General features: G+C 41.0%; 3 protein-coding genes across 4 annotated transcripts; 2 read left to right on the forward strand and 1 right to left on the reverse strand.

The window, feature by feature from the left end:
- The first annotated feature begins 2,599 nt into the window (after positions 1–2,599).
- Positions 2,600–11,694, forward strand: PIMREG (PICALM interacting mitotic regulator). 2 transcript variants are annotated; one of them, XM_087958284.1, is made up of 6 exons: positions 2,646–2,726; positions 5,532–5,842; positions 6,805–7,103; positions 7,803–7,898; positions 8,665–8,712; positions 10,772–11,694. In XM_087958284.1, the coding sequence occupies exons 2-5, from the start codon at positions 5,561–5,563 to the stop codon at positions 8,693–8,695; spliced, it is 708 nt and encodes a 235-aa protein (XP_087814410.1). In that variant the 5' UTR covers positions 2,646–2,726; positions 5,532–5,560; the 3' UTR covers positions 8,696–8,712; positions 10,772–11,694. The 2 variants fall into 2 exon arrangements, with proteins under 2 accessions (XP_087814404.1, XP_087814410.1); XM_087958278.1 differs by lacking the exon at positions 8,665–8,712 and having other exon boundaries at positions 2,600–2,726.
- Positions 11,695–43,496: 31,802 nt separating this feature from the next.
- On the forward strand, positions 43,497–71,713 carry LOC113414537 (myeloperoxidase-like). The gene is made up of 13 exons (XM_087958549.1): positions 43,497–43,633; positions 45,970–46,047; positions 50,409–50,490; positions 52,507–52,682; positions 53,987–54,110; positions 55,414–55,543; positions 56,710–56,913; positions 58,884–59,199; positions 62,129–62,289; positions 65,121–65,373; positions 67,461–67,631; positions 69,585–69,822; positions 70,508–71,713. Exons 2-13 carry the CDS (start codon positions 45,972–45,974, stop codon positions 70,704–70,706), a joined length of 2,130 nt encoding a protein of 709 aa, XP_087814675.1. The 5' UTR covers positions 43,497–43,633; positions 45,970–45,971; the 3' UTR covers positions 70,707–71,713.
- Positions 71,714–73,005: 1,292 nt separating this feature from the next.
- MPO (myeloperoxidase) lies at positions 73,006–111,840 on the reverse strand. Its single transcript, XM_026671683.2, has 15 exons — positions 111,826–111,840; positions 110,751–110,800; positions 108,409–108,486; positions 107,217–107,310; positions 106,426–106,601; positions 96,392–96,518; positions 93,815–93,944; positions 91,458–91,664; positions 88,803–89,121; positions 81,756–81,916; positions 78,015–78,252; positions 76,503–76,673; positions 76,073–76,310; positions 74,355–74,572; positions 73,006–73,163 (listed from the first exon to the last, which is right to left on the reverse strand). The coding sequence occupies exons 2-14, from the start codon at positions 110,755–110,757 to the stop codon at positions 74,368–74,370; spliced, it is 2,151 nt and encodes a 716-aa protein (XP_026527468.1). The 5' UTR covers positions 110,758–110,800; positions 111,826–111,840; the 3' UTR covers positions 73,006–73,163; positions 74,355–74,367.
- Positions 111,841–120,454: the final 8,614 nt, after the last annotated feature.

The following is a 120,454-nucleotide window of genomic DNA, read 5'->3' on the forward strand; positions in this document are numbered from 1 at the left end:
TGTAACACTGCCAACTAGAGGCTTGGAAAAATTTTATTTCTCTTTTGACCAGACATAGCTGAGAAAGAACTGAGACTTCTTTTCAAGGACATTGCTATTTGATAAGACAGAGGGAAGAGCATGGGAGAGTATTATTACAGGTGCTCTTCGAAAACACCCCTGATTGCAATCTATGCCCCGAATGACAATCAAGAAGAATTTTATAAAAAATTACATATGAAAATAATTGAGCTGGACTATGCTAATATAGTTATGATGGGAGATTTTAATGGAATTGTAGACAATAAACTCGACTATACAGCACAGAAAACAATAAAGCAAAACAGAAAGAATCACTACAGTTCAGGTTTCTTTTGGCATGATGGAAGGGGAATTACATTTTTGGCAATGATACCTCATGATTATGGGTGTTATAAAGCAATATTTGGGAAGGTCTCCAGAAGGTCACCTGCAGTAGATGCTCACAAATAAGCCTTTGACTCTTTTGATTAACCTCGATCCTAATGCGCTAATGTCATCTAGTTATATGGAAAAATACAAGCCTAATCCGGTATAATTCATTCTCTTATAATTGCCTCCTTTATAACAGCTGGCCAAAGAAGGAAATAGAAGGAAATTTTAGCAGCTCTTTTACTTTATGCTTTTTCCTCATTTGGTTTTTGTGATTATACTATTCAGACCAGTTTGAACTTGTAATTTTAAAGAATTCTCATGAAATATTTTATTTGGTAGTTATCTTAACATAGTTTAAGATAAGATGATACTAATCTTTATTGTCACTTTTTTCTGTAAACACAGACACATTAAAAATGAAATTCTGATGCTTGCTCTCAAAATATATATACCCATACACATACATGCACATACACATAAGCTACACACACACAACATATATGTTAATCACAATATAACACCCTATTTTGTGCCTACCTAATTCCTTCTCTAGCTATTATATTTAATCAGGATGTAAGGTACAGTCAAGGATCCTAAACTTTTAAAAATGCATTTATTAAATTTCTGCATTTCTCGTCTCACCTAAGTGACTTGGCAGTTTAAAATATCATAATAACTTTGCAATAACTTCTTTACCAAAGTCAAACCAGAGTGGATTGGCGCTATATTTCCATATTGTCTTTGAATATTTCCATAACAAGAAACACTCTGAACTTCGTGTTCTACATTAAACATTGCTGAAGTCTCATTGGCCTGCTTTTCAGTAAAAAGACAGATGCCTCTTAGAGATGTCTCATTAGGTGGCCTCTACTGCCTTAGAGCCTGCTACATATATCCAACAAGGAAGGGAAAAAAAGCTCAAAACAAGAACAGTACTGTATTGGTTTTATAACAGTGTTTCTCAACCTTGGCAACTTTTAAGGTGAACTTCAGCTCCCAGAATTCTCCAGCTAATGTGCACATCAAATAAATGAAATTAATATTAGAAGCTATTGCCTTGGTTCTATCCATCATTTCTTAGGGCACAATCCAAGCATACAATTGTCTGGAGTCAGTTAATTTAGCAAAGTGACACTAACACAACTTTGGGGAGCTATTTTTGGATCCTGGGCCCTAGTTGACACTGGAAGTCTTGCAAAGGCTGAGCTTCTGTTGTTTTCAGAATTTTTATCTTACACAATTAAAGTCCCTCCTATCAGTCTATTCCTGCGCCATCACCCATTAAGGTGGCTGGGATTAGTAGACTATCCTAAAGCCCCCATTCTGCTTTCCTTTACAAATTCAGGGGAAAACACTTCACTTTTTTTTTTTTTACAGCACGTGAGAAGGAGTTTTAATGGAGACTGAATTTGTGTTTTTTTTTTTAAATATTACCAATTATTATTTTACAAACCTAGAACTACGCTGCCTTCGGTTCAATCTAAGTATAGTATATAAAATCATACATTGCAATGTCCTACCTGTCAATGAATACTTCAGCTTCAACCATAACAACACAAGAGCAAACAATAGATACAAACTCAAGATTAATCGCACCAAACTTGATTGCAGGAAATACGACTTCAGCAACAGAGTGGTCAATGTCTGGAATACTCTACCTGACTTTGTGTTTTTTTACCCCAAAACCCGAAAACTTTAACCTTAGACTGTCTACTATTGACCTCACCCCTTTCCTAAGAGGTCTGTAGGGGGCGTGCATAAGCGCACCAACGTGCCTACCGTCCCTGTCCTAGTTTCTTTTATTTTTATTTTTCTTATATGTATCCATGTATTCATAACTGTTTTTTACTTATACCTATTATCTTGTAAGCAATTGACAAAAATAAATAAATAAATAAAAATAAAATAAGCTGTTTAGAATCTGATGAATCGGGAAGCGGCAATGTACGTATCTGTAAAATAATAAGGCCAACTTGTAAGAACTTTTAAACTGTATCTTGCTTAATGTTTGCTGCTCCTTAGTCTCCGATAAAGTGTGCTCCTTCCTCGGGCGCATAAGCAAGCATTTGAAAAGCAATGCCGATGGAGATCGGTGAGATAAGATTCCCAGCGGGCGCGGGGCAACCTTCCCCTCCTCATTCAATTGCTTCTTCCATCGCTTCTTCCTCCCACTTTTTTCCGGGCAGTCGGGGTGGGGGGGAGAGGAGGAGGAGCGCTAGACTCCAGCCAATCCGGTGGGCGAAAAAGAGCCGGCGCCTCATTTGAAATCTTGCAGGAGAAGAAAGCTAGCCGAAGAAGGCAGGGGTGGTGTAGCTAAATAGCAAGCGGTAAAGGTGAGTTGGAGCGAAGGGGTGGGGGGGGGGAAATGCGAGATTGACCTTTTTACGTCCTATCACCTCCATTATAATCATAGTAGTGATTAAATTGGTTTGTGGTGTTGGAGAAGATCTTCGAACTTCAAAGAGATCAAATCAAGTCAATCCTAAAGGAAATCAGCCCCAACTGTCGGGTTGTTTTTTTTTTGGAAGGACAGATCCTGAGCTGAAGCTCAGATACTTTGGCCACCAAATGAGAAGAGGAGACTCGTGGAAAAGACACTGATGTTAAGAAAGATTGAAGGCAACTGCACAGGGCGAGGCGGTTGGATAGTGTCAGCGACGCAATGAACATGAATTGGGGTAAACTTCAGGAAGAAGTGAAGGATTGGGGGAGGGGGGGAATGGCTTCCCATGGGACTGGGAAGAGTTGGACACAATTTAGTGACTGAACAACAAGACGTGATTAGCCAAGTCCCTGATGATGTTTTTTCTTAGCTGACGGATGCAGAGTCTGTTTGCTTTTGCACTGCACTCACTTAATGGTTCACAGTGAAGCTGCCAATACATAATGGCAGGAAGCGGGTAAGGCTCTGCTGATTTGGAAAGGGGGAGAGGGAGGGAGAGAGAGAGAGAGGTTTCTCAGCTGATTTCTGTGTCTAAGAAAAAACTAGAATCTGCAGTCTCTCTGTTTACTAGTCCAGCATTTCTCACCATCAACATCATGAGCCTTTTTTACTGACCCGTACTGATCTCTTTGGTTTGGCATTTAAAGGAAACCACAATCAAATCTCCTTTTCTGGAATCTTGAATTAATCAGGGACTACCTTAGACAAATAGCAGATTTGCCAAAAATCCCCCACTGGGAGGTGGTGGGTGGATAACCTTGACCAGGTATACCCCAGTTGATAAATAACTTTTGTTAATAGGAAAAAAATATTTGTAGCACAGGATTGAACTTTGTAGTTGTTGGTGCTGAGGTTTTTTTTTTTTTTTTTGCTAATTTTTCATCACCTAAGTTACCTAATTGGATGAATCAATCAGAATAGAGCTGGAAAGGACCGTGGAAGTGTCTTCTATCTAGTCCAACCTCCTGCTCAAGCAGGAGATACCATTTTATTTATTTATTTATTTATTTATTTGATTTGCCAATTGTTTACAAGATAATAAGTATAAGTGTATACATAGTTGTGAATACATGAAATGGGTACATATAAGAAAAATAAAAGAAGAATAAGAGAAACAATAGGACAGGGACGGTAGGCACGTTGGTGCGCTTATGCACGCCCCCTACAGACCTCTTAGGAAAGGGGTGAGGTCTATAGTAGACAGTCTAAGGTTAAAGTTTTTGGGGTTTGGGGAAGAAACTACAGACAATTTCTACAGAAAACTACAGAAAACTACAGAAATGTCAGACAAGCTGTTGAGTAGTCTTTTCGTAAAAACCTTCAGTGATGAAGCACCTACAACTTCTGAAGGCAAGCTGTTCCACTGGTTAATTATTCTCACTTAGGAAGTTTTTCCTTAATTCAAGGTTGTTTCTCTCCTTGATTAGTTTCATCCATTGTTTCTTGTCTTACCTTCTGGTGATTTGGAAAATAAGTTGACCCTCTCCTCTTTGTGGCAGCCCCTCAAATACTGGAATACTGCTATGTCCTCCCTAGTCCTTCTTTTCTCTAGACTAGACATACCTAATTCCTGTAACCGTTCTTCATATGTTTTTGTCTCCAGGCCCTTAATCATCTTAGTTGGTTGTCTTTGCACTTTTTCCAAAGTCTCAATATCTTTTTTAAATGTTGTGACCAAGACGGGATGCAGCATTCCAGGTGTGGTCTTACTAAGGCTTTATAGAGCGGTACTGATACGGTACTTCACTTGATTTTGATTCTATGCCTCTTATGCAACCAGAGTTATAAATGATAATGACATGTCTCCAAGAAAACTATCAGTTATGATTATTATATTGGACTTTGCACAAACCTGAGATCATAATGTCAGATTGTTTTCAAACTGAAGAATTTGGAATTGGCGTATTGAAAAACTGATGTTTTAATGATACTTTATCTCAGTTGTTTTGGCCAACTCATTTTGCAAATGGCAGCCCTTCACATATTTCAAAAGTGGCAAGTTTCTTTTTGTAAATGTCCTATAATTTTTTTAAAAGAGAGAAGTGGGATACCTAGCCTGTTGCAAAAGCAATCCCAGCCTTCAGCATCAACTTTATTTGTAAAAATCTCCATCAAGAGCCAGTTTGGTGAAAGTGCTGGGTTAGAAACTAGCAGAATGTGAGTCCCAAGCCTCCCTTAGGGCATGAAAGCTACTGGGTGACTTTGGGCCAGTCCCTCTCTCTTGGCCCAAGTCACCTCACAGGGTTTTGGTGAGGAAAAATGGAGGAAGAAGGAATATTAAATATGTTTACTTCCTTGAGATCATACGCATGTACACAAACACAAAAGATGAGGCAAAATATATTAATAAACCCTAGAGAATTCTTGAGAAAATATGTCTTGGGTGGTTGTTGAGGTGTTGGGGAATACATTGGAGGATAATAGATAAAGAAGATTGTGGAAAGAAACCTCAATTTCTTTCTAATTAATGAGTGACTGCTGTCACTCTAAGACAACCGTTTTGCAGGCATGCCTCTGACAAGTTAAATGTCCCTGCTGTCCAGAAAGGTAAAGTCAAGATGTTACCACATTTCTTTGTAGGGTATTGCCCAGCATCTATTAAATAATGTTAATGACACTAGCAACGGGAGGTATTTTTCTCCCCATGTTGTGAACTTGTGGACTAGAAACTTAAATATTTTTTTTTTCTTTTAAGGCTTTTGAAGAATCCAGTCCTGGGGAAGGATGGCATCTGTGTTCCAAACTGTGGGATCAAGCATCGGTTGGCGGAGCCATCAGATCCTGTCTGACTTTGAGGAGAGTCCCGTGCCAGATCGATTTAAGAAAAGGTCTTCAGTGAACATGAATAGTGTGAGGATGACCCTCCGGAAAAGAATGCCTTTAAAAGAAGTAAAAATGAATTTTGATGAGAATCCAACTTGGGAAAACCTGGAGGCTAAGGAGAAGAGCTCAAACCTCCGGATGCTTACAAAAACAGCCAAAAATGTATTTGGAACAATGTCACAGGTACAGATATAGTTCAATTCATGAGAAACTAATGAATTAAGTAGGTATGCATCTATGGCAGGGGTATCAAACTCGTTTTCATTGAGGGCCACATCACAATTGTGTTTGACCTGTGTGTGTGGGGGGCAGGGTGTGTGTGGCCAGCTCAACATCACTGTCGGGTGCCTGTGGTGGCCTGAGCACTGTACCAGTGAAAATGGGCTCCTGAGCTCAGTTTTAGGCCGCAATGGCCTCCTGCAACCCTCTGCCAGCAAAAACAGCTTGTGAGGATCACATGTGGCCCTCCCGAGCTCCATTTTCGCTGGCAGAGGTGCCATGGGCTGATCCTTCATTGTTTCCTAGGGCGACCTTTCTGGCCAGATCTAGGTACCCTGTGGGCCAGATCCAGCCCGCGGGCCTTGAGTTTGACACCCCTGGTCTACAGTCTAGAAAGCTGATTGAACTTTGTGCTGAAATTCTCAGACATTATTAACCTTCACATATTTTTGCTCATCAAGGAATTTTTGATGGGAAACTGTTTTTTAAACAAATTCAAAATAGAGGTACACCTGGCAGGGACCTCTGAATGGGAAGGCATTATGGTTTTCTGAATTAAATGTCACAGCTGGTACAGATACTCTTCCTAATCTATTCCCCCAAGCCAAGGATATCTACAGGGGGAGAGTCAAAAAAAAAATCAAGAGGGCAGCCATAATCATGCAACTGAAGCCCTGTTCTGGGGAGTAAACCTCAGACTCCCCCAGTGAGTGTGCATAGAATGATTATAATTTTATTTATTTGTTTATAAAATTTATACACTGCCCATCTGACCTAACTTATTTTGATAAAATAATTAATGATAATAGATAATATAGATTTTATATTATATATTTTTCAGATTTGATCAAGCTGCTAGGTTGCAATCTGGAGAATATCCCCATTATCTCTTAGTGTCAATAAAAACTGTGTCAATTGTGTTTCAGAAAATGCAAAGGAGCTGCCAAGTTCCCTCTCGTGCTATAGCAGCTTCGTTGGCCAAGGACCCCAGAGGAAAGAGCAGAAGTTCCACAAAACCTTCAAACGTCTCTCCTCGGACCCCTCGCCAAAACAAGAAGCTGGCTTCCATCTCAACCCCAACATCCAGCACAAAGATTGTGTCCCCATCCAGCAAGAAGTCTGGGTCCTGTCAGCGTAAGAAAAACCTGCTGCCTCTACGGAGATCCACGAGGGCTGCAGCCTTGAGAAGCCCATATGGTTCTCCAGTTTCTCTTTCTGTGAGAAGGTAAGTAGGACATTTGCTAAGCTAAGAGGTAACACGAGTGACTTGCCACTTTTTCCTCCTGAGATGTTTTTTTTTTTTTTGACTCCCCAGGGCAGTCTAATTTGAGATTATCATTAACAAAGTCTGTCCTTGATTAAACTTTTCTGAGTCAGACAAAGTTAGTTAGATGCTGTCACCTTGTATGACTTTTGCTACTTACCCAAAAATGAAAGAAAAGAAAGAGGTGTATTCCCAATTTGCTACTAGCAAATCCCAGCACCAGAGTGAACACATTTTTGCTACTCTGGCTTCTCAATGCATATATTTCAAAATACGCTATTTTTGTTCCATTTAACCACAAAGGTTCATCTTGCCTGTGGAAATGCATCTTCTCCTTTGTTTATAGTCCCTTTTCCCACCGTCAGGCACTCAAGACAACTGACAAGAACACACAAAAGAATCTATTCTGGTTTGAAATCCAGTTTTAAAATGTAAATAAATAACAGCTTTAACTTTAAAAATAAAGCTGAATTCCTCATGAAATCCAATGGCTATGCCTGTATTTTGTGGTAATGTAGTCCGCAAATGAATCGTGAGAATATGTTTGGCATTATTGTCCTGTTTGGAAAAGAGGAGGGACGAACTGGAGACAGAAAAATTGCTATCCGTTGGTGGCCCAATTCACTTTTCATCTTTGCCGGTCTCTTTTTATCCTGGCAGGCAGCTAGATTGTGATTTGGAGCTGGTCTCAACGGGCATTCGCCAACTGAAACACCTCTCTCATGCTTTCAACAACATCATTGTTCAAGAGGAGAGGTGAGTTCTAGAAATGGTCTTCCCATTCTCATCCCGCTGTCCATAACGGTGCCTGTAATCAGGCAGTAGTTGGGGCTTCAGATAACTTTTTGTGTGGGTAAGAATGTAGGCTAGACACTTTGTTGTGCTGTCTCAAAAGAAGGAGGAAACTTTGTTGTCCATTCCCAATTTCCCACCCTTATATCATGCTCCACCACCATTCCCCCCCCCCACGTGTTACCCTGTCCCTCCCACCAACTGCTCACTGCCAATACGGCCGGCGCTGACTGGCCACGCCCAGCTCGGCCTGGCACACCCAGCTCTCTGCTCCTCGTGATCCAACAATCAGCTGGTCCTCCGACAATCAGCTGGCGATCACAGGTCTGAAGGATGTTGTAACTGCCATAAATCCATATGCTGGCAGCAAAACGCCAGAAGTTTGATCACATGACTATAGAGATGCTGCAATGGTCCTATGTGGGAGAACCGGGTATAAGTCACTGTTTTCAGGACATTTGTAACTTTAAATGGTTGCTAAATGAATGAATGGTTGTAAATCAGTTGTAAGTCGAGGATTACCTGCGTAAGAGGTTGGAGGAGTGAATCTTGTTTGAAATGTACTTAACGGAAATAATTGTGAGACGGTGTTTCCCAGTCTTGTGTTTTCAAGGACAGCTACATGTTAACAGGGGCCTAACTGTCAGCTCAGTGGTCCTTCTGAAGTAGTTTCAATATTATCATTTCATCTTATAAACCCTTTATTCCTAATGTTCTTCCCATCTACTAGTGATATGACAGTTGCTCTGATTTGTAACTGAAGATAAAAACCATCAAGGTAAAACTTGTCTTGTTTATTTTTGTCTGATCTGCTTGGAGTTCATTAATATGCACAGAGATTGCCTGCATGGAACAACCCAGCTCTTTAACAGGTTAATTAATATGCATGCAAAAGTTGTCTTATCTCTTGTTTTCTGTGATAGCAGCACTGCAGGAGAAACAAAATGTGTGGATTGACCAGATTTCCTTTGGATTGTACTGAAAAACAACATAGGGCCTTACTCATTTAGGGATGCTAGTTGACTTCTTTGCCCACGATTGCATTTCCCACCAAATTGCAAAACATGGCAGATTCTTGGTCCACTTTTCCCAGATGTTCCTACTTCTAACTGTTGGCATTTCCTAGGGTCTTGGGCAAGAGAAGGAAATAAAAATCTTTCTATCTCCCATCCTTTGATCATCTTAAGTTTCCCTTATGAACATTGGGCTTTCTTGAAATTTGGACAAGCTTCCTTGCCATTAATGATGTTTACAGGGCAGTCAGCCCCAACCTGGTACCAGCTAATTACTGTATCTGGACTTATTTAATTTTTTAATCAACATAGCTGGAAATTGCCTCTTGGAGCACCAGATTGGAGAATACCCTTGTAGGTTGATTTTGTATCATGTTAAACCATATTTGGTTTGATCTTCCTATAGGAACTGTATCTCTGTGGTATTACAAAATTGTGCAGAAAATTCAGAATTCAGGAAATTTCAATGCATGTTTAAAATATGTATACTTTGCAATAGTTAGTTTTGGAGTTTTTAGATATCTTTTAGAGATTTTATGGATGCCCTGCTGATGTTAACAAAACAGGTTTGTTAACTAAGCTATCATGGCTGGTTCTGTACAATATACACCTAAAAGTATATCAGATGCCGGATTAACAATATGGGTCAACTGAATATTGGAAGAACCTTCGGTTAGGTTGACTGTTAGAGTGCAGCTTGAAAACTGGATCTTAGTAAACAGTGTTTTTTTTTTCTGATACCCAATTTTATCTACTAACTCCACAGTGACTTGACTAACTCAAAATGAAGAGCATGATATCAATTGTAGTTCTATGCTTCCTCTCAGTGTAAAACTCTTTTCTGTATGTTATTTTTCTAAATGTTATGTCTATTCTTAAGTGGAGTTTAAGTAAATAATATGGTTGAACTTACAAAGAAGAGGATAAAGTTTGGTATTTGATGCTAAAAACTGTGATCAGAAATATATAACCAGGTCAGTAAATAAATCTTAGTTCATGCCATGTCTGGATTTTCTGGTTATTTGTACTAATAAAATTTCTATGCAATTGTAATGAATTACTGAGTTAATAACTTGAGTGCACTTAAATATTTGTCCAAACAGAATGTTGTGTGAAAATTCTTCACACAATGGCCTCTCAACATTTGTTTGTTATTCATCCTCTTAAGCTGAACACATGCTATGATTGCATAGCCTCTAAACCACTGGATGGAGGGCAGAGGTAGAATGGGATGTACTCACATAAAATGTCTGAGGTTTTAGTCTCTTATCATTCAGTTATTTTTCTAGAAAGGATGAAACATGTCTGTATTTCATTGTTCAATAGAAGAAATTTATAGATGAGATCCAGACTCAAATTTCTAGAAATATTAGAATTCGGATTCATAATAATTCTGCAGCAGTTTTTTAAAAACCTGGCAAGCAACATGCTGGCTGGGGAATTCTGGGAATGACGTCCACATATTTTAAAATTGCCTTGTTCAAAAAAATGGTGTTCTAAAGCAGGGGTCTCCAACCCTGGCAACTTTAAGACTTATGGACTTCAATTTTTCTGGCTGAGGAACTCTGAGAGTTGAAGTCCACAAGTCTTAAAGCTGCCAAGGTTGGAGACCCCTGTTCTAAAGCATTATCCTTATCAATTTGTTTTTTTAATGCTTTTTCACAAATGTTTCTTCCAAGCTATCAAAATTTACACTGTCAACTTCATGGGCCAGAGACTTATTCACCATGGGCTTTTTCTGAGGAAGGAGAGGCAATGTATGTCCTTTGATGATCTCTTGACCAACATTTCTTGGTGGTAACAGTTGTTTCTTCTTGTTTGCAGAGATCAGGCAATCCTAAACTATTATGAAATCATGGCACAGAATATTCGGGCGGTGCAATTGCAGTCAGGAAGCCTGGCTCAGTGTTTTCGGAGGCAGGCAAAGAGAGTACGGTGGACCTGCAACAGCTGGGCTGATAATCACTTCAAATAGTATTAATCTGGAAACATTTGAAGGATGGACTTTTGAATGTGTTTTAATAAGCTCTTAAAATCCATATTGAATCGACTCCATATAAGCTTGTATTGTAAACTGCTAACTTATAAGAAACTGCACATGTCCTTCTTATAGACTATGTCAGAGGTGTCAATCTCAAGGCCTGTGGGCTTCAACCAGACCGTGGGGTGCTTAGATCTGGCCCACAGGGCTGCCTTGGAAACAGTGAAGGATCGACCCACGATGCCTCTGCTAATGAAAATGGGCTCCCAAGCTCCATTTTCACTGGCAGCGAGTTGCGGGAGACCATCCCAGCCAAAAACAGAGACTGGGAGCCCGTTTCCACTGGCACTGGCACTGCCTCTGCCACCACAGGTGCCTCTGACATGAGTGATGTCAAGCTGGCTACGCCCCCGCCCCCCAAGGTCAAATATAACCTTGATGTGGCCCTCAATGAAATTGAGTTTGACACCCCTGGACTATGTATTCAAGTTTCTACACTGAAATTGACTCTATTTATAACCTTAAGCCAAACTGAGGTTGCATTCTGGACTTTGTTCATTGTTACAGAGTCTTAACAACTTTGTATACTTTTTAATCCATACCTTTCAACATCTTATTCTCATTATGCTTTGTTTAATGAGCTGTTGGAACTGTGTACTCTGAAAGAAAGAAAAAGTACAACTTGTAGTATGGAATCCAGCTTTCTCAGAATATTTGATTTAATCAAAATAAAACACTAACATTCCATTTCTTATGGCCAAAGAAATGTCTAGAATATTATTGATAATATACTGTAATATCTTTGGGCACTGGATGTGTTGTTCAGAAATCTCCAGATTCAAGATCAACTCCATACAGGTAGTCCTCAACTTATGACAATTGAGCTCCAAATTTCCATTGCTAAGCAAGACAGTTAAGTGTGCTTTGTCCCATTTTACGATCTGTTTGGTCACAGTTATTAAGTGAATTGCTGCAGTTATTAAGTTACTAACATGGTTGTTAAATGAAGCTGGCTTCCCCATTGAACTTTGCTTGTCAGAAGGTCACAAAAGGTGATCACATGACCGTGCGACATTGCAATGACCTTGCGACACTGCAACCATCATAAATACATGCCAGTTACCAAGTATCCAAATTTTGGTCACATGACCATGGGGATGTTCAACCATCATGGGAAAAATGGTCAAAAGTCACTTTTTTCAGTGTCATTGTAACTTCAAACAGTCACTAAACAAATGGTTGTAAGTTGAGGACTTACCTGTGCACAATTTCTGTGGCCAGCTGTTGAGTACCAGATTTTAAGAAGCCATCAGAGGAAAAGAAACAAATTAGGGTTGACTATGCTTTAGGAGGAACATCAGGACAACAAGCCAAGAATAGAGAATCATATGATGGCCCTTTTTAATATCTGGAAGGAAGTTACACAGAAGGAACAGTTTGTTTGTTTTCCCTTCTCCCCAGTGGTAGCTGGGGGAAATTCCTCTTCTGAAGTTACTCATTGCAATTAGACCTAAGTCACTCCTTGGCACCAATAAATTGCAATTCTTCCATATTAAAGATTTTTAAAAAGGAAGTTTAAAAAAAAGTAAAGTAAAAAATAAAGTAAAAAAGTAAAAAAATAGAAATCAAAGAAAATTAAAAGTTCAAGGAAAGTTTAAAAAAAAAATACAAAGAAGTGGCTTCCAATGTGCTTTTACAGCATTTATAAGTTCAGTTATAAATTTATCTATGCTTACAACACATGACTCTTTTTTTCTATATGCTTTCCTGTCTAATCATCAAAAGTTAGGAATCATGAGGCATTTTTTGCCCCCCAAAAAGCCTTTAAGGGGTTTCAAGTCAGCAGTAAATGTAAATCAGTTCGGCTGCGTCGTCTTCACTAACAATTCTTTTGAAGGTATTGCCAAATCTTTCCACAATCTCACTGCAGTTATCATATACAAAAGCAAAGTTCCATAACTTTGTTTCCAACTATTTGTACATCAGTCCCAAAAGTAAAGCACCAGGTCTTAACTGTACATTTAAAGTACACTGTAAATCAGTGTATAGGTAATTCTTGATTTACAACTCAAATTGGGACCAGAATTTCTGTTACTATGCAAAGCTGTTGTTAAGTGAGATGTGCCTGATTTTATGATTTTTTGCCATGGTTGTTAAGCGAACCACTGCACTGATTGTTAAGCAAATCTGACTTCCCCTGTTGACTTCGCTAGGAAGGTCACAATCACATCCTGGATGCTGGGAAGGTCACAAATGGCAATTACAACATCCCAGGATGTGGCAACCATTGTAAATACATGCTAGTTGCCAAGCACCCAAATGCTGGACTGCAGGGATGTTGTGAGGCTCCATTAAGTGTGAGGACCACTTGTGCGGTGCTTTTTTTCCAGTGGTATTATAACTTTGAATGGTTGCTAAACAAGTGGCTGTAAGTCAAGGACTACCTGTATATTTCTGAATCCAGAATTTGCTAGCTTTTTTGCACATTCACCAAATTCTGGTACAACGACTTCTGTTGAGGACAGGGGCATAAGAATTGAATCAATCAGAATAGAACTGGAAGGGATTTTGGAAGTCCTTCTAGTCCAGGGGTCCCCAACCCCCAGTCCATGGACCGGTAAATAGGCCTTGGCATGCCAGAAACTGGGCCATGCAAATGAGCAAAGCCCCATCCATGGGATGCAAGCAGCATGCAAAACCACGCCTCCTCCAGTCTGTGGGAAAACCTCTCCACGGAACCAGTCCTTGGTGTCTCTGTTCTAGTCCAACGCCCTGCTCAAGCAGGAAACCCTATACCATTTAGATCAATCTCCTGTGGTGTCTCCATTCCTCCCTGTGTGCCCTAGGATGAAGGGTGGGGCTGGGTCTTCCTCTGAACTTCCTCTCCCTTGGTTTACCTCTCCCCGGCTCTGCCAGACGGACTTTGCCCTTCCCCAGTTTCCTCTACACCCAACAGAGCCACACTCCCACTCCCTGTCAGCTATTCGTCTTCCTCCTCAGATTCAGACTCCAACAGGGGCATGACAGTATGTTTGTATATACATAAAGCAAAAAGTCCGTTTAACATCTTTAATTGCATGATCAAAACTTTTGTTTTATATGGGCACTTCCTTGAGCCTGCCACCTTAATTCTTGACTGGGCCCCCGATTAACTGCTTTCAGAATTAAACTAAAGGCTACCTCTTTGTCACTCTGCTATGCCTTTTCCTATTTTTCAGTTGAATATCTTTTTTTTACATGATTAATTACTGGCTAGTCAAGTTTTATAAATTAAGTACCAAGTTTTATAAATTAGGTACCATTTCCTGATGCACTCTGATGATTCACGCCCCATCAGAATTATGTGTTCTCTCAAGAGGCCATCTTTATTATTAGAAAAGAAATAGGTTTATATTTTGAAGAAAATCTAGGCTTTTCTTTTGAAGTCCCCTGCTTATGAAAGATGATTCAGGTTATGGAATACAAAAAATAGCTAGGAATATTTTATATATATAAGATTCACAAACACACATGTCTATATCTATAATTTAAATAAGATAACCTTTATTGCCACTTTTTTCTGTGCACACAGTCACACTTTAAAAAATGAAATTCTGATGCCCACTCTCAAAAGAATATATATATCCCCATAACCATACTCATATGCGCGCACACACACACACACACACACATGTGCACACATACACATATATGCTACACACAAACACAAACACTATATATATATATATATATATATATATATATATATATATATATATATATATATATATATATATATATATATATATATATATATATATATATATGGTGTTCAGCTTTGTTTGGGTATTTTCCCACGTCATTATAGTTGTGCTTTTAAAGTTGTAGCAACGTTTTGGCAGAATCTCATCTGCCATCATCAAGCTTCTATATTGTGTTCGTCTGTATTGTGTTCGACAAACACAGTACTAAAGCCTGATGATGGCAGATGAGATTCTGCCGAAACATTGCTAAAACTTTAAAAGCACAACTATAATGACGTGTGAAAATACCTGAACAAAGCTGAATACCATACATGTAAGAACCCGCGAAAACTTAAGAAAACATATATATATGTTTTCTTATATATATAAGAAATAGATAGATAGATAGATAGATAGATAGATAGATAGATAGATAGATAGATAGATATAGGATAGATAGATAATAGATAGATAGATAATAGATAGATAGACAGACAGACAGACAGACAGACAGACAGACTGACTGTATATATACCGGTATATTAATCATAGTCCATTTTGAATATATAGCGGGAAAAAGTTAACAAGGCTGATGCTATATGGTACAAAGCTGTTATAGAAGCTACTTTGTTCTGCTTCGGATACCACAAAGCCTCGTCCCGGAAGGTAAAAAAGACAACTGGTCATAGAGAGGATGTGTAGCGTCCCAGACAATACTGCGGATCCTGCACAAGCATCGCTTATAAATACATGAATATTTAAATTTTGTTCTAATCTTATTTTTGTTCGAAAAATATCATTCATGCTGTGCCACCTGTTAACAAGAAACTATAACAATAGAACAGCTTAAAATACAGCTTAAAACAGCTTAAAACAATTCAAATCAAAATGATTGAAACAGTGGAAACTGAATAGTTCGTTGGCTTTTATTACAGCATGAAGATTAAAGTCAAACATCAAGGGACTTTATAGGAGAATGCTGTACAAACATTGACAGGAAAATGAAGCCTGTTGCTTGTGACCTGGTTGTAGTTTTCCTGGCTATAAAATGGACCCGCTTTACTTTTGGGAATTCCTCTCTCCCCACTTAGCCTAGTATTTCTTAGTTACGGTTGACTCAAGTACAACAAATCAAGTTGGGGCTTAGCTTAGCTTTATGAGATCAGCCAAGGCCAGTTAAATGTCTCTACTTAGTTCAATTAAAAGATATTTGCCTATCTCTGAAAGGATTGTAAATAGTTCCAGGCAACTTCTCTGAGGAGGCTATTTTAGGCTTGTGGACCTACTACTCTTACTGTGGAGCCAACTGCGTATTGCAGTAAAAAGCAAGAGGCTAGAAACCAGGAGACACAGTTCTCTGAATTGGAGTACACCATTGGTCTTAGGCAGAAGGAAATAGTAAGCCACTTCTGAAAGTGTTGCCAAGAAAACTGCAGCGACTAGTCTAGGGGGTTACCAGGAATCGAGACTAACTTGAAAAGGAAGAAGGAAAGGAGAGGGGGCCAAGGGAGTTGATTTTTAGATGGAGAAAATAAACACACAAACACAAAAGATGCATTATTCAGCCTTAGAAACACAAAAACATTCGGCTCCAACTGTTCAGCATTATGCAGGCCAACCATGGATGACTGCAATCAGTGCAATGACTCATGTCTTCAAATTATCAGTATATTGTAATGAGTTATGGGAATAAATTTGAGGAACAAGAGAAAGAACCGCAAAACAGGAATGAAATTTGAGAATAGGTGTCAGACTTTACTCTCCTTAGTTCTCTTTAAACTAAAGGCAAGTATTGGGGTGGGGGCAGGGTAGATTCAGAGTTGCAAGATTTAGTTACTGCAACCCTATAATAAAAGTTTTAATATTCATAACTTCGGTGTTCAGATCTGCTCTACCTCGAAATGTACTTTTAGCATGTTTCTGATTCTCTCTCCCCCCGCACCCCGATTTTTCTCGTTTATAATTTTGGGCGTTTCACGTTTATAATTATGTTTTGAGGTTCTAAAGGTGTGGTTGATTTGAACCTGTTTCTTGAGGTTCTAAAGACCACCAGCGCTTTGCAAACTGTCTAATATTTCTTGTTAAGACATCCTCTTTGTTTTCAACGATCCAAGTTTTTTTTGTTGGCTTTGAGTTATTTCCAACAGCACTAATAATATTATTTATTTTATTTTATTTATTTTATTTTATTTGTCAATCACTTACAAGATAATAGGTATAAGTATAAACATGAGTAAGAATACAGGAAATAGGTACAAATAAATGGGGACAATAGGACAGGGTCGGTAGGCATGATGGTGCACTTATGCACCCCCCTTACAGACCGCTTAGGAATGTGGTGAGATCAATAGTGGATAGTTTGAGGCTAAAGGAGTGGGGGTTTGAGGATGTAACAACAGAGTCAGGAAGTGCATTCCAGGCATTGACCACTCTGTTGCTGAAGTCGTACTTTCTGCAATCAAGTTTGGAGTGGTTAACATTGAGTTTGTATCTGTTGTATGCTCTTGTATTGTTGCGGTTGAAGTTAAAGTAGTCATTGACTGGTAGGACATTGTAACAGATAATTTTGTGTACTACGCTTAAGTCCAACCATAGGTGATGGAATTCAAGATTGTCCAAGCCCAAAATTTCAAGCCTGGTGGTATAGGGTATTCTGTTACGAGCAGAGGAGTGTAGTACTCTTCTCGTGAAATACTTCTGGACTCGCTCAATTGTATTAATGTCTGATATACAGTGCAGATTCCAGACAGATGAGCTGTATTTGAGTATTGGTCTAGCAAAGGTTTTGAATGCCCTAGTTAGGAATTCAATATTTCCAGAGGAGAAGCTTCGTAATATTAGATTTACAACTCTTAATGCCTTTTTGGCAATGTTGTTACAGTGAGTTCTAGTGCTTAGAACATTAGATATGAGTACTCCGAGGTCCTTGACAGAGTGAGGGTCATCAATGAGGTCATATCTGCCTAGCTTGTATTTGGTGAACTGATTTTTTTTTTACCAATGTATTTGAGCATTTGTTGGTCGATATTTGGAGTTGCCAAATGTTTGACCATTCAGACACATAATCAAGGTCATTTTGAAGAACAGTAGCATCGTCAGTGGCATTGAATAGTTTTACATCATCCGCGAAGAGAATGCAGTTGCTAATAAGGTGATCGCAAAGGTCATTTATATAGAGTATAAAGAGTGTGGGTCCTAAAATGCTGCCTTGGGGGACACCACTGTTGACTGGAGCAGGGTTTGATATAGCGCTCCCTATTTTTACTATTTGTTGCCTGTTTGACAGAAATGCAGTAATCCACTTATGAAGGGGTCCGGAAATGTCATAAGAGTTTAGTTTTAACAGTAGTTTGTCATGTACCACTGAATCAAAGGCTTTGCAGAAGTCTATATGAATTGCATCTATTGCTTAACCCTGGTCGAGTAGAGTAGTCCATATGTTTTTGCAGTGTACAAGTTGTAGGTTGCAGGACAATTTTTTCCTGAAACCAAATTGTTTTTGGGAGAGTAGGTTGTTTGACTCTAAATGGAGGGTGATGAATTGGTTAATGATTGATTCCATGACTTTGCACGTGACACAACACAGTGAGATTGGTCTGTAGTTTTCAACCAGGCTGGGGTCACCTTTTTTGAAGATAGGGATGATCGTAACTAAGGACTATAGGTTCAGTAAGGAGCTGGTTTTGAATGATATATCATATATAATGCTTAGGGGTTCTGCTATGGCAGAGGAGAGCTTTTTAAAGAAGTATGCACATAATCTATCGGGGCCAATAGATAGGGATGGTTTTAGGTTTCGTAGTGCCTTTTCTACATTATCTTCTGGAAAGTCAATATGTAGTAGATCATTGTAGTTAGCTGTGGTATGGCTAGAAAATATGGGGCACGAGCCATTGCTGTTTACAAAGACTGAACTGAAGAATGTGTTGAAGAGGTTGGCCTTAACAGCTTTGTCACTGCAGTCTTTCCCATTTGGTCCCTTTAGAGGTGGGATGGTTCTTGAGTCTTTAAGTTTGGAGTTTACAAAATTGTAGAAGGCATGGGTAGATTTTGTATGTAGGAGGTTTTCCTCCTGCTTGTAGTAATAATTTGTGCATTCTGCCTTTATCTGTCAGCATTAGGTGTTGTATCAGTTTTTAAAGTTTGCTATGTAGCTAGTTTTGTTTTTATGCCATAGTGATTTTTTTTAATTGAAGTTTCCTTATTGTTATAGGTAATTTTTTTGTTTTTTGTTTTTAGGGGTTATTAATGGTACATATAGTTTAATAACTCTTTCAAGTTCAAGGAAGAATGCATTATAATGGTCTTCTGTAGTATTACAGTTAGAGAACAGAAAGTGCCAATCGAGATGATAGGTCAGCATCTATGAGATCATAGTTGGCTTTTTTGAAATTGTATTTTGGAGATACATCATTATGATCTTCTTTGTGAGGGCATAAATTGAGACAAAAGTCAATCATACTGTGGTCACTGTTTGAAAAGGGTTCTTTTATTTGTAGGCCATAAATTGAGTTTGAGCTGTTACAGAAGATGACGTCAAGGCAGTTGTTGAGTCTAGTGTTGTTTGTTACTAATTGATCCAGTCTCAGTGTGGTAACAGCATTGTACAGGGTTGCATGTATAGGTTTGTGTTGTGGCTCTGATTCCCGAGCCTGTGCTGTTAGAGGAAGAGGACTCGGAAGATGAGGAGGAGGAACTGGGAATGCCTTCCTCCCCAGGACCTTCCTCTCTGGCAATGCCTTCCTCCCTGATAATGCCTCAGGTTTCATCAGACAACTGAGAGGAACAGCCTGAGATTAATCAGGAGGAAGGCATATCGGAGCAGCCCCTGACAGGGAGTCAAGAGGAAGAATGTTGGCTTGATCCTAAGCAGCGTCGTAGGAAGAAACGTGAGCAGCAACGTAGGAGGTGTGGAAGGGTCAGAGAGTGAGCTGAGTCATTGAGCCACACCCCACAGGGGATAAAAGTGGATGTGTTGTCAGCTGGAACTTTGTACGGGACAAAGTTTGATCTTACTTCAGGTTTTCTTTGTGAATGAGTTTTATGGTCTGCCTTGTAATTTTCTGGAAGTAGCTTTTTACTTGTTATCAGTTTGGACTTGACAGGCAGAGCGTCTGGAGCACTGGATTGAACCGTGGGCGGCAGGGTGGGGGTGAACCGGCGCTTCGGAAGAGCTGCGCTGACAGGAAAAGCCACCCTGCAGGCTTCTTTGAAGCAGTTTCTTCCTGGGCTGGTGGAGGAGCGAGAGAGCGACTGAGAGAGGAACGAGGCAGACACCTGAGGGATGAGGCTGAGGGAGGGAGGGAGACACCTGAGGGATGGGGCTGATGAAGGCAGGGCTGAGAGGCGGGGCTTCTCAGCCATCCTGCAGGGACTATCTGTCGCTCAGGGTTGCAATGAGGAGGCATTGGCGCTCCCTGAACTTGGTGGTTTGCTGGCAGACGTTTTATTACCCGACTAGGTAACAACATCAGATGTTACCTAGTCAGATAATGAAACGTCTGCAAGCAAACCACCAAACTCGGAATCCCCCCCCCCCCAGTCCTTGAAAAAGTCTTTCTGCGTGAAACTGGTCCCTGGCACAAAAAAGGTTGGGGACCACTGCCCTAAAGAGAGAAGATGGCAAGGAAGTAACAGGCAGTAAAGAGAAAGCAGAGCTGCTTAACTCATTCAAGAACCTAGAGCCCAACCTACCAAAAACATAACTGTAAAAGACAGACTAGAAATAAAAATTAAAATAAGCGAAGAAGGGAGAAAATGGTAAGAGAACAGCAGTTTGGCCTTGATGAATATAAATCACTAGGACCTGATGGATTACATCCCAGAGTTCTGATGCAACTGGCAGATGTTATCTCAGAACCATCGTACCATATCTTTCAAAAGTCCTGGAGCACCAGGGAACTACCAAAGATTGGAAAAGAGCTGATGTGGTTCCCATCTTCAAAAAAAAGGGGGTGGGTGGGTGGGAAACAGACCTAGGAAACTACAGGCTAATCAGCCTAGCACCAAAACCTGGCAAGATACTGGAAAAAAATAATTTAAAAATAGATCTGTAAATATCTAGAAACAAATAAAGCTATAACTAATAGCCAGGATTTGTTAAAAACAGATCGTGCCAAACCAATCTTATTTCATTATTTGACAAAGTGACTAAATAGTGGACAATCACTTAAATATGATCCAGCAGTGTGCTAAAAATACAATCCTTGGTTGTATAAACAGGCATAGAATCAAAATCATGTGAAATATTAGTACCATTTTATAAATCCGTAGTGTTGCGTCCAGGAAGTCTTCACTCCAGTCCGCTTTTTGAGCGGGAGCCGGAGAAGCCTCTGATTGGCTGAACTGTTTGACAGCTTCCTATAAAAGGAGCTGTCAAACGGAATCAGCTGTCTCTCTCAGCTGCTGTTGCACGGCTAGCCACTGCTGAGATACAAGTTATCAATAAAGCCCGTTAGCTTTATCTTCACCTTCGCTTCTTCTCTCCTGCGCGCCAAACACAAAACTTAGTAAGACCACACTTGGAATACTGCATGCAATTTCGGTCACTACATTACAAAAAAAAACTTGTAGGAAGAAAAATCAGTCCAGTTCCAAGCCGAGAATAAAATGGAGGCTGCTTTAAGAAAGAAGATTTATTGATGAGCAGAACTAACAACAGAATGCAGTTCTGGGACAGCTGACAAAATGGCTGAATAAGTGGATTAATCTTTATAGGTTTCTGGTGTTTTGTATTTGAAATGCTCTAGGGGATTGTGCAATGTAGTGAGCTTTTACTATTTTACTATTCTTTTACTATTTCAATGGTTGTGGGTTAATCCTATTATGTCCTAAAGGTCATGTCCTGCCTTTCTTAATCCCATCAGTTAGAGCTGAAGGTGTGGTTTTTTTATGAATAGATTGGCCCAGTGTTTCTTAATGGACACAAAATATCCACCTCTAGAGACTTGAGACTTCTGCTGGAGGCTATTAAGAAAGACTGGGGCTGTTTCCTGCCTTTAAGTCATGTTTTCTCTATTTCTCCTTTGGGGAAATATTCTATCCTGCCTCTTTTAATATTAAGAATAAAGAATATTTTATTTGGGGGGGAGTCTTCGTAGAATCTTGAGACTTTGGAAAAAATGTAAAGAAGCACAACTAAGATGATTAAAGGGCCTGGAGAGAAAAACATATGAAGAACGGTTGCAGGAATTAGATAAGGCTAGTCTAAAGAAACGAAGGACTAGGGGGGAGATGATAACAGTATTCCAGAATTTGAGGATCTGCCACAAAGAGGAAGGGGTCAAGTTATTTCCCAAAACACCAGAAGGCAAGACAAGAAACAATGGATGGAAACTAATCAAGGAGAGAAATATCTGGAATTAAGGAAAAGCTTCCTAACAATGGAACAGCTGGCCTTCAGAAATCGTGGACGCTTCATCACAGGAAGTTTTATTTATTTATTTATTTTGTCAAAAGCTTGCAATACAATAGAAATAAGAATAAACCTGTTTAAATATAAGAAATAGGAACTAATAATTGGGGACCATAGGACAGGGACGGTTGGCACAATTGTGTGCTTATGTACACCCCTTACAGACCTCTTAGGAATTGGGTGAGGTCAATAGAGGTTAGTTTGAGGGTAAAGGAGTGGGGGTTTGAGCAGGTGACAACAGAATCAGGTAGTGAGTTCCAGACATTGACCACTCTGTTACTGAAATCATACTTCCCGCAATCAAGTTTGGAGTGGTTAACATTAAGTTTATATCTGTTGTGCGCTCTTGTGTTGTGGTTAAAGCTGACATATTCATTAACTGATAAGACGTTGTAACATATTATTTTATGTACTATGCTTAAGTCCAATCTTAGTCAGCATAGTTCAAGGATGTTTGTAAGCCTAGAATCTCAAGTCTGCTGCTGTAGGGTATTCTGTTGCGAACAGAGGAATATAGTACTCTTCTCGTAAAATACTTCTGGACTCGCTCAATTGTATTTATATCTGATATGCAATGCGGATTCCAGACAGCAGAGCTGAATTCAAGTATTGGTCTAGCAAAAGGTTTTGAACGCCCTAGTTTGCAAATCTTTAAAAAAAAGACTGGACAAACACCTATTTGAAATGGTAAAGGGTTTCTTGCTTGAGCTTGGGGTTGGACTAGAAGACCTCCAAGGTCCCTTCCAGCTCTAGTCTGATTGATTGATTGATTGATTGAGGACCATCTCTATCATTAGCATCTAGATTGAACTCCTCAGAAGAGGAAACATTTTCCAGAAAAGGTTGGCCAATGCTAATCTAGACAGACAATTTCAACTAATGGACTTTCCGCATGTCTAGACTGAGTTGAGACCATAGGCAGAGTTGGAAGGGACCTTGGAGATCTCGTAGTCCAACTCCCTGCTCAGGCAAGTAAATGCTATACCATTTCAGACAAAGAGTTGTCCAATCTCTTGTTAAAAATCTCCAGTGTTGGAACACCCATAACTTCTGAAGGCAATCTGATACTGTAATCAGATCCCAAACAAATACTTTCAGTATTTCCCTGGATTTTATGAAAGAGGCAGGAGTGCTGTTTTCAGCATCCCAATTAGACTAAAGTATGAAATAGCTAAATACTTTGTTATAGTAGATGGAACCAACGGCAAAGCTGGCACCTGGGTCAATGTGAAAGCTGGGAAGTGTGGAAATCGACGAATATGCACACGGGTACAAGAAGATCCAGAGACACTCTGAACAATGAGGCTATTCGGTGGTTTCTGCCCTTTGCAATTGTGGTGACATGCAGACAACAACACATAAAGTAAAGTATGTATACCTCAGATGTGGTATTCACAGTTTTCACAGGTTCTGGAGAACCGGTAGTGGAAATTTTGAATAGTTCGGAGAACCGGTAAATGCTACCTCTGGTTGGCCCCACCCCCATCTATTCACTGCCTTCAGAGTCCCAGCTAATCAGCTGGGTCTTCTTTTGTTGCCCTGTACAAAAGAACAGAGCTGGAAAGCAGAAAAGTGGGGAGGGGAAGGAATGGGTATTTTACAGTATCCTTCCCCTGGAGTGGGGTGGGAATGGAGATTTGCAGTATCCTTCCCCTGCCGTGCCCACCAAGCCATGCCCACCAAGCCACACCACACACACCAAGCCACGCCCAAAGAACCGGTAGTAAAAAAAATTGAATACCACCACTGGTATACCTGCCTTTTGTGTCCTGAGCATTTGAGGACCTTATGGCACCGCTATTTGAATGCAATTAATGTTGCTAGTTTCTGGGCAAGATCTGTTTCATTTGTACATATTTTTACCTTGTATTTTAAATTTTATGTTGGATGGCTTATTTTACTTGTGATGCTTCTGACATGAATAAACTTTCATAATGTAGTTATTTCATGCAAAGCTTAAAATAGAACTATGAAGAAAACCACAAGGCAAATTCTGGGATACCAATGTGGTGTTTGTGCGCACTGATATCCCCATGGCATCTCCCTTGGTTCCTACCAAGTTCTGTGTCCCACCAGATTTTATCTTAGTTTTGGAGATTATTTTTAATTACAAGTAATAAATGGGAATATTTTGCTAAAGAATAACAGTTCCAGTCTTCAGCAAAATATTTATTTCTAATAATGGATTCTCAGAAATTATTTCTAATCATGGATTCACAGATATTTTCTCAGAAATTAAAACACTAGGAAACAGCTGCTCATTGGGGGTTTTTTTTAATTTTTTTTCGGAAATATGCCTCTTTCCTCTGTTCCCAAATGGTTGCTGAAGTTGTAGAAAATATTCTGAAGAGGTTAAAGTGGATGTAGGAGCAAGCCCGCCTACAGATAGTCCTCAACAAACAACCACTCATTTAGCAATAATTTAATGTTAACAAGGGTACTGAAAAAGGTGATTTATGACTAGTCCTTGGGCTTATGACCATTGCAACATCCCCCATGGTCCTATTATCAAAATTTGAGTGCTTGACACAACTGGCTTGTATTTACAAAGGTTGCAGCAGTCCAGGGTCATGTGACTGCCATTGTGACCTTCTCAGATGGCTTCTGACAAGCAAAGTTGATCAGAGGAGCTGGATTTGCTTAACAACCATGTGATTCATTTAATAACTGCAGTGAATCACTCAATTGTCACAGAAAAGCTCATAAAAAAGATCATAAAACCAGGCCCAACTTAACAACTGCCTTGCTTAGCAATGGAAATTCTGATCCAGTGGTGGGATTCATTTTTTTTTTACTACTGGTTCCGTGGGCATGGCTTGGTGGGGATGGCAGGGGAAGGATACTGTAAAATCCCCAGTCAGAGATGATACTTGCCAGTTCTCCGAACTACTCAAAATTTCCGCTACCGATTATCCAGAACTGGTCAGAACCTGCTGAATACCATCTCTGTTCTGATCCTATATGTGGTCATAAATCAAGGACCAGCTGTACTTTGCTTCTATTGAATGGGTGACTGTGATCCATAAACCCACTGCAGAAGTCCCTTTATGAGAGTATCTGTCTTTAGATTCAAAATGTACCCACATGCCTTCAAAAGTGAAGTCATAATCTAGACCAGTATTTTTCAAACTTGGCAACTTCAGGATTTGTGCAACTGGATTTTGGGAGATTGATGAGACACCCCTCCACCCCTGCCCCAGGAGCATTTGGACATATCTATCCAGGTATGATCAGAAGAGTCCCAAGGATGAATTGGCCATGCTCAATTCAGGTAGTCTCCAAAGTTGGTTTGGTCAGTGGTTTCAACAGCCAGCGAGAGTCTCAAAAAAATAAATAAATCATAGTGTGCCCCCTTGTTTCTCTTCTGCCCAAAGTCATTACACAGAGCAATCAACAGTTTCAGTCCCTATCTTAGGCTAAATACAATTGAGTATTTATTCTTTATTTGCCCATCCAGCAAGAACATGCTGAGAGGGTTTCATATTCGCTCTCCCAGTGGCAGATTAAAAGGAAAGGCTTCATTTCCCCTTGTTTGGGGAAGATTAAACCACAGAAGATTAAAAAGGTTTAGGGCAGTGGTGGTATTCGACCGGTTCTGCCCGGTTCTGAAGAGCCGGTAGGAGCGATGAGCAGTGGAGACCGAACCGGTTCTCTCAGCTGCTCTGCTGGCTCTGCTGTTGGGCCTGCCCACCCGCCCGGCCTCCCATACTCACCTTTATCTGCTGAATTTGAAGCGCAGTTGCTTTGTGCAGCACAGAATAGCGCCGCGTGGCAGCTGCTGAAGCGACCGGGATCGTGCAGTCTTGCAGGAGGCGAGTTAGAATGCCTCTGCACCTGCGCAAAGTGCACATTTGGTGCACACGTGCACACAAAGTGTGTGTACGCATGCAAAGCGTGCCCACCCAACCACGCCCACTGAACCAGTGGCAACAATATTTGAATCCCACCACTGGTTTGGGAGAGGATGCTGTGAGGTAATTTTGACAACTACTGAGGTACAATCACTTCAATAGAGGGTTTCCACTTTTTTTGGGTGGTGGTGGACACTGCTGTATTTTGATAGCAAGTGGTGTGTGCACTCTCAAAATGGCTGCCATAGGAATGTATGATCCTTCCTATTACATCTTTATGAGATCCTAGTTGCCTAGCAGAGGCAAAACTGGGTTTAGTTGCCAGTAATGCTGTAGTAATGCTGATTAACATGCCACAAAGATGATAATAATCTAAGCTACATTCTATGGGACAAGGTATATGAAAGATTGTAACCTAGAATGTAAGAGGAATAAATAGCAAAGAGCATGAAATAATGCATGAAATAATTGAGTAAGAGAATTCAATTCAATGAGACCGTGTCCCTGGGACGAAGGAAGAGTGAATGAAGTGAAAAAAGGAGCAGACTGAAAAAACGGTGGCTGGATGGAATTGATGAGATATTGAAAAAGATGAGGTGTTTAAAGACTTAAAGGCAAAGAATGAATCCATACAGAGACACAGTCTCTTTGGCTTGCTATTTCTTACCTCTTTTGTGCACTCTGTATAAGTTACCTCTGATAAGAATACTATGTCAATATGAGTTGTATAAACCAAGAAATTATTTGTATTCCAGGTTTGGAATATATATTCCATATTCCACTAATCATGTTGTTAGTGGATTATTCAATAAACATAAGTAGTCACACTATAGCTTTGTATCAGAGGGGAGGAGGGGAGGAGGGGAGGGAGGGAGGGGGAGAGAGAGAGAGAGAGATATTCTCACGAAGAAAATGGATCTCTGTCTACCATTTCCACCATTGGCATGTAAAGCAAACCTTGGTATACGAAAAGTAGGCCATTGTGTAAAGTCCATTCCTGGAAGGCTTTTTAAAGATTCCAGTTACCTGTGCCAATGTAAAAGGAAGAATTTTTTTTTTCAAGAAGCAATGTTTCACTGTCATGGTGATGTTAATAACTTTATTGTACATATTAATAGTAATGTTTATCTTCCACCCAGTTTGCTTTAGATGAACAACTATTAACTTATTGCACATTGCTCTGTTTTTCTTTCATTATGTACGTGAGCAAAAGAATGAAAGGGAGGAAGGTTTTTGTTATATTCTGGGCATGGGTGCAAGTAATTGAGACGAGTCAGTGACTTAGTGAACTTCAACTCTTTATTAAGAATCAGAAACAGAGAGCAAAACCCTTGGGCAGCAGTAGCCTGTCATGATTATGTCATCATCTAGCCCGTTTTCGGCCTCCTCGATATCTCCTCCCCCCTTAGTTTGTGAATTATGGGAGTCAAGGGAGGTGGGTGCCATTCTGGATCGAAGTTGATCTATATGGCGTTTCAAAGTCTCCGTCATTAGTCTGTAGGGCGGTAGGATCTGGGGCCGGTGGGTTGGGTAATAGTTGCAGGGACCCATAATGGGTTGCCTGAAAAGTTTTTAGCAAACACCAAGTCGCTTACCTTGAATTCGCGGCACTTCCCGCTAGATCCACAGGGTTTTTCTGGTGAATAAGAGGGATGGAGGTGGTCGAGGTGAGAGCGAAGTCTCCGCCCCATTAGCAGTTCGGCAGGCGTCTTATTCGTGATGCTGTGTGGGGTGATGTGTTGGAGCAGGAGTATTCGGTTGAGCTTGTCGTCGATGTCCCCATAGTCCATTTTATGTAGGGTTTTCTTGACGAACTGTACCATTCGCTCCGCCCTTCCGTTGGCCGCAGGGTGCGCCGGCAAGGTGAGTGACATGGCAGATGCCCCGGTCCGCTAGATACTGTTCAAAAGCTAGGGCCGTAAACTGGGAGCCCGTTATCAGAAACTAAAACGTCTGGTAACCCATGTGTTGCGAATAATTTATTCAGTTTATTAATGACTGACTCTGTTGTGGTTGTCTTCATCTTTTGGATTTCTAGCCAGTTTGAATAGGCGTCAACTGTTAATAAAAGCGTGTGTCCTTTGGTGGGTCCCGCAAAATCAACGTGGATACGGGACCACGGACCCGAGGGTTTCCCACTCGGTTGGCGTCGCTCTAGGTGGGGCGTTGCTAATGTCTTGGCACTTCTGTACGTGGTTACCCAGGCTGCAATTTGTTTATCAATACCCGGCCACCATGCGTAGCTTCGCATGCGGCGCCTTCATGCGCCGCGATGCCGGATGTCCCCTCATGTAATACTTTTAAAACAGTCTGTTGTAGCCTCTCTGGGGACGGCTTCTCTATCCCCCAGAGAACGCAACCTCTCTGGGAGAAAAGCTCTGTCTGCCGATTCTTGAATGGTGCGTGAAATCGTCAGTGGATCTGGTCGACTGGCCATCCTCTTTCGACCCAGCTGAGGACTTGTGCTAAGATAGGGTCCCTTTTGTCTCGATCGCGATGTCTCGCTGTTAGTGGTGGCGAGTGCAGCGTTTCGATTTGGAGCGTCGTGAGGGTTGGAGCTGGGTGGTCGACGGCTTCCGGAAGTGGAGAACAACTCAATGCATCAGCGTGGGGAATGGCTTTCCCTGAAAGCGATGTTGCAACATGTAATTGTAGGCAGCTAGGAACTCAGACCATCGAGTCATTCTTGGCGATAATATAGGGGGTTGGCTTGTCTCCCGCTATAATACCAAGCAATGGTTTGTGGTCTGTAATTATCGTAAATGCTTAGCCCATACACGTACTCGTGAAAGCGCTTCACAGCAGACACAACAGCAAGGGCCTCCTTATCGAGGTTGGCTATAGTTCCTTTCGGCCTTTGATAATGTTCGTGAGAAAAATGCAATAGGTGCTTCGTTTCCGTTTGGAAGTACATGGCTTAAGATCGCTCCCACTCCAAACGGTGAAGCGTCGCAAGTAATAGTTAAAGGTTGTACTGCATCAAAACAGCGTCGGAGGTTAGCAAGTCTTTCACTTGTTGGCAGGCGCGTTCCTCTCGATGTCCCCAGACCCAGGTAGCTTTTTATCAAGAAGTCTGTGCAAGGGCTCCGCTACAGTCGCCTTCTGGGGCAAGAAAATGTTGTAAAGTTAATGAGCCCCAGAAAGGCTTGGAGGTCTGTTCTATTCTTGGGCGTTGGTGCGTTTTTAATCGCTTTTAGCTTGTTATCAGTGGGGTGGATTCCTTGACTATCGAGAAGGTATCCCAGGAACTCCACCCTCTCAGTACACAGTTGACATTTATTTTTTTAACTTTCAGGCGGCGTCTTTAAATTTCTTTAGAACCATTCTGAGGCGCTTTTCTAAGATGTCTCTATTTGGGGCGGCAATTAACACATCATCAAAATATGAGTACGACCCCTTTTATGCCCTGTAAAGTCTCTCCATTAAACTTTGAAAAATTCCCGGAGCTACGCTCACTCTGAATTGGGAGTCTATTGCATTTAAAGCGCCTGTATGCGTAACGATATTTTGTGCTTCAGCTGGTTTCCGCATCAATGGGCAACTGTTGAGTACGCTTGTGCCAAATCCAATTTAGCGAATATCTTCCCACCACCCAGGGAGTGGAGAAGGTGTTGAACCACGGTACCGGGTAAGCACTTTGCTGGGTGCGTGGTTCAAAGTGGCCCGATAATCCCCACAAATTCTTAACGATCCATCTGGTTTAATGGGTGTTACAATTGGGGTTTCCCAACGGGCGTGGTCGGTTGGTTCTAAACGCCCTGGGCTATTAACTTATCGAGTTGCTCGTCGATCTTGGGTTTTAGTGCAAAAGGCACCCGACGAGGCTTAAAGGCGGATGGGAGCTACTTCAGGGTTGAGGTTAAGCGATATTGGGGTCCCCTTGTACTTGCCTAGTCCGTCTGAGAAAATGTCCTGGAATTCTTGGACGAGAGACTCCTCCCAGTCGTTGCTCTCAGCTCGGTGGGCGCTGGCTACCATGATCCCGGCGGGCGAACCATTGTAGGCCTAATAAACTGGGCCGATCACGATCAACGACAGTCAGTGGTAGTGATGCGATACGGTTCTTGAAGGAGACTTGGACTTGGCTGGAACCGGCGGCCGAATTCTGTTGCCCTGGTAATCCTTGAGTATGATCCTCTGGGGCTGAGGTCCTGTCGACGGATGGCGGGATTAGTTGTGAAAGTTTTCCAGGAAACCATTGAGAGGGACGACCCTGAGTCGACTTCCATCACGCAAGGTTGGTTCTCGATGGCGACCTTCACTCGGATCTTCCTTGCGTCTAAGGATGTGGCGTGGCCAATGGTAATGGTTTGGTGTGCTTCTTCCCGTCTCGTGGAAGAGGCAGGTGCTTTATTTCTGTAGGAGTGGTTGTTCCATTGGTGTTTCGGGTGGTTCCGATTCGCGGGTTCGAATCCTGAAGACTGGCTGCAGTTATTCTCCCTGCTCTTTGGACTGGACCCTCGCTTGCTTCTGCAAACCTTTGCAATGTGGCCTCTTTTTCCACAGGAACGGCAGAGTGCGTCGAGGAATTTGCAATTGGATCGTGGGTGGTTTGCCCCACAACCCGCGCATTGTCGCGGGAATCGTTGAGGTTGTTGGTCTCATTCGGACCGGAGTCGGTTGACCTCTTCCTCATCACTTTCTGATGGGGATTCCAGGTCTTCGTGATGCGCCCGTTGTTGAGTGCCTCTCAGGGCGGCGAGGTGTCATTAGCGAGTTGGCGGCGGTGCGTTGTTGCGGCGCATTCGAGCGGCCAACTTCCTGGTTGCTTCTGCTGCAGTAGCGTCTGCGATGGCATCAGCAAGATCGATGTCCCCTTTTGCCATGATCTTGCTTTGTACCGTGTAGTCATCTAATCCCAGAACTATGCGGTCTCGCAAAGCTTCTTGAGGTTGGCAAACCCAGAGGCCTCCCAAATTCCGGAGGTCAGCGATGTAGTCTGTGAGACTTTCGCTTTTCCGTTAGTCCCTCTGGTAAAATTCATGTCTTGAACAAGTGTGGGCACAGCGGGTGCATAGTGGGCCTTCAGGAGGGGCGAGGGCGTCCCAGTCCATGGATTTCACTTCAGCCGGTTTTGCGAGTGATTTCGCCATTTAAATATGGCGGCCCTCAGTGGGTCAGGAATATTGCTCGTTTCTTGCCGGTTGTTGCGTCCTTTAGGTTATTGGTCTCCAAAAACATTTGGAACCGATCCATATGAGTCCCAGTCTTCGTTTGCGGGTCGAATGGAGCGGGTGGTATAACACCGCTGGCCATGTTGCGTCGTTGGTGCGTGTTCAGCCACGTGCTCTGCTTGGCGCTCTTTTAGTGTTCAGTCAGCTCTATTGTCTCTTGCATCCCATCCTCATCGCCAGTGTTATATTCTGGGCATGGGTGCAAGTAATTGAACGAGTCAGTGACTTAGTGAACTTCAACTCTTTGTTAAGAATCAGAAACAGAGAGCAAAACCCTTGGGCAGCAGTAGCCCTTTTATGACTAGCTACTGACAACGCCCACAGTTCACTGCATTGCCCTTTGAACAATATCTTGCTGATCGGGCATCCACCATGCGCTAACCTCGCCCACGCACCCTGCGGCGAATGGACGTGCAGAACGCATGGTACAATTTGTAAAAAGACCCTTCACAAAATGGAATTTGGCAACATCGACGAGAAAATCAATCGAATTCTCTTGTTGCAGCACATCACGCCCCACAGCGTGACCAACAAAACACCCGCTGAACTTCTTATGGGCGGAAAATACGATCGCACCTTGACCGCTCCACCCGCTTTCACACGGAAAAACCTTTGGCTCCAGCAGCAAATGCCGGGAATTTAAGGTAGGCGATTTAATCTTTGCCAAAAACTTTTCCGGCGACGCGTTATGGATACCGCAACCGTTACCCACCTCACCGGGCCTAGATCTTACCGCCTGCTAACAGACGATGGGAGGTGTGGAAACGCCACATAGACCAGCTCCGATCGAGATTACCACCCAGCGGCCATGACTCCCGGGTTCACCAACTCAAGGGGAGGAAGTATCGAGGGAATTGACTTTGATACAACTAATAGCAGGTCAACGGGAACTCTACAGCCCAGCGAAGCACCGAACGTGAAGCGGGAGAGTTGAGCGTTTTCAGGGAACTTTAACACGGGGAAAAGCGAACTGCAAAACCCTGAAGAAACACGGAGTAGCAGAGACAACCACAGTGAATGCAGCACGGAATCGGCCGCGGCAGCGAAATAGAATTTAACAAAGGTCATCCAAGCACTCCACCGAACCGGACATTAGACAAAACCCGTGGAGCTCGAATCATCCAGGCAGACCAAACGGCCTGCCTATCTTGAGGATTTTATTACAGCTCCCCTCAAACGGAACCCAAGGGGAGGGGTGTTGTGAATCAATAAAAGTGAATAACCTAAATGCAAATTAGGGGTTGAAAACCTGCACACTAGATTGGTCCTTATACAACAACTTGGGATTGGGCCAGAACTAGTCCCTGATTGGCCACTTTTGGGACTTTTCTTATTGGTTAGTAGTTTGAACTTGTTGCACATTTTCATTGGTTAATAAGGCAGCAGCTAACCCTATAAAAGGGTTACTGCTGCCCATAGCATTGCTCTGTTATGTTCTATCACTTTATTAAAGAGTAGAAGTCACTGGTCAGATGTCTGGTCTCCGTTATTCTCCATACTTAACATTATCATTCTTCTCCCTTGCCTTAACAGGCCCATTTTTGGCCATGTGCCTTTGACCTTGTTTGCAACTTGTCTCAACCTATAACTGAGGCCAGCTTAACTTGTCCTTCCACCAATGAAAAAGTAGCATTTTTCTCTTTATGCTAGGGGTGTCGTCACAGTATCATCACATGACGTATCACAACTTTCCCCCTCTTTGCTAAACTGGGCGTGAGCCTGACCAGCATGTGATGCATCTGGCCCATGGGCCGCGAGTTTAACAGCCTTGCCTTATGCCAACATTACAAGACCATAAAACTGTATAAAATCAGTTAGGTTTTGATCATTCTAGAGGAAAGCTAGTGAGTACTGCAGAGACAATCAAAGCCTAGGTTTAACAACTGCGTGCTTTGCTTAATGACCCTGGTGGAAAGATAAAACCTGGCATGACTCTCTCTATGACTGCATTGCTTAACAACGGAAGTTCTACTCACAATTGTGGTCATAAGCTGAGGACTACCTGTAGAAATAAAATATTCAGGTGTGTTTTTGGAAATCTCTTCTGTAGCATGTGGAATTTCTAGCTTTGCGAGCATGTGTCTGTCGTTTTCCATTTGATTTTAGCATAAATGCCCTGAGTCAATATTGTATGCATGTTGCTATGTCTTCTTTTGTAAACTATCTAAGAATAGGTTCTTAGAATGTTGCTGGTGTAAATGTTGTCAGTTTAAATCATATATCAAAAACTACTATGTTGCCTGTCAGGGAACATGTGTGATATATTGCCATACCAGTGCCTTTATTTCTGACAAGAATTTTATTTTCTTGTATGTTATAGCACAGTTTTTCTATGAGGTCTCATACGGTGTTTCCCTGAAAATAAGATGTAGTCTTACATTATTTTTTGGGGTCCCAAAAGACACATTAGGGCTTATTTTCGGGAGAACATGGACAACATGGGCAAGCCGAGAAACAGTGGAATGGATTGACAACATGATTTCATGGAGGCAGGCCATTCCGATGCGTGGTGGCACTGGCAGCAGGCAGAGGCAAGGGGCGGCAGGTGATCTCGACATGCCACGCGGCCTTCTATCTCGTCGCGGCCATGGGCAAGTCGAGAGATGGTGGGACGGATGCTGCCGGTCCTGCTGTATGTTGAAAAAGCCTGCCTCCATTAAATCGTGTGTCAATCCATCCCACCGTCTCTCAGCTTGCCTATGGCCACAACGGAGTAGAAGGCCACGCGTCACGTCAGGATTGCCTGTCCTCTCCCCATTTGCCTCTGCCTGCTGCCAGTACTTCTACGCATTGGAATTACCTGCCTTCCCCTCCCCACACCTCTGCTTGGAGGGCTGGGCTAGTGGTCACAATACTGGGGCTCACCTGTGCTATGCAGCCTGTGGCTGCTGCCGTACACCGTCTCCTCCCACACTGTTGCCGCCTCCTGCACTGGCGAGGCCCACCCACCTACCCCTGGCTGATGGAGATCTTCACTGGGGCTTATTTAAATACTCAGGTTAACAAATCAAATGGCCTGGTTATAGTTTAATGTGATAGGTTTTCTTATAATAAGAAAAGACTACATAATAAGGGTTTTTGTATTGGATAACCAGTTAGAGAACTCTGTCTTGGACTAGTCTAGAGTGTTTGGCAAAGCCAATAATGTAGGACTGTTCCTAAGTATAGCCTTACCTAAATTTTAAATACAACATAAAATCTGGAGTATAAGATTGGGCTGGACAATATTTACATGACTATTGTGACCCCATTAAGATTACTATTTCCAAAATGGAAAATAGAAACAATACCAACATCTGGGTTCTATTCCTATGTTTGCTTAATCAGATCAGTGAAAGATGTAGTGGCTGTGAGAAGTTTTATATCCAAATATATTTTATTCTTTATACTGTTTCTGTCTTCTCTTAAAATATTAACAGAATCCATAATTATCCACTAGATAATTAACAGTCAAGCTGAAACAAAGCTAATCAACTAAAACAAGAAAACTTACTTCTTCCCCCAAATAAGTTACCTAGACCTAATCCACAAATCAAAGGATAAGATCTGCAAATACAGAGTTAATTAAATTAGGTCTCCCAGAGGAACTGCAAGAGCAAACATACCTACCTACATACACATATGCCCTTCAAGTGTCACCCTAGAAAGCACTAAAGGCAAACTGTTTTGCTTTTAGGAATTAATATTTTTTCTTTCCTCACACCTGTCTGGATCTCATTTTTATTTATTCTTGGGGAGGCCTAGCTCGAGTTGGAGCCCCAAATTATTCTTCTGACATGACTTTACTTGCACAATATACAAAGCTTGGTCAGTTTCAATCATAGCTATAGACATTTGACTCTTATCCCTCTGCAGATACTCATCATTTTGTTGTCATAATGTGGTGTTTAAATGCAGTCTGTTTGGCTGGTTTATTACTCAATTTATTGTGTGAACTCAGGAAATAAGTTCTTGATCATATTGTTTCAACCAGTAGTGGGATTCCAAATTTTTTACTACCGGTTCTGTGGGTGTGGCTTGGTGGCCATGGCTTGGTGGTCATGGTAAGGGAAGGATACTGCAAAATCCCCATTCCCTCCTCATCCCACTAATCTGCTTTCCAGCTCCATTCTCCTGTGCAGGGCAACCAAAGAAGACCCAGCCGATCAGCTGGGACTCAGGAGGCAGAGAATAGATGGGGCGGGGCCAGTCAGAGGTGGTATTTGCTGGTTCTCCAAACTATTCAATATTTCTGCTACCAGTTCTCCAGAACTGGTCAGAACCTGCTGAATACCACCTCTGGTCTCAACCCAACTTCCATGGAAAAAATGACGAACTGAAGATAGTGCCATTAAAATAGCCATCTTGCTCAAACTATAGTTGGCACCTTTAAAAGAGTACTAAGTTTACATACGTGTCCTTTTCTAATCACTTTTGAAAATTGCTTGTTAACTGCTTTTCAGCTGTTAGGAATCTTTAAATTGATATGTGTTACAGCATCAGGAAAGTTTCCCTCAATCCTTAATGAAAGAAATTTTAAACACAAGTTTAAGAATTTTCTCTCCCTTCCCCCCAGAATAAATACAAAAGGGCGATTAAAACTTAAACTTTAGAAAGTTACAAACAAACTAAGGGTCTAGATAAATTTGAAATAGCATTGTGGAATGAATTATAAGAATCTTCTCTTTGGGAAAATGCTTTCATTTTGAATGCTCTTTAAAAATGATAAGATTTTGAAGGTTGGATATCAGAAGGAACTAAAGATTCAATTAAAGGAGAAAAAATTGACTTACTAATACAGAATGGATCAAACTATTTTAATATTGGACATGCTGAAGAATATTTTTGAAAAATGGACCCAGAAGCTAATTTTAAGAGTATTTGCCTTCATAGGCATATTGTGTTTAGAAGATGTTATGGGAGTGGAACAAATTATACTTGAGAAAAACTGAGACGAATCTGAAAGTGGATTTAAAAATGACAGCCTGCAAGAATGAAATGGAAAAAGATGCTACACTCAATTGTTCAATGAAACTGACTGATACCTTAATTTTTAAAAAATAAAGTAAAACACAATAAAAGAATGGTTTGAATAATTTTCCTATATTGGATTAACAAAAGAAATTTGTTGAAGCTTGGAAGAATTTTGTGAGAAAGGACAAAGATTTTTTTTTTTAAAAAAATCAAGTTTTAAGACATTACTCGAAGGGACTAAAGATCAAGACTGTCAAAAGTAAAAGGAAGGAAAACTAGTAGTCCTCAATTTACAACCACAACTGGGGCCAGAATTTATATTGCTAAGTAACGTGGTTATTAAATGAGTCCACCTGATTTTACAACCGTTATTTGCCCCAGTGGAAACACTCCGGATGTGAAGTGAATCATGAATCAAGTGAATCATTAAGCTGTTGTTAAATTGTTAACAATAGTGAAACACTGCAGTTCTTATGCAAATCGTGTGATCCTTAAGGAAATCTGACTTCTCTGTTGACTTTGCCTTATCTGACGCAGGTTGGGAAGATCACAAAAGGTGATGACATGACGCTAGGATGTTGCAACTGTCATAAAGACAAGCTGGTTGCCAAGTGCCCAAATTTTGATCACATGACCAGGGGGTTGCTGCAATGGTTGTAAGTGCTAAATAATAAGTCATTTTTTTCAGTGCCACTGTAACTTTGAACTGTCACTAAATGAATGATTGTAAGTCAAGAACTACCTGTATAAAGTTGATTTAGTTGATTAAGGTTAAAATAGATATGCTAATCCTTAATGAAGTTTTGCTGATGAGGACTGAACAATAAGGCTTTAAGGATTTGTTTGTAAGTAAGAGAGGGTTTTGGAAGAAATGTCCATCTGGGTTCAGTTCCAAGTGGGAAGAAAGACACTGGAAACATGGAAGCTGTTTGGAAAGATGGTTTAATAGTGGACAGGACCACACGGTTTGAGGTCCTGGGCAAAATTGAGCACATGTATGAGAGAGGAAGAGAGATTTATACCCTCTGTTGGGTTTTGGACTTTTTTCCTGTTCCTGTGGCAAGAAATGTATACTGATTGGTTGTCAGATTCCCATGGGCAATGCAGGGGTAAATTTGTAGGTTGTCTTGAGTCCCAGGCTTGGTTGAATCTTGTTGGGAGATGTAATGAAGGGGCTTTGGGCAACTCCTATTATGGCTTAATGGCTTTGTCCTGGTTTGGATCTTGAGTGAGGACTAATCTTGTCACCCTGGAGCTGAAGACCTTTTGACTCGTATATAAGCTGGCACCAAAATATCTGCTGGGCCTGAGTTTCTGTGTCCCTTAAGATTTCTATTTCTCTTTTAGGGGAAATATTCTGCCTTTTTAATAATTCCTAGAATATTTCATTCTTCTAGGAGAGAAGTGGGTGCTAACTTTCTACAAGGAGATATTGGAAGAAGAGATCATTTCTTATATTTTAAAAGGTGATACATTACGGAAATTTGTTTTCTTAAGTTTTCGCGGGTACTTACATGTATGGTATTCACTGTATGGTATTCAGCTTTCTGTATTGGATAGTACAGAAGTACAGAAGTAGTAGTACAGTACAATACAATGTACTACAGATAGTACAGTACAATACAGAAGCCTGATGATGGCAGATGAGATTCTGCCGAAACGTTGCTACAACTTTAAAAGCACAACTATAATGACGTGGGAAAATACCTGAACAAAGCTGAATACCATTACGGAAATGGTTTATACCTGAATCTGATATGATGAAGGGAGAAATAATTTCTTTATATGTTTCTTTTCTTCACTACATTCTTTTCTTTTTCTATTTTTCTTCTTATTTTTTCCCTTCCAGTGCTATTTGTTTTTTATTTTTTGCATTTGTAGTTTCTCTTAGTTTTTATCATTTTGATTGCAATTTTTAATAAAAATACTATTAAAAACCACACAGCCTGTCAGTCCATTTTTCCAGATCAAAAACTGAGGTCCATCTAATAGATTCTCCAGAAACTATTTGGCTTCCTTTAAAGTAAACATTGGAACTCAGCACAGTGGTGGGATTCAACCAGTGGTGGGATTCAATTTTTTTTACTACCTGTTCTGTGGGCGTGGCTTGGTGGGAGTGGCAGGGGAAGGATACTGTAAAATCTCCAGTCAGAGGTAATATTTGCCGGTTCTCCGAACGACTCAAAATTTCCGCTATTGAACTGGTCAGAACCTGCTGAATACTACCTCTGGACTCAACATAGGTGACTGGACATTTATAAATTTTTAATTTTCAGAACAAGGCCTAATATTTACTTAGTGGTAAATATGTTATCAGGCTAATTGTACTTGGATTTTAAACTATTTTATTTGCTCATATATTGCAGAACTTCTCCTTTTGTTGAATCCTATGATCAATAAAAGTAATCTTGCTAAATTAATAGAAGAGCAATCTAATTTAAAAAATCACATTGGGCTTTGAACTAGATCCTTAAAAAAAATAGAAAAGCAGGAGATTATTGTCTAAACTGAGGTCTTGCTAATCACACAAGAAACTCAAATAACTATATAGAACCACAACATAATTGAATGTTATCATGGGTATCACCCCAGCAGTGCATAAAATAATAAAATATGTATAATTAAACTAGAACTACTTGGATTCTGACCTGGGACTTAGACTGATTTGCATATTTGGCCACCAGATTTCTGGAAGATGGCTTTTTTCATTACTCCGCCCTAAAACGGCACTAGTAGGTCCATTGGGGAAACTCAGCAAACATAGATATAAACTTCCTTCTCAGCAGAGGTGGCAATTCTAGGGTTAAATATTAACTTTTGATTCAGAATAGAATTCACCAATTGAGCAAAGATTGTGATTGAGCAAAAACAAAAAAAATAATAGCAATTTTGGCATTTAAAAAACTGGAACTATTTAGAATTCTGGAGAGCTTTTTTTTTTTTTTTTTTTTGAAAATTTTATTGATTTTTGAAAACAAACATAAACAAACAAAACATAAAACATAAAAACATAAAACATCTTTTTTGAAAGCAGCATAATCCCGGGTTACATCTCTTCATACAGACACAAATTCAAGTTCATGCTCATTTTTATATTCCATTCCATATCTTGTTACTATTCTACATTTTCGATATAGCTTCTCCCCTCTTTTAACTTTCTTAATTTTGTTTTATTTATTTCATCTCAATTCAAATCATTATATTTATATTCTTTGTCTGTCCTGTTTCAACTGTCTACTATCTTTTCTCATTAAACAAAATTTCTCCTGTAATCACTGATTGGAGTATGATGCCTTTATATCTTTCCCCTAAAATTATAACACTTAATATAATACATAACTTCCGTTCAGATTCTGCTTGGTACTTTCTAAAACTACACACTGTATTTTTATAAAAAGAAAAAATTATAAATGTATAATATAATTAGAACAACAATCCATACCAATTCAATTCTATCATTAATATTAATATTCATTTAAATCTTAACATTTTACACATTACTTTTCAGATAAAAATCATACTTCTATGGGAACACTCATAAACTTTCCATAGTTAATTCCCCCCCACTTCACTTATATTTTATAAAACATTGAGTAATTAAAATGTTCCCGTTCCTTCCTAATTCAATTCTCTCATTTATTTCATTTCATTTATTTTCTTCACAAAAGTTTCACTAAATTACACTGACTATTTTATCCCTCTTTTTAATCATATGTTGTTTTCAATTTTCTAACATTATTTCTATTACAAATATAACAATACCATCTTATGTACCATCTTACGTTGTTTCTCGTAGTTACGAATCGCCATTTCTAAAAATTGAAAAACGGAGCCAAAGGAGCCCTTCCCTTCTTGTGTCTCTTCTTTATATTTTTTAAATTCCATTTTCAGTTCATCCAGAGATAATGCCATTGTAGAATTTTTTAAACAACCACCCAATTGTTTTTAGTCATTCAAATGTAATATCCCAAAGTCACCAAGCAATCCAAATACACACAAGCTGTTTCTTTTTACACTTTCTTCTTTTTTCACTTTCTCTTCCTGGGGTTACTATTTAGTTACAAAGTTCCAATTAAAATGTATCTTTTAGAAGTCTTATTGAGATTTAACTTTAAATTCTTTTAAAGTCCAGGCAGTCTCCTCCTTCCAGATCCTGCCCTTATTCTTTTCCTCTCCCTTCCTACTTACAGACAAAAAGGATTTTTTAGTGTCCAGAAATCTTTATTGTCCCTTTGGCATTTAATTATATTTTCAGCTTAATTATTGGTGCCAAAATGGATTTTTCCGATTTCTTATTCAGCTCTCTTCGTTGTCAATGTGAGGAAGGAGAGAGAAGAAAAAAAAACTTTCCCTTTTCACTTCCTTTCGCTGCTTCTGACTCTTCTTTGGGAGTGATGTTATCTTTTATAAAATTTAAATTCCAGGGTACCTTAGTTGTTGCTTTTTATCCCGGTCAGCCAAAACTTTCACTTCTTATCTTCCTCCTGCACTTTCTTTTCTGGTTGAGTGCTTCTTTGAAGTGGCCATTTCTGACCACCGCTCCTACCACCTTTGGGAAAGGGAGTTTGACCAGCTGAGGAGGAGAGATGTGGCTCTCCTCGACCCTGCTGGCGATTTCCCCCCTCTTCACCACCTCTACGGGGTGGCTTAGCCCCGAAACCAGCTGGCTCGGGGCGCTCCAGCGGAGAGCCCAGGCAGAAACCGCACAAATTCCTGCCTGTTGCCAAAGCCCTGCAAACCGGAAGTCAGAATTCTGGAGAGCTTGTTACTAGAGGGATGGAGCAGAACTGGGCAAAGACATCATCTGTGGACTACACTTACTTTATTTTTTTACTATTAGAATAATGTTTAGAAATGAAAGGGAAACAGACATGGCTAAGAAAAATAATATAGAAGGCTCACAAACACCATTGAATGATTCAATTGTTGGATTTTGCATGGGAAAACCCAGGTTCAAGTCCCCATTCAACCAGGAAGCACACTAGATAACTTAAGGTTGTTTTGGCTCAAGCAACTCAAGTTTCTTTTTGTAGAGGCAAAATGAAGAGACATCTCACATGTGGTAGTCCTTGGTGCTTTCTAAGCTTGGTAATTTTCTTGCAGATGTTTCATTACCCAAACTAGGTAACAGCATCAGTGATAATAGGGAACCATCATTTCCTACAAGCACTGATGGTGTTACCTAGTTTGGGAAATGAAACGTCTCCAAGAAAACAACCCAACTCAGAGAGACCAGTTCCCTTCATTTCAACTCTGAGCTACAAATATTCTCCTCTTTCTTTGACAAATGTCATCTTGAGGTCCCTAAGAAAACATGGAATATCAATTTAGTTTGGAAAAAAGACCGAAGGAATACATGATAGATATATTCAGCTACATTAAAGGAAGGTGCAGAATAGATAGTCAGCAGCAATTTTTCATGGGCCAAGAAACTACAACCAAAAATAATGTGTATGATTTGCAGCTACCGTCATTTCATTTACACTTAGGGAAAAACTCTCCATTAGTAAATAAGATCTGTACCACAGTGGAACAATCTACCAATGCAGGTTGTGGGTTTTTCAACGTTGGTCATTCTTAAGAAGCTGCACACCACCTCTCCAGGGGTGGGATGTTACTGGTTCTGCCCGGCTCTATAGAACCGGTAGCTCTGAAGAGCAGCAGACACCAAAACGGTTCTGTGTTTGCTGCTATTTGGCCCACCCGCCTGCCCGGGCTCTTACCTGTCCTTTATTTCCTGCTTTTTCAACCTCAACTGCTTTGTGCGGCACAGCTGAGGTTGAAAAAGCAGGAAAAAAGAGGCTTTTCAAACGCTGCGCACCCGCATGCAGCACTTTTCATCTGTCCAGGCAGCACAGCTTAAGGTTGTTTTACAGGTGCGCCTGCGCCTGCAAAACGTAGTCACCTAACCGGTAGTATCACCAGTTGAATCCCACCCCTGCACCTCTCCCTGATATTTTAACTGGTTTTCCTACATAGAGGCTGGACTAGATATTGTGATCTCTTACAACCATACACTTCTAGGATTCTACAGTAAATGAAGAAGTGCCTGCATGGATAGGGTTAAAGAGCTTGCAGAGACTCTCTGAAGTATGGTTCACAATAGGGCTACCAAATCTAATTTGCAAATGCTCAGATGGCCATTAGAGGGCAACAGAGACATATAAGAAATCCTAGGTTTCTACTGCCATTGAATGGTCATCCAGAGTTTTGCAGTCTGCAAATGATATTTCTAACTGAGGGTGTTGTCTATATTGTGTAACAATTTAAACAGCCTTCAGGGGGGAAATGCCTTGTTTCTATCTTAATCTACAAGGTATTGGGGAGTACTATGTGCATAAACACCTATATTTACATATTTATTTGTATCCTACCATGGTTTTGTATCTATCTATCTATCTATCTATCTATCTATCTATCTATCTATCTATCTATCTATCTATCTATCTCTGTCTGCCCGCCCTGCCTGCCTCTCTCTCTCTCTCTCTCTCTATCTCTCTATCTATCTATCTATCTATCTATCTATCTATCTATCTATCTATCTATCATTTGAAAAGCAAAGAGAAAGACATATCAAGCTGCCTCAACTGAGAGTTTAAGAAGTCTTTGGCCATGATAATTGAAGAGAAGGATTTCATCTGCTTTGGTATTGTTATTATGGTCTTTTCAATAAATCTTATGTACTTATTTATTTAAAACATTTATGTAGCTGCCAATATTAAAATAAGAGATTCTTTGGTTTCATTTACTACTAAAGGAAGTAGGATTTTGTTTTTATGGTATTTTTTCTAACATGGTTGGCATCGCTGTGAAACTGTTTCAAAGTTCCTTCAGTCCTCTTTGATTCCCCAGAGAAAGGAGTTCCTGCAGATTTTAGTCCACTAGCCATTGCTGGCTATAGGGAGAGGTGCTCATCTCTGTTTCAAGGCCATTGAGCCAGCACTGTTTGAAGATGTTTCCGTGGTCATGTGGGCAGCATGATGTCACAAATTTCTGTTACCTTCTCTCCGAAGTGGCACCCATTTATCCACTTGCATTTGCATGCTTTCAAGCTGCTAGGTTGGCAGGAACTGGGATGAGAACGGGAGCTCACCCCATCTTATGGCGCTTGGGTCTCAAACTCTGGGCTGTGAGCTTTCCAGTGAGTCTTAACCACTGAATCATTATACCACATCTTCTATTTCAAAATGCCTTCAGTCCTTTATGATTCTCTAGATATTACCATTCTTTTGTTTTCCTGTGGATTTAGTTTAAAACTCCTCCCATACTGCACAAACATTAATCTGCAGGGTATGATGTGGGTTATAGTCCAAAATCATTGGCAGGCACAGTGTTAGTTAATGATGTCAGATCTTTTCTTTGCTAATCTGAATGAATATGTTTCAGTTTCCAGAACAAGGAAGTGGGCTTTCTAAGTTTCATCTTGGAATAGCCCACTAAATACTTTCTTTTGGTCCAAATCAAACAAAGTTTTTTTTTTAAAAAAGTCCCATCTTATTCGTTCATGTCCACACCCATTGATCCAAGGAGTATAAAAACTTAGATCATCTCTTCTCCAGAGTGGAGAATCATCTGAAGAAAAACAGAGCAGGTGAGGATTGCTCTCCTAAGCACTTATCTTGTGGTTGATGGGAAGGCGATGGATTTGCCAATGAGGAACTGATCTCCCTTTCTCTTTCTAGTTGATTGTTAAGCTTGATCTCCCCTTTCTCTCTCCAGTTAATTGTTGATCTGCTTCTCAACACCAGTTTGGGTTCTTTATAGGCTTAGGAAAATGAAAAATGATATTTGAACAGAACAGAATAACAGAATTGGAAGATCTTTGAGGTCTTTCTAGTCCAATCTCCTATTTAACCAGGAGACCCTATTCCATTTCAGACAAATGGCTGTCCAATCTCTTTTAAAAACCTCCAGTGATGGAACATCCACAATTTCTGAAGGCAAGCTCTTCCACTGATTAATTGTTCTGTCAGGAAATTTTTCCTTATTTCTAGTTTGGATCTCTCATTGATGTATTTCCATCCATTGCTTCAGATGCTTTGACAGAATAGGTTGACTCCTTCTTTTGTGGCAGCCTCTTAGATATTGGAAGACTGCTATTAGGTCACCCCTACTGTTTTTGGATCATTTAATCCAGAATGATCAGTGTTAACACCGCAACAAGGACTCTTTGGTTCTGTTGATTTATTTAATTCACCATGTTGGCTCTCCCATTTAGTCCAGAACAATTTAGTTAAACAAGCTAATAAGGTTTTGTTATTAGGATTTATTGGGATTTGTTTTTCAAATAATTCTGAAATTCAGTTGCAGGATGGGGCAGGGCGGACCTGCATCCTCCAGTGCAGCTGTAATGGTGCCCATCTGGGAAAAACTTTTCCTAATGACTTTCTGACTTTCCTCAGAATGAAATTTCATTTTAATGTACACTGATTAGTGTACATTCAAACTAAAGTTAAAGTTATTCCTTTCTCTGCCTTATAGAGATTTGACTTTATATGGATAGTCCTCGACTTACAACAGTTCATTCAGTGACTGTTTAAAGTTACAATGGAACTGAAAAAAGTGACTTATGACTATTTTTCACACGATCATTGCAGCATCCTCATGGTCACATGATCAAAATTCAGATGCTTGACAACTGACTCATATTTATGACGGTTGCGGTGTCCCGGGGTCATGTGATCCCCTTTTCCAACCTTCTGACAAGCGAAGTCAATGGTGAAGTCAGATTCACAACAACTGTGTTACTAACTTAACAATTGCTGTGATTCCCTTAACAACTGTAGTAAGAACTGTTGTAAAATGGGGCAAAACTCACTTAACAACTGTCTCGTTTAGCAATAGAAATTTTGGGCTCAATTGTGGTTGTAAGTCGAGGACTACCTGAACTCAGATTTCTGATCTCTCCATACGGTCTTCTCTGACTAATAACATCTCTCAAATCGTTCAGGAGGGGAAAATCCCTGACTCTCACCTTTGCCTTGTTTTTCTCTGATCCAAGATAATGAATCTGATGTCTTTCATTTTCAAATGAAGGAAATCTGTCCATTTTAACAGCACTTTCCCGTAACCTCGATGTCCTCCAGATATGTGAGGATCATCAAATTGCAAAAATCTAAATCAGTTGGAAGTTCTTGGAACTGGTCCACACATCTGGAAGACCCTAGCTTGAGAAGTCTGCAGAGTCGGGCCACAAATTCCTTTAAAATGATGCCCAAAGGTCAACAGATAGATATCCTAATCCTGTTAATTGGGAAATGCTGAACTGCAATTTTTAGAAATTGAACATAGGGCTTTAAAAAAAAATATTCGTTTGCCATGGAGATTATGTCTTATTACGTAAAAACTTGACTTGGAGATCCTCATTGTCAGGAAGTCTTCTTGTGGCTGTATTTCTGAGGTCCCATTGCTTCTTCTTAAATTCAATGCTATTTAATGACCTGCAAGGTACTTTCCAACTCTGTTATTCTGTTAGAAATTAATCTTAGAAAGTACCTTGACACACCTACAAACAACTGTGAGCTAAATTATAAGCCGCCCAGAGTCACTGTAACTCCTTTGCTCTAAGACAGGCGTGTCCAACCTTGGCAACTTTAAGACTTGTGGACTTCAACTCCCAGAATTCCTCAGCCAGCTTTGCTGGCTGAGGAATTCTGGGAGTTGAAGTCCACAAGTCTTAAAGTTGCCAAGGTTGGACACCCCTTCTCTAAGAAGTTCTAAAGGCTTTATATCCTATAAAAATTACCTCAGGTGCTAATAAACTCATTTAAAAAAATGAAGCCTTAGGAACACAAATTAGTTTGGGACAAAATTAGAAAGTCACAGATAAATTAAAGAACATGCTGCATCTGTGTTTACTTTTGTAGGGTTCTAAAAGTATATTTCCCTAAATTGATCAACTTGTACCTTCTCTCTTTTCTTTTTCAGAGATGGGGAGAACAGTTGTTTTGCTCGGTCTTTTGATAACGTTCAACCTCTTGATGGTATCTGAATCTTACGTGGAAGGTAAAATTATAAGTCTTGCTTTGCTTCTGGAAACTTTTTCACCAGTATAATTCTTCCAGGGAGAGAGAAATGCAGCTTTTAATGGCCTCTTGAGGGATTTATAAACAAGACAGAAATGAAGATTTTGTTGATGATCCAAACTCTGTCAAGGATCTTGGAGTGCTCATCTCTAATGATCTAAGTGCTAGAGCCCACTGTAACAACATAGCCAAAAAGGCATTAAGAGTTGTTAACCTAATCCTACATAGCTTTTTCTCTGGTAATATCACACTAGAGTATACAAATATCAAACTAGAGTATACAAAACATTTGCTAGACCAATACTCGAATACAACTCATCAGTCTGGAACCCACATTACGTATCTGATATTAACACAGTTGAGAAAGACCAGAAATATTTCACAAGAAGAGTTCTCCACTCCTCTACTCATTGCAGAATACCTTATGCCACCAGACTTGAAATTCTAGACCTAGAAAACCTTGAATTACGCCCTCTTTGGTCTGATCTAAGTATGGTATATAAAATCATACATTACAATGTCCTACCTGTCAATGAATACTTCAGCTTCAACCATAACAACACAAGAGCAAACAATAGATACAAACTCAAGGTTAATCGCACCAAACTTGATTGCAGGAAATACGACTTCAGCAACAGAGTGGTCAATGTCTGGAATACTCTACCTGACTCTGTGGTTTCTTCCCCAAACCCCCAAAACTTTAACCTTAGACTGTCTACTATTGGCCTCACTCCTTTCCTAAGAGGTCTCTAGGGGGTGTGCATAAGCGCACCAACGTGCCTACCGTCCCTGTCCTATTGTTTCTTTTATTTATTTTTTCTTATATGTATCTATGTATTCATAACTATGTTTTTTACTTATACCTATTATCTTATAAGCAATTGACAAAAATAATAAATAAATAAATAAATATCAAGAGCAATTAGCCTTGTTAAACATGGGCTATTAATCTTGGTGGCCATCTATTGAGAGGCTAGAGAACTTGCTTATGCACTTGGTTAGTCAGTGTGAGAACCGACTGCTGGACTAGATGAGCCAGGGGGCTGATCCATCAGAACAGGGGTCTCCAACCTTGGCAACTTTAAGACTTGTGGCCTTCAACGTCCACAAGTCTTAAAGTTGCCAAGGTTGGAGACCCCTGCATCAGAACACAGCTTGTATTAAATGGTGGGATTCAAGAAATGAACATGGGATTTTCTTTAAAAAATATATTTATGGGGCATGGATAGGGCTAACAAATTCTTCTAGGGAAGGTGATGGGAAAAGTACAGGTAGTCCTTGACTTATAACCATTCATCCATCAGAACAAACACTTTGACTGATACATTCACACACTGTAAATATTACTAATTACTACGGTAGCCTCAAAATTTCCCAAATGGTTGCTACCTTGATTGCTGTATCCCATGCTATCAAAGAAGCCACCCTCCTTTTCAAGCAGTTTGTCCAGTGCATTTCTTTTGTGACCTTCTCAGAAATGGACCCAAATTTCTTCTGACAATATAAAATTACAGCTTCCAGCATCAGAAAGATTGTTTTTTTTCTCCAATGGCAGGAATGTACTGGAAAAAGTTAAAAGGCAAAAGCTTTCAGGATGCAGCTGATCGCTTTATTCCTTGTATGTACACTGAGCGCTAATGCACTGGAGATAAATCCTTGTGTGTCCAATGCCACTTGGCCATTATTCTATTCTATTCTATTCTATTCTATTCTATTCTATTCTATTCTATTCTATTCTATTCTATTCTATTCTATTCCATTCCATTCCATTCCATCCCATCCCATCCCATCCCATTCCATTAAGTTTTGTCACTTTCAGGCAACAATTGCCAGCCCGAGTTCATAACAACTAATTAAAGTTTCAGGAGTAGTTTAGGGAAGCACTGGCCTCAAACAGCTGCTCAGAAAGCAGTAGCTTGTAGCTACTCTAAAAAGGCAATATTTGATTTTCAGGCTATGCCTTGAATATTTGATTTTAAGGCTATGTCTGCAGGGTGGAGGACATGAGGACACAAAGGAGGACCTGTAGTCCTTTTGCCAGAGGACTGCTAACCCTAGGTGTGGCATTAATTTTCAAAAAATATCTTTGATTTTGTGGTAGACAAACTCCTGCGGCTAATCTATCTATCTATATAAAAGCAAAATAGCACTCATGCGTCATCACAAAATTTCCAGAACCGGAAAGCATACAAACTTGAAATTTGGCATGTATGTTCCTCTTGGCTTCTAGGTGCTCACTAAAAAAGGATTTTTCAAAATGACCATCAGAGCATTACTATTTTATATCTTATTATTAACATGCTCTGATGCTAAGCAGTTCTACTCCCCACCCCCACCTGAAAAGAAATCTGTTCCAAATGCAAAACACAAGCAGAGGAGAGGAGTTTCAGTTTCAGAGTACCAAGCAGCTTTAGTACAGAACAGTTGAGCTAAGCCACGCCCAGGCTCCTTGCTGTTTCCTTCTTGCTCACACAGCAAATACTGTTTCAATTTCCAAACAGCCCTCAACTCTCTCACACACTGACAGGACGCTAGCCAATACAGATGGATACTGGTAGGCAGAGGCAGAATTCCCCCCCACACACTATTTTCCTCCCCAAAAACTAAGCCCGACCACATAGTTTCGTAGCGAAGCACAGGTATTGAGCTAGTTGAGACTATTATCAAAATGCCCAAGAAGGTTCTTTTTTAAATAACCTAAATGTAAGGCATCCAGAAAGTATCCATGATATCAATCACTCCGAGACATTTTCTCTTCAATTGATTTATTTAGGAACAGATCTGGTGCGTCTAAGGCAATTTCCCAAAGTGAAAGTATTTTCGCTTATTACACAGAATCCACCTTCTCTCCTCCCACTTCTACACTTCATAAATCATGAGAACCAATTAACTGCAACTGGAATTTCTTAGTACGACATAGAGAATAACTTTGAACTTTTCAACTCCTCCACCCCCCCCTTCCATTAAATGTGGCAACTGAATTTCAAAGCTGACACTAGAATCATATCTGTTCCTCTCTAATGTGCCACCAATAACGTAATCTGAAGGTCTGTCATTAAGTTGAGCTCATTAAAAAAATGAGAGGAGGCTTACAGATGTTAAAAAATAGGGAAATAAATTTATGGGAAGGGAACCTTATTAGCAACCCTAACCCTAACCCTAACCCCTTATTAGCAACTGTTGGAACTGCTAACATAAGTGTAACTTCCTACAGTATTCAGGGCAAGGTCAAAAATGGCAAAATGAATCATACCATTGTCTTGAGTTGTTTGGCATACATGCAATGTAGACACCCCTGATTTAGGGCAGAATGCCATTAAATAGTTCAGTCAGACTTTATTCCTTACTTCTGGCTAGAGAATCCTGATAGTCATTGCTGGTAACCATCATTTTTTGTTACATCTTATTTATTTATTAGGAAAATTTGTATGGATGCTCAACTCACAGTGACTTGGGGTGGTTGGGCTTATAAAATATGTTGTTTGCTTATGATTCAATTTCTTATTTTGCTTCTCAGCCAAGAAGATTTTTAGATATAAAATTTTATATTTAAGATTTTAAGATATAAGTAGCAGGGCAGTATTTGCCTTCAGGCTTAACAATTAAATGATATTATAGCAGGGGTGGGATTCAAATTTTTTAACAACTGGTTCTGTGGGCGTGGCTTAGGTGGTGGGTGTGGTTTGGTGGTCATGTGACTGGGTGGACATGGCTTGGTGGTCATGTTATTGGCTGGGTGTGGCCAACTCAATATCACTCACATCGAGGCACGCATCTCCTTGCCTGACCTCTCATGTGGGGATGATGCAACAGTCATAGGTGTGAAAAATGGTCATAAGTCACTTTTTTCAGTGCCATTGTAACTTTGAATGGTCACTCCACAAAAGCAAAGTACCAGCAAAGGAGGGAAAAAAACTCCAGAGAAGTTCCAGAGAAAGGAAGTCTAGTCCTGCCAAGAACGTAATAAGGGTTAACAGAGAGGCAGTTTCTGTAAGCAACACCAGAATGTTTCCTTCCTGCCTTCCTTACAGGATTAGGCCAGTAATTTCTTCTAACAACCGGTTCTCTGAACTGCTTAGAATGTTAACAACTGGTTCTAGTGAATAGGTGCAAACTGGTAGAATCCCACCCCTGTATTATAGGCAAGAAATAAAAATGGACAGGGAAGCAGATGCACACTCTGCTTTCTTAAAGTGTTTATAGCTACCTGTGATGCTCTAGGCAGCCATCCTTTTCATCTCTCCTGCTCCTGGTTAATGGGGAAAAAAGCCAGAATCTTATTTTTCTTCTAACATTGTTTTATTCTTCCATTGTTTTATTCTTCTGATGATTTTTCTGAAGAGCTGACTGGGAGAGACTTTTTCAACAGCATTAATGAAGCCAAGCAGAAGGTGGATCTGGCATTTAAATTATCCCGGGAAAGGTGAGCTTCTTTTGTGTAAAACTATCGACAACTTCCTTTGTGGTATAGGGTTTCCTCCAAAGTTCCTTTCAACTCTGTTATTCTATTCTGTCATGTTTCATCATGGACTCTAAGCCTCAATTTTTCATGCTGAACATTTAGAAATATGCCTAGGAAACAGATGGGAGAAAAAAAGTTTAACCTAAAGAGCAATAATACACACACACACGGACAAACTTGTGTGGGCCTGAAACTTCTAGAAGCTTAAGAGGGCAAGTTTATTGGGACCTTCTCAAAATTGCCACTAAATTATAAACTTTATATTGAGGCAGGTAGAAAATTATTAAATAAATGGGGAACAGTAATTTTAAATGTAATTAATTAGATGTAAATACATTTAATTTCATTTTCGCTCTATCCACATTTTGGTCCCATCTTTCCAATTTGAGAGAATGTACCTTCATCCGACAGCATGCCATCAAAAGATTAAGGGCAGCTTTTGGGTTGGGATAAAACCTCCATACATACCTGCCTTACAATAAATTACATAACTGCAAAAATAACAAAAATACCAACTTGATCTCTGAAGGCTAAGATTCTTTTCACACAGGACGGCTTCAGCCATACAACGTATTTAAATTGGCTGTACAATTAATCAGTATTTTGTGTTAGAACAATATAGTGAATGATCATAAATAATTCAATGAGCTATGACAGGAAAGTAACCTGAGTTTATATGTTGTGCCAAGGAAGCCTCAAACTCTTTCAGGGTCCTGGTTAAAATTGTTTCAGAATCAAGCAATGAGTCCCAACAGAGGAGGAAAGAGAAATGGTTGGTTCCAAACTCTCACTGCATAGTGACATGCACTGCAAATTTCCTTTTCCTTTTTCCTTTCCTTTCCTTTTTCTTTTCCCTTTCCCCTTTCCCCTTTATTCCCTTCCTTTCCCTTTCTTCCCTTTCCCTTTCCTTATTTTCTTATCCTCTCCTCTCCTCTTTCTTTTCCCTTATCCCTTTATTTTCTTTCCTTTTTCATTAGCCTCCCCTCCCCTCTCCTTCCTCTCTTTCTCTTTCTCTTTGTTTCTATTTAAATTTATATGGCTGCCTACCTCAGTGTTGTGACTCTCAAGCCCACACCTGTTTACTAACTATCCTCCTCATTCATTCATTTGCTCTGCTGTAACAAAAACCCCTCTCAAAGCTGACTAGTCCATTATCTCTGAAGGAGCTTGGGTGTCCAGCAACTTACAATCATACAGGAGTCTGAGCATATACTTCTTAAATATGATATTGCAGGAGGACTCCCTTTCCCCCAAAGACTTAAGTCTTATGAAACATCCAGATGTTTGAGCAATAGTAAAGATAGGAGAGAAGAAGAAAAATACACAGATTTATTGTGGCATGGAAAAATAAGAATTCAGGCTGCATACATTAATCCATGCATAAATGGGGTTCTCCGGTGAAGAGGCAAAATGGTTATGTGGAAGATTTTTATAACACTGGTTATAGTTGTTTTTCTACCTAGAAAGAAAGGAAATAACATGAAAGAGTAAGAATACCTCCGGTCTATTCAGTGGTGGTATTCAAATTTTTTTTACTACCAGTTCTTTGGGCCTGGCTTGGTGGGAGTGGTGTGGCTTGGTGGGTGTGGTGTGGCTTGGTGGGCGTGGCTTGGTGGGCGTGGCAGGGGAAATCCCTATTCCCTCCCCATCCCACTAACCTGCTTTCCAGCTCCGTTCTCCTGTGCAGGGCAACAAAAGAAGACCCAGCCGATCAGCTGGGACTCAGGAGGCAGAGAATAGACAGGGGTGGGGTCAACCAGAGGTGGTATTTGCCGGTTCTCCAAACCATTCAAAATTTCCACTACCGGTTCTGCAGAACCTGTCAGAACTGGCTGAATACCACCTCTGGGTCTATTTCTCTCTTTGTGGTGCAACTTTCTTGCTGCTATTTTAAAAACAGCATTGTGTAAACACAACTATATTTCGCATGGTATTTTCTGTTGTGGTTGCTGTCATCAACTCTACTTCTTTTTCCAGAATAAAAGAAAGTTTGAACAAGGATGATCTCAACCCTTCTGATTTTCTGAAATATTTAAAAGCACCCGTGGCAGGAACCAGGACTGCAATCCGAGCTGCAAGTTATATGGAAACTGCTTTGGATATCTTGGAGAAGAAAATACAAAATAAGCATCTGAGACCATTCAATATTACAGGTAGGATGAAAAACCAGAGATACCTATGAGGATCAATGAAAACAAGACCTGATCACAGTGTCTTTAAATAATGTCCCACTTCTGGAGTGCTCCAGAACTTTTACTTAGATAGGTAATGCAATAGGATGAGAAGTGGACAAAAAACAGAAAATCCCACATGTTAGGTCATGAATACTACAGCTTAGACTCCAGAAAAATTCTTATTTCCAGAATGAAAGCAATTGAACACTGTCCTTTACGTCTAATTTACAATTTTACAGTATAGGTCGGTGGTCACCAACCAGTGGGTCGGGGACCACTGGTAGTCCATGTGAAAATTTTGGTGGTCCGCAAAGAAATGTCCCCCCCAAAGCAATTAATCCAGGCTGTGCGGGAACACAAGGCTGTGCTGCCCACATGGCCTGCCCACCTGCTGGCCCCCACCCTTTGGCCGAGCGCAAACCTTACCTTGAGTAGAGCCATGAAAGCTGGAACTGGAAGGTAAGACCAACAGCGGGGGAGGGAAATCTGCCCCAGGGTGGCTTGCTGACGTTGGTGGGAAAGTTGGTCCCATATTCCAGAGCTTCAGTAGTCACAGGACTGGCCCTTTGGTCATCCCGGAGCTGCTCGTCCAGTCCATGGCAGGCCGGTGCACCCGGATGGAGGAGCAGCTGCTCTGGGATGACCAAAGGGCCACTCCTGTGACTACTGCAGCTCTGGAATATGGGGCCGACTTTCCCACCAATATCAGCAAGCTACCATCAGTCAAAATTCACATTAGTGGTCCGCGGGATTTAAAATTATGAGTTGGGTGGTCCCTGAGGTCCCTGGTATAGGTAATCCTCAACTCACAACCATTTATTTAGCAACTATTCAAAGTTACAAAGGCACTGAAAAAAAAAAGACTTACAATCCCACACTTATGACCTTCACAGCAACCCCATGATCATGTGATCCAAACTTGGGTGCCTGGCAACCAGCATGTACGGTATTTACAATGGTTGCAACATCCCAGGATCATGTGATCATCATTTGTGATCTTCCCAGCCAGCTTCCAACAAGCAAAGTCAATGCGGTAAGCTGGATTTGCTTAACAACTACACAATTCATTTAACAACTGCAGTGATTCACAACTGTGCAAAAAAAAGGTGATAAAATCAGATGACTGATTCAACAACCAACTAGCTTAGCAAGGGAAATTCTAGGCCCAATTGTAGTCATAAATCATGGACTGCCTATATTGATAATTAGCAATTAAATTAACATTAATTAAATTAATATTACATCAAATCCTTGATTTCTAATTGATTTTTTTTCCGGTTTAGACATATTAAACAGACAGCAGAAAGAGACACTCTTCAGAACAACTGGTTGCAATTATGTGACACGGCCAATCCGTTGTCCACTGAACAGTCCTTACCGCACCATCACTGGCGAATGCAACAATAGGTACACAACTCTGGCTGAAACTCAGGTTTTAAGTCAGGTTTTTTTAGGATATGGTGATTTTGTGTGATAAAGCTGAAAAGTTTAGGCTTACTTTCTGTGCAAAGCATTAGGAGGAGCAAAATTGAAGGAGCAAAATTGATGCCTGGAGCCTTTCAAGGCATCTCTTCTGCAGCTTAGAAGCCCTCTAAGATGCGGGAAAGTTGATTGGAAGGATTTTAAAGGGTGCAGGGAGAATCCTAAGCTTTTCCCTTCTTTACCTCTTGCTGGGTTATCCACTTAGATGGAAATATGGTCTGACTGGCTGTAAAGCATCTTTGTATGCTGAGCTATTTGTCTGAAAAATAAACAGGTCCTATGAGAAAAAACAATTTTAACAGACAGAATGCTAAAATAACCGAATGGAAGGGACTTTGGAGGTCTTCTAGTCCAACTCACTGCTCAAGCAGGAGACCCTGTACCACTTCAGACAAATGACTGTCCAGCCTCTTTTTAAAAGATTCCAGAAATGAGCCTCCACAAGTTCTGAAAGCAAGCTGGTTCTCACTGTCAGGAAATTTCTCCATAGTTCCAGGTTGCTTCTGTCCTTGATTAGCCTCCATCCACTGCTTCTTATTTAGCCTTCTAGAGCTTTTGAGAATAGGTTGACAGCCTCTTCTTTGTGGCAGCCCCTCAAACATACCATCTTGTCAGTGGTGGTATTCAATTTTTTTACTACCAGTTCTGTGGGTGTGGCTTGGTGGGTGTGGTCTGGCTTGGAGGGCATGGCTTGGTGGGCGTGGCAGGGAAAGGATAGTGTAAAATCCCCATTCCCTCCCCACCCCACTAACCTGCTTTCCAGCTCTGTTCTCCTGTGCAGGTCAACAAAAGAAGACCCAGCCGATCAGCTGGGACTCTGATCAGCTGGGACTCAGGAGGCAGTCTTCTTTTAAAAATACCAGGCACCACTGGGTCATCGGTGTTAATAGCAATCAGTTCCAGAAAGTCTGTATGGAATTGTTTTATTTCTAGCCATTTTAAGTTTTAAACTTCATTTCATTTGATGGTTAATCTTAAGGGGGAGTTCTAAAACAAGCTTTCAAAAGGCACATTGAATCAGTTATAGTTTCTCAAAACAGATATTTACACAGAGGTTTCATGTTCAACATTCAGAGGAGAACAAAACCTGCCCATTAGATAAACTTCAACCTTCAGGGAGGGAAAGGAGATAATTTTTGTATAGAGATTATTGTTCCAGCATATTTGATTAAATGATGGACATATCCCTAAAAGACCTCCCATGCATTACATTATTTTCCCATTCTAGAGAGCACCCACATTTTGGAGTAGCCAATCATGCCTATGCACGCTGGCTTCCAGCAGAATATGAAGATGGCATATCCCTTCCAAGAGGACTGATTGCGGGGCAACTTTATCATGGACATCCTCTCCCTCTGGTAAGTGGTAGGAAGTCAACTACCTGTTTGGGTCATGCGTTGGGGAATTGTCAGGGGACAATGGTAAAACAATTGTGGCATAGGATGAGATGATCCTTGTAGAGCAATACCTATACCAGTCTAAAGTGGCCAATAGAAACTGGCTCATTTCATCATCCCATTCCTCTCCAAATCACCTGACTTTACCGCCAATAACATGGTTAATGAATAGTGGATTAGATCATACCCCCCCACCCGCCCAGTTGCCATTGTGTATTGTTTACCTTAGAACAGAATTTCTCAATCTTTGGCTTGAAGATTTGTGGACTTCAACTCCCAGAATTCCCTAGGCTAGTATGCTGCCTGGGGTTTCCCTTGAAGAGCATTCAGAAGCTAGAGCGGGTAGTTTTGTGAATCCCAAGAATGGCCCCTGTAACACCACTGCTCTGCGAGCTGCATTGGTTACCAGTCTGCTTCCAGGTGCAATTCAAGGTGTTAGTGATCACCTTTAAAGCCCTTCATGGCATGGGTCCAGGTTATTATTACTATACCAGGTTATACACTTATACTTATTATCTTGTAAACAATTGGCAAATCAAATAAATAAATAAAAAATAAATAAATAAATATTAGAGGGACCATCTCACCCACTGGGATTAGCCCACTCATGCCGGCAGAGGAGGCATGCTGCGGGCTCCTGTTAGCCCGATGATTCCAGCCGGTGGAGTTCAGGAGGAGCGCCTCCTCTACTGTTGCTCCTGCCCTCTGGAATATCTTTCCCTCCCTCAATGTAAACTGTGTGCCCCCAACTGTCCTACCTTTTTGTAAGGGCCTAAAGATGTGGCACTGCCAGTTGGCTTGAGGCCCCAGTGGGGGAACAGCACAATGGGGGTGATTGGTTGAGTAATAACAGATTCCACCCACCCACTACTCTGCCCCTGCCCTCCCCATGTGTCTTTGGTTTTAATGCCTAATTTTAACTTTTTATGTTTAAATGTATAGGTAACTATAAGTGCCCAGAGTTACCCTATGGGCGGCCAATAAATTTTATAAATAAATAAAACTAAATAAATAATAGTTTTAATTCCCTTTGTATGACCAAGGAAAGAACACTTAGGAAACTGGGGGATTTCAATCCAAACAAATTAGAATTGCTTATCTGACCTTCTTTGGGGGTTTCCTGGCAGGTACGGCAAGTGTCTAATGAGATCATCACAACTTCCAACGAGGATGTGACAGCTGATGGCCAACGCTCTCTTGCATTCATGCATTTTGGGCAATGGATTGACCATGACTTGGATTTAGCTCCTGAAAGCCCAACCAACATAGATAATAGGAATGGCCACTGTGAATCTTGTTGCAATTATGCACCTCCTTACTTTCCAATTAAGGTAATAGAAACTCTGCTCTGGGAAAAAATGGGGACAGCATTGTATATCCACAGATTAATTTTAGCTTTGAGAGATACTCCTTCTGAGGAGATTTTTCCCATGGTTTTGATAAGGTAATACAACATAAAAATTCTGCCTCTTTAAAATAGTTTAAAATAGTAACTTTAAAATACAGTAGTATCTCTTTAAAATAATTGACAATAGTTATGCGACCTCTGGGCATAATAATGACTTTTTATAGCACTTAGACTTGTATACCACTTTACAGCACTCTCCAAGTGGTTTACAGAGTCAGCATATTGCCCCCAACAATCTGGGTCCTCATTTTACCAACCTCAGAAAGATGGAAGGCTGAGTCAACCTGGAGCCAATCAGAATCAAATTGCTGGCAGTTAACCCGCAATACCACATTCTAACTACTCCACCACCATGGCTGTTTTATATTTTCTAATGATTATTTTTTTATTTTGTTTTTATTGATTGTTGTACATAGCCCAGAGTGATGTGTGGCTATATAAATGTGATGATAGATAGATAGATAGATAGATAGATAGATAGATAGATAGATAGATAGATAGATACAGGGGTGGGATTCTACCAGTTCGCACCTATTTGCTAGAACCGGTTGTTAACATGCTAAGCAGTTGTTAGAAGAAATTACTGGCCTAATCCTGTAAGGAAGGCAGGAAGGAAACATTCTGGTGTTGCTTACAGAAACTGCCTTTCCGTTAACCCTTATTACATTCTTGGCAGGACTAGACTTCCTGTCTCAGGAATCTCTCTGGAGTTTTCTTTCCCTCTTTTGCTGGCACTTTGCTTTTGTGGAGTGACCATTCAAAGCTACAATGGCACTGAAAAAAGTGACTTATGACCATTTTTCACACTTACAACTGTTGCAGCATCCCCACAGTCATGAGAGGCCAGGCGAGGAGATGCATGCCTCGATGTGAGTGATATTGAGTTGGCCATGCCCAGCCAATAACATGACCACCAAGCCACCCCCACCAACTAAGCCACACCCATTTGAATCCCACCCCTGGATTGATAGATAGATGATAGATAGATAGATAGATAGATAGATAGATAGATAGATAGATAGATTTAAATAGATTGATTGATTTAAATTTCGTTTGGCTCCTTTGTAAAGTCAAGGGAAAATGGTGATGATGAAGACTAATTCTTTAGTGGATGTCCTGCTATGTATTTCTAATGAAATGGGGCTTATATAACACATTTCACTTCTTTAGTCAATTATCTTATTTTCTGGACCCATGTAATTAATTGACTAGAAGTGAATCAAATAAGTTGGTTGACAAACTATGCTGAAATACAAGCTCTTTCACCGACCTGCTGGCCTCTTATTAGTCTTGAAATCTCATGAGATTTAAAAATAATTTTAAAACCACTTTAAAAAAACCCCACCCCATTTATTAAAAATCAACTGAAAAATCAAAGTATTTAAGTGCTGGAACCTGAAAAATATAGAAACATAGAAAAGGGATAGCAGAAAAAGATCTAATGGTCCATCGAGTCTGTCCTTTGAGATTTTTGTGTGTTTGTTTTCTTTTCAGTGAATGAATGGATGAATTAAACCTCAACCTTTTACTTTATCCCCTTAAAGCATTATAGCAGAACTCTTAAAATAAAATAAAATAATTAATTATTTTATTTTATTTTATTAAGAGTTCAGGTATAATGTTTTAAGTTGGTAAAGTAAAAAGGTTGAGGCCGTTATTGTATTCTGTACTTTATTGTGCTGAAAAAAATCGGAAGTCAAATGCTTTTTCTCTTTTTCCTTTGTATTTACACCTTTCCCCCCTCCCTTTTCTCTCTTTCCTATTTTCCTATCACCTTCATTTTCATTTAATATTATGATAACATTAATTAAAAAAATTAAGAAAGAGTTCAGGCATGATGCTGATTAGACTGGGATCAGAAAGATGTTTTGACTTCGTGACCTTTTTATACAGATCCCCCCTGGAGATCCACGGATTAAGACTCCGGGCATCTGCCTGCCATTCATTAGGACAGCTGCAGTGTGCAACCCCACAACATTTGTCCGTGAGCAGCTCAATTCAATCACCTCATTCATGGATGCCAGTAGTGTGTACGGGAGCGAAGAGCCTCTAGCAAGAAGTTTGAGGAACCAAAGCAATTCACTTGGTCTCATGGCAATCAATCAGAACTTCAGCGACGCCGGGTTGGCCCTTCTGCCTTTTGAGATAAATTCCAATAGCCTCTGTCTTCATACAAATAAAACTGCCAAAATCCCATGTTTTAAAGCAGGTATTTACTTTTTTAATTAATGTATTCGATTTATAAGAGCACCCATCCTCAAAGCGCCCCCGTGAGTGGTTCAGTAATAAGAATATTTCAGGTAGTCCTTGACTTACAACAGCCCATTTAGTGGCTGTTCAAAGTTACAATGGCAGTGAAAAAAGCGATTTATGACCATTTTTCACAATTACAACTTTTATAGCAGGGGTGTCAAACTCAAGGCCCGAGGGCTAAATTCGGCCTGCGGGGTGTGTTATGTTTGAAGAATAAGGAGACCAGACATCTGACCAGTGACTTCAACTCTTTAATAATAACAGGAATAGGAATAGAACAGAGCAAACTCTATGGGCAGCAGTAACCCTTTTATAGGGTTGGCTGCTACCCTATTAACCAATAACCTTTGTGATAAGTTCAAATAATAACCAATAAGGAGTGGCCTCATCCTGACCAATCCCTGTTCGTTGTTTGAGGACCAATCAGGTGTGCAGGCCTTCAAACCCTACTTTGCATTTTATGCTAGTTACTTTATTGATTCATAACAGGGTGCTTAGATTTGGCTCATGGGGCTGGCCTGGAAATAGCAAAGGACTGGGCTGCGGTGCCTCTGCCAGCCAAAACGGAGCTTGGGAGGGCTGCTTGTGGCCCACTCAAGCTCCGTTTTCGCGGGCAGAATGCTTGGGCCGCCACAGGCGCCCCTAATACGAGTGATGTTGAGCTGGCCACACCCACCCTGGCCACGCCCCCTGCTCCCCCCAGGTCAAGCACAACTCTGATGTGGCCCTCAATGAAATTGAGTTTGACAATCCTGCTTTATAGCCATCCTTATGGTCATGTGACCAAAATTCAAATGCTTGGCAACTGCTTCATACGTATGACCTTTGCTGTGTCCCAAGGTCATGGGATCATCTTTTGCAAACTTTTGACAAGCAAAGTCATTGGGGAAGCCAGATTCACTTAACAACTGTGCTACTAACTTATCAACTGCCGTGATTCACTTAAGAGCTGTGGCAAGAAAGGTTGTAAAATGGGGCAAAACTTGTTTAACAAATGTCTAACAAAAGAACTTTTGGACTCAATTCTGGTCATAAGTCGAGGACTACCTGTGCTAACAAGTACAAATAATAACGTAGGCATTTGGAGAAAGAAGAACTGTGTCAGGTGAAGCTCCATTCAAAATCCAAGAAAGAAAACCTTAGACTCCATTGTTATAGAGAAAAGGACTTTTACTGAAAATTGAAGTGGTAGCATCAGGAGAATACCAGATCTGAGGCAATAGGTGCAAAAATCACATATAGAAAGTTATTTCATGTTCCCACCCCCAATAGTTCAAACTGGCCATCCAATCTGAGATGTGTATAATGTCATGTGGGACATCTTCAGGTGGTGTTTCAGACATCTGGTGCGCCAAGAGGGTTGACCTTGAGCCTGGACAGATAAGAGGCTACATCTGCTCAGTAAGCAAGTAAGCATAGTAAAGAAACATTTCACCAACTTTTACATTTCACCAACTTAAACCTCCAGCACACTTGCCCCCGCGAAGCCCAATTATTCTTCCCTCCCCCCATTTCTATGGCAGTGTTGTGGTTAGCCAGCAGCAGGTGTGGACGGCTGAGGAGAGCAAGGGGCCAGGACCATTAGGGAGTGGACTTCTGCCTTCAGAGATTGTGGGGGCTGGCAGCAGCGATGAGGAGGTTCCCGAGGAGCCTGTGCCAAGTGCGTGTGCGCGCAGGGCTGCTTGCAGGAAAGAGCAGCTGCAGCAGCACAGGCGACTCGGGAATAAGGCTGCAAGGTAATGGCCCCTTCTTCAAGAAGATAAAAGCTAGCTGTGAAGCGGACGTTCTTTGTAGGAAGCAAAAGACATTTTGAAACTCGAGCCTCGTGGATATTGCAGTATCTTAAGTTGGTTTTTGAAGACTCTTGTGTTGTAAAATATCTCTAGATAATCTTATCTGTTATTCTTGGCAGCCTCGCACAGTTTTGGTGAGGCTTATGCTTATCAAAGTTAGTTACTTTGCAGCAGCCTTTTAACCGGGAGGATTCATAAGAATCATTAAAAGGTTTCTGTTCCCTTTGGTTCGTGTTTGTTTTATTGGAAAAGGGTTTGGGTCAGAACAGGCAGCCGGAATGACAAGCAGAAGAAGGATTCCTGGAGGATGACAAACTGTTTTAAAAAGTAACACAACCCCCAGGATTCACTGTCCAAGCTGACCAAGGCCTGGAGGAAGAGTCACATTTTAAAGAACTTTTATAAAATGTTATTTTAAAAAATTAATAAACCAGACATATTGTGTATTCAGTTCTGGGACATTGCATGCTGGTTATATGTGAATAGTGGGATGAAATCTGCAAAGTAGATAACACTGGATAGTGTCCCCTAATATCCTGCTTTGGTAAAGATCCATAGCCCAGCATGGCCAAGATGGGTTTTTTGGATGCAGAAGTTCAGCTTTAACATCTCTAGTTAATTAATCACACTAGGGACAAGGCCTGAGCTGGACCCGTTCTTGTTATCTTAAAATGCTCTGATGATATAGGAAGAGGCAGAGAGGAATTAGAGTTTGGTAGTCTGTCTTCCAGTCAGAACATCCTCAGGTTACATCTCCAACATAGTCAGGAAGAATAAGAAAAGGGTCTCTTAAAATTCTGGAAAGCTACTGCTGGAGAGTTGCACTGTTATGGACACCAGTTTTTACACCCTCTCCTGTGAACATCCCTGGGACAGATGCCTCCTTTCACAGCCAACATGTTCCAGCCAAATCCCCTTACTTAGGGGTACCAGATTTAGACTGCAAGAATCCGCATAACCTCTAGTTTGCAGAGGGTATCCTGCAAGTTAACGTTTTCCAGCTTCCTTTCTGAAATGTTTAGAATATTTCTTTTTGTTCATTTGTTTGCATTGCTAAAACCAAATAGAACGTGTCATGGTTTAACTTTGCAGGAGATGCAAGGGTCGATGAAAACCTGGGACTGATAACTATTCACACCCTCTTTCTTCGGGAGCACAACCGGATAGCCGGGGAACTGAAGAAGTTGAATCCCCATTGGAATGGAGAGAAACTCTATCAAGAAACGCGGAAGATCATTGGTGCTCTCAATCAGGTATTGAATGTTCTCATCTTTATCTCATAGCTTTTGCTGCTTTTAAATAACGTTTTGTTCACATAGTGGTATCCAAAGGGATATTGCAGGACTGAATATTGTGTCCAAAATAGATGTCTTTTTGGATAGAAAACAAATGAATAAAGGGGGGGAAAAGTCTTGTCCAAACTTTCCTCTTGCATGACTTGTTCTCAATATTCAAAACACTTTCCATCATTAAGCACAACATACATATGTCTCTTCTGCTGTTTAAGTTAGCACATTTCAGAACATGGCTAATTACTCTACAACTAATACCTCAAATAACACATGGAATTTTAAAACATAGGGTAAATATACTGAATGCTTTATCTTACTGTAATGAATCCCACTGGACAACAGATGGTAGATGAAGTAGTGTGGTGGCCTAGAGGTGGAGTTCTCGCTTTGCAATCAGGAAGCTGTGAGTTTGATCCTAGATAGAGGCAGATGTTTTTCTCTCTGGGCACAATGAGGATATATCTGCTGAATAAAATCCCACATTGGCGACAGGAAGGGCATCCGGCCAGTAAACATTCAGCTCCATTCAGTTGCCCAGACTCCACCCCACAAGGGATTATGGGGTCATTAAAAGGAGATGATGAATAGATGGTAGATGAATTCAAGCCACAAAAAAGTTGGATCTTCAGTAGAAGCAACAGACATTCTTTTTCAATGGTTTCAATTGTCAAGAATGGAATATAATGCCAGAAGATCAGCTCACTTATTAAGGTAATGCTATTATTGATTTGGCCAGAGAAAGCAAAGAGCAAGATAGAAATAAAGGCTACCGGTGTCTGAAAATAAGTTTTTCCTTTAGCGGGGTTCAACCTTGCCCCTTTAGGACAGTATTCCCAGATTCCTCAGCCAGCTTCGGCTGAGGAACTAGAGAAGTCCCAAGTAAAGAGCCAGTTGACCCTGCTTTTAAAGTATTTCATCAACTGCTTCTTAATGCTGATATCTCAAGATGTCAGAATGGTACTTTTCTTACTGTTCTCCATTTTACTCTATTTCTCTGACCCATAGAACTATGCTGCCTATGGCTGGACTTAAGCGTAGTACACAAAACTATCTGCTACAATGTCCTACCAGTCAATGACTACTTCAGCGTCAACCGCAACAATACAAGAGCACACAACAGATACAAACTCAATGTAAACCACTCCAAACTTGATTGCAGAAAGCACGACTTCAGCAACAGAGTGGTCAATGCCTGGAATGCACTACTGACTCTGTTGTTACATCCTCTAACCCCCACTCCTTTACCTTCAAACTATCCACTATTGACCTCACCACATTCCTAAGAGGTCTGCAAGGGGCGTGCATAAATGCACAATCGTGCCTACCGTCCCTGTCCTTTATCTGTACCTATTTCCTGTATTCATACTCATGTCTATTCTTATACCTATTATCTTGTAAGCGATTGACAAATCAAATCAAATGAATCAATCAATCAGTCAATCAATAGTTTAGGAGAGGCATTGTCTTACTGGAGCCACTAATCACCACTGTGCAGTAGTGAAGGGAAGCCATTTTGTGCTTTAGCTATGGCTGGTTGATGCTATCTACAGTGGTGGGATTCAAAAAATTTTAGTACCGGTTCTGTGGGCGTGGCTTGGTGGGTGTGGCAGAGGAAAGATACTGTAAAATCTCCAGTCAGAGGTGGTATTTGCTGGTTCTCTGAACTACTCAAAATTTCCACTACCGGTTCTCCAGAACTGGTCAGAACCTGCTGAATACCACCTCTGGCTATCTATCAAGAGTGAGGAAATTGCCTCAAGTTTGATTCTTCACCTCCAAGTGAAAACAAACCAGTGTGATGTAAGAGATACAAGAGAGAGTTTTTTCCCTTGTCTGTAGGACTGAGTAAATCCTCTGGAGAGGATTTTATAAATGAAGGCAGCGTTGACTAAGGTTACATGCAAATTTCTGCAGGTTGCTATTAAGCATTACTTCCTTCACAACTAGTCCCCTAAATTGTCAGGAGACCAGGACTAATATTTTGGCTGGGGAATTCTGGGAGTTGAAGTTGCTAAGGTTAGGAAACACTATAGTAGTTGAACTGTAGGGAATTTTGCAAGGCAGATGGCAGGCAGAAAAGTGATTCTTCTAGAGCAGGGCTGTCAAATTCATGGCCCGCAGGCCGTAGGCGTTATGTACTGTCCCACACCCGGTTTAGCGAAGGGGGAAAAAGTCACGATACATCATATGACGATGCCATGACAGCGTGAGTTGATACCCCTGTTCTAGAGGATGGAAGGTAACGGAGGGCACACTTAACCAAAAAATCTGGGTAACCTGGTGTTTCCTGTATAGCAGTGCCTGCCCTCTACAACGATACTCTCCTCAAAACCCCCATTTCCCCCATCCCAACTGGTATTTCAAAAGTTTTATAGATCTGGCTCTTCACCTGGGCCTTTGGTGAGAAGGATTTACCTCCTTTTAATGATGTTTTCCTTTTGGTTTTGTCATAATGCCATCTTTACTCTTCTTTTTCTTTGGGGTTGTTTGTTTTTAATATTTTAAACAATTTGTAAACCACCCAGATTTGCTGGGACTCATGCAGGATATGGAACTGGATATTTGGCTACACTATTTCCAAACAGCAAAAGAATTACATAAGGTTGCCGTTGAATCAGATCAAAAGACCTACCATTGTTTCTTAAGTTAGTTTATAATTTGTCCTCATTTTCTGAATGCTTGGTATTAATACTTAATACTCTTAGTATTAAGTCATCAGGTAGGAGTAAATAAAGAAAATAAATAAGTAGGCTGAGGCCCTTGGGGCTTACGTTGTCTTTGTATCATTGCAGATATTCACATACAGAGATTACCTACCTCTGCTGCTGGGCAATGATTTCTATAAACGGCTACCTGTGTACAGAGGCTACAATAAGAATGTGGACCCCTCCATTTCAAACGTTTTCTCCTTGGCCTTCCGATTTGGGCATGGGTCTGTCCCACCCTTTGTACCCCGCCTGGATGAGAAATTCCAGAACTCGCTTCCCTATTCCAGGACCCCACTTCATCTCACTTTTATGGCTCCATGGAGGATTGTGGCGGAAGGTGAGTTAGATCCCTCTTGAGCTGGGTTTCTCTAAGATCCTGCCCATTTCTTGAGAACTTAAACCAAGCCTGTTCAAAGCACAGCCTATAGGGCTAGGAACTATTCAATGCTCCTAGAAACAACCATTTTTGAAGAACAGGAACGAGCAACTCTAAATCTCAGGCTTGATGTTGTTTTTCCTAAGTGTTAAAATATTGTAAAAATGTTGTCATGGAATATGGGTCATGCTGATCTTTTAATTTAGCTTTTTTGTCCTAAAGTTTCCTTTCCTGTGCTATTTGCATAGCTCATTGCTATCAATATGTCTAATCTTTACTGTAGGGTAAAGTGTTACAAACCTATCACAGATATCTAATACTTTCTTTTCACAAGATAGTAAACTCCACCAAGGTGTTCTAGATCCTCCTAGAATGCAATGTAAACATGCCCGAAATCTGTCTGATGCAATCCTGCAGCTTTGATCCAGGAAGTACACAATCATTGTTATGTAAATAGTACCATTGTCTTTAAAAAAAGCAAAATCCTGCCCAGGCTCTTCCCCCTCCACCAATACAGAACCTTAAAAAAAATCCTGGGCCCACCCATCAGTTTGACTTGCCTATATGACATTCTCTAAAGCAATGTCAATGCAGCCTCGAGCCCTTAAATGCTGCTCATCCCTACTGCATAATGGAGAAATAGCAAAAGCATTTAGACTTATATAGCGCTTTTACAGCCCTCTCTAAGTGGTTTACAGTGTCAACATATTGCCCCCAACAATCTGGGTCCTCATTTTATCGACCTCAGAAGGATGGAAGGCTGAGTCAACCTTGAGCCTGGTGAGGTTTGAACTGCCAAATTGCAGGCAGCTGGCAGTCAGCAGGAGTAGCCTGCAGTACTGCACTCTAACCACTGTGCCACCACCTCCTGCCAACATCGGCTCGCTGAAGCATAGGGCTATCCTACAATGATATTTCAAGGAGACTGACATTTCTAAAGCAGGGGACCAACTGCCACCCAGAGGGACTTTGGGAGCTTCTGCCACCAGGGAAGAAGTATGAAGAATAACTGAGATACTGGGACCTGGGAAAACGCCTCTTTCAGACAGTGGGTCTTGGGGTTAGAATAGGCAACATTTTCTAAGTTGAGGTCCTCATTTTCATGTCTTGCTGGCTGCTGCATTCCAAACTGTGATTTGCGTTCATTTAATTCAAATGTATATTAGTATGGATTAATTTAAATTATGTTCATATACTTAATCTGATGATTATGCTGCATGTATTATGTAAATGTCACCAGTTTCACGTTACACATGATAAATTAACAGCTACTTCTGGAATGGCTCTGAGTCTCAAAGATTTGGGGAGCTCACTAGGACCATGGGGTCACAGATTATGAATTTTTGATGTGGACAAATTATCAATTAATCCTGTTTAGTGATGTAAACATGGCCAATAATGAGAGAAAAGATTAAAATTGTAATCTAAACACAAAGATAGATATATTTTGACCTTCCATGGGATAAACATTACCAGTTTAATTGTGCCAGTATAATAATAAATCATAAGGCAGCTTTAAAACTGTTAAACCCTGTATCAAATTTCTCTTTTTTTCTTTCTTTCCTGCCTTCCTTCCCTCCTTTTTTCTTTCCACCCTCCTTCCCCTTCCCTTCCCTTTCCCTTTCTTTCTTTCTTTCTTTCTTTCTTTCTTTCTTTCTTTCTTTCTTTCTTTCTTTCTTTCTTTCTTTCTTTCTTTCTTTCTTTCTTTCTTTCTTTCTTTCTTTTTCTCCTTTAAGTCAATGTTAACTGCTGCATTAGTTACTATACTTTTCTTGGATACATTTTTAAGAATATTTTTGCCTTCTTCTTCCTAAAATTGAAAGAGAGTGATCAGCACAAGGTCACCCAGCTGGCTTTGGGCCTTCAGTAGAATGGAAATAGAACTCACCAACCCCTAACTGATTCTCCTCAAATGAATATACCAGAGAGTTATCTCTTGAATTTAAATGTAGAAAGCAAGCTACTAATTAAAAAAAGACCTAAAGCTCTGGAAGCCTTGGTTAGAAGATACTTTCCTTTCAGAGACCATAGTTGTTTTTCTCTTCTAGGTGGCATTGATCCCCTTGTCCGTGGCTTCATGATAGACCATTCCAAGCTGATGAGGCAGGACCAGATGATGGTTGAGGAGCTTCAAGAACGGCTCTTTGCACAATTGGAACATATTGGTCTTGATCTATCAGCTCTGAACCTGCAGAGGGGACGAGACCATGGTTTGCCAGGTACAGTAACCTATTGTAAAGGCAGATTTGTCATTGTCCTTTCAATAGCAACTTAAGAAAGGCTGTCCAAATTAACAGAATAACAGAGTTATAACAGAATAACAGAATAATAGAACACCTTGGAGGTGTTCTAGATCTAGTCCAACCCACTGCTCAAGCAGAAGATATACCATTCCAGTTAAGTGTCCGACCAATCTCTTCTTAAAAACCTCCAGTGATGTAGCACCCACAAATTCGGAAGGCAAGCTGTTCCACTGGTTTAATTGTTCTCACTGTTAGGAAATTTCTCCTTAGTTCTAGTTTGCTTTTCTCCTTGATGAGTTTCCATCCATTGTTTCTTATCTTGCCTTCTGGTGCTTTGGAGAATAGTTTGACCTCATCTCTTCTTTTTGGCAAATATTGGAACACTGCTATCATCTCAATCCTAGTCCTTCTTTTTGCTAAACAAGACATACCCAATTCCCCTGTTCTTCATATGTTTTAGCCTCTAGTCCCCTAATCATCTTTGTTGCTCTTTTTAGAATCTCTACATCTTTTTTGTAATATGTGATCAAAACCAGTGGTGGGATTCAATTTTTTTTACTACCAGTTCTGTGGGCGGGGCTTGGTGGGCGTGGCAGGGAAAGAATACTGTAAAATCTCCAGTCAGAGGTTGTATTTGCTGGTTCTCTGAACTACTCAAAATTTCCGCTACCAGTTCTCCAGAACTGGTCAGAACCTGCTGAATACCACGTCTGATCAAAACTGAATGCAGTATTCTAAGTGTGGTCTTACTAAGGCTTTATAAAGTGGTACTAATTCTTCACGTGATCTTGATCTGGTCCCTCTGTTAATCTTAGAGTCTTAGTGGACAAACACTTAAATATGAGCCAGCAGTATGCAGCCGCCGCCAAAAAAGCCAATGCAATCCAAGATCCCTAGTTACCGCTATTGAGCCAGGTTTCACTTAATCTCTACCTGTACATTTGGTTTTTCTTGCCTAAGTGTGAAACTTTTCTCTACACTGAATTTCATTTTGTTAGATAGGTCCCAGTGCTCAAGTCTTTCAAGATTCATCTGGATCTTGAGCCTATCTTTTGGGGTGCTGGCTATTCCTGCCAGTTTAGTATCGTCTGCAGAGTTGATGTGTCCTTCTATTCCCTTATCTAAATCATTTATGAAGATGTGCTGGGCCTAAAACAGAACCTTGAGGTACCCCACTGCTTACTTCCCTCTATGTAGATGTAATTCAATTGAGGTACAGATTCTTGTCTTCCTTTCCAACAGCTTTCAGATCTGATGGGACCATAATTCCCAGAATTCTAAGAGCAGAGGTGGTATTCAGCAGGTTCTGACCAGTTCTGGAGATCCGGTAGTTTGGAGAACTGGCAAATCCCACCTCTGAGTGGAGATTTTACAGTATCTTCCCCTCCCATGCCCACCAAGCCACACCCACAGAACCGATAGTAAAAAAATTGAATCCCACCACTGTCTAAGAGGACTGACTGATGAATTCTGGGATTTGCAGTCCCAGCATATCTGAAGTAGGAGAAGACTGTTCTTACACTTTATGGGCATTTTTTCTTTCCTGTTATCCTACCCTACCCTGTCCTGCCCTGCCCTGCCCAAACCCTATTGATATGCATGATTTCACTAGTTTTTAAAATAGACCCAAAATGAATCCCAGCCTGACAGAGACATTAAAAACATGCCTATTATGTAACACCTGCTTGCAGATCCTACAGCATTCTAGAAATAATTTGTGTGGGAAAGTCACCTTTTTCTTTACGTTCTTAAAACATACATCAGATTTGTTTCCTGTTTAAACAAATCCAGCAACACAAGTTGGATTACTTGCAACTAGGGATACTTGGGGAAGGGGGGAAAACTCAAGATGGTTGCTGTGATACAGCCCCGCCCCCTTTTAAGTATAGGAACTTCCCTGTCTGTAATGATGATTGTTCCTTCTTGTAGGGTACAATGCCTGGAGACGTTTTTGTGGCCTTTCTGCTCCAAGCAACGAAGCCCAGCTTGCTGCAGTCCTTCGCAATCGTAAACTGGCAAAGCAGTTCATCAACCTTTATGGGACACCTGAAAATATTGACATCTGGATTGGAGCCATGGCTGAGCCCTTCGTCCCAAACGGGAGGGTGGGACCTCTCATGGCCTGTCTCATCGGAACTCAGTTTAGAAAACTCCGAGATGGAGACAGGTGGGTGCTTTTCAAACCATTTATGAAATCAATGGCAACATCTGGATTTAGCACACAGATTTCTCTGTATGCCAAATCCAGATGTTGCCACTGATTTCATAGCTATACTTGTTTTTGATTTTAAGTGATTGTGTGCTACGGTAGTTTTAATTATCATTTATTTTATTTTGATAATTACTTTGCTACAAAACTATGTAGTCGGACTTAGTTTTTGGGGAGGAAAATAAGGGGGGGAAAATTCTGCTTACCAGCATCCATCGGTATTCCTCTGGCTAGCGTGCTACCAGTGTGTGAAAGAGGTGAGGGCTGTTTGGAAAGTGAAATAGTATTTGCTGTGTGAGCAACTGTTCTGTACTAAAGCTGCTAACTATTCTCTAGGCACATTGCCAAGGCAATCACCAAATTACCAACACAGAGGGTTTCTGGTGGTTTCCTATAGAAATACTTCCAGGTACAGCCCAGCTTAGCTTTTTAAGATCAGCCAAGATGATTAGTTGCTTCTCCCTGCTGTGACCAATGTCCAGAGCTCATCAAAAGAAATGATTTTCTATGATTAACCCTTCAGCTCTTGGCTCACTAAAGTACTATTTTTACTTCCTCAAGTTAATTTTATTATCATTTCTATTATGATTCCTATCATCATTATTCACCTATTGCAACTTTTCACCCTTTTTTTTTTTGGCAGATATTGGTGGGAGAACCGTGAAGTTTTTACCTCATGGCAGCGCCGTGCTCTGAGAAGTGAGTCATTTTCCCGTGTCATTTGTGACAACACACACATCAAAGAAGTGTCCAGAGACATTTTCAGAATAAACCGCTATCCAAGAGATTTTGTGAGCTGCTGTGACATCAAGAGTCTGGATTTGTCAGCTTGGAAAGATTAGAATCAAAATCAGAGCAGAAGGATGAGACAGGAAGTGTGGGACAGGACCTTGAATCTGCATGGAGGACCTGGAACCTGAGGGACTTATAGCCCCTTTCGCTCATACTCTAAAACATGAAACAAAATGGCGCTAACCAGCTTCTACTGTCAAGGACAGTTCATTTTAAGTGGACTACTATAAACCAGACAATGGGAATCAAATAAAATTGGGCTATTAACAAACCCTATAAGTAAATACATAAGGAAGTTGTGGTCTCCCTGCACAGTATTGCATATTTGTCAGAATCCTGATTCACTTCCCCAACTACCACATTTTCCGGAAGTGAAAAGCATTTGGATCAGTTGTACTGAGTATTTCCAGATGGGAGCATTTTTTTTTTTTGGGGGGAGATCAGGATAACCATGCAGCCAAAGCCCTGAATCTTTTTTTAATACATCAAATGTGCAAAATTCTCAGCCCAACTCACCTCACAAGGATGTCGTCGTGGGGAAAATAGGAGGAGGGAGTGTGTTGGATATGTTCACCACCTTGAGCTATTTGTGAAAGTAATAAAGGCAGGAAGTTAAATAAATAAAATATGGAAGAAAAGGGTGAGGTTTTGACCACACAGTTGTAGGTGTCCTCTTGATTTTTTTGATCTCCTCCCCCAAGGATGTCCTGTTGGGAGAGTCTTGTAGAGAGTTGGTGCCATAACTGAGCACTATTATGTTGTTGTCCATCAAGTCTCCCACAGGAGAGGAACCTTCAACATAACTAAGTTTGTACTGGAGAAGTTGAATCAGTCTGAAATACATGCTATATCCTATAGGATTTTACAGACCAAAACTAGGATTTTGATTTGTAGCCAGAACCTACTGGGAACCATTACATAACCAGTATCAATGTTATGTGTGAGTAGTGACTTTCATCTGCCAACAAACAGGCTACTTCATTTTGCAACAAGAGTTGTTTTTAAGTAGTCTTCCATGGTAGTACCATGTAAAGCAGGGATCCCCAACCTTTTCAACGCCGCGGCCCGGTTCCGACATCAGCTGGGCGCCGCGCCCGGTACCAGCGTCAACTGGGCGCCGCCATCTTTTATGACGAAAGGCGCTTCGGTGACGTCACCGGGCGCTGTTCATCATAAAAGATGGCGGCGCCAGCGCTCTGGTGAGCTTTTCGGTAGAAATGGCTTTCTACCGGAAAAGCTCACCGAAAGCAGCGCCGCCATCTTTATGCGAAACAGCGCTTCCGGTGAGCTTTCTACCCGGAAGCGCTTTTTACAAAAAGATGGCGACGCCCAGCAACCAGCGGCCCGGTAAGGGTTGTTCACGGCCCGGTACCGGTCCGCGGACCGGCGGTTGGGGACCCCTGATGTAAAGGGCATTCCAGTAATCTAATCACTTTCTTCAGCTTCTGCTCCACAAAGCTATTTTGTTAGCCAACATTAAAAACTTTGGATCAGGTGCATTGTGTTAACTTTGACCCTGAATCAGGATTAGAAGTTTGCATTCTCTTTAGAATAAGGTTTTTAATGGGGCTCTGAAAAATTTACAGACACGAAGCTGGATTTAAATTCTTCTCTTCAGTTATGTACACAAAGAACTGGTATTAGTTGGGCATCTAGCACTGTCACTTATAAACTCTGGGTATGGGTATGGGTATATAATGTATATGGATTAACAGCCTATTGCTTAAAATCAGTTTTGTATTCTAATAATTGCTTAGGCATAGCTGGGAGAAAGATCTGGTTATTTTTTAAAGAGAACTGTTGATAGGATCGCATCATTAATAAAAATGGAAGGATACAAAGAGCTGTGTCAATACTTTTTGAATTCAGAAATATAAAAAGATAATTATGCTTATAGGCTGCTGTTTTATGTGGCACAATATTGTCTGGTTTATTCTTCTGGTTTTCTGTGAAATAGATCTCTCTAAAGCAAAATAAGTATGCATCCATCCTCATTTCTCTCCAGATTCAAGCTTTCTGGACTAGAAATGTGCAAATGAGCATATATTTTTGTATATGTTGGACAAAAAGTGAAATGCATCAGCTCACAAGGTGTTAACTTCTAAAGTTTCCTGGGGGAAATTTAAAGCATTTTTTTAAATGCAGGGGATTACAGTATTTTTGCGCAGAGCCTTTCCTATTCACCACTGCTAACATCCTTGTCTAACCTAGTAAATAACGTTGTACATTCCACAAATTCTGTTCTATTCTGCTCAAGAAGGAAATTGCAACAGTATTTCATGCGCTCCACAAATAGAGAACCTTCTATAATTTGATTGCCTTGTATGATTTGAAAAAGTGGACATCTCGAACATTGCAGACAGCTATTTTAATTTGGCATTCCTTTCTCATTGCTCCAGATTAAGCATAAACAATGGCAGTGAGGGGAAACAGCTAAAGCAGGTTAAAGAACGCTTTCTCAAAAACAAAAATTCCAGGTTGCTGGCAGAACTTGCTTGGATGTTCTTCTATAGAGGAGAGAGAGAGAGAGAGAGAAACATAAAAATAACCTATTATAGGAACAAAACAACCAAGCTCAATAAGACCAATAGCTATTCTGTCATGTCTTCCACCCCACTCTATCCATTGTATTTCACCAAAATTCTCTCTTTAAAAAAAAATATGTTGAAAATTATTCTGTTTCCTCAAATTAAATAGGAAGTGGCAAAACTGAATTGCTGCTTGCAGAGCAAAATGACAATGGTGCTTTAATAGGATAAACTGAATAAACCTCTGGAGAAGAGGATTTCTAAGTGAGGGAGGATGAAGAGAGTAATTTGTTAAATTTTCCTTTAAAAGTTGTGCACAGCAATGAATTTGAGGTTGGTTTAGAAACAGGGCACAGAATTTGCACTTGGTGCCAACCCCAACAGCACATCCGATGAGAAAGTGACTTCTAACAAAATCGGCTTTTCCCATCTAGCAAGATTGGCATGTCATTGGGGCTTTGCAGTATCGCACGTTGTACTGTTTGTATGAGCATCAGGCGAGACAAGGCTAATTTGGATTGGTTGGCTTATAGTTCAGAACGTTACAGGAAACCACATTAAGTTGTAAGAGGTTCTTTGTTTGATATTAGCATATTTTGGAAACAGTTGTTGTATTATGATTTAGCAAGTTGTGTGAAATAAGATTGTATGTGTGTGTGTGTGTATGCATGCACACATATGGCTCTATTTGCTTTTCCTTTTCTTTTGCAGCTCCAGTTATTTCTATTGTTGGATGGGCTTCCTTCCCCCCCACTCCCCGATCTCAGAGAAAGCAAGGGCAATGTTTCTCATTGTAAGCAACTTTACAATGTATAGACTTCAACTCCCAGAATTCACTAGCCAGGAAACTTGCTGGCTGGGGAATTCTCGGAATTGAAATCCACACATAAAGCTGCTGAGGTTGAAAAATATTGAGAGAGGGGACAGAGGATGAGGCACTGGGAATAGTTATGGTGGGGAGGAGGGGGCTCAGAAAAGACTGCACATATCCTCTGTGACATACACATACACACCCCGCTCACACAAAGGTACACATGCATGCACACATGTTTGCATTCTCTTCTGGGGAATATTGTTTTATAACTAAGGCTAAAATGATACCCCAAGGAAAAGCTCATGAATGCAAATGTAAAGATTGCATAGTTGTGTCCGAAACCAAATGCATCTTACCTTCACCGATCTATTAAGGAGACTTTTTCCATGGAAAGAGGCTGAGCCTTGGGATGGCGTTGCAGTTGACAAAATTACGTGGATACTGGTTGGCTCGGAAAATGAACACAGGTACCTCACGGATGTAGGTATTGTCACAGATGATGCGTGGCAATGAGGCTTGCCTAAGAGCCTGTTGCTGGGCTGGGGTGAACACACCAGGGTTCTCCCACCAGAACCTGGGGGGGGGGGGGCAGAAAACTTGTCACATGAAGAGCAGCCTCCCAAATTTACAGAAACTTTCTTGCTGGAATGAAGCAGTTACAGAAATTCTAGACCTAGAAAACCTAGAACTACGCCGCCTTCGGTCCGATCTAAGTATAGTATATAAAATCATACATTGCAATGTCCTACCTGCAAATGAATACTTCAGCTTCAACCATAACAGCACAAGAGCAAACAATAGATACAAACTCAAGGTTAATCGCACCAATCTTGATTGCAGGAAATACGACTTCAGCAACAGAGTGGTCAATGTCTGGAATAGTCTACCTGACTCTGTGGTTTCTTCACCAAACTCCCCAAAACGGTAACCTTAGACTGTCTACTATTGCCCTCACCCCTTTCCTAAGAGGTCTGTAGGGGGCGTGCATAAGCGCACCAGCGTGCCTACGGTCCCTGTCCTATTTTTTCTTTTATTTTTCTTATATGTACCCATGTATTTATAACTATGTTTTTACTTATACCTATTTTGTAAGCAATTGACAAACCAAATAAAATAAAAGAAAAGAAAAGAATAAAAGAGTTGGAAGGGACCTGGGAGGCCATTGTCCAAACTCCTGCACAGGCAGATACCCTACACTATTTCAGACAAATGGTTGACCAATCTCTTCTTAAAAACCTCGTGTTGGAGCACCCACAATAACCCACAAGCCATTCCACTGATTAGTTGTTCTGTAAGGAAACCTCACCTTAGTTCTTGGTTTTCCCCTTGGTCATTTTCCATCCATTGCTGAAGCCACTAAAGTGCCTGTTGTTTCAGAGGACAGCCTTTTACTTCAGAAAACTGTCCTTTAAACTTATTTTTCAAAACCCCACTTGTCCTTAATTTGGGGCATTTAATTTTTAACGTACAAATGGAATTACTTAATTCAGTCTTTTTTAAAAATGGATTTTTCCCCCATTAAAAAGCCATTTAAAATTGCTTTTAAAAATAAATTGATATCTTATGATTTGATTTTACAATATTTTTGCTCTATAAGATGCTCTGGACCATAAGACGCACATTAGCTTTATTCTCCACAGACATGAGACTCCAACTTTGAGTAGGGGGTTGGACTATGAAACTCCAAGGTCCCTTCCAGCCCTATGATTATATTTTTCTTTTTAAATGTTTACATCAGTTTTAATCTGTAATTTTTTTGGTATCTACAGGGTGGGGCGAACTCCATGGATGGTTTTAGCTGGAGTTGGTAACTCTAAATTGATATCATGGGAAACTGAGCAAAACAGATTTTGTCTGTGTTTATTGTGCATATAATTTTTTTAAGGGATCATTTTCCGTTCAGGTTAATACAGTGTTTGGGAATGCTGGGAACTGAACCTTATTCATTCAAAGCATGTCTTCTATCCCTAAGTAGCAGCACAACTTTCAATTTTTCTTTTCTGTAGTGAAAACAATTGAGGTTCATTTGCTATGTAGTAGATCAAGTGGATACAGTGAAATAGCATTTACTCACCTGTCCCCATCACGAAGGTTTCGGAACTGTTTCCGAAAAATACACGCAAAGAGAGGCCCAACCCTGGCATTCCGGAGGAGTGGCTCAGCCACTCCCCCAATCCAGAGGTCGATATTCCTGGGTGTCCCATAATGTTGAATGAGCTTCTTGGCCAGTTGAGGATTCTGGAGGACTCGGGCCAGCTCATTTTCATTGCGAGGTTGTGAGAGGCCACATAATTGCCTCCAGGCATTATAACCTATAGAACAAGAATAGTGGTCAAAAGTTCTGCTCAGTTGAAAAATGACGGTCTCTCTAGTATCATTCCATGTTGCAATCTCAAACATTTTTAAGGCTGAACTGTAATTTTCTACATTAGTTTTGGCTATAATGGCAGCAACCCACAATCTCTGGTGTTTCCTGCAAAATGGGAACACTCTACTCTTGTTACCTGAGAGGCCATGATCTCGGCCACGCTGCATGTTGAATGATGGCAAATCCAATCCAAATTTTGCAACTTGCTGAAAGAGTCGGTCTCGGAGACCCTCTACTACTATCTGATCTTGTCTCGGCTGTTTGGCTGGTGTACCTATTAGGCCTCGTAGAATGGGATCAATGCCTCCTGGAAGAGACAGGAAATAACTTTCAAAAGCAATGCCCATCTTGTAGCTCTTAACCAAACATAAGGAGAAATCTCAGCAATTGAGTGGATAGCCTTAGAGGTCTTCATGAAGCTGAACTGAAAAACCCTCCTGAAAATTCTTCAGCCAGCAGAAAACTCAATAGGTATAAAATTTGCTGATTTGGGAGCAACGCCAACCTTTATGATGATAGAGCATATTAAGGACAAAAATTGGTGGATTCCCCCGAATTTCTTACTTCTCCTATCAAACATTACTTGATAGTAGGAAACACACACCAAATAGTGTCCTTATTGCGGTGTGAAACTGAGATGAGGAAAAAGCAATATTTTGACCAGCTGATTTGGCTATCAGTCAAGACTTATTCCCAGTTATTTTTTTAACCTTATTTAAGTTTAAACATTATTTAATCTTAGAAGATTGACTTAATTGATTTATATGTCCACTCATCTCATAGATATGACTCTGGGTAGTTATACCAAAAATAACAACAAAATAAATAATAAAACACCAACATTTTAAAAACAACATCAATAACATAAAAGAGCAGCTGAGAACATTTACAGCACCCCACATTCAAATAAACCATGAAGCCAATTCGCCCATAGAACCGGGGCACCAGGCTAGATGGCAAAGCCGAGCTTTTAATGTCTGATGAAAGACCAACAGTCAGGGCGAGTCTAATCTCAAGGAGGATATTCCAGAGGATGGGCACAACGTGTTTCTGGGTCAGAAGAAACTCTCCTGTGGATAGGACCAGTGGTGGGATTCAAATTTTTTTATTACTGGTTCTGTAGGTGTGGCTTGGTGGGCACGGCTTAGTGGGCATGGCAGGGGAAGGATACTGCAAAATCCCCATTCCCTCCCCATCCCACTATCCTGCTTTCCAGCTCTGTTCTCCTGTGCAGGGCAACAAAAGAAGACCCAGCCAATGAGCTGGGACACAATGGGAGGCAGGGAATAGATGGGGGCAGGGCCAGTCTCGCATGCCAAACAATTAATATCCACAATTGTCTGTGACATTGCAATTTGCAGCAGATTAAGCTTCTTCTCATGAGCAGCCCCATGTGGAACATGTTGCAGTAACCCAAACAAGAGATGACTAAGGCATGAGTTATTGTGAGCTGGGCCTCTTAGTCCAGGAATGTACACAACCAACACACAACACAAAACCACGCAAAGGTTCTTGTGGATACAGCTACTATCTACTCTAAGCATCACCTTCAGGACAACTCCCAGATTGTGCTATCCAAGAACTAACCAGGTCCATTTCAGCTTAATTTTTTGAGATAATCCAAAATTGCCCGCTTGCTGGGACTTACCTTCATAGATGACTCTCCATGTAGCAAAGAACTCATTTTCTAAGGGTGTTTGACTCAGAACCCGATAACGGCTGTCTAAGCGAGGAACAGTGGGCCGCACCAAAGTATGCCCAAAACGGAAAGCATTGGTAAAGGAGCTGGAAATTCGGGGATCCACAGAGTCATTGTAGCCCCTGTAAGAAGGCAGAGGACTAGAATCCCCCAGGACGGCAGGTAAATAGTCTGTATAGGTGATTTTCTGGAGCAAAAGGACAAAAAGTAGAGTCATTCGGACTAACGATCATCAAATACTAGAAGCAGAAGACCAGTCTTCCTCAATATGATGCTATGAGGTTTGTTCTTAACTATATACATTTTTGTATATACTTATTTGGCTTCTACAGTATCTCTTTTGCAGGCTTACAACAAGACAGAATACAGATAGTCCTTCACTTACAACTGTTTGTTTAGTGACCGTTTGAAGTTACAATGGCACTGAAAAAAAGTGGCTTGAATAGAATAGAACAGAACAGAATAGAATAACAGAGCAGGAAGGAACTTTAGAGGTCTCCTAGTCCAACCTTCTGCTTAGGCAGGAAACCCTACACCATTTCAGACATGTTGGTTATCCAACATCTTTTAAAAAATGTCCAGTGTTGGAGCATTCACAACTTCTGGAGCAGTGGTGGGATTCAATTAAGTTTTAGTACTGGTTCTGTGGGCATGGCTTGGTGGGTGTGTCAGGGGAAGGATACTGCAAAATCCCCATTCCCTCCCCACCTCACTAACCTGCTTTCCAGCTCCATTCTCCTGTGCAGGGCAACCAAAGAAGACCCAGCCAATCAGAGGTAGTATTTGCCAGTTTTCTGAATGACTAAAAATTTGCACTACTGGTTCTCCAGAACTGGTCAGAACCTGCTGAATACCACCTCTGCTCTGGAGGCAAATTGTTTCACTGATTAATTGATCTAACTGTCAGGAAATCTCTCCTTAGTTCTAAGTTGCTTCTCTCCTTGATTAATTACCACCCACTGCTTCTTGTCCTGCCCTCAGGTGCTTTGGAGAATAGCTTGACTCCCTCTTCTTTGGGAGTATTACTTATGACCTTTTTTCACACTTATGACAGTTGCAGCATCCCCATGATTACGTGATTAAAATTCAGATGCCTGGCAACTGATTCATATTTATGACGGTTGCAGTGTCCTGGGGCCACGTGGTGACCTTTTGCGACCATCTAACAAGCCAAGTCAGGAGGGAAATCGGATGTTCTTAACAACTGTGTTACTAACTTAACAACCACAGGGATACACTTAACAGATATGGCAAGAAAGGACATGAAATGGAGCAAACTCACTTAACAAATGTCTCGTGTAACTACAGAAATTTTGGACTCCATTGTGATCATAACTTGAGGACTGCTTGTCCTTTAAACTGATATGCACGGATATTATTATGGATATAATATCCTTCACGGATATTATGTCAGCAAATATCTAAGACCCCTTTTCTAAACCATGGAGCTGGGCTCACTGAGGGAGGAATTATTACCAGACCTAAACTGGGATTAACCAGCCTTTTGAAATTGCACATGAATCTTGTTTCACACATGTTGTTTCATAGGAATGTCGACACTAAGTTCCCAGTGATTGCGCACCTTCTGTAGGGATGCACCACAACCCTCAATGATCAAACCCTGGCAAGGCAAGCTGCCATTGAAGCTTTCTTTTTGGTAACTCCTTTTTCCACAAATGGGGAAAGCCATTCCTAAGAGAGAGACTAGTTAGCTGGGAAAGCCTCATTCACACCTACAAGGTGTGGAAAGCAAGCATTAAGTTAAAGGCTGCTTCGAAACATCTTTACAGTTAAGATTAGGCCTAACATTTGATGGATGAAGGCCACCCATAGAGCATCGTGTTAGTAAAGAAAGTTTTGAAGCAAAGTTTCTCAGTCTCAGCTATTTTAAGATGTATTTCAACTTCCCAGAGATGTTGTTGGGGAGGGGGCAGTGGTGGGATTCAATTTTTTTTACTATCGGTTCTGTGGGCATGGCAGGGGAAGGATACTGTAAAATCTCCAGTCAGAGGTGGTATTTGCTGGTTCTCCAAACTACTCAAAATTTCCGCTACTGGTTCTCCAGAACTGGACAGAACCCGCTGAATACCACCTCTGGGAGGGGGCACATCATGGAGTGAGTATTTCATATGTTATCTTGAGCTCCTAGAGTAGGAGTGTCAAACTCGATTTCATTGAGGGCCGCATCAGGGTTGTGTTTGACCTTGGGAGAGGAGCCATGGCCAGCTCAACATCCTGCAGCCCTCTGCCACTGAAAATGGAGCTTAGGAGAGCCACAGGTGGCCCTCCCGGGCTCCATTTTCTCTAGCACAGGGCTGCAGGAGGCCATCACAGCTGAAAATGGAGCCCAAGAGGGCCTCATGTGGCTCTCATGAGCTCCATTTTTGCTGACAGAGACATTGCAGGCTGGTCCTTCACTGTTCTCAGGGCAGCCTCATGGACCAGATGTAAGCACCCCATGGGGCGGATCTGGCCAGCGGACCTTGAGTTTGACACCCCTGTCCTAGAGGAAAAATGAGATAGAAATTTAAGAGATGAATACAGATAGTCCTCGACTTATAACCAATTGTTTACTGACAGTTCAAAGTTCACTGAAGAAAGCGACTTATGACTGGTCCTCATACTTATGATCATTGCAGGATCCATGATCAAACTGAGATGCTTGGCAACCAGCATGTATTTACGATGATTGCAGCATCCCAGGGTCTCGTGACCACCTTTTGCGACCTTCCCCACCAGCTTCTGACAAGCCAACTCAATGGGGGAAGTCAAAATTTACTTAACGATCATGTGAGTCACTTAACAACTGCAGTGATTTACCACAGTAGTAGTAAAAAAAGGTTGCACGACTCACTTAACCACCTTGTTAGCAACAACAATTCTGATTCCAACTATGGTTGCTAAGTCAATGTCAGATCCGTGTATCTGTCATTTCTTCAGTGGAAGAAGAAAAGGGGGGCGGGGAGGCTGATAAAGAAATCCTTTCTTGATGTAACCTGAATATATTTAATCTTATATCGAATTTGTATGACCCACACATGAGACGATGGAGGGGAGAAAAGCCAGATGGCCAGAACTATCACCTCTGAGAGGCACAACCAGGAGATGAGAAGGTCATAAAAATTCCACAGTGAGATTGTACTTTGGGAATCTCTTGAATAGTTCGTCCTTACAAGAGGGGTGGGGAGGAATTAACATACTGGCTTTTGTTTCACTAAATACACATCGAGATAAGGGGAGGGGTTCTAAACTCCCTTATCTATCCCTGTATGCCTGAGAGACCTCAGACGCTGCTTTGAACTCCTACAGGAATTGTCTCATCTCAATAAAGAATTCCTTTGTGATACGTTTGGATACGTTTTCAGAAGTTCATTCTAGTTGAGTGAATGGGAAAAGTTCTGTAGCCTGACAGTCAATAACTTCCTGTAGATAAATAACTAAATTTAGATGGCAGGTGTCATGCTCAAGTCAGTGTTCCACCCTCATGGCCTTACTCTATAGAAAGGGAGGGGAGCAACCAGGCTCAGGAATTCTGGGAGTTGAAGTCCATAGGTCACAAAGGGGCCCTAGTTACCCTCACTCCTGCTCTATAGGACTGGTTACTCTGGGCTGCCCAGAGGGATTCAGTCACTTAAAGAGAACTGTGCCTTCGTTTTAGGGAAAACAGTCATGGAACTATTCATCCCCCACCTGCATCATCGCTCCCAAGATTTTCCGGGACTCCTGGTAGAGTTCTTCTCCTCTCATTTGTGGGTTCAGCCTCTTCAGCTCAGTGACCAGGCGGTTGTGCTCCCGCATAAAAAGCGTTTGCAATGCCATCAACCCTGGCATTTCACTAACTCGGTTGTCGCCTTTAAAAGTCAGAATAAGAAAGCATCATTGCAACAGAGATGTCATAAGTCAATATTTTGTTCCAGGTGAGGAGTTTGAACAAGAAGCAGACATTTGGAGGGGAGGTTACGTCACCCAAAAAAAGACATCTTGTGTAAATCTTCTCCAGTGATACAGTTAAGTGAGTGAAGGGAAAGGGTTAATATGCCATGCAAGTAATCCCAGCCAGCCTGCAATTTAGAGTGTTCTGTACGGTCATTACCATTCTTGTACAACCGCACACCGATTGGTCAAGACGCACGGCGAGCTGATTGCCCGAGCGAGCCACGCTGATTGGCCCGCCGCGAATCTCCCGCGATTGGTGAAAACTAATTGCAGGAGATTCAAAGCGGTGCCATTGGCCGCAGCTGCCGCGGCCAAGGAATAAAAGCCGCCGTTTTTCCTTACGGAACCCGAGCCGATCTCGGGACCAATAAATGAGCTGAACTAAGTCACTGGCTCCGAGTCTCCTTCCTTGCGCCAGACACAACACTGGCGATGAAGGTGGGATTCCAAGCCTGATCCCCATCGTACACGTGTCCGGAGGAAACAAGACCGACGAGATGGCCAGCATCGCACCGCCCGCACCTTTTAACCCGGCTACTGAGGATTGGGAATCGTACACCGACCGATTCCTGATGTTCCTCGAAAGTAGCAACCTGAAGGATGCAAACGGGCAGAAGAAAAGGGCTGTTTTCCTCACGCACTGCGGGCCCGCAGTGTTCCAAATGGCTAAAGCCCTCGCGAAACCAGAGGACATCAAGACAATGGACTGGGCCGACCTCGCGCCATTACTCCGAAACCACTATGCCCCCGACGTGCCCACCCTCATCCGGCGGCACGACTTCTATCGGCGAGACCAGCGAGCGGGCGAGAGCATCAGAGATTTCGTGGCCGTCCTGCGGAATCTCGGAGGCATGTGTGGCTTTACGGACATGGACGAGGCTCTCCGAGACTGCGTCGTCCTGGGGCTCAGAGACCCAGTCCTCCAGAGCCGATTGATGGCAAAAGGCGACATCGCCCTCGCCGACGTCCTCGCAGACGCCACCGCAGCCGAGGCCACCAGGAAGTCAGCGGCCCGAATGCAGAGATCCGACGCCGGGGACCGAGGCGCGACTGCCGAGGCAGGCACAGCAACCGAGACGCGTTCCAAAGCAAGCTGCCGAGAGACCACCACACACCATGGCGACCTCGACTCCACCTCCCACACCACCGACGGGGAAGAGGACGTGCATCGACTCCAGGCGGACCGGGACCGGCGCGATCGATGGAGTCATAAGTCGGGGCAACCGTGCGCTGGGTGCGGAGGCGACCACCCTCGAGCAGAGTGCCGATTCTTCGACGCAATATGCCGGCACTGCGACAAGAGAGGCCACATCGCCCGAGTCTGCCGACTCAAGAAGAACTACAGCCCCCGGCGACGAGACGGCATCCCCCCAGGCCCAGAGACCGCCAAGCCGAGAGCCAATGGAGCCGAGACGGACGGGGCCGCCGAGACGGCGGGAACAAGCGGAGAGAGGAAACCCACCAGACGGTCGTCATCAGCCACTCCTCCAGCACAGACGGCTGGAAAGTATATGTGGAGATGGGCATCGAGGGCGAGCCATGCAAAATGGAGGTGGACTCTGGGTCCTACCTCTCCATGGTTGCATGGCGGGAAATAAAGCGCCTGGTGCCCGCCATCCACAGGAAGGGGCTGGAAAGCCAGAGCCTGATCCTCAAGGACTACCAAGGGAATCGTATACCGGTAGTCGGAACAGGCCAATTCGAGGTGACTTTCAAGGGACGAACAGCAAGGCTTCCCCTGATGATTGTGGACCGAGACCGCCCTAGCCTTTTGGGACTGCAGTGGTTCGCGCCGCTCGGAATCGAGGTGACGGGAATCGACCACGTCGGGGAGGCCGACTGGGAAGAGCAGCTCGCGAGAGACTTCCAGGAAGTGTTCGACGGCACCCTAGGCAAGTACCGAGGGCCCCCTATTTCATTCAGCCTAGACCCCAGCGTTCCCCCCATTCGCCTAAAACCACGGCGAGTGCCGTTTGCACTCCGGCCAAAAATCGACGAGCAAATAGACAAGCTCGTCAAACAAGGGGTCCTCGAGCCAATCGACCATGCCCGGTGGGAGACCCCCATAGTCACCCCCGTCAAGCCTGATGGGTCAGTGAGAATTTGCGGGGACTATAAGGCCACCCTAAATTGCGCCTTACAGCAAAGCGCCTACCCCGTCCCAGTAGTGCAGCACCTCCTACACTCACTGGGGGGAGGCAAGGTCTTTGCGAAGCTTGACCTGGCACAAGCCTATCAGCAGCTGCCGGTCGACGCAGAAACGACCGAGGCGCAAACCATAGTAACCCACCGGGGGGCTTTCCGCTGTAAGAGACTCCAGTTTGGAGTCAGCGTGGCCCCAGGAATATTCCAGAGCCTCATGGAGAGACTCCTACAAGGAATCAAGGGGGTGGTGCCCTACTTCGACGACGTATTGGTGTCGGCAACATACCAGAAAGAACTAGAGGGTCGCCTGAGGGAAGTCCTAACCAAATTCAAAAATGCGGGGCTGAAGGTTAAGAAAGAAAAATGCCAATTACACACCAAGATAGTCGAGTTCCTGGGGTACCTCCTAGATCGGAACGGAATTCACCCAACCGAGGAAAAGATCAGAGCGATCAAGGAAGCCCCCAGACCAAAGAATAAAACGGAACTACAGGCATTTCTAGGACTACTTAACTTTTACAATGTTTTCCTGCCCCAGAAGGCGACCGCGGCAGAGCCTTTGCATAGGCTCCTGGACAAGGCGGCTCCATGGACTTGGGGGAAACGCGAGGAAGCCGCCTTCAACAAAACCAAGGACCTGCTCACTTCGGATGCCGTCCTCATCCAATACAACGAGACCCTACCACTAGCTGTCACATGCGATGCATCACCTTTTGGCGTCGGCGCCGTCCTCAGCCACACTCTCCCCGACGGAAAGGAAGCACCCATCGCCTTCTTCTCACGAACCCTCACCAAACCGGAAAGGAACTACAGTCAGCTGGACAAAGAGGCCCTGGCCATCATTGCCGCTGTCAAAAGGTTCCATGAATACATCTACGGCCGAGCTTTCACCATCATCACCGACCACAAGCCGCTGCTGGGAATCCTGGCAGGGAACAGGGCCACCCCGAACATTCTATCCCCTAGAATGACAAGGTGGTCCGAATTCCTTGCAGCCTACAGTTACCGGCTCACACACCGACCCGGTAAGACAATCTCCCACGCAGACGCCCTGAGCCGCACGCCGCTACCAGACTTTGACATCGACCCAGCACCCACGACGACCACACTCAGCATAGAGACTCTGCCCGATCTACCCATAACCGCGTCAGACATTGCCCGTGAAACTAATAAAGACAAACGTCTGGCGCGGGTATTGCATTGGGTAGAGAAGGGGTGGCCCGAAAAAGACGACAACGAGACCTTCAGGACATTCCGGAACCGACAAACGGAACTGTCATTGCAAAAAGGGTGTTTACTTTGGGGGGACCGGGTTGTTATTCCGGAAAAATTACAGGGAAAAGTCTTGGAATTGTTGCATGAGGGGCACCTAGACATCGTTAGGACAAAGGCCTTGGCCAGAAGTTACGCCTGGTGGCCAGGGATGGACAAACAAATCGAGGCCTGGGTGGCAGCATGCAACAGATGCCAGGAAACCAGACCCAGCCCTCCCGCCGCCCCAATCCTGGAATGGGAAACCCCTAGGGGACCATGGTCCAGGATCCACATAGATTTTGCCGGGCCCACAAAAGGACACACCTTCCTCATCACGGTAGACGCTTACTCCAACTGGTTGGAGGTAAGCAACATGAGAACTACCACCACGGAGGCCGTCACCAAAGAACTCAGCAAACTATTTGCAACCCACGGCCTCCCAGATGTCCTCGTATCCAACAACGGGCCCCAATTTACCTCGCTGGAATTCGAAAAATTCCTAGCGGAACGGGGGATACGACACGCATTGACAGCGCCGGCACATCCGGCGGCGAACGGGAGGGCGGAACGGATGGTTCAATTTACAAAAAAAACCATCCAAAAGATAGAAAACGGGGAAATCCAAGAAAAAATAAATAAAATGCTCTTTATACAACACATAACCCCGAATACAACAACCAATAAAAGCCCGGCAGAACTATTGATGAGGAGGAAATTAAGATCCTCACTCGACAGACTGCACCCCACATACAACCCGGAAAAACCCCCAAACTCCTCAAGCAGAGACCGAACCTTTAAAACAGGCGACGCGGTATACGCGAAAAACCTCACCGGAGACCCACTCTGGGTACCAGCAACCATAACCCAAGTGACAGGTCCCCGCTCGTACCGCCTACAGACAACCAACGGACGAGCATGGAAACGACACATCGACCAACTAAGGTCTAGAATAGCCACGGGAAACACAACCGACACGCAAGCAGAAACAAACACAGAAGGGAACCCCCCCAACACAAACCAAGAGGGGAGGGAAGGCCCAAAGAACCAAACACCACTAGAAAGAAACCAGGAATACTCACCGGCAAGCAGCCAACTCGACACCTCACCAGGAAGAAGCAGCCAGGCCAGCTCAACCAGCCCGGAAAGACCAGGCGGGAGCAGCGACCGCAACTCAACCAGCCCGGGTAGACCGGGAGGGAGCTGCGACGAAAGGCCCGACTCAGGCTTCCAGACGGTTCCATCAACAGGACGAGGGGCAACACAGAACCCGACCGAACCGGCCGGGAGCCAAGCACCAACTAACCTGCGCAGGTCAAGTAGACAAGTGCATAGCCCCACCTACTTACGGGACTACATTACGTAAGACCAGACCAAGAGGGGAGGGGTGTTCTGTACGGTCATTACCATTCTTGTAGAACCGCACAGCGATTGGTCAAGATGCACGGCGAGCTGATTGGCCGAGCGAGCCGCGCTGATTGGCCCGCCGCGAATCTCCCGTGATTGGTGAAAACTAACTAAGCCGCCGCGGCCAAGGAATAAAAGCCGCCGTTTTTCCTTACGGAACCTGAGCCAATCTCGGGACCAATAAATGAGCTGAACTAAGTCACTGGCTCCGAGTCTCCTTCCTTGCGCCGGACACAACATAGAGGAAGTTAATTTTAGCTTCTGCGAGGTTATGTGAAGCCAAGCTAAGCTCCGCAGATCATCCACCTTGTCTTAGATCAGTGTTTCTCAACTCTAGAAACTTTAACATGTATGGAATTCAACTCCCAGAATTCTCCCACCAGTAAGGCTGGCTGAGGAATTCTGGGAATTGAAGTCCACACATCTTCCGGTTGATAAGGTTGAAAAACACTGATCTAAATGGAAGGAATAAGAATAATCATTTTCTTGGACTATGGTAGAGACTGGCCACACAAAATCCAGACTTCTCTAGGCTCCCTGACTCCATTTTACTATCACATCCCCACCCAGAGGGAAGAGACAGAGAGTGTGAAGCAAAAGATGAAGATCATGATGTCCATTCAGTTGAATCTGACTCTTGGCGGCTCTATGGGCCAGGTCTCTCCACATCTTCTGGTCTTGTACTATTTCTTTGAGTTTTTCCATGTTCTGGCTGGTGTCAGCTTTGATGGTGTCCAGCCACTATTTTCTTTGCCAGCCTGGTATCCTTTAACCCCTAACTTTTCCAAACATAATTGCTTTGTCCAGTGAGAAACAAAAGATAAATGGATGGATTGATGGACAGACGGACAGACAGACAGACAAGAAATTGGGAAACAGTGAGTTCTAGTCCTGCTTGAGGCATGAAGCCAGATGGGTGACTTTGGATCAGCCAGTCTCTCTCAACTCTTATAAACCACTAGCAATGGCAAACCACTCTTGAAAATATTGGCAAAATAACCTTTGTATACTGTAAAACCATCCAGGTTTCCGGGAATGCCCTGGTGAACAGGCAAGTCTGTAGCTGTTCTCTAAAAATCTAAATTGAAGAGTTTACCTCAGGTCCATTGGAAGTCCATTCTGAAAGTCTGGTGCTATCACATAGTGGCTTGCTGACAGAGCCATGTGCAAAACGCTTCTCTTGAAGTCAGCAAGCTTTCTTTAACGGGTTTCATGCTTGGGCAGAAGAAACTACAGCTTCTTTGAAGGTGCAAAGCACATGGCTTCATTTGCAGATCTACAAATGCCACTTTCAAAGGCCTCATACAACCCTGGTCAGATATCTAAACTCAGGTACTTTGTTCTTCACACAAGGGCACCCTCCTCCAGCTTTTCCCAAAAGTTTCATTTCGCCAGAGACTACTAATGATAAAGAATTGAGAACGGAAAACTCTTAAATGAGTTCCACCAGCTCTCCAAGTGTCTACAGTATTCAGATCAGCCTTTTCCACAATAACAGAGTTGGAAAGGACCTTGGAGGTCTTCTAATCCAACCCCCTGATCAAGCAGGAAACCTTATATCATTTCAGACAAATTAAAATTCTTTAAAACCTCCAGTGAAGTTGTGAGCACCCACAACTTCAGGAAGCAACTGTTCCAGTAATTAATTGTTCTGTCAGGAAATCTCTACTTAGCTTAGGTTGGTTTTCTGGTTGATTAGTTTCCATCTGTTGCTTCTACTCCTGCCCTCAGGTGCTTTGGGGAATAGCTTGACTCCTTCTTCTTTGAGGCAGCCCCTGAGATACTGGAACAGTGCCATCATATCATCCCTAGTCCTTCTTTTCATTAAACTAAACAATTCCAGCAACCCTCCTTTATATGTGTTAGCTTCCAGTCCCCGAATCTTCTTTGTTGCAGCCATCTATTCCTTTGATCTCTTCCTGCTATCCCTTTCACTAGGTGTGACTTCGGTTTGCAAGAGCAGTCCTGAAGAAATGATGCACCTTTCAAATAACTTACCTGCCAAAAAACAGGGGATTTTGGCGGTTGTATTTGTTATATTGCAAGTTTCCGGAAAGCCTTCAGGATTGCCAAAAGGGAGTAAGGCAAGGCCTCGATCGTTGAACCTGTCATTCACGGCCAGCAGTCCTAGGTTGCTTGTGAGATTCCTTAGCTGCGTTGCCCACTCGTCTTCACTGGCATATACCATACTGGTATCAATAAAGGATGTGATCGCATTGATCTGATTGCGAATGGCATAGCCACCGTTGCACGCAGGAGCTGCCCGGGTAAAGGGGATGCACATAAACTGCTTTTTTGTAGGATCATTGGGTGGGATCTAGAGCAAAAAGATGAAGAGGAGCTTCAATTCTCAGGTCCAAAAAACATATTTCCTTTATTCTGCCAAGCAGAGGAATATTGCCAAGCAAAGGAATATCCAACACTCTGCAGTTTTACACAGGTAGGCACCATTATCCTCAAATCAGGGGTGGGATTCAATATTTTTTACTACCGGTTCTGTGGGCGTGGCTTGGTGGGCATGGCAGGGGAAGGATACTGCAAAATCTCCAGTCAGAGGTGGCATTTGCCGGTTCTCTGAACCAGAGGTCTCCAACCTTGGCAACTTTAAGACGTGTGGACTTCAACTCCCAGAGTTCTCCAGCCATAGCTGGCTGGAGAATTCTGGGAGTTGAAGTCCACAAGTCTTGAAGTTGCCAAGGTTGGAGACCTCTGCATCTGAACTGCTCAAAATTTCCGCTACTGGTTCTCCAAAACTGGTCAGAATCTGCTGAATACCACCTCTAATCCTCATGCTTCCCCCCTTTCTCCCATTAATGTTTAACAGGAACATACGACACAACAGAGGCATGCTTCTTCCAGACAAGCACCCCTCCCATCTCTTTAAATCTCGTTCCCCAGGTGAGCCTTGCAAAGAGGGGCAGGTCGCCCTCCTCCCAAGTCGTCAGATTGTCCTGTGCTGATCCCGCCTCCTCTCCATTCTCTATGCTCGGGGATGGGGGTGGGGAGAGGGAGAAGTAATTGCTCATCACCAGAGCTCCGTTGTTCCTCTACTCTGCTGCCTGCCATCTTCTCCCCCTTCACTTGGTTATCCTGTGCCCACTCGCCTTTGCTGGTGACCCTTCCCAGGCCCAAGGGACCCAGGATTGTCTCATCCTGCTCCTCCAGTCATTCCTCCGTCGTCCTCGGATCCAGACTCCAATGGGGCTGTGACACAGGGCCTTGTGAAAGAGTGTCATAATGGGAGCCAACCTAATCTTCACAGGAATTATGTTCCACAGGGAGGGAGCCATCGGGCAGAAATTGCCTCTTCTTGGTCCCACTAGATGGACCTCCTTAAGAGAGGGCACTCATAATATTCCCTGCCTCCCTGCTCCGGTGGGTCAGGTAGATATGACAGCCGTCCTTCGATTAACCTGATTCTAGGCCACACAGGGCTTTGAAGAGAACAACCAGCACCCCGAAATGCAACCAGAAGCAAACTGGCAGTCAATGCAGCTCCCGCAAGAGAGGTGTCACAGGTGCAAATCTAGGCTTGCACAAAACCATGCAGGCTACCAGATTTTGAACCAATTGAAGCTTCTGGATACTTGTCAAGGGCAGCACCATGTAGAGCACATTGCAATAATCAAGATGGAAGGTGACTAGGGTGCAGTTAACAATGAGCAGATATTGTCGGTCCAGGAAAGGGCATAACTGAGGAGTGGGCTGTAAACCAGTCCAGGAAAGGGGATAACTATATGAATAAGAAATCCAGTCTTGATTTTTTGGGGAGAAACCCCTCTATAAATAAAAAGTTGAGGATTCAATGACTCCTGTACTTTAATGACTTTGGACAAAATAGTCATTTATTATTACATATTCTCTCTCTTTTTGTTCTAGAGACTTATATACAGCTCCCTCTTCATTTTTAAGATTGGCTGAGCTAAGAGAGAGAAGGAGTGGTTAATAATAAGAGGAGAAAACTCTTGCCCCAAATGTCATTGGGGAGCCCAAATTCTTATGAATCTCACTGTTAATTTAATCATGCTTTCCTCTGGATCTACTCTATCAAGAAGACCAGAAAGTTATGGACATGTTCTATCTCTTCACTTGCATATGCTTAGAATAGACACCAAGGAAGTGGACAGGGAGATAAAGATGGAAAAGCAGAACTAGGAAGCATTGGGAAGATGAAGAACAGAGGCTGACAAATGTAAGTGGTTGTCAGTAGAAGCCCTGAAAGTATGAAGACTCAGGAGTCCCCTACTAATGAGCTTTCCACTCATCCTAAATGTCTATGGAGATTCTCAATCATCCACGTTATGGTTGTCCCAAAGGTGCTTTTTCAGGAGACAACTGGATGTTCTTTGTTTTTGAAGACATTTTGCTTCTCATCCAAGAAGCTTCTTCAGTTCTGACTGGAGGGTAAAGAATGGAAAGATTTATATTCTGTGCAGTCATCTGGTCATTAGCACTACTTCTGAGAGTCCTTGAGGTCACTTGGAGGTTTATCAGTCAGACCTGAAAAAACTTCTTGGAGGAGAAGTGAAACATCTTCAAGGAAAAACAAAGGAAATCCAGTTGCCTTTTGAAAAAGCGCCTTTGGGACAGTGGTCCTGAATGCCTCTTGGTAGTTGCTAATCCATGCAGAATTAGATACAGAATTTATCATACCTTGATTGGAAAACACGGTGGCCCTTTCTCACAGCTCTTTTCACAATCTATCCCTTCCATGAAGGTGAGGGTTGCTGTTGTGGAAGGTCCAAAATCCATATCATGATCTAAAAACTGCCCCCACTGCATAAACATGACTGAACGGAAAGCATCATCTGTGACGTTCATATTAGGAAAGAAGACGATGTCATTGGATACAGCCCGGACCTGTTACCAAGAAATTATTATCAAGAGTGGCAGAGACAGAAGGAAAGGAAAGGGGTTTATGAAATCTCACCTGGAAACAACTACAAATTGCTACATGCTAATTTAGGGGAAAGAATGTAAAGATATACTTGCACAAACTGCCAATGAAATCATCTAGGAAAGTGGTCCTAAACCTGTAGTCCACGGACCACTGTGGGGCCACGAGGTTGTCACCGGGGGTCCATGAAGGCTCAAAGAAATGTTATGATTTAAATCTTGAGTTTAGTCTTGGGGTCTGTGACCACAAAAGGTATTTAAAGGGGGGTGCGTGCAGGGGTGGGATTCAAATTTTTTAACAACCGGTTCTGTGGGCGTGGCTTAGTTGGTGGGCATGGCTTGGTGGTCATGTGACTGGGTGGACATGGCTTGGTGGTCATGTTATTGGCTGGGCATGGCCAACTCAATATCACTTACATCAAGGCATGCATCTCCTCGCCTGGCCTTTCATGACTGTGGGGATGCTGCAACAGTCATAAGTGTGAAAAACAGTCATAAGTCACTTTTTTCAGTGCCATTGTAACTTTGAATGGTCACTCCACACAAGCAAAGTACCAGCAAAGGAGGGGGAAAAAAAACTCCAGAGCCCTTCCTGAGACAGGAAGTTGAGTCCTGCCAAGTATGTAATAAGGGTTAACGGAGAGGCAGTTTCTGTAAGCAACACCAGAATATTTCCTTCCTGCCTTCCTTACAGGATTAGACCAGTAATTTCTTCTAACAACCAGTTCTCGAACTGCTTAGAATGTTAACAACCAGTTCTAGCGAATAGGTGTGAACTGGTAGAATCTCACCCTTGGGTGCGTGGTAAAGAAAAGTTTGTGAACGACTGATCTAGGAGTCTCCTTCTTGATGAAACAAGAGAGAGGAATGACTTCACAAGGTCTTCAGGCAGAAGAATTAAGTACAAATGGTTGGCATCCTGGAACTTCATTAAAAGCCATTAAATGCTTTTAATCTAATTAACTATTATTTAATCTTATATTATGTTTTGTTATTATATCAAATATATTATCTGCTAATTATTATTATTAGGTATTAGAATTTCAAAGGCCTTATATATGGGATCTGAAGTCCTTCTGCTCAGCATCCAGTCAAATAGTCAAGTCATTTTTCAGGGTGCTTGGATCTTTCCATCTGTTTTGAGAAAGTTTCAATAGCCTGTAGATGCTGAGCAGATCAAATCACCATGAGATTGTCTGGACGTTTATTTGTGCCCTCTTGTTTATTCCTCCCTTAACTTTATTGCTGTTTCTCTCCTAGGGTAGGGCTTACAAAATATTTTTATGTGCATGGTGCCAATGATGCATTCAACCTCCAGATTTCTACTCTTATGCTGGATTAGCAATTCAATTGCCAAGTACCTGATTTTTGATCACATGACCATGGGATGCTGCAACGGACATAAGTGTTGTAACTTCAAGCAGTCAATAAATGAATGATTGTAAGTTGAGAACCAACTGCATTTTAAAGACAGCACAGCTAGCACGCTAACCTAGTAGGAAGTGATCATAATAAAGGCATCCAGATTGTTTTTTCAAAGAACATACCAATGCCATGCTATAAATGACACTGTGTCTCCCTCTTAATTGGTTTTGTCTTTGAAATATAATAAATAGACAAAGGCCTAAGCTGTGGCTGTGATTTTGTTCACGGCTGCTCAGCAAGTTGGGAGCCCAATGTGCACTGTAGTAGTTTTCATACTTGATATATTTATGTTATATCTTCAAAGTTTATTTAAGTGAGTCAGGATTTAGCCACAACAAAGTCTCCATCTTTTCATCTGCAAAACTATAAGATACGATTCTTGCCGCTTTCATGAAAATCCCACTCTATTCCTGTTCTCTATTGCTGTAACTAGTGTACAAAAGCACCAGATCATTTATAGGCCTTAAACTCTACCTGGATCGCTTCTGCTTTGGCAGACAAATTTAGGACTCCTTAGTACATTTCGGGCTACGATACTTCAATTACATCAATTATTCCATTTCTCTAATCCCCTTGCCTTAACCCTTTATTTCTTTCCTCCCCTTGCAATTGTTTTTTCCCCTTAAAATCCTTTCCTCTGTTCAAACTGAGCATCCTGGAATTAGAGAGACATAGGGGTTATATCTTACTGAGGGCAGACGAAATCCAAAATACGGCTTCGTTTCATTCCAGCCACGTGGGAGAGAGATGCCATCTTCATATTCTTGAGGCAGCCACCTGACATACGGACGGTTGTTAGCTCCCAGAGTAGGAATTCTCCTGCAATATTTCATTCAACCCAAAAGGGCATTTAGAAGAGAGTTCTTAAAAGCAATAAGTCTTGGTTTACACACAGTGCTAACCCTTAAAATTCAGTAATAAAATCTTCACACATGTTGCAGCAAATAAATCATCCATATTCTGATTAAACGCTGAGGTTTATCTCCAGAAGAAAGTCCAGTACAGGTAATCTTCAACTAACAACCACAATTGAGGCCAACATTTCTGTTGCTAAGTGAGAAATTTGTTAAGCAAGTTTTGCCTCATTTTAGGATTTTTCTTGCCACCATTGTTAAGTGAATCACTGCAGTTGTTAAGTGAATCTGGCTTCCCCATTGGCTTTCCTTCTCAGAAGGCCACAAAAAGTAGGTCACATGATCCTGGACACTGTGACTGTCATAAATACGAGTTGGTTGCCAAACATCTGAATTTTAATCACGTGACCATGGGGATGCTGCAATGGGCGTAAATGGGGAAAACAGTCATAAGTCACTTTGTTCCGAGCTGTTGTAACTTTGAATGACCGCTAAACAAACTGTTGTAAGTTGAGGACTACCTGTATTTGGATTCTCATATGTTGAATTGCAAACTGAGATAGAAAAGATGCCAGGGTAACCACCTTCTTCCTGAGGATGGTCTACAAGCAGACTTCTTGGCAATGGGCATGTCATAAAAGTGATTTGACTCTCAATTTCCAGGAGGCTTCTTGAACTTCCTTGTCTAGCCAACCATCCTGTACTCTACCCCAAACAGGTCCAAAGTCACCCAAGGTTGGTAGGTATTGACATCCATTGCCAACTCCATTCTAGTGTAAATCTAACTTTACAGATTAACAGAGTTGGAAGCAACCTTGTAGGTCATCTAGTCCAATCTCTGCTCAAGTAGGAAACCCGACACCAATTCTGACAAATGGCAGTCCTATATCTTCTTGAAAGCCTCCAGTGATGAAGCTCCCACAACTTCCGAGGGCAAGCTGTTCCATGGGTTGATTGTTCTCACTGTCAGAAAGTTTCTCCTTATTTCTAGGTTGAATTTCTCCTTGATCAGTATCCATCCATTATTCCTTGTCTGGCCTTGAGGTGCTTTGGAAAACAGCTTGACTCTCCTCTCTGTGGCAGCCCCTCAAATATTGGAACACTGCTATCACACCTCCCCTGGTCCTTCTGTTCACTAGACTAGCCATGCCCAGTTCCTGTAACCGTTCTGCATATATTTTAGTCTCCAGTCCCCTAATCATCCTGGTTACTCTTCTCTGTACTTCTTCTAGAGTCTCAACATCTTTTTTATAATGTGGTGACCAAAACTGGATGCAGTACTCTAGGTGTGGTCTTATTAAAGCTTTATAGAGTGGTATTAGCACCTCACTTGATCTCGATTGTATCCCTCTGTTAATGTAACCTAGGATTGCGTTGGCTTTTTTGGCTGCTGATGCACACTGCTGGCTCATATTTAACTGGTTGTATTTAACTGAACAATAATAGCTGTTCTACAGGGAAGAGGGCTGATTTCATGGAGAGCCAGATAGACTGACATTCCATGCCTGAAGAGTGCTTGTTCCTGATTGAGCAACTGATTTTATTCATCATGCTAAACTTTAGTTAATGTAACCATAGTTTGTGGGATAAAATTCAACTGGTTGAGTTGACAGAACACATCTAGTTTGTGAATGCCAACTTCAGAGATGGTACATTCTGGAGAATTTCAGAATGTTTTATTCTTTGCCAAACCATACCATTCTCATCAGTTGAGGGCAGCCCTATTGTCTTCCAGGAATAAATCTCCCAGCAAAAGGAAGTGGTTCGTGCCATTCTAGACATGGTCAAATGATTCAAGTCCCAATTCTGCTGCTAATCCGAAAAGATTAAAGAGTGCTAAATGACTTCACTGTTGGAGTGCAACTTTCCCTGGGGCAACCTGATAACTTTCTTGTGACTTCCCATCATAAGGAGATTATTAAGCACAATAGGTTAGGACCAAACCAATAAATTTCAAAATGCAGAGCATATGCTTTTGTATGTGCAATAGACCACAGGTGTCAAACTCGCCACGTCACCTTGCCGTCACATGATGTTTTTTGACGATTTCTCCCTTCGTGGAGCTGGGGTGGGCATGGCCTGTGGGCTGCCAGTTTGACATCCCTGCAATACTGAAAGAGTGGGAAGATAACCTGTGACCCAGGCAGTTTTTGAAGCCTCTTATGACCAATGCTTGGTCAATGGACAGAAACTGATGCTATATTTTCTGGCCATTTTGAGATGAATGAATTGAATGAATGAATTGAAGATGAGTAATGGATGAAAACTAATGTAAGTCTTAAACTAAACATCACTTTTTTTTTTAAAGGAACCCATAATAGTTTCCACAAAACTTAAGATATGACCCTCTTCACTTAGCAGCCATTAGCACTTAAAAAAAAATAGACTAGGGTCTTAGCCACCAAAACATACAGGTTATTGCATTCGCCTGTAATGGTCCTGTAAGGGCTCTTCTCATCACATGGCTTTGTACTGATCTCTTGGGAAGCACATCCGGATGCCTTGTAGATAGTTTGCATCTGGGAAGGGGACAGCACATCTGTAGGAAAATAAAGGGATTTAGACTTCAGGGCTGCAAAAATAACAGAAGAATGCAAGACTAGAATCACTTGTCTTCTGAATTATACTTTAAAAACTGAAAGCAGGATTTATGCTTTGTAAGGATGAGGAAATTCAAAAGGTGAAAGTCTATGGAGGTTCTCAGTCATCCACATCATGATTGTCCAGTCATCCACATCATGATTGCTTTTTCAAAAGGCAACTGGACATTGTTTTTTTCTTGAAGATGTTTTGCTTCTCATCCAAGGAGCTTCTTCACTTCTGAAGTGAAGAACTGAAGAACAGAACTGAAGAAGCTTCTTGGGTGAGAAGCAAAACAACTTCAAAAGGTGAAACATTTTCCTTTTTCAAAGATGTTGGATAGCTATTAAATACCACTCATAGTAGCTCCAACCAATTACTCTGCAGTAATCAGTAAGTTACTTAGTGGTTGCAACTTGCATTCCTAAAACATTCCTTGGTTAATTTTAACCGATTCATTTTTTGTCAGTGTATGAAACTTAGCGGGTTATGTGGCTGCTTTAGGAGTCAAGGTATTATGCAAATTCAGAAAATGGGTTAAGTAGCAGCCAAGTTAAGCGTGCTGTTCAATAGCAGCCATCCTGAAGTCTTCGAGTCAATCTGTTGCTCAATGTAGGATCTGCAAAGCAGAATAGAAGTATAGCATCTCTGAAGCATGACTACTTGGATGGTCCTTAAATGACTTCAAGGTAGAAGAGACCACCACTTCCCATCACATGATGTTCCAGTGATTAGCAGCTCTTACAGGGTTGGGTTTTTTTTTGTTTTTGTTTTTTTTGTCAGCCCCCAATCTCTTTCTCTTTAATTTCCATCCATTGATCTGAGCTCCACCTTAGGAACAATGAAGAACATTCTGATCTAGCTTCTCCTACCAATTTGCAGAACTTCTTTTCTCTAAACTTAAAGATATCCACGCCTTGGGTAATGTTAATAAATAGGAATTAATTTCTAACTTCCTACCATTTTAGCCATTCTTCTCTGGATCATCTCCAGTTTACCAATGTTCTTAACATTTAATGCTCTTGCAGGCTTCGGCAAAGTGTTATAAAAGTAATCTTGACATAATTATAGATATATCAGCATTAAGGTTTCTTTCTGCCATACCTTGCAGATATTTATTGTTTATTATTATTTGTTTATATTTCATATTTCTAAACTGCCCATCTCTCTTAAAGAGGGCTCTGGGCAGTGTTTTAATTCAGCCTCATGCATTATTATGCAACTGAATCTATTTAACACATCATAAAAGATATTGAAAATGATAAAGAAAACAAAAGGGTCTGTTAGGGATAACATTGTTTTACCCTAACTGTTTTGGGTAAAGATAATAAAATGATGAATCATGGTTTGTCAGATAAAGTGTATGTGACTTTAAGCTAAAGGAATGTAATTAAGGGTGCAGCTGTAAAAGTACTATATAAGCAGCAAGGCACTCTCTGGCTCTCACTGGCTGGCTTATTGAAGACTGCGTTCTTGCTGGATCGGGGAGGAGAAGAAGTGTTGGATTACTTTGAAGATATTTCTCAACGGAGAGAAGATAAGTTTTGGACAGATTTATTATATGTGTACTGACATTGGCTATTCAACACGGACTTTGCAAATAGAGTATCCCTGACAAGACTTGACTGAATTTGGTATATGACTAATGGACTCTTTATAATGACTATGCTATAATTCTTAAATGGAATAAATTATAATTTTTGATAGCACAAGCGTATCTGTATTTTTACTGCGTGTTAACTAGAAAGCTTATCTCACACATTTACCTGTCTTCCTATCTGACTTCGCTGTACATTCTGTTTAGTTTGTTTTCCTTAACACCCGTTGGGGAATCCAGGCTTAATACTGGTTATGGGCCCAGAGAGACTACAAAGTCAGTTTAACTAGGATAAAAACAGGTTTATGTAAAAAGTGAGATTTTTGTATTGTTACACGTTACAGTAAACAGACAGCTGTGTTTTATCAATTATAGTTTTATTTCCATATAGTGAAACATGGCACAAGTCAGTCTACAGAGTTTGTCCCTTATATCCAAGCTGGATGGAACAAACTATGTTTCATGGTCTATGAAATGTAGTCTACTTCTACGAAGAGAAGGTCTGTGGAACATAATTGAAAACCCACCAAACATAGAAGAATGGGATCCTGAAGATGAGGAAGATAGTAAAAAGATAGAAGAATTTAAACAGAAAAATGAGCAAGCACTTTGCATCATAGGACTATCATTAACTGATCAGCAGCTTGTTCATATACGCGGAGAGCAAACTGCAGTTGGGTGTTGGCAAAAACTGAAGAGGATTTATGTCAGAGATAACGTTGGTGCTCACATAAATCTAACACGGAAGCTTTTCCGGATGTATCTCCAAAAGAATGGTGATATGCTGAGTCATTTGAATACTATGAAAAGCATTTTCCAAGAACTTCATGAGAAGGAGTTAATTTTCTCTGAGCTACACCAGGTCTACATAATTCTATCTTCATTAGACGAAAGTTTTGATGACTACGTAACTTCCCTTGAAATATTGCCTAAAGAAAGCCTAAATTTAACTGATATCACTGGCAGATTGATTGAAGAGGCCAGAAGAAGGCTTGAAAGAGATCAGTTAAGGAGGGAGCAACCTCAAAAGGAAAATAATGAATCTCCTACTGCATACACAATTAAAAGGTGTTTTAATTGTGGAGGGAGAGGACATTTTGCAAGATTTTGTAAGAAACCAAAGCGCAAAAATGCAAGCCAGAATGCTGTAAGCCATCAAAGAAGAAATAAGAATTATGAGTTAGCAATGTATAGTAATGGAGTTGTAAAAAATAATTTATGGGTGGTTGACAGTGGTGCGTCCCACTGTATTACAAATGATAACAAAAAATTTGTAAAAATGTCCATGAGTTCACAACATATCTCATTAGCAAACGGATGGAAACTGCAGGCAAAAGGTGAAGGTATAGCTCATTGTTCTAGTATAAAGGAGAACATAAAAATGTTATATGTACCTCAACTTAAATTTAATTTGCTTTCAGTTAGAATGTTGGTTAGATTAGGATACATAGTTACCTTTAAGGGAGATACTTGTTTAATTGAAAAAGAAGGTAAGAAAATTACTGCATCTTTAAGAGGTGACTTATATGTGTTAAATGATAATGGTTTAGAAGTGGCTAACACAGTTTATGAAAATAGAAAACCTCATGATGAATGTATTCACTTGTTACACCGACGGTTAGGTCATTTAAATTTTAAAATGATTAAGAGAACTGTTCAACTATCTAAAGGAATAAGTTTGAAACCTTGTAATAAGTATTTGCAATGTTCTGCTTGTAATCAAAACAAAAGCAAAGTTATACCGGCAAATAGAGTTGATGGATTTACTACCAAAGAGCCTTTAGAGGTAGTATTTGCCGATATAATAGGTCCTAAAAAGCCAAGTGTAGGTGGTGCTAGATACATATTAAGCATAATGGACCACTATTCTAGGTATGGTTTCTGTTTTCTAATGAAGAGAAAAACTGAAACGTATACAAATTTCTTTAATTGGTTAAAATTTGCAGAGAGAAAAACTAAAAAGAAATTAGTAACTCTTATAACAGATAATGGTACGGAATTTACAAATAATAAATTCCAGAGTAGACTTAGAATGGGAGGTATTCAACATAAAAAGTCTGCACCATATAGGCCTCAACATAATGCCTTCATAGAGAGAAGAGGCCAAACACTGCAATCAATGGGAAGAACTATGTTATCTGATTCTGGATTACCTGACAATTTGTGGGGAGAAGCTATAATGTGTGGGAATCACATATTAAACAATGTTGTTAATTCAACAACAGGTGAATTACCATTCACTTTGTGGCATGGTAGGAAACCTGATTTGAGTTATATTCACACATTTGGTGCACCAGCATGGGTTCATATCCCTACACAACTCAGGCACAAAGGACAACGTAGAGCTAAAAGATTAATTTTTGTTGGATATCAAGCAAACCATAGATCTTATAGATTCTGGGAACCAGGTACATCTAGAGTATACTGCAGTGCTAGTGCACAATTCCTAGAACATATAGGATGGAATAGATTAGAGCAAGATTCAGATAATGATGTTATTATAGAACACTACAAGAGGCAGAAAGAAAAGACTAGTTATAAGAAAAGTCCAATTAAAGAAGAAGTCCATGAAGAGCAAATAGAATCAGATCAAGAGGAAATAATTGATCAAGAAGAAATAAATAGTCAAGAACAGGAAATAAAGGAAAGTCCACCTGTTAGTCCTGTTATACCTAGACGCACAACGCGTATAACCAGACCACCTGATAGATATCAGGCAAGTATTGTTTGCCAAGTAAATAAAGTTCCTACTAGCATAGATGAACTTAAGATGTATCCTGCTAAGGATCAGGAGAATTGGCAAAAGGCAATGGAAAAAGAGTTAAATTCATTAAAGGAAATGAAGGTTTATGAAGAAACCAAATTACCTCCAGGAGAAAAATCCATTGGGTGCAAATGGATATTTAAAGTAAAGACTGGAAATAATGGGAAAGTAACTTATAAGGCTAGATTAGTAGCACAAGGATTTAACCAAAATACATTTGATTATGATGAGGTATTTGCACCAAATCTTAAGGCTACAACTTTAAGAGCCGCTCTAGTGTGGGCAGCTAAGAAGAATTATATAGTTAACCATTTAGACGTAGAAACTGCATATCTACATGCACCATTGCAGCATACAATATATTTGAAAAAACCAGTTGGTATAAAAGATAATAAAGTAAATAGCAATGATTGTTGGAAACTGAAGAAGAGTTTATATGGATTGAAACAATCTGGCTATGAGTGGAACCAATATATTGTGAAAGAATTAAACAATATAGGGTTTAAATCTGGTTTAGCAGATCCATGTTTGTTTAAAAGAGAAAATAATGGAACGGTGTCATTATTGTTATTATTTACAGATGATATTGCTTTGATTACTAAGACCAATAATGAAGCTACTGAGATTATTTCATTATTAGCCAAAAGGATAAAATTAAAGCATTTAGGTGAAATTAAAAAGTATCTAGGATTGACAATTAATAAAACCACAAAAAGGATTTAAGATATCTCAAGAGGATAAAATTTGCCAATTAATTAAATTGTATAAAATGGAACTTTGTAAGCCTGCAAAGACTCCAATGAGTCAGGAAATTTGCAAAATGGATGCTCAAAGTTCCAAATTTGATAAGACCATATATCAATCTTTGATTGGTAGCTTATCATATATAAGCAATTGGTCTAGGCCAGATATAGCTTATAGTGTTAATCAGCTGGCACGATATAATAATGATCCACATCAATGTCATTGCCAAGCATTAAAGAGAATTTTAAGATATCTTAAAGGAACAATGCATCATGCATTGTATCTAGAGCCAAAAGGTGATTTGAATCTTAGTGCCTATGCAGATGCAAGTTTTGCAACTGACATAAACACTAGAAAATCAACATCTGGGATGGCTATATTATTTGGTAAGACTCTAATAGGGTGGAGGTCAATCAGACAACAGCATATTAGCTTGTCAACGATGGAAGCAGAATTTTCATGTCTGTCATTACTATGCACTGACTTAATTCTGTACAAACAGTTATTATTAGACATGGGTATAACTGTTAAAGATTCTATTATTGTATACGAGGACAACCAGGAAGCTATACAATTAGCTACTAATATTGCTGTAAAGACTAGATCAATGCATACTGATTTAAGATACTTAAATGTTAGAGAATCTGTGAAAAATGGTCTAATTAAACTTGAGTACTGCATGACGGAAGAAAATATTGCAGACCAGTTTACAAAAGCACAAGGTGTTGTAAAATTTAAAGAGAGTTGTGACAATTATGATTTGAAAGTGTAAATGGATATATTATTGTAATATTTATTATTATTACCCAAAAGGGGAGAATGTTAGGGATAACATTGTTTTACCCTAACTGTTTTGGGTAAAGATAATAAAATGATGAATCATGGTTTGTCAGATAAAGTGTATGTGACTTTAAGCTAAAGGAATGTAATTAAGGGTGCAGCTGTAAAAGTACTATATAAGCAGCAAGGCACTCTCTGGCTCTCACTGGCTGGCTTATTGAAGACTGCGTTCTTGCTGGATCGGGGAGGAGAAGAAGTGTTGGATTACTTTGAAGATATTTCTCAACGGAGAGAAGATAAGTTTTGGACAGATTTATTATATGTGTACTGACATTGGCTATTCAACACGGACTTTGCAAATAGAGTATCCCTGACAAGACTTGACTGAATTTGGTATATGACTAATGGACTCTTTATAATGACTATGCTATAATTCTTAAATGGAATAAATTATAATTTTTGATAGCACAAGCGTATCTGTATTTTTACTGCGTGTTAACTAGAAAGCTTATCTCACACATTTACCTGTCTTCCTATCTGACTTCGCTGTACATTCTGTTTAGTTTGTTTTCCTTAACACCCGTTGGGGAATCCAGGCTTAACAGGGTCTTCCTGATGCATAGGATGAGATTTGAGAAAAAAGACAGTCAAAAGCATTCTCTGAAAAGATTACCCATGAAATTCTCATGAAGGCAAATGCTTCCATATAAAAACATTCGCTTCTTGACTTCCGGTTTGTCGACTTCGCGAGCGGCAGGATTTGCGGCTGCGTGATCCTGCTGCGCTAGCCGCTTTTGGTGCTCCGATCCGGACGGGTCCGGAGCTAGCTGCCCTGCAGGGGCAGCTGAAGATAGGGGGGATCCGGAGAGGGGTTTGGGGGTGTTGCAGACCCCCTCCCTGGCCGGCAGAACCCCCTTTTCCCAAGACGGTGCAGCGGCGGTCCGCAATGGCCGCCACAAAGAAGCTGGCAGCCGGGTAAGAATGCGCAGGAGGAAGTGGAGAAAGTTTTTGAAAAGAGAAAGTTTTTCTTGGTTCCCAGGACTCTAAGACATATTTAACAAAATTCCTGAAAATTATGACTTTCTGAATGATACCTTCTAAAAGAGAAAAAAAGCGGCAGTTTGGTGGTGCTGAAAGGAAAGTTTACTCTCCTTCCCTACAGAATTAATAAGTTGATATTAAGAAACCTATTTTTTTTAGGTAAAAACTGGATTTAAGTGATGAGTGGGAAGGGAGAGGACTAAAAAAAAAAATATGCTAAGACTTTGTTGGAGGAGATGCCTTAAGGATTTGAAGACTGAAATATATTGCAATAAGACTTTAAGAAACAGATTTGGACTTTCTTTTTTTCTGATTGATACTACCCTAGGAGGAGAAAGTGAGAACTCTGCCTTGGTTTGGACTGATTGATAACTTTGGGACTGTTTTATTTTATTTTTTTTTTTGGAATATTCTGGTTGTTGTAAGAAGAAAGAAGGGAAAAGAAAAGAAAAGATTTATAATGGCTTTTTCTGTTGAGGAACTGAGAAAAGAATATGAGCAAGCAAAAAAAATGGTAAAGATGGTGTGGAAGAAGCCTTCCTTTTTTTAGAAATGGCGCTTATTAACTATCAACAAACATTACAACAGATGAAGACAGCAGAAGAAGAAGAAGGAGAGGAAGCCATTTTTAATGAATCTCAGAATTTGAACAAGAAAGAAGGAAGAGGGAAAGGAAGAGAAATAAAGGACTTAAGATTTTAAAAAACACTTAAGAAAGGGAAAAATAAGGTGCAAAATCAATATAATGATAGAAAACAAAAGGGAAAAGGAACACGACAGAGAAGGGAAGCCAGTAAGGCAGAGGCTAGAAGAAGGGGGGGTAGAAAGGTTTGTTGGCAGAAGAAAGGAAGGGAAAAGGTGGAGAAAAGCTACCAAGTTTTGAAATTAGATGGGAAAAAAGGATTTTTTTAGGGATAAAGGGTAAAGTATAATTTCTTCAAAAAAGATTTTGCAAGGTACATAAGTTGATATTGTAGCATTGTATTAGAAATAGAAAACTTAAATGGCTTAAGAGTTGATAAGAGATTAAAATGTTGAAATGTTTAATAATGATTGGTTTTAAAATTTAATAATATGAGGGTAGGGTTAGAATATTGAGTTTTAATTAAAGAGTTTAATAAGATTATGGTATTGATGTTATTATAAAATTTTTATTATAGTATTTGTTTTTTGGACAAGGCAATGGGAATGTTATAAGATGCAATATTTAGATCTATTGTTTAATTATGTATTTAATTATTTTGGATGTATTATTTAGATAGAACGTACCAAGCAGAATCGGATTGGGTATTGGGTATTATTTTAAATGTTAATTTGATTAATTTAGGGGGGAGATAGAAAGGCATCATACTCTGATTAGTGATTTCAGGAGAAACTCTTTTTTTTTTTTTATAAGGAACGAGACAAAGGGATAATAAAGAATGGACAAAAGATACAAATATAATGACTCAAATTAAGATGATTAATTAAGATAGAATTAAGAAGAGTGAAATGTGTGGAGAAGTTAATATAGAAGATTCAGAATGGTAAATAAAATAAGTAATGACATGTAAGATGAGCATGAATATAACCGAAGTCCATGAAGAGAGAGATACCTGGGGCTAAGTTACTTTCCAAAAAGATTTTTTTTATGTTTTGTGTGTTGTGTGTATATGTTTTTTTTTGGGAGAATTAATAAACCTTGCAGAGATATAGAATGAGAATAATGGTAACTAAGTCAGAAAGAAATAGATGAAATAATAATAATGAAATTGAATAAGAGTAAAGAGAAGTAAAGAGAAATTGGATAAGAGGTTTTTGTATGTTTATATGGAAATGGTTTAAAACAGAATTATAGTGTATAAAATAAGGTTTTATCTGACTTGTTAAATTTATAATGGAAAAAGGTTTAAGCATGTAATGGTTAATGATGATTTGTGTGTTTTTGAAAAATCAATAAAACTTGTTTTATAAAAAAAAACAAAAAAAAAACATTCGCTTCTTACAAACAATTATCCATGTCCTTTTTTTTGTTGCCCCACCCAATCATCAACTGACATCTAACATAAAATGATTAAATTCTTAGATTTAAAAAAAAAACATTTCCCTCTTACTTCCTCTTTGAAAATGATTGGACAAGAAGTATACATGAACTCTGTGGTCAAAATGAATGGGTAAATCTGTCAATTCAGTTTTTTCTCAGTTCCTCATATTTAGTTCAGCTTATGCTTCTACAAGTTTGAGATTTAAAAAAAAAAGATTGTAGGCATCTTTTAATTCATTTTTTGCACATTTTTCCAAACCATACAGTTTTTGTCTACAATTTTGACAAATGCACATTGTTTTTGCAAAGTTTCTCCTAATAAATCTGTAGTGCACCTCTGTATCTATCTTTCCAGGAACAGGTATATTTTCCTGCAGTTTCTCTTCATATAGATTTGTTTTCCACGAGGGAAACTGTATTGCAAGAAGTAGAGAAGGGCAAATGTAGTGACCACAACCTAGTTTCTGTGAGTTGATAATGTGTGAAGCTGCATGCTTATGAGCACCATTTGATATTTTAAAAGCTTACATTGTAAACTTTTGGATTGGAGTTTTCAAATTGAAACACTCAGCCCTGGCATTAATTTTGATCTGTCTGTGACAAGCTAAGTTATTGAAGAAGTTATGATGTGCATGGAAGAAAACCCAGCATTTTATTTCTCTTACTTTTGGTTACTTTTTCCTTCCCACCTAGTAGTTTGAAAGCATGCAAATGCAAGTAGATTAATAGGTATCACTTTGGTAGGAAGGGAACAACATTCCATCCACTTTTGGCATACAGAAAATGCCTTCAGACTACACTGGCTCCCTCAGCCAAGAAATGGAAATGAGCACTGTGCCCTAGAGTTGGACATGACTGACAAGGAAAACATTGTCATATACTTTTAGTTAGTGTGTTAGTTCAAAGATGCAAAATACCTGTGATATTGAATTCCTGAGGAAATACACCCTGCAGCTTCTTTTTCAAGAGGTCCAAGGTCACCAGCATATAATGAGCAGCTTTCACATGCAACCGAGTTTTTCCTATAGGTTGTTTGAAAGACACTAGGAGCTCTGAAGGACGTATTGTCTTTTTCTTTAGTTTTTCTTCTAACCTGGTGAATCAGAAAATACCTATAAGGTGTGTGTTACAATGACGCAGCCAAGGATGCTAACTTGAGAGGCAGAGACTATTTTATGTTATCTAATGAAATCTAAGGATGAACTAAAGCTCCATAATCCTAATCTAATACTTTAAATTTCTTCGTGTTAATCATTCGTCCTTTGATTTCATCCCATTGGCTAAAATGAATATTATCATCTTGATTTTGTAAGGCTTCTGTGCCTTTAATGACCCGCAGGCAGGCAAACGGTATGCCCGTTGGTATTTTGATTCCAATTATACACTGCCACAATTCCATGCTGCGAGATTTTCAATCATAATGAAAAATAAATAAAACATCCACAATTCAAAAGCTGCAGCAAAACATGCACAATAAAGATATGGGATGAAATGAAAACAGGAATAGCTGAAATACTGAATCAGTTTGTAACTGGCAGAAATATCCATGTTTTCCAAATGAAAGAACATGACACATTGCCTGAATGTTTGTCTGAACATTCATACAGAGAAGTCATCTAGCAAGCAACGCAGCAAATCTTCATCAAATAGAGCAGACGGAAAAGGGCAAAATGAACCTGGCTTCTGGAATCTTTGTGCAAAATCTTACCATTTCTGGGTGTATTCATAGGCAGCATCAACTAATTTCTTGGCTTCTTCCACATTCTGCAGAAGGAATCGAGGTTCCAGTTTCTTTGCAATGTCTAAAAGAGACACTTGGTTTGGATTTTGTTGAAGGAGACCCTTCAATCAAATCCCACAAAAACAAACCAATGAGAATATAGCTTCCCTAACCTGGTCCCTAATCTGAATTCCAACAATTACATTCCTTCTACATATCTAGAAGCCACCAGCTTGGAGAAGCCTGTTTTAATATCAGTAGTATATTTCATTAAGAAATCGCCTATTAAAATTGTCTCTGTGCTCACATAGTACTTTAAACTTTGTTAGTTACTAATGACATAGATGGATATCTTGGTATCTACTAGGAAAAGCTTACACAGGTCATGCCTGTGTAAGAGATTGTTTAGAGCAGGGTTCTCCAACCTTGGTAACTTTAAGCCTGGAGGACTTCAATTCCCAGAATTCCCCAGCCGTTTGGCTGGGAGTTGAATTCTGGGAGTTGAAGTCCGCCAGGCTTAAAGTTGCCAAGGTTGGAGAACCCTGGTTTAGGGTACATATCTCCTGGTGGCCCTTCTCTATACTGTGGTACCACCAAAGATTTGGAATAGACTTGTAAATACGAGTGTCAATGGAGGGAATGTGTTGACGGCCCATGTGCTTTCATGCCAATGGTGCAAATTATATACAGCATTCACATGATATGGCATGTATCAATTCCATCATTTTCACAGAGATGCTCTTATGCACAGACACCATCTTGGCAACTATTAGAAACACCTGCTTCCAATGAGAGTTGTCTGTAAGGGAGATCAAAATAATCAAGATAGCAGTCACACAATTTGGAGTTGAAATCTACAGGTCTTACAGCCACCAAGGTTCAGAAATACTGCCTTAGGGATATTTGGCAGACTTTTGAGTGTCCACTAAGAAAGGAAATGCAGACTCAATTTCTGCAGTTCAAACATTAGCAAATTATCCTTAAATGTCCATGGTTTTTTTTCCTGCTGTAGTGAGTTGTTCACACTGAGGCAATCAAAAACACTTGGAAAAATGCATTTGTTAGTTCTTAAATGATGACATATTTCAGCTGCATTTTTACAAGAAATGGGGACACATGCAGCTCTCTACAGACACTTCAACTCAATTTTAAAAAGGGATTCTAAAGTGAAAGGGCTTACCTTTTAGAGAAAGGTTATCTGCTTCTCCAGGCTTTACTGCTATAAGAATACCCAGGAGAACAAAGACCAACCGTAGGCCTTGAAGAAAGAAGAGGTTTGATATGAGTTACTTGCAAATCATTTGAGAAAGTAATCTTTCATTGTCAAACTGAATTTTAATATGGATTTAGAATGTCAGAATGGATTTAGAATGTCAGAAGCCAGTTACCCACACACTTGGACAGGACAATGTGTGGGTATAAAAATGCTTGTCCTATATCTGGAATTTCCTTTCCTTCCACTATTCTAGGGCTATCACAACTGGGCAGGAAAAATCTGGATCATCCATGGGTGATAGCAAATGGGGCAGTCACCCTATTTTCTCCAGCCCAGATAGGGTAATTATATCCCTCTTGAAAAATACAAATTGAAATAAAAATCCCAAACCCCCTTTATAAAAACACAAATGCCACAATTGTATGATATAGGGTTGGCTTGTTTCCCTCCCTTCTGTCTGTCTTTCAGTCTCTCTCCATTGTTTCTGCATACAATAGCAGGGGGAGGGGCAAATAAATTTATTTACATTAAAGTGCATCCTTGAGTGACTCTATTTCTCCTTTCCTCTTTGTCCCCAGACATATGACAGAGAAAATACCCAAAGTTGTTGAAATCACCACCATGGGAACTAAACCTTGAATGCCCACAGAATGACACAGATCAGTGATCCCCAACCTTTTTTACGCCGCGCCCGGTACCGGCATCAGCTGGGCGCCGCGCCCGGTACCAGCATCAGCTGGGCGCCGCCATCTTTTGATGAAAAGTGCTTCCGGTGACCTCACGGAAGCACGTTTTCATCAAAAAAGATAGCGGTGTAGCGTTGGTGAGCTTTTCCGGTAGAAAGCCATTTCTACCGGAAAAGCTCACCAGCAGCGCCGCCATCTTTTTATGAAAGCGTGCTTCCGGTGAGCTTTCTACCCGGAAAAGCTCACCGGAAGCACGTTTTCATCAAAAAGATGGCGGCGCCAGCAAGCCAGCGCCCGGTAGGACTTGTTCCGCGGACCAGTACCGGTCCGCGGACCGGTGGTTGGGGACCCCTGGCACAGATCACAGCAACTCAAAAAGAAGAGGAAAATCCTAGAGCTGGTGGATGTTTAGTGGCCCTAAAGGATTCAGAGTAAATGCATTCGGCAAAAGAGAGGAAAGCTGTGAGAGGGTCATTTTTGGGACAACAGCTGTCAATCACAGCCACAATCACATCCAGAAGAGCATGCTGTACCTGCAGTTTCTTCGTTCTAGATAATTTCTGCATTCATGATGTAGAACAGGGGTGTCAAACTTGCAGCGTCACATTGTTGTCACATGATGTATCACAATTCCCCCCCCCTTTTGTTAAAATGGAGATTTAACGGGGGGACAGCATGTGACACATCTGGCTGGCAGGTCGCAAGTTTGACACCCTTGGTGTAGAACATCTTCATAGCATCACCCAACCATAGTTTACCATCAAGTAAAGCTCTGTCCACAGTTACAATGATTGTGAACCAATTATGATAGGATGACTACCAATTATGGTAGGAGGAGCTGCCTGGAATCACCTTGTAGGGGGAAATGGACAGCTTAAAAATTTAATAAATAGAACCAATGACTGCAGCTGGCACTATAAATTGTTATTAGACAAAAGAGTGAGTCATGTTATTTAGTCATAAAAATATCAAGGAAGGTTACATTGTTCTTCAAGAACAGAAGTTCCCAAGCCTATAAAATTTTAATAAATAATTTTATTTGCTAATCGTGCCAAAGGAAAAGTTAAATATGGAAAGTTTTTTTTGTTATACACTAGAAACTTTACTCTGGAAATATTTAAAATATTAACACATTGTACCTATGATCATCCCGTCAATATTCACAAGAGCTTGGATAATAAGGAAATTTAGCCTTATTGGCATGTAGATACTTTGCTTCTATCCTATTTGTTAAAATTACCTAAAACTCAAACGCCTGCAATCAGCCCTGATTGAGCAAAGCTAATGCAGAAAAATAAAGACTTTTTTTTTTACACTGTCACTTAAAGATGCAATGGTTCTGCTTCCCACTGTAGTTTTCCTAGTCAAAACAGAATGACTTCATCCAATGTGATGCTCTCCAGAGACACTGAATTACAATGCACACTATTTCTAATCTATCTGAATAGCAGCTGTAATCTAACATATCTGGTGGTCCTCCAGTAGAGGAAGGCTGAAATAGGGAATTTTCCTAGTTAAGGAGATCTAATGGAAGAAATGGAAATCAGTCAAGTCCATAAGGTAGTTTCTGAGCAATGCACTAAGATAATTAATTTTAAGAAGCATTTCAAAATCACTTACTTGCCATCTTCTCCAGTTCTGATCTTAGATGCCTGGAAATCAACTATTTTCTGGAAGATGGGAGGAACCATTTACAGAAGAAAAGTCACACCCCTTTTCTTTTTCCCTCCTCTTTTCCCCTCATCATCCTACTGATAATGCTGTGAAAATGTAGAAGAGTCACACAGCAGCTTTTGTAGGGTTTTAGATCTTGTCTGCAAAAGTCCAGAGGACTAGTGGAAGAAACAAACGTCTCTACCTCTTCCTTTTTGCTATTACGGTGATCCAGAATTTTGCAGGCCAGATTTGGTGTCCTATTTTCCCCCAGCCTAGCATACTTTTCATGTGCTGCAACCCAAGTGCTTCTGGAAAGTATCTGGTAGCCTTTTGGGGGAACAGAGCAACAACTCCGTTCAACTCAAGATACTTTGTCCTGAAGAGCAGCAAGAACCTGTTTGAGAATCAAGTCACAGCAGAGCATAGGACACATTGGGAAGTTGGGCTTGAGCTATCAAAAGCAAAAATCAATTGTTCTGCAAGGTCAGGAGAGGGATGCTGTGTGTATTTCCTTTGCTGGAGGAACCCTGTCAAGAACATTAACAGAAAAACAAGCTTTACGTGTGTAACATGATATTTTATGTTTAAAAATACATCGATTCTTCCATACTCATCACATTAATCCCTTTTGGGGAAGCAACTTTATGCAAATCTTAGAAAAAGAGTAATAATATATAATGGACAAATAAAATAAAGGCAGGAGATGAAAGAAATGGAAACCTAAATCTAGTTCATGCAACCACCATTCACTGTTCTTCTTCATACCTTTCTATCATTGTTTCCACCAATTTCTATGGATCACTCCCCACATTAACATCTGTTCTTTAAACATCTCACCTCTTTTTCAGCATCACATCCATCACATGCAACCATGATCTTCCTTTTTCTCTCAACCCATTTCCTCTTTCTTCATACATTTGTTTTACATTTCGATCCTTATTAACACTCTTTCTGACCAAGCCATCTCTATGTAAAATATATATTTTTTAATTCTATCCACATTTATTTATCAGATATACATTCTAATGTTGACCCCTACCTCTTCTTGCTTTATCACATATATTTTGGGGAGTATTTATTCAAGTTACCGTTATGTTTCTTTTGACATGTATAACTTTCACTTCCTTATGACAAAAGGGCAAAAGGATACAGTTATGCTTAGCTCCATAATTTATTCTTTGTAACGGGCTACAGAATATCCATTACGGTTCTGCTGGCATTTGCATGTCATGGTATTTCTCCATCTATTCCCCGCCACCCCAGTCAGCCCTGGTCTTTGATACATTAACTTTCAGATCCATATTCCCTGTTACATGCTTGATATCTGCAGCAAATAATTCAGATTCTCAATGCAGCATAACCTGCATATAAAAGTACACAGTCACAGCCCCAACCAAAGTTATTGCAAATATACCTTCTTCATTTGACCATAAATATATAAAATAACAAAGGAGCTTCTTACATAGTTGTCTTAGTCCCTGTTATTCCACTCTTATTCCATTCCATTCCATTTATATTCACACATCCTTTATTTCCACTAGATTGATTATGTGCTATTAAATCAGTGTTGACTCCTAGACTTTTTCTAAAATGATTTGTCCCCAATCTGACTCTTCAGGTCTCCCAATGGTGCATGCTGTAAGTGAGTCAATTTTTCTCAGCTGCTGGTCATTCTCTTTTGTTCCACTTTCTCTACCGTTATTATGAAAGGTGCTTTTTTCAAGAGGCAACTGGACTTTCTGTTTTTTTCTTTGAAGACGTTTTGCTTCTCAACCAGGAAGCTTCCTCAGCTTTTCTTGGATGAGAGGTAAAACATCTTCACAGAAAAACTGGAAAGTCCAGTTGCCTCTTGAAAAAGCATATTTGAGTCAACCATGACCTGGATGACTGACAATCTCCATAGATTACCATTATGAACATGTCAAAGAATCTGGCCTTCACATAATCTGCCCAAAACATTGAGCCTGGTCTTTTGTGCCTCAAATGAGAACTCTGAATTTATTTGTTCTATGATGCATTAATTTGCATGGCATATGCATGACATTCTCTCTGGCTCCCTTTCAACAAGGTTCAGAACAGATTTCTGATGTTCTCCTTGAAAATTAGGGATACATATGGTCAAGAATTTATTAGGGAATCTGGTTGTCTTTGTTCTGCTTAAGCTTGACTTGAACTTGTGCCCAAGCAGTTTGTCTTCTGCAATTAACTCCTGGCCACACCTTTGTTGTTATAGCTGAGCTCTTCCACCTCTTTGTACAGTTTATTTTATTTTTATTTATTTATGATTAAACTTTTGCCACCCATCTCACCAAAGGTGACTGATAAACAGTTAATTTTATTTCCTGTGCTGTCTGGTGACATCTGTATACTGTATTATTGATGTTAGTTTGGTTATTTGAAGACTGTTTGCCAGGAAGAAAACATTGGATTGGCAGAGACAAATAGGTCCTTATCCTATTTCATTTCTGTTTCCTAGGCCTCAAGGTCCAATCCCGTTATATATAAAGTCTTTAAAGTGTTCAGCATCCAAACTTAAATATCATATTTGCAAACAATATTCCCAAGCTAGAGGTTTCGTGATATTATCCAAATGGACAAACCTTCTTTCTTTAGTAAATCTTCTTTTTCCCATTCATATTTTTCTCAATGTTCGTTGCAAAGAAAGAATTTAGTCTGCATATTCCCTGCTCAGAGTATTCACCGAACTTCTAATTTTTACTCTGTGTCACGTCTTGTACCCTTTCAGTCAGAATTCTGCATTTTACTTAGAAAAAAACAAATCCTTCTATAGCATTTATATTCACTGCCATAACAATTGCCCCTGAAGTAGAGAAGATCTAGTATGAAAAATGCATTGTGGGATTGCTGTACAAGCTTGACCCTTTCATATGTGCATCACAACATCACACACAAAAAGTTAAGGGGTGGAGTTTGTTGTGGGAAATCCCAGGAGTGGGATTCTACCAGTTTGCACCTATTCGCTAGAACCGGTTGTCAACATGCTAAGCAGTTCGGAGAACCTGTTGTTAGAAGAAATTACTGGCCTAATCCTGTAAGGAAGGCAGGAAGGAAACATTCTGGTGTTGCTTACAGAAACTGCCTCTCCGTTAACCCTTATTACATTCTTGGCAAGACTAGATTTCCTGTCTCAGGAATTTCTCTGGATTATATTTCCCTCCTTTCCTGGAACTTTGCTTGAGTGGAGTGACCATTCAAAGCTACAATGGCACTGAAAAAAGTGACTTATGACCATTTTTCACACTTACGACTGTTGCAGCATCCCCACAGTCATGAAAGGCCAGACGAGGAGATGCATGCCTCGATGTGAGTAATATTGAGTTGGCCATGCCCAGCCAATAACATGACCACCAAGCCATGTCCACCCAGTCACATGACCACCAAGCCATGACCATCACCTAAGCCATGCCCACAGAACCGGTTGTTAAAAAATTTGAATCCCACCCCTGGGATATCCCAATGCCTGCTAATCGTTTTGAAAACAATCTCCAGATTCTTCAGGAATCACTCTTTCTTTCTCTTTGAATACCTCAATAACGGCATTCTTCCAATTGTTAATCATGGAGGCAACCTTTGCACCTTGTCCAGCATAAAAAAAGATGCTAGATTTTCTTTGTTTCTCTTAATTTTAACTGGTTCTTATCTCTGTGACTACTGGTTTTGGAATTATTATTATTATTTTCTTCATATAAACATTGTATAGTATTATCAGAAGAATAATTTGGGGTTCCAACTAGAGTCTGGGTCGTGTAAGAATGAATAAAAAATGAAAGCTGTGAGGAAAGAAGAAATATTTATTCCTAAAAACAAACAGTTTACCATTAGGGGCAGCAGCAGACTTTTATAGGGGGAGCTTGTCCAGGGGGGTAGAAGTGTCTATGTGCTGATTCAAGGATGACACTTGAAGGGCGTGTGTGTGTGTGTGTGTGTGTGTGTGTGTGTAGGTATGTATTCTTGTGAACATGCAGTTCCACTGGGAAACCTAATTTAATTAACTCTATTGTGTTTGCAGACCTTATCCTTTGATACGTGGATTAGATCTGGGTAAATTATTTGAAAGTTTGAGGAAGTTTGAGTAAAGGGTTTTCCCTGTTTGCTATTTTTACTTCATTAGTTTCAGCTTGACTGTCAATTACACTAGTGGAGACGCTGATTCTCAAACCACTGTGGAGTCTGTTAATGCTTTTAGGGAAGATGGAAACAGTATAAAGAATAAAATATTTTTGGATATAAAACTTCTCACAGTATCTTTCTCATACTTTTTATGCATTTTTCTCATCCACAGCTTCTTTCACATTAGCATTCTAGTTCTACAGATTGAACTCTTTCAGACTTCCAATTAATATCTCTCTCAATTCATTTCTTTGGTACTCTATAATAATAAACTGTTTCAAACACTTAAACATCCTTGTTTCCTATGCCCTACTTTTTCATGTGCCACTCTTGTTTTCTTTTCCTCTGGTCATTCTATATTCACCCCAGCTTTTTTTCACTTCTTTCCTTTTCTTTCAGTTTTTACTTTGAACCCAATCTTAGCCCCCCCAATAAAATGTTCTGCCCTAAAATCAGATTACCGTACCATCTTCTACTCATTCTCTTGATTTTTCTTCATAAGCAGTAAAGACAATAATGGCTTTAGATACATGTGCATTCTTTTGCTAGATAGATATGCAAATAGATATGCTTAAATTGTCAGCTTGACTAGCTGGTAGACCATGCAACAAACATGATCAGATAAGCTAATTCTATTTTATTATTGAGCTACATTAACAGAATTTTGTAAGTTTGAAAGCATTTCTCTAACCTCATTCTCTTTAAAAGTAAAGGTTCCCCTTGCACATACGTGCTAGTCGTTTCCAGCTCTAGGGGGCGGTGCTCATCTCCGTTACAAAGCCGAAGATCAAGAACTGTCCGGAGACATCTCCATGGTCATGTGGCCGGCATGACTAAATGCCGAAGGCACACGGAATGCTGTTACCTTCCCATCAAAGTGGTCCCTATTTTTCTATTTGCATTTTTACACGCTTTCGAACTGCTAGGTTGGCAGAAGATGGGACAAGTAATGGGAGCTCATTCCATTATACGGTGCTAAGGATTCAAACTGCCAAACTGCCGACCTTTCTGATCGACAAGCTCACTGAGCCCCCCACATTATCCTCTTTACAGCCCCTAAATTAGAGAAGGTCTCTTCTGAACTCCTTTCCCGAACCACATTCCTGTTGCGGGGTCATCTGCCTCTTATCTGACCATTCCTGTAGCTGCACCTGACTCGCCAAGGTTTTTCCCAATACCATCCCAGTACACAAAACAGACTTTTTCACCAGCTGACTTGGTGTTTGGTAAGTAGATACTCACCAAACCCCATTTTCATTCATCCTTGAGTCTTTCAGTGACCTATTTATATCCAGTGTTCTCTGTACTATCTTGCCTTATTTCCCAAATGCATTCATATCACTTAACAGATAACATTTTCCTCCAGATCCCAATTATTCAGAATGCTGAACTGCTTTGCTCAAAAGCAATTCCTATTTATTTCAGTATCAATAGTCCCTGAAATGTAAGATGCAGCTACCCTCAAGTTACAGATTTCTGATTTCATACGTAGCCACAACAACATTGAGGACGAAGCTTCTCAGTTTGAGAACTAAATTTTAAACAGGTGCTCCAAGCATGACATGTACCTCCTGGCTGGTGAGTAGTTTGAAGCCCAAAAGATGTATTGGGTTGGGCTGGGCATGCATGCATGCCACTGCGGTCTTTTCCCAGGCTTGCGCAGAAAAAAACAACAACCCATGTTTGTCTTAAAACTTAAGGAGCCACAGGCCTTGCATCAGTGCCTGCTCTCAAATGTCTTGTTGCACATGATGACTGTCCTCTCAAGATATACAATATTTCTCCAGAATATCTGCTTAATGACCAAACCTAGCAAGGCACCGCTACTTGCAGAAATGAGTCTATTAAAATCAACCCCTTTCTTTCCTAATAGATTGCTGTCAAGAAAATGTCTTTTATTCTGAACTTGAGCACCAGATATTTATTTTGCTAGTTGCAATTTGTTATGTGTATTAGCTATGAGATCATTTTAGCTGTGCCCAGGTATAAAGAAGCAATCTCGGTGTGAAGGAAATGATTGTCACTTTTCATAGAGGTGCTGGGCAAATCCCACCAGCGCTCACAATTCTGGATTAGTCCTTGACTCACAACAGTTCATTTAGTGATTGTTAGAAGTCACAGTGGCACTGAAAAAAAGACTTATGACTGCTTTTCACACTTATGACCCCATGTGATGAAAATTTGATGCATGGCAACTGACTCACATTTATGACCACTGCAGTGTCCCAGGATCATGTGATCACTTTTTGCAACGTTCTGACAAGCAGAATCAATGGGGGAGCCAGATTCACTTAACAACGGTGTTACTAACTTAATAACTGCAGTGATTTACTTAACCACTGTGGCAAGAAAGGTTATAATATGAGGCAAAACTCACTAAACAAATGTCATACCTCACAACAGAAATCTGGGGCTCAGGTGTGGTTGTAAATCGAGGGCTGCCTATAGTAGTTAGACAGAATTGTGGCTGAGCAAGAATGTGTACCCAGGATTGTTGCAGATTCATCCTGTGACACGAGGCAGGAGAGGCAGGTGATCACCTTTCTAAGCAATTATCTTCTTTCCACTCTGGAAGTGAAATTGCTTTAAAAAGATGGCACAATCCAAATCAGGAACCAAAAAAGTTACAGTATTTCTCCATCAAACCAGATCATGCAATCATTGCAATGCCTTGTAGCATGTGTTATTTCTATTGCATGAAAGTTCGTTGATGGAGGATTTTCGCAAGCTGAGAGCTGCCTCATCCAGTTTCTAATATTAGGTTTTAGCAAGTCAGAGACCTCAATGTGACCAGCTAGAGTGGCTGGCTGGCAGATGTTGGCGGTCAGTGCATAATCCAAGTTAAAAAAAAAAAAGTCAAGACACATTTTTAAAAAGTGGAGAACTTAGGGCTGCCATCTTGGCCTTTTTGACCATATCCTGAGTGTTACCCTCGGATGTTACTTATGTGCCAAAGGAGACTCCAACTATGCAGTATAAAGAGATTTTAAAACATTGCTGGAGCCATAGACACTGAATTCCATGGCTTAGATTATATAGTTCTTCACCCATCTGCTGTTTCTCATCATTCTATCCTTAACCAGAGGTGGTATTCAGCAGGTTCTGACCAGTTCTGGAGAACCGGTAGTGGAAATTTTGAGTACAAGAATACAAGAGCTCACAATAGATACAAACTCAAGGTAAACCGCACCAAACTTGATTGCAGGAAATATGACTTCAGCAACAGAGTGGTCAATGTCTGGAATACTCCACCTGACTCTGTGGTTTCTTCCCCAAACCCCAAAAACTTTAACCTTAGACTGTCTACTATTGACTGTAGGGGGTCTGTAGGGGGCGTGCATAAGTGCACCATTGTGCCTACCGTCCCTGTCCTATTGTTTCTTTTAATTTTTCTTATATGTATCCATGTATTCATAACTATGTTTGTACTTATACCTGTTCTCTTGTAATCACTCGACAAAATAAATAAATAAATAAAATAGTTCAGAGAACCGGCAAATACCACCTCTGACTAGAGATTTTCCTTCCCCTGCCATGCCCATCAAGCCACGCCCACAGAACCGGTAGTAAAAAAAATTGAATCCCACCACTGCCCTTAACTATTGTCAACTCATAAAACATTCCTATGCCTGTTTTAGTAGTTGCCATAAAAAGGGGGGGGAGGAGGAAGGAAATCTGGAAGAGCAGTGCAGCAGTTTGAAAGCGAAAGTACATTCCAACTCTTATCTTTAAAAGATTGTAACTAAAATACCAGAGCTTTTCCCTGGGAATATATTTAATTGGAGAACGTGAATGATGACACCCAGCCTGTGAACGTGCTCAATTGGAGAATCTGGTTTATGAGACACCCAGGGGGGAGGGGGGAAACAGGGTCACAGGTGACTGTAAATTACCTATGCCAGAGTTGGCTTCATACAGGGCAGTGCCAATATGTTGCCTCTAATAAATCCTTTGAAGTTTTTTGGAGTTTGGTTTGAGAATCATGATTTAATTAGAGCCATTGCTGGAATCCTGACAACTGTCCCTTGAATTGCGGATTGGTTTCAGGATATTTAGTTTTAAATTATTGGATTTTTTTTTAGCTCAACTGCCACCTCTAATGTTCAGGAAATCTATGTGAGCAATACACGTGTGGCTCTTTATGCACAGCAAGCATGCCATGTTTCTCAGAAAGAATTTAACTTGCTCCCATGTTCTAGTCTGCTCTAGATCAGCATTTCTCACCCTCAGCAACTTTAAGATAGTGGACTTCAATTCCCAGAATTCCCTATTTCCAAGTATAAAACTACTTTTTTCTACAATCTAAATGACAAGGTATTTGCAAATAGATTTAAATTAGGGAAACCCTTATTTTTGAAATAGCAAAGTAGGACTTAGCATTGTTCCGCGCTTTTAAGTTTATATGAAGCAATGTTTTCACAACTTTAACAACTTTAAGATAAATGGACCTCAACTCCCAAATAATGACAATTCTCATGTAGTAGAATACTTTCAAAAAATTTCAGAATTTTTTTTTTTTTATGAAACACTTCATTACAATAGTTACTGAGAAATTATATGCACAGCTGGCTGTGTTATTATGTTGTTATGGTTGAAAAACATTGCTCCATGCAAACTTAAAAGCACAGTAATAATGTTAAGTCCTGTTTGCTATTTCAAAAATAACCTTTTGTTCCCCAATTTAAATCTATATGCAAATACCTTTTCATTGACCTAGACTGTAGAAAAGAAAAGTTGCAGGTCTGGACTTGGAAATGTTTAAAAAAATTATACTACATAGAGACCATCTGAATCTGCAAGATTCTGTGCAGCTGACAACTTTTAAAACATAATAACTTAGGTCAAGTATGTCCAGAAGAAAACACACATAATCAGTGGTGGGATTCAAATTTTTTTACTACCAATTCTGTGGCCGTGGCTTGGTGGGCATGGGAGGGGAAGGATACTGTAAAATCTCCAGTCAGAGGTGGGATTTGCCAGTTCTCCGAACTACTCAAAATTTCTGCTACCGGTTCCCCAGAACTGGTCAGAACCTGCTGAATGCCACCTCTGCACATAACAGATAACTTACAAGAGCTTAGCACCCCAAGGCCTGGGACAATTGCCAGCAATTGATTTGTGAATCAGTTCCCAAAGAAAGGATTTTGAATGGGATCAATCTTAAGGAGCCTGAATGGATCATTGCAGGGACGGGCATCTCTCAGAGTAATCAAGAACGTGCTGATGAAATCATGCACTTATTTTAAATAAAATAATAATGAAGTCATTCCCCCAAAATGGGAGGCAGAATAGGTGGATGGAAACCAAGTCCCAAAGATGCTTTTTCAAAAGGCAACTGGACTTTCTTTGTTTTTCCTTGAAGACATAGTCATAAATCCTTCCTCAGCCAGAACTGAGGAAGCTTCTTGGATGAGAAGCAAAACGTCTTCAAGGAAGAAAAAAGAAAAGAAAGCCCAGTTGTCTTTTGAAAAAACACCTTTGGGACAACCATGGCCTGGATGACTGAGAATTTCCATAGACATGTAGAAACCTTCCCT

This window comes from Notechis scutatus, chromosome 1 (genome assembly GCF_049901735.1).
Source record: "Notechis scutatus isolate UNSWTSFEM ecotype Mainland chromosome 1, rNotScu1.2, whole genome shotgun sequence".
Taxonomy (NCBI): Eukaryota; Metazoa; Chordata; class Lepidosauria; order Squamata; family Elapidae; genus Notechis; species Notechis scutatus.

What these genes read in the sequence shown, in the direction of transcription:
- LOC113414537 (XM_087958549.1), top strand. Translation starts at nt 45,972, where the DNA reads ATGGGGAGAACAGTTGTTTTGCTCGGTCTTTTGATAACGTTCAACCTC. An exon ending in ACTGGCGAATGCAACAATAG is followed by an intron (nt 54,111 to 55,413) that starts GTACACAACTCT and finishes TTCCCATTCTAG; the next exon opens with AGAGCACCCACATTTTGGAG. An exon ending in TCATTGGTGCTCTCAATCAG is followed by an intron (nt 62,290 to 65,120) that starts GTATTGAATGTT and finishes GTATCATTGCAG; the next exon opens with ATATTCACATACAGAGATTA.
- PIMREG (XM_087958278.1), top strand. Translation starts at nt 5,561, where the DNA reads ATGGCATCTGTGTTCCAAACTGTGGGATCAAGCATCGGTTGGCGGAGC. An exon ending in TATTTGGAACAATGTCACAG is followed by an intron (nt 5,843 to 6,804) that starts GTACAGATATAG and finishes ATTGTGTTTCAG; the next exon opens with AAAATGCAAAGGAGCTGCCA. An exon ending in ATCATTGTTCAAGAGGAGAG is followed by an intron (nt 7,899 to 10,771) that starts GTGAGTTCTAGA and finishes TCTTGTTTGCAG; the next exon opens with AGATCAGGCAATCCTAAACT.
- MPO (XM_026671683.2), bottom strand. An exon ending in TCAGGAATTCAATATCACAG is followed by an intron (nt 96,519 to 106,425) that starts GTATTTTGCATC and finishes ATTTTCCTACAG; the next exon opens with ATGTGCTGTCCCCTTCCCAG. An exon ending in AACCTTCGTGATGGGGACAG is followed by an intron (nt 74,573 to 76,072) that starts GTGAGTAAATGC and finishes CCCCCCCCCCAG; the next exon opens with GTTCTGGTGGGAGAACCCTG.